Source organism: Aulonocara stuartgranti, assembly GCF_965226115.1.
Source record: "Aulonocara stuartgranti genome assembly, chromosome: 15".
Classification (NCBI taxonomy): domain Eukaryota; kingdom Metazoa; phylum Chordata; class Actinopteri; order Cichliformes; family Cichlidae; genus Aulonocara; species Aulonocara stuartgranti.
The window spans coordinates 36039384-36181986 of NC_138951.1; the positions used below are offsets into that span (position 1 = coordinate 36039384).

Consider the following 142603-nt stretch of genomic DNA (forward strand, 5'->3'; position numbering starts at 1 on the left):
ACTTCATGCAAATTAATGTATTGCACAATAATTGCAGGTTACTAAAGACCAGAAGTATGCTATGTGATTTCGTAGCTGTGATTATTAACTGAGAAATTGAAAGTCACATTAACAAATACCAAATTCCACACTGCCCATCAGTTTGACTCCATCTCTCATAAGCACACACACAAATGCAAACATTTATAACCACACATCCATGGACACATGTACACACACACACACCTGAGCACAAACGTGCATGGAGCTTCTTGTGATGTGTTCAGGCGTCACACACACTTACACACGTGCTTGCAGCTGCAGAGGACTTAAGAAGGCAGACAGTGCATTCCTCCTTCAGTGACTGGACACAGCTGAACTGCATGGAGTAACAGTGGTGAGTACTTTTAAGTAATTTGCATTTTCCTATCAAAATATTCTTAGTAATTTGCTGCAAATGGGGGGAAATACATTTATAGATTAGATGTAAATACCCCAGATCCAGATTTGCAAGTATAATAGATAATTGGCAATACTACACTTAGTTAAATGAAAAGATATGTTTCTATTTTTTTTAAGTCAACATTCAATCTTTTGGAAAAATGAGTCCTAAATAGTGATGTGTGATACCACTGATTTCCTTTCCGATCCGATACCAAGTAATATCCAGGGTGGTATCGATGATACTGATCCGATACCGATACTTTGTACAAAAACTTATTTTATTAATTGTATCTCAAATTATAGCGTCATAATGATTACAGGACATCAGATTACTTGTTCTTATCACTTAATAATGCAGGATTCGTCATATAGAAATGAAAAATACAATACAATACAAAATTGAAAAACCATATTGCAGAATTCATAGCATGGCTCAGCCAATTCCAGTTTCCAACAATGGCGGCAGCACCTTAGTTTTAATATTACTCTTATTTCTCTTTCTGGGTCGCAAAAAAACTTTTAACATATTTTCAGGTGAGACTGTAGCTGTGTAAACTTCAAATATCTGAGCCGACCGACACATCGTCTTCAAACCCCTGCGGTCTTTCACTACTCGGGTTAAACATGATATATAAGTCACTTTGATAACTTAAAAATGCTATTGTTTGGCTTTTTCAGTGTTTTATTTGTTCGTGAGTAAATCGGTTTGGCTGAGATTAAAGTTATTAGATTAGATTAGATTAGATTAGATTAAATTAAACTTTATTAATCCCTCGGGAGGGTTCCTCCGGGGTTTTCACACAGCTGAATAAACGTTAAACAGAAAACTGATTAAACAGAAGAGTTTACGTCAGCGCCCGGTTATATTTTGGATAGCAAGGAGCAGACGGCAGTTTCACTCCACTGAGGGAGCTCACGACGTACTACCCGGTTTTCTTTAGACCGCGAAGGCCGGGTCCTCAGGTGGAAGCAGCCTCTGAATTTGGACACCCCCGCTGTTTCGGGACCGGCCGATAATAACGGTGACATTTAACGTATTTTACCCAATAAATAAACCCTGTAAAATGTATTTATCACCCCCCCAACAGCCCTTTTGAATGCCTCCCTAATTCTGAGGTCTCAAGGTTGGCAAGTATGGCCACAACACCTCACTTTTTTGCCACATGTATCGCAAACCACGTCTCAGCTGTTTGTGGAGGTAAAATACATTCACACATGACTCCAGTTACGATCGGCCATTGTTGTGAGTGCGCACGCCAAGGGGCAGCAAGACATTTATACAGCCGTATTTCGCACATGACTATGAAAGGCGGAAGTAGTTCCTTTGAATATATACAATCCGAATGTTAGTTTCTTTCCACTGTGTTCCTGTTAATGATAAACTACAAATTTACCCTAAATTACTAAAATATCGATGTATTAAAGGCAAACAATATTGTTTGCCTTTAATACTAATAAAGATTGCTTGTGGTTAAAATCAAGTGTTGATGAGATTTGTTCAACAGTATTTATTTTATTTGATTGTTTGTTAAGGATTAATGCATGCCCTAACCTTTATTATAAGGAGTGCTTTGCATACCCATTGCTGTAGATTAAATTACACTAGTATAAGAACATAGTGTTGCCCTTATGTAGTTCTGCAAAATAACAAAGGTCATTTTCAAACCAAGAAAGCTTTTCATTGTGACATGGAACCAACATGGTGCAAAGGTCATTTTTCATCTACCTGCAGTTAACGATCATGCTGTTTTCTCAGTAGTTGTGTGTCTGTGTGTGCATATATATATATAAGATACGATAACATAAGAAACACAAGACTTTATTGATCTCACGGTGGGAAAAATTGCTCGTTACCGCAGCTCAGGTATAGATAGCAAAAGAATACTAGAATATAAAGTCAAGAAATACAAAACAAATAAGATAATAAAATATACACAACGGTAGCGGAGGTTCTATGTATACGCATGCCTAGAGCGTGTTATGGATAGAGGGTTGTGGAAATTTGCAAGTAATAAATTTCAACTAAGATAAGATAAAACTTTATTAATCTCTCGGGTGGGTTCCTCTGGGAAATTGGGTTTCCAATAGCACAGCACCGACAGGAGTTACAGAACGTGAGCAGAATATTATATATATATATACACATATATAAATACAGAGACATATATAAATAAAATATACGAAAGGGATAAATAGAATAAATAGAAATAAGAATACAAGGGAATTGCACATTTCAAGTATTGAAGTCTATTGCACCGCTGACTATTAACAAAAAGTATTGCACAAAAAGTATTGCACAAAAAGTATTGCACTAAAAGTATTGCACTAAAAGTATTGCACAGTGAAGTGAAGAGGCACTACAGCTCAGTTGGTTTGTGTGACTCCATGTGATGAAGTTCCTCACCAGACTTCTGTACTCCTCTTCCTGATTATCCCAGATACACCCCATGATGGCTGTGTCATCTGCAAACTTCTGAATATGACATAATTCAGAGTTGTAGCAGAAGTCAGAGGTGTACAGGGTGAAGAGAAGAGGGGACAGCACAGTTCCCTGTGGTGCTCCTGTGCTGCTGACCACAGTGTCAGACGTGATGTCCTTCAGCCTGACGTACTGTGGTCTGTCAGTGAGGTAGTCAGAGGTCCAAGCGACCAGGCAGGGGTCCACCTGCATCCTGTTCAGTTTTTCCTGGAGCAGACAGGGCTGGATGGTATTAAAGGCACTGGAAAAGTCAAGAAACAGGATCCTGACCATGCCTTTTCCCTTGTCCAGGTGTGAGTGGGCTCTATGTAGGAGGTACAGCCGCTCTAGAGTCTTCATAAGATGTGACGTCAGTGCCACTGGTCGGAAGTCATTCAGCTCATTGGGCCGGTTCCTTTTGGGGACCGGGACGATGCAGGATGTCTTCCATAGGGCGGTAACTCTCCCCAGTCGCAGACTGAGATTGAAGACTCGTTGTAGCGGCTCCCCAAGTTCAGCAGCACACGCCTTTAGCATCCTAGGACACACCTTGTCTGGGCCTGCTGCCATTCTGGGGCGAAGCTTCCTCAGTTGTCTTCTGATCTGATCCACTGTGACACTGGGAGATGATTGGAAGGAGGGGGGGGGGAGATGTCCTGCTGTTGAGAGAGGGGTTGGAGGAGGAGGGTGTCATAGTGTCAGGATGGGGGGGAAGCGAGGGAAGTAGGAGAGTGGGGAGAGGGCTCTGTAGTAAAGGTGAGGCTGGGGGGGGTTGTGGGCTGGTCAAACCTGTTGAAGAAGTTGTTGAGTTCGTTTGCCTTCTCCACAGTCCCCCCCACTGTGCTGTTCTTGGTGTTGTGGCCCGTGATGGTTTTCACACCATTCCAGACCTCGATCATATTGTTCCTCTCCAACTTCTGCTCCGCCTTCCTGCTGTAGGTGTCCTTTGCTTCCCTCAGGCAGCGTTTCACCTCCCACTGTGCTGCTTTCATCTCCTCCTTCACTTTGCTCCTGAAAGCCTTCTTCTTCATGTTGAGGACAGCTTTGACTTCCTGTGTTACCCACGGTTTGTTATTAGGATAACACCGTACTGTCTTAGCAGGGGCGACCGTGTCCACACAAAAGTTAAGGTAGTCTGTCAGACAGTGTGTCGCCCCCTCTATGTCCTCACCATGTGGGCTCAGAAGCACATCCCAGTCTGTGGTGTCATAGCAGTCTCTCAGAGCATCCTCCTTTTCTGGGGTCCATCTCCTGATGGAGCGTGTTGTGACAGGCTGCCTTTGGATGAGGGGTGTGTATTGTGGCTGTAGGTAAACCAGGTTGTGGTCTGACTTCCCTAGTGGGGGGAGGGGGGTGGCTCTGTATGCATCTCTCACATTAGCATACAGTAGGTCAATTGTCCTGTTGCTCCTTGTGGGACAATTTACAAACTGGTGAAAAGCAGCCAGAGTAGAATCCAGTGTGGCATGATTGAAGTCTCCAGATATAATAATGAAAGCCTCAGGGTGTTGTGTCTGCAGTCTTGCTGTAACTGTGTGTATTTCCTCACAGGCAGCTGCTGCGTTGGCCCTTGGAAGAATGTAAACACACACACAGATCACATGACTGAACTCTCGAGGTAGATAATATGGCCGCAAGCTAACGGCTAGCAGCTCCAGGTCTGGACAGCATACCGATAATTTAACGGAGACGTGTCCCCACCTCTGCTTTTTCTGCTGGCTATACTATTCTACTACTACACTTACTATGTAAGTAATAAATATCTATAAGTATAGACATGTACATGTACACACACATGTACAAACACACATACACCATACTCACTAAATATACATATATATATACACGTATGCGTACACATATACATGCACACGTCCATACATATATATGGTGCATTATGCATGAAGTGGTAACTGTGGATGTCCACAATGTCCAAGTGACTCATGACAGCATGTTTGAGGAGTTATAGAGTCTAACTGCTGTCGGGATGAATGATCTGCGAAAGTGCTCCTTCCTGCAGCTAGGGTGTTTCAGTCTCTGACAACCCCCAACTGAACACCACGAAAACTAAAGAACTTATCTTGGACTTCAGGAAGGGCAGAGCAGACCTGGCCCCACTTTACATTCACGGGAACTGTGTGGAGAGGGTACACTCCATGAGGTTTCTGGGCGTGCAGATCTCTGATGACCTCTCCTGGACTGCAAATACCACGGCGGTGGTTAAAAAGGCCCAGCAGCGTCTCCACTTTCTGAGAGTGCTCAGGAGGAACAACCTGGAGGAGAGGCTGCTGGTGACATTTTACAGAGCCACCATAGAGAGCATCCTAACGTACGGCATAACAACATGGTATGCAGGGTGCTCAGCTGCAGATAGGAAAGTACTGCAGAGGGTCATCAACACAGCCCAGAAGATCACTGGCTGCTCTCTGCCCAGCCTGGAGGTCACTGCAAACTCTCGGTACCTCAGCAGAGCTGGCAATATCATCAAGGACTACTCTCACCCCAGCAACCAACTGTTTGAACTATTACCGTCAGGCCGACGGTACAGGTCACATAAAACCAGGACAAACAGATTCAGGGATAGCTTCTTTCCCAGAGCTATCACCGTAGTAAATAAGCACAAAAACAATTTAACCTATTCCATACCGTCACTGTCATTATATTATGCTGCTATTCATACTGTCATTATATTAATGCTGCTATCCTGTATATATTGTACATAGTATTGTTTGAGTACTTACGATTGGTTTTTTGTACTTTTTATATTTTACATTTATATTTATTATTGAAACTTGCACCAAGGGAGTGGCACTCCAATTTCGTTGTACTCTGTACAATGACAATAAAGGCTATTCTATTCTATTCTATTCTATTCTATTCTAAAGGAGCTGCTCAGTGCACTCACAGACTCATACAGAGGGTGATGTGGGATGCTCATGATGGATGTCTGATTGACTAACATCCTCCTCTCGCCCACTACCACCACGGATTCCAGAGCACATCCCAGCACAGAGGCTAGACCTCTGCACCAGTTTGTCAATCCTGCTCCTGTCCCTGTCTGTGCATCTGCTCCCCCAGCAGGCCACTGCATAGAAAACGGCACAGTCATAGAATGTCCTGGCGCCCCCATGCTGCAGATTACCACCTCGGACACATAGCCATGGAAAGTCACATGCAGTGATCTGTTTGCCCACTCCAGCTCCCTCCAGCTTCCCTCTCAGTAGTGCAGACTGGATGGTGTCGAGAAGACAAAAACATGATCCTCAAAGTGCTCCATGCCTGCTCTAGGTGAGAGAGGGAACGGTGGTGGTGCAGGATGAGCCTTTCCATGGTCTTCATCAGGTGAGAAGTCAAAGCCACAGACTTGAAGTGGTTGGGCTCCCTGGGGTGTGCGATCTTTGGCACCAGAACCACACAAGAAGTCTTCCACAGTTCAGGAAACCTTTCCAGACTCATGTTCAGGCTAAAGATATGTACGGGGTGGCTGTAGCTCAGGTGGCAGAGCAGGTCAGCCACTAATCAGAAGGTCGGTGGTTCGATCCCAGGCTGCCTCCTGGCTGCATGCCAAATATCCTTGGGCAAGATAATAACCCCATGTTTGCCTACTGGTGGTGGTCAGAGGGCCCGTGGCGCCAGTGTCCTCTGTCAGTGCGCCCCAGGGCAGCTGTGGCTACAATGTAGCTTGCCATCGTGAATGTGTGTGTGAATGGGTGGATGACTGGATATGTAAAGCGCTTTGGGGTCCTTAGGGACTAGAAAAGCGCTATACAAATGCAGGCCATATGGAGGAGGGCTGAGGGAACCTCAGGGGTGGGGGAGGTGGTAAGTGGTCCAGAGTCAAATCTGTTGAAAAACAGATTCAAGTCGTTGCTCACCACTGCTCAATAGACACTGTGGCTCCTCTATTGTCCTAGAAGTGTCCAGAGATTTCTTTCAGCAGGTCTTCTTGTACCTTCTTGGTAGAAACTAGTGGTGCAACGGATCAAAAGTCTCACGGATCGGATCACGTTTTTTTCGTCACAGATCGGATCAATTTTCGGATCAGCAGGAAAAAAAGAAGACAAAAATTTAACTCGCTATTTACTTATTTAAACAACGCGGTGACTTACAGGTTCTCTGGATGTGGTGATGAAAATTCCCAAAGGGAGTAGAAGACATGGAATTACTCTACAGGTTGTAGTTCAAATAAAAGATGACCAAGAGAGTCGGGGGGGAAAAAGCTTAAAACACAAAGAAAAATAAAAAGAAAAGAAAAACGAGCTGGGAGCTGAGGTAACAAGCTGCCTGTGGCCCCATCTTGGAAAAAAAAAAAGCTCACCTTCAGACGCTTTCTGTGCTGCTGAAGTAAAGTCAGGTTTTGCGTGCTTAGCAGGAGTTGCCGCGGTGTTATCCATGGATGATGAACAAGGATCACTCAGAAGTGTTCGTCTATGCTCTCGTGTCAGGCGCTTCAGCTGATAGTTTTTTCTCCCCAGGACATAGCTTACATATTATTGTAATATTCTTGTCTGCTTGTTTCAGAAAAGTGAAGAGACGGGAATATGTCCATTTCAAAAAACAGCCACACACTTCAGCCGAGTCCGACATCTTCCGCTTTAGAATACGACTATGCAGCAAACTGGCGTGAAATGACGTGCACCTGCACTACAGCGATGTTAAATCAGCAGAGTTTACTTCTACGTTTAGAAGATAAATTATTGAAATTAAATAATGATATTCAGCGGGTTTAATTATTTTACAATGTAACACAAGCACTTTGTAAGTAACTGTAATTAAAATACCTAAAAATGAACAGTAATTAGTTATATATATATATATATATATATATATATATATATATATACATATATATGTGTGTGTGTGTGTGTGTGTGTGTGTGTGTGGTGGGGGATGCTGTCGCATTGTAAACAGTGTAAGACTTAAGACTGGTTAAAATGATTTCACAACATGTTAAAAACAAGTCTAAGCACAGCAAACTGCATGTGGTTTCCTGTTTTATTTCACGTTCATGCAAGAGGGTGACACATGAAACACTTATCTGACTTTGATCATCCTATACTCTGCTACGACAGGGGCCAGGTCCTGCACAGCTTGCATTTCTGTTAGGGCTAATAGAGAATTCACACCTGTGGCCAATTTAGAATTACCAATTATGCCCGGCCCACTAACTGCAAGTGTTAGACTGTAGGAGGAAACCAGACTACCTGGAGAAATCCCAAGCAGACACACAGAAACACATGACAAACACAAAAGCTCTACAGTGAAAGGCAGCAGCCAGATTATGAATTTGAACGTAGGAAACTTCTTGCTGTGAGGTAACAGCGCTGCCACCATGCCGCCCAAATCAGTTTTCAAAAATGTTGCATTTAGTTGACTTTAAGAATTCTCACAGTGTTTATATTTAAAATACATTAATATGAATTTAAAATGACTTTTTCAAACTTCAGGAGTTGTTTGGTTACTAATTGGATGTAATTCCCGCTGACAGATTCACCAAACATCCTGACTGTGGAGAAATCTAGAGGGCTGAGATTATCAAACTCAATAATGGAAGGCCAGTCTGCTAGTGAGCCATCCGGACCAGGTTTTGTTTTGGCTGACTATGCAGTCTTTGCTGCCATGTTATTGGTTTCTGTGGCGATAGGACTTTTCCAGGCCCTGAAGAAAAGGCCAAGAGAAGCAACTGCTGACGACTTCTTCACTGGGGGCCGGAGCTTGCCAGCGATTCCTGTTGGCTTGTCTCTCTGTGCCAGCTTCATGTCAGCAGTCCAGGTTCTGGGTGTTCCTTCTGAAGGTTTTCGCTATGGCTTCAAATTCCTCTACATGTGCCTCGGACAAAGCATCAACTCCTTGCTGACAGCTTACCTGTTCCTGCCGGTTTTCTTTCGACTGGGCATCACCAGCACCAATCAGGTTCTAATGACCTAATAGTCATTGCCTCATTTATTTTATGAAGGAAATGAGTATATTTCAGTCTTCTGAATTGTTTTAATTCATTCATGATGCACATAATTATATTTAGATGATTCTATGTAACATAATTCTGCGAAACCCTTTCACACTAAGATAAATTGCTATGGAAATATCCCTTGCATGTCACATGTCTATATAACAAACTTTCATTGTGAATTGCAAATTTTGTATGTTTTTTTTTTTAAATTAAATCACATATTTCTTATATTTCATATGACCTCATTGCAATGATTAACAAATAAAAATTAACAAATTCAAAAGTTTATAAATATGCATTACATTGTGCAATTATCAAAGTAACAGGAGCAATAATTTTATTTGCCACTGATGATTGAGTGGCTGCTAATTTTAGAACAATATAATAAAAATAGTTTGATTTGAGGATTTTTATTAACGAAACATGACAATGTATTTATCAACAGCGAAGTAATAGAATTTATCTGACCAAGTGTTGAAAGGTGCCTGTAGTCCTTCAAACATGGTGAATATAGGGGGTGAAGAAGGATGAGGTTATAACACCGACCATCTGCCTGTCACAGTATCTGAGGATGAGATTTGGCAGAGGGATGCAGCTGCTGGGGAGCATTCAGTTTCTCGTTGCCACGGTAAGACAGACAATGTAATGTTCTCTGTTGGATTGAAGAATTTGGAGCTCACAAAGACATTTTTTATTTTCAAATTCTTCTCATATTTATTCATCTTCAGGCAAACCTAGTGGCTTCAATCCTTTAACCCAGTGTTTATCACCTTTTTGCTGCTTTGCTTGAATTTCCTCTCTCACAGCTGCTTTACACAGGGATTGTCATCTACGCGCCAGCTTTAATTCTGAATCAAGGTAGGTGAGGTCTAAACATGGTCCTCTGTTTTCATAGGATATTTTCATTTATTTGACACTTTGTCATACTGGAGAACACGTGTGTATTTATAGCACCAGACGTTTTGCTCCTTATCAGTGTTGACTCAGCTAAACCGTTTATTTCTGAGAAGAGGATGTGTGGAATAAATTTAAGGGAAATATGTGTTACAAAAATGAATGTTTAAACAGTGATAAGAAATATCTGAACAGTGATAGGAAAGGGTGACATTAAACCTGACACTAAGACCTGCTGCACTGACTTTTTATGAAACTTTTTAATTAAGTATCTTTGCTCAAAACTCAAGAAGGCAAATTTAATTACTGTATGTATGATATTTAGTACCGTCTTTTAGTACTTTAGTTCTTTAGTACTGTCTTCTTTCTCTCTCCCCGGTCGTGGGAGATGGCCCCGCCCCTCCCTGAGCCTGGTTCTGCCGGAGGTTTCTTCCTGTTAAAAGGGAGTTTTTCCTTCCCACTGTTGCCAAAGTGCTTGCTCATATGATTGTTGGGTTTTTCTCTGTATGTATTATTGTAGGGTCTACCTTACAATATAAAGCACCTTGAGGCAACTGTTGTTGTGATTTGGCGCTGTATAAATAAAATAACTTGAATTGAATTAGTACCAGAAATAATTTTTACTTTTTTACCATAAATTTGTGGATGGTTTTCACACATTATTAATGACTGGTTCTTGTAGTTTACAAATAAAGCTGTTGTTTCATTCACTGTTTTTGTAGCTACTGGACTCAACATATGGGCATCCCTATTTTCTACTGGGCTCATCTGCACCTTGTACACCACACTGGTAAGAAGACTGCTTTAATATTCTCATCAAACAAGTAAGCATGCAGCATCAGACCACCACCTGTTTCAGAGTTCAGTGTTCATTTAAAAATGCCTTGTTGGCTCATTTGTGCAGGATGTATTTCAAAATAAGATGCCTAAACAAAAATAAAATGTAAACTAAGTTGTCTAGATAAAACTAGCAGATTATTTTGGTTTTGGGGGATGTTTTTTCTCGTGGTAGATGTCTTTTAACCTCAGACTTCTCTGAGAATAAAAATGCTGTTACTGTATATCTAACACAGAGCAGTAAACTTAAATCAGAGATTAAAACACAAACATTCAGCTGACATCGTGTTTCAGGTTTTGTATTAAGTTTTAACTCCGTACACAAAGTTATTAAGGTGCAAACATTTGTCTCATGCTCTGTTTCTGTCTCCTCTCATCTCTGTATAGGGTGGAATAAAAGCTGTGATCTGGACTGATGTATTCCAGATCATTGTCATGTTGTTGGGCTTTGTGGCCATTTACATCCATGGCACAGTCCTGGTTGGTGGTCCGGCACAAGTACTGAGGATTGCAAACAATGGATCACGCATTAATTTTAATGAGTAAAAAACATTTTTAATTATGAATGTCTTTATAAATGTACATTAGTGTGCGACTACATCTTGATACAAAAAGACTGAACAAGTCACTGCAAATGCTACTTGGATCTTCCACAGTTTTAGCTTTGACCCACGGCATCGCTACACATTCTGGAGCCTCTCTGTTGGGGGTGCATTGGTTTGGCTGTCCATGTACGGAGTGAACCAAGCACAAGTCCAGCGATACATCTCCTGTCGATCAGAGAGAGCGGCCCAGTGGTGAGTGAACACCTACATGCTGAAACAGACAGACTATGACACAAGCATAGTATCCATGAAATCTGATTATGTTTCAGTTATAATAGCTGAAACGTAACCAACCACTGAAAAGCCATGCGACAAGACAAGGAAGAGGTCAGAGTTTCAAATAATAAGGTCAGCATGTGTTTAACTAACCCCATGAGCCAAGAGCTCAGGCTTCAGACTGGCTCTGCATGATGTCAGTCAGAGGGGATGTCCCCAACATGGTTGTCTCACACACACAGATTAACAAAATGGACCTGTAGCCTAAAAGTTGCCAGTCTGAGGCCAGTTTACTGTTGGTGCTATGGGCTGACCATAGATGCTATTGTAGCCATGTATACATTGTCTCAAAATATGTTGCATCAAACATTGTTGTGGCTCTACAGTTTGCATCATTACTCTGCTGTCGTTCATCTTTTTAAATGTGCTATTCTCTGACTGCTTTTGTGCCATTTCCCTGTTTCTGATTTTTCAAAACTCTCCAACTTTGGACTGAATAGCCTCGTCTTCTAAAATCCTCATGAAAGCTCTGACATCTTTGTTTATCTAATGGTTTAAAATAGCTTTAATAAGAAGACTTTTGTCATTTAATTATGGATGCAAGGTAGATTGTTTCACAGTGACTCCCTCAGGACAGTATCATTATTTTCCAGGTGTCTGCTATTGTGGTCCTCATTCATGTTTTCTCAAAGTGAGAGGACTGTCCAGGTCTGATAGTTCAGGCACTAGTTCTTCTTAATAGGCACTTGATATTATAAAGCATTGTTGTCCTACAGACATTACATATCCATCGATTTGGGTTTTTTAATTATGATATTTGCATGTACATATACTGATTACACTTAAGAAGGAATGTGTTATTATGACAATGAACATCTCCATATATTAACCAGCAATTCTTTGTAATGTAAATTTACTTCCAAGCATAGATGGATATCTAATTCAAGTTTTAGATTAAAATTTATAATAACAGTTTTTCACTTTTCCCACACCAGTAAGTAGGAAGTGGAAACAGTCATCATGTTTGGTTTCATTTTCAGGGCACTGTTTGTGAACCAAGTGGGTCTGTGCCTCATTGTGAGCAGTGCAGCAACCTGTGGCATCGTCATGTTTGCTTTTTACAACACGTGTGATCCACTGAAGTCTGGGAGGATTTCTAAACCTGACCTGGTAATCAGATTACTTTCATTTTGTACTGAGCAACGAAATATTTAATGAGTCAGTTTTAAGATGTTTCTTGAGATGCAGACATTTGTTCTTAGCTAAACTCATTTTATTGTTAAATTAGGCTAATGGCTAAATGGAATATTTTACTTAGTTGCATATTGAGGTATACAGTAAATATCCATATTGTACAAGGAAAAAAACAAACAAACAAATACGGACATTTCTATTATCTCAGCAGGGCCTTTATGTGGCCAAGACTGAATACCACTAATAACTAGTGTGTTTTGGTATGCTCGTATGTTACATGCCAGTATGTACCTGTTTATTGTTGGGGTTTTTTTTTTGGTTTTTTTACTCTTTATGCATCTGATGAAGCTTATGCCGTACTTTGTGCTGGACATATTCCAAAATTACCCGGGCTTCCCAGGTCTTTTCCTCGCCTGTGCATACAGCGGGACTTTGAGGTATCCAAATCTACGTTTCTTTAAACCTTACCTGAAGCAGGTATGTCCCTCACATTACAAGGAGCCAGCATAAATAACTTCGCTTGAGACATTTCGTAACTTGTGTGATGGTTTAAGGCTATTTGAGGTTTAAAGACAGAAAACTCTTCAGTCTTCAAGTGAATGTGAGGAAATATCAGACTAAACTACATATCCTCTGTTAACATCTAACATTCATCATATGCATGTTACATCTTTTACATACTGTATACATATATATTACACATTTTTATGCACAAGAAAGAACCATCAAATAATGAGCTGCCGCTATGAGATTAATGTTAATCAAGCCTCTTTTTAACAGTACGGCTTCCACAAGCATCAATGCCATGGCTGCGGTGACGATTGAGGATATCCTGCACCCCTATCTGCTTCACATGACACAGAAGAAACTGATGCTGGTTTCCAGAGGATTGTGTAGGCTGACTATACCACTTACTGCTGTAATGTTTTAGTCCCAGATTCTTAGAATAAGTCATATTCGGCAATAATGCATTTTGAACCTTTTCTCTAAGCACTCCTGTATGGTGGTGGTTGTATCTTGGTGGCTGCACTCTCCTCCCTAGTGAACTGGGGAGTTCTTCAGGTAACAATATCATAATCAATCATTTTACCAAAGATTTTTGCAATTTTTAACAAAAATGATAAAACAATAGTTGTTGTTATACAACTATTGTTGTTGTCATACATGAAACCCAGATAATGTTGGAAGACTGTGTAAAAGTTGCAGTTTCAGATATGCCACACACAGCAGGAGGTATTTTGAAACTTCAGAAATGTTAGATGCACTTTTCTCACATGGGCACCGTAATTCAGGCATGCAGTGCATATGTAAGAGATATAAGACAGTTACATTTTTGACCTGAATAACTAATTACAGATAAGATTTATACTATACTCTGTAACAAAGTTTTTTGGGTTGATTTTCGAACGTACCATTTATCTTCCCTCTTTAGGGATCATTTACTGTCATGGGTGTGGTCAGCGGCCCATTACTTGGAGTGTTTATTTTGGGAATATTTTTCCCAGCAGCAAACAGACTGGTGAGTGACTGGTAAAGAAATGATCTACAAATACTTCCAAGAAGCACATGTACTTAGATTAAATTCACAGGTAAAAGCCAAACGACTTAAACAATGGCCTGAATTGTATTCTCTTTAATCTAAAAATATCAGGAGAATGTCTCAAACTAAATTGCATAATACTCGATGGAAATTTTGAAACGTATTTCTTGAAAATATAACAATTATTAACTTGAATGTTTGCCATGTATTAATGTAGACATCTATCTTATCTATTAAGGAAGACTTGGGTGTTAGTCACAGATCCATGATGAATCTGTGTTACTGTTAACACCACTCCTTTGTTCGGACACGTCACATAAAACATTTTAAAGCAGTAACTTTGTGAGCTCTAGTTTAATAGTGAAACAGTTAAAAAGCAGTTCACACTCATCGCTCTTGACACAGCACCTTGATATTGTTCTGTTAGCCAGACAACTTTCCCTGGAAATTTATCAGTGCACATATTTACTTTCTGAATTCCTTACATTTAAGGAGGTCCCACTTACGTGGAGTGTGTGTTACCTCACATGGGCCATTACTGTTTTTCACAGCGACACTGTGCTACAGGTAAACATTTTAGAAACCAGCTGGCCATGGATGCTCATTTGCTTTATCTGTGTTTCAGGGGGCATTCACGGGGATATTAGCTGGCTTCCTTGTCTCTATGTGGCTAGCTGTAGGTTCAACTCTGTATCCACCCAGTGAGGAGACCATGGGTGTCCTGCCCAGCTTAGCAGGTTCCTGTGAATCCATAAACACCACCCAGAGTAGCATAGCTATCGAAGACCAGCACTCTGTCTCCACCCGGCTTCACCCCAATAACCAGGGGTCAGTGAGTTCAGTGAGGCTTAAACGTACATGCTAGTTTATAATAATAATAATAATGATAATAATAATAATAATAGTAATAATAATAGTTGTTATCCTGTTTTTCCCAAAACTAGGGGCCTGTTAAACTTCTACTCCATGTCCTACCTCTACTTCGGTGCCATGGCAACTAGTTCAGTTGTACTTGTCGGTGTAATTGTGAGCTACGCAACAGGTAAAAAGCTGTTATTGTGTTTGTAAAACTGCTGATTCACAGTGCTTTTATTTGATTTCAAGATAATAAAAGTGCACACGCTTCAGATATGCCAAAGCAATCAAACAGTGCATTTAAAACATATTACGCCATTCTTTTTCTCTCAACACAGGCCCAACAAAGAGGGAGAACATTAAAGAAGGTTTGTTATGGTGGGACCTGAAAAAGAAGAAAGTGGAGGGTTCCCCTAAAAACAGAGTAAGTCCTGTATGACTGTCCTGCACAGTCAATGACTGTACTTTCCATAGTCCTTGTGCACAACCAGGACTATGGACTGTGCACAGCAGCCCTAAATACTGTTAGAACACGTGAAGGGGGCTCAAAGGATATTTTTTCCCACTCAGATGTCAGTTATGTTTACATGTATTACATTTGTCTTATTTCCATGGGAAAATGTACAAAAGAAAATGAATTTATTAATTAATCTGTTTTAAAAGGTAATTATTGCTTTATAACTCAACACGTGACTTCAAAGTGGAATATGGAATATGGTGTTAGTGTAAACACAGAAATTATGATCAGTCTGTTAAAGATTTCTTGTCCAAGAAGTTTTCACTTTCCCTTATTTTAAGTGTGTACTCATCAGCCATTTTGTTAGCTACACCTTGGAAGTACTAGGTCAGTTTTTTTTTTTTGTTTTGTTTTTTATCACAGTAGCCTTAATTCTTTATGACACAGATTCAATAAAGTGTTGGAAACATTCCTCAGAAATTTTGGTCCATATTGATGTGACAGCATCACACAGCTGCTGCAGATTATTCGCTGCAAATCTTCCCTTCCACCACATCCCAAAGGTGCTTTATTCTATGTTTATAACAGTAGAGGCCATTGGAGTACAGTGAACTCACTGTCACATTCAAGAAATCAGTGTGATCAGCAACGATACTCTGGCTGGCTGTGGGGATTAGACGTTGCTCTGTTGGTAATAAGTGGCCCAAAACATGACAAGAATATTCTTGTCCTTACACCATTACACGCCAAGTCTGAACTGTCAGTACAAAGCAGGATGAATCCATTCTTTCATGTTGTTTACACCAAATTCTGATCCTAAAATCTGAACGTTGCAGAATGTTGTTCTTAATCTTCTATTGCCTAAGCTTGGTGGGCAAATTTACAGGCTGTTTCCTGTTCTATGCTGACAGGAATAGAGGTATTCATTGTGGTCTTCTCCTGCTGTGTTGTGCTTTGAAAGATGCTCTTCTGCAAATCTTAGTTGTAGCAACTGATATTTGCGTTGCTGTCACTTTCCTATCAGCTGAAAGCAGCCAGCCATTCTCCTTTGACCTCTGACATCATCAAAGCATTTTCCCCCAGGGAACTGGGGGAACTCTTTCTCAGACCATTGTCTGTAAACTTTGGAGCTTGTTGTGTGGGGAAAATCCCAGCAAATCAGTAGTTTCTGAAATACACCACCTGACACTACAACATTTTTCTTTCCTATTCTTGTTTTGAATTTTAGCAGGTCGTCTTAACTGTGCTTACATTCCTAAATGCATTGAGCTGCTGCTACCTGATTGATTATACATTAGTTAAAAGCAGTTGAATAGGTGTAACAAAGTTAGTGCATAAAGAAGGTATTATTGTAGATTTGTGTCAGTCTCTTGCTTTATTTTTAAACTTTTTCTCTAACTGTGGTTCTGTTTTGTTTTCAGGAGGGAGACAAAGTGTCAGAAGAACTACAGTGTGTGTCTTTGATGACAATGGACAAGCAGGATGCAGGGGAAGGGGAAGGAGACCAAAGAGACAGCAGAAAATAAAGTCACTGCACAGTCTATAGCTGTTAGAAGACTACTGATCCCACTGGAACACATCACGGTGCTATCTTCTCTCTATCGGCACTAATAAATTTAGGTGTTGTTTTCATTTTCAAAGTGTTTCTCTCTATATATTTTGGTTCTAAGTCTGCCTCATATTTTAAGTTACACCTGTGCCAAGAAACTATAAGTGCAGACTATCAGTGATGAAAGGCTCTTTCATGGGAACTCTCATTCTGGTATGTTCCATATTCCTAACAATGCACACCTGCACTTCAACCAGCATTAACCGACATGTGGGCAGGTACACGGGATATGCTTAAACTGTAATTCAACCCTTGCTTCCTCATTCAGCAATCATTTAACATCTGCTCGAATGAGCCTAAAACTTCCTCCTAAAGAATGAGGGGATTTTTCCCTTTAATAATGTACCAGTTATGACTTTCTACTTAACTGTGGACTGCAGGTGTACCTCTAAATAAACAAAGATCAATGGCTCAGTGGCTAAGATCAATTTTACACAATTATACAAAAAGACATCTGAGAAATAAAAAGAAAACCTTCGAAGCAAAAGTAACCCCATGTGTGTAAACAAGAAAAATAAAGGGGTAAAACAAGCTATTGTTCAGTTCAGTCCCCTCAGAGGTTGGAGTTCAGCTTTATTTCATTATGCTGCACTTGTTTTCTGCTGCCATGCAACATTACAAACACACCCCATTAGCACAACACAGAACACCCTCTTTGTACTGTCAGTTTCACACTTCACCCTAAATACACAGCAGATAAAACAAAATTCTACACCACAACACCTGTGACTGCATTCACACCTAAAGTCTCCTGACAGAAAGTGAACTGTTATTGCTGGGTATTTATTGGGTCGTGGTATTGACACGAACAGTGATATTTATTGTGAGATGTGTCCCTCTGGAATCTTGCGTGCAATAAATATACAACTAAATGAATAAACTTTAGTCTCAAAAATGAGACGAATGTAAGAAACAGGCTGAAGAGGATTGTTTTGTGTATGATGACCCCTGCTGATCATTTACAGTCACTAAAAAAAATGCAGAAAAGCAAAACCACCCACACACACGCATGACTGCATCCATCATGGCTGCCAACTACACACAAATAAATGAGAACGAAAGTGCTTATAACACAGTAATTTCATTTATTGCATTTTAAATCAACCTTTCATCCATGGTGGCCTTACAAAAGTAAACATATTTCGTCACACTCCGATAAGCTGGCAGGAATGACTGTGGAGTTCAGTCTTTAAAGCGGTGAGGTTGTGCTTCCGTGCACGTTTGTCCTGAATCCCTCAAACGCCTCCATGTTGTCGCATGAGCTACTGGGTTTCTTCACCACTCATCGGCGGCCCTGTTAGAGTCCTCGTCGGCTACAGCACAGTCCAGGCGCTGCACACCGGGAAGCGCCAGGTCCCGTTCGTTAAGCTTTTCCAGAAACGACGAAAGGAGTCGTTTATTCAAATGGTCCGTCAGCGTCCTTTCCTCTTCGACCCGCTCCTTGGCCACGTTTCTATCCGGCTCCGCTTCCTCGGTTTCGGTATCCGCGCCAGGCTGCTGCGGAGGGCCGGACCGGTGGTTCAAGGACAAGACGTTCGACTGCTCGCCTTCCCCGGGCTCCTGCTCTGTCCAGCTCCCGCCGTCCGCCCCCGATTCGGTCTCCATCCGTGATATTAAAGTGGTCTGCAGGGCGGCATTCTCCAGCTCTTTCAGGCGCTTACTGTGGAGGCCGCAGGCTGGAAGTTCATTGCCAGACGAGTTGTTCTTGTTATGATGGGCCTCGCCGGTCTGCTCCATCATGCTCTGCGTCTCTTTCTTCTTCTGGGGGTTTAGCGGCCAGCTAGCGTCTTTGAATCTCACTACTGCCCTCTTCTGGAAGAGGCTTGCTCTAATCTCAGATTGGTTCCCTCCACTGCACTGTCCTGAATGCCCTTGCTGATACACGTTTTCTATCTTTTTTGGTGTTTCACTAAAGACTAAAGTGATGTTTGATTAGATTTTCAGCATGTTAAACTTTAGTCAGAAGAAGAAAAATATTACACATCCACAGATAATGATAACGCACCCTGCAGAAAAAACGAACAATCTGTCTGTCGGTATGCACATCAGTGAGGACCTCTCTTGGACCACCAACACAGCATCACTGGCCAAGAAAGCACTCCCACTCCCCTCCCTGCAAGACATTTACACCACTCGCCTCACCCGCAAAGCCATCACAATTGTCAACGATGCAACCCACCCCGCGCACTGTCTGTTCAGCCTCCTGCCCTCTGGAAAGAGATACAGAAGTCTCCGCTCCCACACTACCAGGCTCACCAACAGCTTCATCCACCAGGCTGTGAGACTGCTGAACTCTCTTCCCTCCCGGCTCCCAGCCAGCAGAATCACCAGATTGGCAGAAGTATAGGAAGACAGATTGGATTCTACCCCTCCCACCCCCACCCACGCACACTCTCCAACAAGGAAACACTCTCTGAACCATCCATCCATCCATTCGCTTCCGCTTATCCTTTTCAGGGTCGCGGGGGGCACTGGAGCCTATCCCAGCTGTCATAGGGCGAGAGGCAGGGTACACCCTGGACAGGTCGCCAGTCTGTCGCAGGGCTAACACATAGGGACAGACAACCATTCGCACTCACATTCACACCTAGTGGCAATTTGGATTATCCAATTAACCTATCCCCACAAGTTGCATGTCTTTGGACGGTGGGAGGAAGCCGGAGTACCCGGAGAGAACCCACGCAAACACGGGGAGAACATGCAAACTCCACACAGAAAGACCCCGGCCTGATGATGGAATTGAACTCAGGACCTTCTTGCTGTGCGGCAACAGTGCTAACCACCGTGCCACCGTGCTGCCACTCTCTGAACCAAGAACTGGAAAACATTCCTGACTGGAAACAACTACCTCTGCATTGCACACTTCACACAAATGCAGGAAAAATGCACTCTTCCACATTTCAATAAGACTTTTTATTCAAATGATAATTCTGAAGCATTTTATTTGACTTTTTCCATCTTGTGCTGCTTTACGTTCAACTAAAGATGCAAATACTGTGCTTTCCACTTTATATTTGAAAGTTTAGTTTAGGTTTCTACAGATATAATGTAAAAATCCAATGACTACAGTTATGTAGCCTAAACTATGGGGGGTGCTTCCCAGTCCAATCTGTCGTTTTTACTAACCACAATGTTCTTTTCTTTGCCAAATGATTAACACTTCTCTCCAGTGCCTGTTTCCATATACCTTTTATTCAAAAACTTTTAATTGGGTATTAATAGTTGCTTTTAACCAAAGTATTTCTTTGATATATTTTTAATACACCCACCTTTTTATGTTTTTGGCAAATGATTTGGTATTAACATGCAAATTATCTGCTTTGTTTTATGTTTTGGGACAGTGTGTAAAATGTAGAATTCAATGATTTTGGAAATCTCATAAGCCCACATTTTATTCACAATAGAACATAGAAAGTTTCCATTTATTTCTTTATTTTTTACAGTTGTGCCACAATGGCACACAACTACACTGTATAGAGTGGAATTGTGGATTTGACATCAACCTGAAATGCACACCTCAGATGTCCCTACAGTTCTTGGACATAATATCAAGGCTTAGGGTTGAATGACAACAGCATATAATAAATATGGCCCCTTGAAAGTAACACATCCTGTCTTGTTTTCTCCCATCTACTCGAATGTTTCTAACCCATGAACAGAAAAATCCTGAAACGTTTCAATGATGATTTTGGTTTCTTTGAATTATTGTAGAACACTCTTAAAATCCTGCTCACTGGTAACAATCCTATTGCCCACAGAGCAGAGTATAAATATAAAACTTCTTCACATTTTAAACCAATAATCTATGTGAATATTTTTTCTGATACCCTGTGATTGTTTCTTGTTTATACATTCCTCTTTTAGTTTGGTTTTTTTCATTTTCTTCCCAGTCACTGTGTTGGTTAGTTCCTGTCCAACCTTTGCAAACAGCGAGGGAAACATAAATTTTATAAGTGTAAAAAAAAAAAGATAATAAAAGTATAGAAAACATATTCATAAAAGGTGTAAATTTAAAACCTTTTTAAAAACTTATTGTAGTGTAAAACAAGTGTACACTACTCCTACTTATATATATGTACAGCACAGTCTTGGTGATGCACACCGTGAAGTCCCCACCCCCTCGCCCACGGTTTGCGTAAGCTATTTTATCGCAGATAGTATTTTTGAGTGTATTGAGCTTCCGTAGAAGATCTTGGTTTCTATAGAGACCGTCTCTCATAGCGGCCACCGATCACTTAGCTTGGAACAACTAGAACAGGTAATGATGCCCGAAACACAACGTGTTACGTTTAATAACAGCTAACTTCATCGTTGAAAATATATATATACTGTCTTTTCACTGATTAACCTAAGGTTAGCCAAAAACTACAAAAAGCGATAGCTTTCTACTCACTTAAATCCTGCTACGAGCTAGCTATGCTTTGTAGTCATAAACATGCTGCTTAAACCAAGATTAGGGTTCACATATAACATACGGTGTCCTGTGCGGGAATACAAATCAGCGGGGAAATCGTCGGTGATTCTATCACAGTTGGTTTTACAGTTTTTTAAAATAGTGACTGAAGTCTGTATTTTAGCATCTGCTGATATGCACAAAGTTTTATGTCGTGAATGATAATCACGTCAGCTCTAATTTAATAAACCCCAAACACTAAATTCTCACTGAAAACCTGCCAGTCTCGGAGAGAAACCTACGTGCACAGTCGGTAGCTCGTCTGCTGTTAACACATGCTCTTTCTTTTTTCCTGCTAGAGGACAAAGTGGTCTAAGCTTTGGCGCACAGTGCAATCGGCTGAAAATGTCTTTCCGAGATTTAAGAAGTAAGTGTTGTTTACTGTCTGCTCTTCGCTGTTTGTAGTGACCACTTTTTTGGTTTGTTTGTTTGTTTTAAGAAGATAACTGAGTGAGAAGTTAATTGGAGTTTTATGTTATGTGTCAGATTTCACAGAAATGATGAGGGCCTTGGGATATCCTCGCTTGATCTCTATGGAGAACTTCAGGACTCCAAATTTCTCTCTTGTGGCAGAAATCCTGAAATGGCTTGTGAAGAGGTATGCTTGAGCCTAAAAAAAGTCAAATTGTTTATCTAAATAATACTGCCACTGTTCTGTCCTCCACATTTTTCTGTCTGCATTTGGACACGGCCATGTTAAAGCATCATGGTTCTAGTGGAGGATACTGTGATATATTTTTGCTTTTCTTTGCCTTTTGCACCCTTTCATTCTTTTCATCCTTATAGATATGAACCTCAGAGTGATGTTCCTACTGATGTGGACACAGAAGCTGACAGGATATTCTTCATCAAGGCTGTGGCCCAGTTCATGGTGACGTATTCTTGGAAGTTTTTTATAGACTGTAGAGTTTATTCTTGGCAAATGAACGTCTGTTATTACTGCATCTTAAACAGTGTCTCCTTGTGTTCCAGGCAACAAAGGCTCACATCAAGCTGAACACTAAGCGTCTCTACCAGGCTGACGGCTATGCAGTGAAAGAGATGCTGAAGATCACCTCAGTCCTGTACAGTGCTATGAAAACCAAGCAGATGGCTCTGGGAGACAAAGTTGAGCAGGACAACAGCAAGTTCAAGTTTGACCTTGGCTCTCGGGTGAGGTGCAAACTACGCTGTGTGTAATGTTATGCCAGTTTTACTAAATCCTCAGTCACATACTTTATTTACATTATGAGACTCTCATTCCTGTGGAATTTAAAAAAGAAAATGGGCACTGGGTGACATTTAATTTGGGGAAGTGTTTGAAACCAAGATAAATTAAAGCAAACACCATATATGCAGTGTTTCAGAATGAAACAGCAATTCTTATTTCCTCACCAGAGCCACTTCTGCTAACTGCAGCTGTAAAATGTCTCAGCGATGAGCAAAGTCTACTAAATGTTCTGAGGATGCTGTGTATTCAGATCCCAACAACAAGTATAAAATTGTCAGTGTTAGCACGTTGTCTAATTAATGTGGCTAACACTAATAAATGGCTTTAATCTTATGAACAGCACAGGGCTGTAGGTTGTGTTTTTACATTACCTTTTGTGCTTCAGTGCAGGATAAATTGAGCTTTTTGCATTTACTTGCGTTTATGTTTCTGTTATTATACAATGGAACAACTGTGAATTGGTGACACAGACATGGCTGGTTAAGACTCTATTCACCAGCAGTCACTTCCAAACATTTTCCAAGCTGTTCATCTGCAAAGTATTGTGATAGAATCACCATGCACACAAATGTAAGACAATAGATACTTAGGTTTTGACGTAAACTGAATAATTAATGTTAGAAGCAACAGATTGTCTTAATTTTCCTTAAGATTGAGTCTTAGTACTAAATTGTATCCAGCTCTGACATACAGTGCTGTGCAAAAATCTTTTTTGTACAATTCTAACAAGCTTAATTTTGTGTGACCACCTTTTATTCTTCAACACAGCCTGAACTCCGTTAGCCAAGTTTTCTTCTCATTTCTGAGTAATTCTCAGGAATAGTTCTCCAGGCTTCTTGAAGGACATTCAGTGTTTTTCTTTGAATGTTCACTGTCTTTTGTTTGGTTTTCTGTCCAGACGAGCCCACACTGCTTCAATAATGTTGAGGTCTGGGCTCTGGGAGGGCCAATCCATGGCTAATAAGTGTAATTTGTAGTCCTGTAAATGTGCCTGTCTTTTTCCACATTTCTGTTTTGACAGACAGTGATTTTTGTCTACTGTAGATGTGCTCCTATGCAGTCCAAGATCGAATGACCTATGTATCTGTCGAATGCTGACTGGCTGACAAGTTGGCCAGAAAAGGGAAGGAAGCAACAGGAGGGTTCAAAGGGAATGTGAGAACCGCAAAAAAAACTCTTCAAATATTAAAAAAAAATATATAGTATGAGAAGTACAGACAGCGGCTGTAGTGGACACGTTTCATTGTTTTCAACACTCGGTTTCACTTCAGATTTTTTTATGTTACAACTTCACTCTTCTCCACTGCTGGCTGATGGACCAACAACAGAACAAACAAGAATTGCCTACAGACTAGTTGCACCACATACTTTGTAGGCTGTCTACATCAACAACAAAGCTCTCTGCAGGAGACGGGCCATCCAGGGACATAAATTCAAGAATAGTTCTCCAAGCTCCTCAAAGGACATTCAAAGCTCTGCTTTGGATGCTGGCTGTCTTTTGTTTAGGTTTTCTGGCAAGATGATTCCACACTGCTTCAATAATGTTGAGATACGGGATCTGGGAAGGTCAGTTCATGTCTGATAGTGCTCCTCTGTTTTTCTTCTACACTGGCAGTGTGTTTGAAATCATTGCCATGCTAAAAAGGAAGTCGCTGACAATCAAACGCTTTCCAGATGGTATTGCATGGCAGATCAAAAACTGATGGTTCTTTTCTGTTCCCATTTTACTATAAATATTGACAAGATCCACATCACCACTGGCTGAAATGCAGCCTCCAACCATGACAGAGCCTCTACAGTGTTTTACACATGGCTGTAGACACTGCTGTACCTCTCTCATAACCCCTGAACATATTGGCAGTGATTCGCTTCATAAGACGTGTTGTCACTAATTTTTAGTGCAGGTCTTGTGTAATTTGTTATGCTTCAGCCTTTTCTTACTGAAGCTTTGGTAAACGATAGCTGCATTACTGAAAGGTCTCAGGTCTTGTATCATGTCTTTGCTGGATTTTCTTTTGTTTTATTCCTTAAGGACATAACTTTCAGACACTGTGCACCTTTTTTGGCCTAAATTATTTTTTTAGGCCTGTTGGCCTGGTTTCCTTAGATATGGCACATTTTCAACTAATAGTTCTTTTGTTGTTGCAAAAATAATTTTTTATGCCTGTCAAACAGTGTTTTTGTCTTTGACATTTTTTGTATTAAATTTTGCGACAGACTCTTAGTTATAAAGGTCTCAAGACCACTTTTGAAAATCCTAACAAGGGCTGGCTTCTTGGTAATAAAGCATATTTTTAAATGAAGGGTGGCTTTTGCACAGCTCTGTATACGGATGTATATCCAACACTTTAACCTGTGCTTTTCGTCCCACATCCTATGCACCGTCCCGCAAAAATAACAAGAGTACAAGTATAAATAGAAACAAGGATGTTTCTGCAGTGTGTGCTCTACAAGACTATAAATCAAGCTGTACAATAACCAGGTGGTATCTTTAATCTACACAAACCATATTATTTACTTTTTAATCTTTGCTTTATATCATTTAAAACATTGTTTTTACATGGAGATAGCTTTTTCTACGTGTTTGTTATTTTTTATTTTTAAAAATCAATATTATAGTAAATCCTTGGTAGAGGAAAAAACTTTCTGATTAGCTCTCACGTTGTCTTTATTCTAGATTTCAGATCTTAAAGCAGCTCGGCAGCTGGCGTCCGAGGTCACGTCCAAAGGAGCATCCTTATATGACTTACTGGGGAAGGAGGTGGACTTAAGGGTAAGGGGAAAACATGGATATGATTTTAAGAAACGGTGACTAACTTAACTAACATTTTAATGTTCAGCTGTTCAAATCTGAGTGCTGGTGAGCTCAGTAACATTTTTTAAATTTTTTTACAGTAAATATAATTTCAGATGAACGTAGTTGTACAATTATAGGGCTGTCTCTTTGAAAGACATCATTCAGTAGCACAGGGGTTTACTTTGCTGTCTTTATTTTCACTTTGCTCACAGGAAATGAGAAGTGCAGCCATTGCCAGACCTCTGGAGATCATTGAGACTGAAAAGGCCCTGAGAGCTGCCATCAAGGAGGTTTTGGTCTGTAATTTTGGTAGCAGATTTCAAAATTCACAGGGGACATGCTTATACCTCCCAAGTACCGTAATACTGACTTTGTTGCTATGTCTTTGTGTTAAAGAAAAGTGTGGATAAGACCAAAGACATGCTGAATAACGTTGTTTCCGATGAGGCCACTCTGGATGGCAAGATAGAAAAGAAGAAGCAGGAGTTGGAGAGGAATCGGAAGAGGCTCCAGACCCTGCAGAGTGTCAGGTGGGTATGAAGTTTTCTCTCCTCAACTAAAAACAAGTCATTAAACAAAACTTAGACAAACAGGTTATTGTTCTTCCTTAACCTCTTAGACCAGCGTTCATGGATGAATACGAGAAGATCGAGGAAGATCTGCAGAAACACTATGAGACCTACGTGGAGAAGTTCAGAAACCTCTCCTTTCTGGAGTCTCAGCTTAATGAGTACCACAGACTGGAACAGGAGAGGTTTGAGGTGCGTGAATATACAATATGCAAAGCATTTTTTCTCAAATGTTCTACAAATGAATGTCCCATAAAATTGTATGACTAACATTCATACAATTTGTCCCAGTCATGCACATGCAAACTTTATGTCTGTGTTATTTTCTTTCTCCGCTGCAGGAAGCTGAAAACACTCTGAGGTTAATGCAGAGCAAACTGAGAGAAGAGGAAAGGGAGCTGATGAAGAGTTCCTGTAAGATAAACAAACACAGAGTTAAAGACAAAAACCTGTCGCACAATCCCATCCAAACCTTTCTATAACTTTTCACACTACTTTCACACGATATGTCGTCTACAGTGAAAGACGAGGACTCGGACATAGACGTTCCCGAGGATGAAGGTTCAGACAGTGACATGGAGGAATTGCGTCCCGCTAAGCCACATCTCACACGAAATGGCCTCATGACAGGTATGCAGACTGGGGATAGCCACATCCATGTTATGATCAATTCTCACCTGCATAAAGTGAAGCCATTATTTAAGTAGATGGTCTGGTTGTTTACTGTGTCTAAGTGCTTTCTATCAAACATCACACACATTCATGCTGCAGTGTTTAATGTAGACACTGATTGGTTCTCAAAAAACCAAAGAACATCAAGCCATGCAATAACAACACCTTTCACGTTCCTTGAACATTGCCTCCTTGTGTCCCTCCTTTAGGCAGAGGAGCACGTTTCATCGGGAACATGCAGGGTGGTGACAGTGATGAGGTTAGTAATCTTTTAACTTCCTTGGTTTCTTTTTCTCCTCTTTTGCTGAGCTATACTTGAGTTCTTTTGTGTTGATTTTGGCTTGCAGGTGTCCCAGATGGTGCTCACTGCTCATGACTTGCACTTTAACCTTTATCTGTCATTTCTAGCTGATTCTCCTGTTCAATCTCTGATCAGTTTCTTCCCCGTTTTCGGTTTCCAACTTGTTATCTAAGGCCCTTTTAGCTGTTTCCAGAACATCATTCCCCCATAAGAAAAAACACCGGAAAGGAAAGGTTTGTGCCGGACCAAGATCTAGTTCACTCCCCTTTTCCTCTTCGTGCATCTAAAAGAAAAATCCATTCTCAAATCCTCATACAGTAGGGAATATCCCACATGACATAGCCTGATGATTATGTTCAAGCTACTCCAGACAGAAAAGCAGAAGTGGGTCCAAAGCCTTTGTAAAGCCCTTTTTTAAACATTTATTTCTGTTATTTCCATTACCAGTCTTGTGATTTCATTGTACACTGATGTAGCTACAGGCATAGAACTGTTTCTCATCCAGAGAAGATTTTAACCATTTCATTTTTTAACTATGATGGTGTTTCTGAGTTGGATTACAGGGTGGATTTTTCATGTACTGCAGGAGCTCCCTTTAAACGAGTCATGGACGTGGTTATGCCCCCCCACACCCAAATCCCTTTTCTGATGAACATAGCGATTTCTGTTGTGGTTTCACGTTTTGTGTTGGAAATATTTTCAGTCGTGCATTGGACTGGACTCTAATTGTTGTGGTCATTATTCACTGCTGTTCCCAGACTGAAGATAGTGAGATTGATGTGGACGAGGATGATGAGGAAGATGACGAAGGTGAGGAGGAGGAGAGCAAGGATTTGGAGGACGAGAGCTTGGAGGACCCCATATCCAGGGGTCCTCGACCCTCAAGAGGGGGTATGAGGCCCCCCCTGCTTGAGGAAAGTGACAATGACTTCTGAATAAAGAACACTCACACATGATGAGCTCCAGCTAGTTTTTATTCCAGCTCTAGTTAGACCGTCCAAGAAATATGCATTATTGTTTCACAGCGTGCTGTTTTTGAAACTTAATTGTCAATATAGTTCATGTTCTTTGATATTTGAGTAAAATATTTGTCATAATAAAATATTAAATATTTTATTTTAACATGTCCTCTGTGTGTTGTGACATTTTATTATTCTCTGAGAGAGTCAACCATATTTTGAAATTTTATACTTTATATGGCACAACATTTGAGTAGTTTTCACACCTCTGTAGCCATTAAATAAATGACTTACTAGTGGTGAAGAATCTTTTAGGTTTTTTTTAGTTTATGTGCTCAAAATATGACAAAAAATAGACATATAGGGATAAATGAAAGGTGGAGAAAAAAAGAAACTGTTGCAATTCTGAAGATTTGCAGCAGTCAGTGCTTGATATAAGTATGTAAGGTCCATTGATTACCTACAGTGATGCAAAGTGTGGTGAGGTGGATTAAAAAACAAACCTCATTTACCCTGGACATTAAAGACAAAGCTAAGATGGCCACAGTCAAATGATAAAACTGGGTTTACCTGTATTAGCCAACTGGCTGATCTGCACCATGGCTGCAGTGATCATGGAGATGCTTGGCTACAAGATGAACAGCCACAAAGAGTAGTATCCTCCATAGAGAAGGAGACTAGAGGCCAAGATCAAGGTAGCACAGAGGGAAGTTAACCAACTATCAGAGCTGAAGAAAGGGGTGTCTAAGACGTGGCTGCACAAATAAACCAGCTGCTAGTAGATGACACACACCCGGAATGGCTAACTGAAGGCCAGACAGTTCTGATCCCCGAGCATCCCTAGAAGAGGCCGGTTTCATCCAACTACTGGAAAAAACCTGCCTCAGTATGACATGGAAGCTCCTGTCAGGCATCATAACAGCTGAGAAGAACAGGCTTGTGGATCAATACATGAGCAGGGCACAGAAAGGAACTGGCAGTAATACCAGAGGGGCAAAACAGACAGATACAGAACAGCCGCTTGAGACTGCAAGACCAGACTGACCCACCTGTGCACTGTCTGGATTAACTACAAGAAGGCCTATCACTCAGTGCCCCACACATGGATCATGGAATTCCTAGAAGCGTACAATATCAACAGGACTCTAAGAGCATTCCTCAGGAACTCATTGGGAATGCGGCAAAAGACACTAGAGGCCAACTTCAAGCCTCTAGCAAAAGCAGCCATCAAGTCATAACTATGGATACCAACTATGGAATGGAGCAATTGGAGATGGATTGCTATGCTGAGTGACAGCAACATCAGGAAGGAGCACAACACAAGAAGCTTGAAAACTACCAAGGGCTGAGCTTGAGAAGATGTGGAAAGTGAAGGCATCAGTGATCCTAGTGGTAATCGGAGCACTTGGTGCAGCGACCAACAAGCTATGTGACTGGCCCCAGCAGATCCCAGGTACAACATCAGAGATCTCTTTCCAGAGGAGTGCAGTCCTAGGAACAGCTAAGATACTGTGTAGGATCCTCAAGCTCCCAGAGGACCCAAGCTTGAAGGATTGAGACCACCAGCAGGGGCCAGAGGGGGATTGTTTTGTTTTGGTTTTTTGCTGGTTTTTTTGGATACATATAAATTCAGTATTTCCAGGTGTTATCGTAAATTTCGTGTTAGCTTCTCAAAATGTAAACATACTAGATTTTTAAAAAAAATAATAACAAGAATTTTTAAGTTACAAACTGTAGTTATTTATTTATTGTGGTGGAAACGAGCTTCCATATATTCCCGCCACCGGAAAAAACAAATGAATGTATAAAATAAAAGAATTTTTAACAATCTAGTAATTGGGTTATTTCTCAAAATTAGTATCTTGAAATTTCAATTTATATAATTAAAAAAAACTTGCTTCCATACTCATGACCATACTGAAATGTGTGTTTAATCATTTTGAAGTTTAACAAAGAATTAACAAAAACACATGTTTACTATTTTCTACAGTCCTAGCTGTTTACAGTATAATTGTGCTGCGTAACGTCATCAGTGAGCGCGCTGGTTTTCGGAGAGGAGGTGGCGGATGCCGCTTCGAAATAACAGTAAACTGTCGTCTACCTACGACCTGGTTCTTCTTTCATTACTGGTATGAAACCACGTTTATAATTAACTTAACGTATGTCATTGGGAATGTCTTATCAGCTAAAATTTGGCTAAGTAACAGAGGAAACGGGAATGTAGTTGATAGCCAAACAAGTCTGGCGCATCCTCAAGCCAACTGCAGCTAGCTGATGCTAACTAGCTGTACTGACAGGCAAACTGCAACCATTTCAATGATTGTGGAGATTAAAGTATGCATTGCCGTTTTCAGGCCAAAGTATAGCTAATTAAGTTAACTATTTACACGAACTGTGTGTTATGTAACCTACGATCCAGCTGAAGATAAATGTTAAGGTCCTGAAAGAGCTCCTGCGCATTGCCTGTCATGTAAACGTTCTATAAATGAACAATATATCCGTTGATAAATGCCTCGAGAATGTGTTTTTTTATTGTGTTGCATTCAAAATAAAAAGTCTGGCTCAATATTGTGCGTCAGTATTGAAACGTTTCTTAGTCTTATCTTGGCCCTCTTGTCTTGGCTTGTCCCTCAGTTGAAAAACAGCTGTTGGGATGCCAAAGAAATTCCAGGGTGAGAACTCCAAGGCGGCCACGGCCAGAGCCCGAAAAGCTGAGGCTAAGGCGGTGGCAGACGCCCGCAAGAAGCAGCAAGAAGAAGATGCTCTCTGGCAGGAAACTGACAAGCATGTACTCAAAAAAGAGCAAAGGAAGGTAAGCTCTTTCTTTAGCCAGGTGTGAAGTACAATTTCATCTTCAATGTACTTGAAGATATATATACTTGAATATATATATGTATATATATATGTGTATATATGTATGTATGTGTGTGTGTGTGTGTGTATATATATATATATATATATATATATATATATATATATATATACATATATATATATATATATATATATATATATATATATATATATGAGAGAGAGAGAGAGAGAGAGAGAGATAAGATAGAACTTTATTAATCCCTCGGGTGGGTTCCTCTGGGAAATTCGATTTCCAAAAAAGCACAGCACCGACAGAAGTTACAGTTACAGAATGTTATATATATATATATACACACATACACACACACATATATAAATACAGAGACAAATATAAATAAAATATACAAAGGGGATAAATAGAATAAATGGGAATAAAAAATAAAAATACAAGTGAATTGCACATTTCAAGTATTGAGTCTATTGCACTGTTGACTATTTACAAAAAGTATTCCACAAGGTAGTGAACAGTGAGGTGAAGAGGCACTACAGCTTAGTTGTTCCCCCCTCCTTTGTCCTCCTGTTTCCCCTCCCTCTCCCCTCCAGAGAGGAGTTAAACAGTCTGATGGCGTGTGGGACAAAGGAGTTTTTAAGTCTGTTAGTTCTTGTCTTGGGGAGAAGCAACCTGTCACTGAACAGACTCTTCTGGTTGTTTATGGCCGTGTGCAGAGGATGCCCAGCATTGTTCATAATGTCCATCAGTTTCTTTAATGTCCTTTTCTCTGCCACTGTCACCAGAGTGTCCAGCTTCATGCCGACCACAGAGCTAGCCTTCCTGATCAGTTTCTCCAGCCTGGATGAGTCCTTCTTTGCTGTGCTGCTCCCCCAGCACACCACAGCATAGAAAAGTACTCCAGCAACCACCGACTGGTAAAACATCCGCAGGAGCTTCCTGCAGATTTTAAAAGACCTCAGCCTCCTGAGGAAGTACAGTCGGCTTTGGGCTTTTTTTATACAGGTGCTCTGTGTTGCATGACCAGTCCAGTTTATTGTCCACCCACAGCCCGAGGTACTTGTACTTGTTGACCACCTCCACCTCCTCCCCCTCTATCTGAACCGGCAGTGGACCTGCTCTAGACCTCCCGAAGTCCACAACCAGTTCCTTAGTCTTTGAGGTGTTGAGTTGCAGGTGGTTTGTGTGACTCCATGCGACAAAGTTCCTCACCAGACTTCTGTACTCCTCTTCCTGATCATCCCAGATACACCCCATGATGGCCGTGTCATCTGCAAACTTCTGAATATGGCATAATTCAGAGTTGTAGCAGAAGTCAGAGGTGTACAGGGTGAAGAGAAGAGGGGACAGCACAGTTCCCTGTGGTGCTCCTGTGCTGCTGACCACAGTGTCAGACGTGATGTCCTTCAGCCTGACGTACTGTGGTCTGTCGGTGAGGTAGTCGGAGATCCAAGCCACCAGGCAGGGGTCCACCTCCATCCTGTTCAGTTTTTCCTGAAGCATACAGGGCCGGATGGTATTAAAGGCACTGGAAAAGTCAAGAAACAGGATCCTGACCGTGCCTTTTCCCCCATCCAGGTGTGAGTGGGCTCTGTGTAGGAGGTACAGGATGGCATCCTCCACTCCGACACCCGCCTTGTATGCAAACTGTAGTGGGTCCTGGGCATGTTGTACCTGTGGTCGGAGGAGGTTGAGGAAGAGCCGCTCTAGAGTCTTCATAAGATGTGACGTCAGTGCCACCGGTCGGAAGTCATTCAGCTCATTGGGCCGGTTCCTTTTGGGGACCGGGACGATGCAGGATGTCTTCCATAGGGCGGGCACTCTCCCCAGTCGCAGACTGAGGTTGAAGACTCGTTGTAGCGGCTCCCCAAGTTCAGCAGCACACGCCTTTAGCATCCTAGGACACACCTTGTCTGGGCTTGCTGCCTTTCTGGAGCGAAGCTTCCTCAGTTGTCTCCTGACCTGATCCACTGTGACACTGGGAGATATTTGGGAGGAGGGGAGGGGGGGAGATGTCTTGCTGCTGAAAGAGGGATTGGAGGAGGGGGGTGTCATGGTGTCAGGAAGGGGGGAAGCGAGGGAGGTAGGAGAGTGGGGAGAGGACTCTGTAGTGAAGGTGAGGGTGGGGGGGGTTGTGGGCTGGTCAAACCTGTTGAAGAAGTTGTTGAGTTCGTTTGCCTTCTCCACAGTCCCCCCCACTGTGCTGTTCTTGGTGTTGTGGCCTGTGATGGTTTTCACACCATTCCAGACCTCCCTCATATTGTTCCTCTCCAACTTCTGCTCCGCCTTCCTGCTGTAGGTGTCCTTTGCTTCCCTCAGGCAGCGTTTCACCTCCCGCTGTGCTGCTTTCATCTCCTCCTTCACTTTGCTCCTGAAAGCCTTCTTCTTCATGTTGAGGACAGGTTTGACTTCCTGTGTTACCCACGGTTTGTTATTAGGATAACACCGTACCGTCTTAGCAGGGGCGACTGTGTCCACACAAAAGTTGAGGTAGTCTGTAAGGCAGTGTGTCGCCCCCTCTATGTCCTCACCATGTGGGCTCAGGAGCACATCCCAGTCTGTGGTGTCATAGCAGTCTCTCAGAGCATATATATATATATATATATATATATATGTGTGTGTGTGTGTATGTATGTGTGTGTGTATGTATATGTATATATGAATATGAGAGCAGCTGAAAGAAGTTAGCACTGACAAACTAACCAATCCCAACCAGTACGTATTTCTTTAACTATCCCATAGCACCTTGACTAGATGCTTTTGGCAGCCATCCATTATCTTCTGTCTGGATATTTGATTACTCTTCTTGGAAAAGTGGTAGAATAAGACTCTACCAAGACTTCATTTAAATCGGATGGGTTCCTGGCAACCACCCTACCTACTTCTAAGCATACTTTGCAAATTTTCAGTAAATTTGTAGTTCACATATTTACTGAAAATGTGTTTAATGATAGCCTGCGTTACCAATTCCAAAACCAGCATTGATGCGTGTTTAGAATCATTGTGCTTTTGGAAGACTCAACTGTGTCCAAGTTTGAACCATCTAGTTGATGATTTGACATTAAGTTAAAGAATTTGAAGGTAGTCCTCCTTTTTAGTCATTGTGCAGTGTACCAGTACCACTAGCAACAAAATAGCCCATGAGGATTATGCTACCACCACCATTATTGATAGTTGTTACAATGTTCTTAGGTTTGAAAGCCTCACCTTTACTCGTCCAAACACACTTCTTGTCACTGTGACCAAATAATTCCATCTTTGTCTCAGCTGACTTTTCTCCAGAGGGCTTTGGCTTGTTCTTGTGGGCAGCTTCAGTCAAATTTGAGGGTGATGATTTTGTAACCTGGGCTTCTTTCTTTGTTGATACCTTCTCAGTCCATGGTGATATAAAACTTGCTTCGCTGTGGACAGTGACACTGTGGCGCTTCAGCAGTTTACAGGCTTAGTTTCTGAGTTGTTCCTGAACATCCTAAACCAATTTGCTGTCATCCCAGGATGACACTTTGGGTGTTCTTCCAGACTTTGATAAAGAAGTGACAAATCTGAATAACTTGTACACAACTTGTACAGCTGTTTAAACCGGTGATCCTGGAATCTGTAGTTGTTTGGAAATGTCTCCAAGTGAACTTTCCAACTTGTGTTAATATACAGCTCTCCTTCTTAGATCTTCACGGAGTTCTTTGGCTTTTCCATTTGTTCTGAGTATTGGTCAATCCAGTTAGTACTGTCAAACAAATCCTTTTTATGCTGGTAAAAAGAAATTAGCAGTTGTAGTCAAAGATTATCTAGTTAATAGGCCTTGATTGGGTATATATAAAACAGTTAGTGCATCTGCATGTGTTCAGGCAGTGGTACTTGACTTACTATGTGAAAAAAAGCTGTGTGTTATGTTTGCTTTAGTAGAGATTATCAGGCATTACTCTGCACTGCTTCACATCATGTCATACATAGACATGTACTGACTAGACTGGAGAGACATGTGTCCGGGGATTTATTTAGTCATTTCTTTTTCAAACTCATTGTGCTCTGTACAGACAGTACATGTATGGTTGTGATCTAATCTCATGCGCCTTAATACATGTAGTGACCAAAATAACCAAATCTTTAAGCACAGAAGAGCAGTGAGTCTTTTCTCTCAGATACTTTTTCTGATGTTGCAGGATGACAAGGAGAAAAAGAGGCTGGAACTCCTTGAGAGGAAAAAGGAAAATCAGCGACTTCTCGATGAGGAGAATGCTAGACTGAAAGGCAGGTCCCAGCAGGGCGCTGGATCTGGTGGGAAAGTGACTCGTGCACAGATCGAGGAGACGCTTCGCAATGAGCAGCAGCAGCAAGAGCAGGACCAGCTCAATCCGAAAGGTTGAGCACATTTTGAAGACAAGCATGTGCTTGTAGAGTAATAAAATCGTCATAAGATTCATAGATGATCTAGATTTGTAATTGTGCCATGTTTAAATTTCTTCCCACAGAGAAAAGCCACCTGGAAACTCCATTGGAGGAGAATGTGAACAGAGTTATCCCTGAAGAAGGAACCGTGGAAGCCAGAACAATAGAAGATGCCATCGCTGTTCTCAGGTATTAATTATGTCCAGAAGTGGGAAAAGTACAGATATTCTGTAATTAAGTAGAAGTACAGATACTAGTATTAAAAAATACTCCAGTAAAAGTTGAAGTACCGGTTAAACTTCTTTACTCAAGTAAAACTAAAAAAGTACAGGCTTCGAAATGTACTCAAAGTAAAAAAGGTAAAAGTAGCTCCTTAAAGAACACTTCTACCATCTACTTTTATACAAAGCTAACTGAACCTTGTTCTGCATTAATGTGACAATAAAATAATATTAGTATGTAGGAAAACAAACTTAATTTTAGTCTAAATTTTAGTTCTAATAAAGGTATTCCGCTCAAATCAGTTAAGTAGAACATCAGGAGAGAAAAAGAGGAAAAATTTTAGAGGGTGACTTTGCTTCAAACAGGAAGAGCAGGTAGAGGTTAAAGTAGATCCAGCAGGTTGGGGAACCCTGGAATTGTTTATAGAAAAATAATTTCTACACACCTTACACACCTGATGTTTCATGAGTTGTCCTGACTGATTCTCATCCTCTACACTGACAGTATTCTGTTTACGCTGTCGCTATATTAGACGCAACTTACGGACACCTGCAGTCACTCTGCTGTTGTGGCAAAAAAGAAATAAAAACACAACCCACTTTAACCCCGGACTACTGAACACAGTTTTGCCTCTTTCGTCTCTTTTTATGTGACATCCTTTGGTGATTAATAAACGAACTAGTGCTGTCAGCGTTAATCTGGCTAAAATGACGTTAACGCCATAACCGCATTAACGCAGCAAATCTCCGTTAGCGCGGATCGCCCCGTGCGTGAGGCTGCACGGCCCTAATGCGTTAACGAGCTCGTTAACGTATTAGGGCCGTGCAGCCTCACGCACGGGGCGATCTGCGCTAACTCGATAACAGAGATTTGCTGCATTAATGCGGTTATGGCGTTAACGTCATTTTAGCCAGATTAACGCTGACAGCACTAAAACGAACATGACTGCCTTTCATGTGTTTAGGTTCAAATCGGTTTGATATTTCGAGGCCTTCAGTGATGTGTAATAATAACTCTCCTCAAATGCTTTAAAGCAAAAGTAATGAGCCTGTTTTAAAAATGTAAGGAGTAGAAAAAACAGGTACCTGAAAATTCAACTTAAGCACAGTAACAACGTATATGTACTAACCCTACCTAACCCTAACCTCTGATTATGCGTGAGGCTTCCTGTTGTACTTGTGCAAATGTTAACAATACACAATCACTCAGTGTGTCTTCCTGTGTTTCAGCGTGGGGCCCGAGGACCTGGACCGTCACCCGGAGCGCAGGATGAAAGCGGCATTTGCCGCTTACGAGCAAGAAAACATGCCTCGTCTAAAACAGGAGAATCCCAACATGAGATTGTCACAACTGAAACAGCAATTGAAGAAAGAATGGGCAAAAGCACCAGAAAACCCCCTCAACCAGCGCTTTTCCACCTACAACACAAAGTGAAATCGTGTTCACTAATGAAAACTGTCTGCCTATACACACTGGGGACTTCCATTGAAAAATTAAATAATTTCTTTGGGGGAAAAAATGAGTTCTGCTGACGAGAGCTTCACCGTTATCAGTCTCTCCAGTGCCACAGGACCTGACTTATTTTTTCATTCACTAACGAGGAGAGACTCATCATGACCCATCAAATAAAAACTGATCCTCATGTTTGTGCACACAGCCTCTAATGAGGCATCTCAGCATCTAATAAATGTAACTGCTTTTCTCTCTCTCTCTCTCTCTCTTTTTCCCCCTAGCACTCCTGGCAAGGTGGGAAGCCAGATGTTTTGAGAATAACTTATTAAAGTTCACTGCTCAATCATCAATATCTGTCATTCTTTGTAAATGCAGTTCATACTGTTAGGAGGCACATACGTTGTTCCATATGCTGAAGTTGAATGCTTTTTGGCAAGTGCTGTTGTGCAATACATATAAACGTCAGAGAGCTGATATTTGACCTCACTGAGATGTCGAGTTCTAGTTTTGTACTCGCCAATGACGAGTACATTCTTTGGGAATTAGATTTTTTTTTCTTTCTTTGCGTTGGAAAGTGACTCACCAGATTCTTCAGAATCTAGTGTATCAAAGTTTCCACGTATGTGGGTATGACGAGGTCTCACTGCTGTAAATTTTATAATCGGTTGGAATGTCCGTGTTCCCTCCAGCATTTTGTGACCACATGAGCTTGTTTGGCCATGAATCCTTCAGGTGGACTTTAAGCAGGGCTTGGAGGGTGGAGTATCAAAAAATGTCTTATCTGTACTGTCCGCAGCTGTCACCAAGTGGGTATAATCTCAGCCTTAGTATTGAGGTGTCTACAGATTAAGAGACCCCTGAATACAAGATAAGATAATGCAGTGAAAAGTACTTTATCCCAAAGATGGGAAATTCCGGTGTTAGAGCAGCTGAACTATCAAAGGTGCATAGACAGGAAGTGAGATTTCTACCACAATATCCCCACTGTGGTTCAGATGTGTAAGAACACGGCCTGACTTTGCATTTGCTAAAAACCTACAGGATGGTGAAGTGGTTACAGAGATCAACTGTAATAACGCCCGCTTACTCCACATGCTATCTTTTTTTGGCTCTGTGATACACGACCAGAATGAGGAGTGGCTATTGCACCATCACATACAGCACCAATCTAATGGCAAAATGTTGAAACATTGTTATGTTGACACAAGGATGGTGTCTTCACTGGCTATTCAGCTTTACCGCATGTAATGTTTAACTGGTTGTTGCTTTTATTTTCAGGCGTCTATCGCATTGCTTCGATTGTAACTGCTGAGAGTCAGACTGCTGTTGGTTAAGTTTTTTTTTTTTTAAATCTAGGTTGGAGCAGTGTCAGACTGCTCCAACCTAGCAGTCTGACAGTCTGATAAGGGAGAGACATTAGAGGAGTGACATGCATTAAAGTTTCAACCAGCTGGGAATCAAATGGGAGTAAGTGTTCAATGTGTACCCATTTGGTATGTAGCCTAAACACTCACTTGGAGTAGCTCCTTATGCCCCTCCAGGTGAGCTAATAGAAGGAAAAGAACATTAGCCAGTTGTCTACCAGGCTGAAAGTTGCTCAAAAAAAATTATTGGTACTTTTAATATTATCTAATAAGACTGAGATATAGAATTTAGTCATTTTTTTAAACCTCCTCAGACTTTGGTCAACAGCGGGTGCATCCCTTATCTATTCTGCCAGACCTGTTGGCTGGAAGCCAGCAATGACTTATTCTTTCTTTTACAGAAGAGAGAGTCTGTTGTGACCCCTGAAAGCAGAAGCCTCAAGTTATCATCAAACATGTAGAGCTGTGTTGGTGCGAATATTGTGGCCTCATGCTCATGTGTGTATGTAACTGATGCAGTTTTGCTTTTAGTCATCATTTACAAACCTTCTTTTCAAATAAGTCGTTTAAAATGCAGAACAGCAATGGCGTGTGCAGAGGGGCCTCTGGTAGTGCCAATACAGCTTCAATTTATTATTAATTAATTCCCAGAGGAGTTTCTACTGTCCAAGTTTTCTCCACTTTATCTCCTTCATAATCTCTTAGTTTTTTGCATATTTGTCACATTTGTCACATTTCTTCTTAACCGGAGAAAATACAAAATGTTTTTAATCCTGGCCTGATTTCTGTCAGACCTGTTAAATTAAGAACTAACTTAAATAGAACCTGTCTGACAAAGTGAAGCAGGCTAAAAAAGGTCAAAAATCAACACATCATGCCATGAGGCATGCAGGGGTGGGGAAACTCTCAAGGGCCGGTGTCCTGCAGGTTTCAGATGTGTCCTTGATCCAACACAGCAGATTTAAATGGCTAAGTTACCTCCTCAACATGTCTTGAAGTTCTCCAGAGGCCTGGTAATGAACTAATCATTTGATTCAGGTGTGGTGACCCAGGGTGATATCTAAAACCTGCAGGACACCAGCCCTTGAGGCCTGGAGTTCACCACCTCTGATCTAAGGAAACCCCTGAGAAACAAAGTCACTGTCATCTATCAGTCTGGAAAGAATTGCAAAGACTTAGTTAAGGTCGGAGTTCATGATTCAACAATAAGAAACAGACTGGGCAAACATGACATCCACGGGAGAGTTCAAGGAGAAAACCACTGCTGACCGAAAAGAACACAAAGTTTCATCTCACATTTGCCAGAAAACATCTGGATCATCCCCGAGACTTTTGGGAAAATGTTGTGTGGTCTGACGAGACAAAAGTTGAACTTTTTGGAAGGTTAGAGTCCCGCTACATCTGACATAAAGCTAACACAGCATTTTCTAAAAAGAACATAAAACCACCATGGTGGTGGTGACTTAAATCAGACGGAAGCGCTTTGGCAAGACCTTAAAAGACTATGGAGGATTTTCATGGTTGGAAATCGTCCAATGTGCCTGAATTTAAACAATTCTGCAAAGACGAGTGGGCCAAAATTCCTCCACAGTGATGTGAATGGTTCATTGCCAATCACTTGATTGGAGTTCTTGCTGCTGAAGATGGCACAACCAGTTATTAAGTTTAGGGGAAATTACCTTAGGTAGGTTTGGATAACCTTTTTACCCTTAAATGAAATCGTCATTTAAAGACTGCACTTTGAATGTATTCAGGTTATCTTTGTCTAATATTAAAATCTTAAGTTTGACAAATATGGAAAAAATAAGAACTCGGGAAGGGAGAAAATACTTTTCATGCAACTGTGTCCATGTATCAGTTGTTGCTTTCAGATGACTGTGGCGGCCATTTATTTGGCCTGTGACAGCAAGCAGCGCTCCTGCGGTCACAAAGGTTTTCTCCAGCACAGCAACATTCACGCTGAGCTGCTGAGGCAGCAGGCCAGAGTTCGTCTGATGCCAGGTGGATGGACAGTAAGCGCAGATAAAACAGAGCTGAAGCTACCTAAATATAAGTATTATATAAACTATAATGCGTATTTATATTGGGGGAATGGGATTTTCGCACATAGCTCTCCCACAGACTGTAATAAATAAATTTTTTGGGCAATGTTGTGTGTGCTTATAAATGACAAATTCTTCACATTGAGAATTATCAAAACTTTGCAGGTTTTTATTTCTAAATACAAACATAATAGGCTACATACAAATACAACATCAATGTCTATAAGCAACACCGGAGAGGAACAAGGTCAGAAAGCAACACCACTCCTGCCAAGTAAATTTGGACGTTACACTTCTCCACATGTATATAAATATACTTTTATTATAAAATTGCTCGCGCAGTTTCATTTCTTAGATCTTTTCGTGCCCCATTGATGAGACGTCGCCCTCGCTAGCTCGATTGATTCAGAACCAGATTTAAAAATGGGCACTTTTGTTCTGCAGGCTCTTCTGGTGGACGAGATAAGAGAACGTGCGAAGGCCTTTGAACCAAAGAGCTTCAATGACAACTTCAACTGACCTTTTATATTCCGCTCTGCATTGAAAGCTACAATTTCCTTTTTGTTTTCCCCTGTCAACCCAGCAGCCCACTCCCATTTAATGTCTTTGAGCTATATGTGTGATGTTCCGCCTTAACACGCCAGTCTGATGTTCCAGATTTTTTTCTCTAACCTGTTGCTGCACCCTCCCACTCTGTGTCTTTGCTTGGCAACCCTTTACCAGGCCAGCTGCTGCTGCCCTTTCCTTTCTTCGTGTTGAATTCTAATCATTACTTTCAAAGGAAAGCGTCTCTAAAGCTCCTTTATCGAGTGTTTGTACCGGGAGGAGGGAAGCCGTGTCCAACACCCACTCTGACTGCTCCTTTTCTTCTTAACACTTGTGTTCTGCAAATCAGGAGCACTTTCCGTCTGTAACCTGCTTCTTCAAGTCTGGAAAAAAAGTAACGTATGGAAGAAGATGGTAAGGAGCACTTGTGCACTAAGTGCTCTCCTGGAAATGACTGGCTGAAGTCATAAAGGAGGTAAAGGTAAGCTGCTGCAGATGCCTTTTGTTTATAAGTGACTATTTATTATATATTCAGAGGTTTATTTAAGGGTCTACCATTTGATTGAGTCTGTTGATGGATAGTTGGCTGGATGGATATGCACATTTTTGTATTGTGAATTTAGATTTTATTCAATTAATCAACAAAATCATATCCTTAAAAATTTGAAATGGTCTAACTTCTTCTACAACTAAAATTCAACCCTGTAAAAGGAGGAAAAAAAGAGAAAACCAAACCCTTAAAGATACTAATGTAACTCCGAATCTATATCTGTAGTTATATAGCTATAGTGTAATGTAGTGTGTGAGTCTGCTCAGTATTATTATCTGAGGCTTTCTGATTTTGATGCGCAGTAAATAAACATGAGCGGGGGTTCACATCTGCTTGTGACAGATCCTTAGAAAAAACACAAACCTGTGACTGAACATGTTTTTTTTTAATCTAGTGTCAGATTGCCTTGAATAACTATTTTAAAAAGCAATAAGTTTAAAAAAAAAATCTATTAGACTGAATTTGAAGATTTATTTTTGATGAACTTTTTTTCCTTTCATGCTGAACAAATGGCCTCATTAAAGCTAAAGATTCCTAAATGACAGAAGAGTTGTGAAACATCTTATTTCTGGAGTCAGTCGGTATCGATTTCTTTGTGGAAAGTTCATCTACTTAAGTAGCCTATGGTACTTCAGGATTGATTATTTACACCTTATTACTATGCTGTAATTTTTCACAACCACTCAGTTGTATACAATGTGAAACTTGCCACATTAATTTGACAGCTTTAGTTATTTCTCCGTGGTTGTAGTGCAGAACCACCTTCAGCTGAAATAATTTGAAGTAATCATTTATGAGTCTCTCACATCGCTGTGGAGGAATTGTAAACCCATAATTCTTTACATTGTTGAGTCACTTCATTGAGGTTTGCCTTCATTTGTTTTCACTGTGTTCTCTTAAGATCCCTTGACAGCATTTCAGTTGGGTTGAGGTCTGGATATTGACCGGTGCATTGCAAAATCTTGATTCTTTTATTTTTTGTAGATTTGCTGCTGTGCTTGTGATCACCGTCCTCTGAACGATGCTGTTTCTGTGAGACAGAATTTGTCCCGTTTGTCACCCCTCCACCAGCATGTTTGACAGTTGGTGTGAGGTGTTTGTGTTGGTATGCTGTATTTGTTTGTCTCCAATTGTGGTGCCGTACATTATGGCTAAACATGTCTACTTTGGTCTCGTCTGTCCAAAAGACTGAAACTTTCAAAAAAGCTACGCTTGTTCAGTTTTTTCTAATTGTGCACTCTAACGCAGGGAAACTGTCAAACTCATTTTACACTGAGGCCCACATACAGCCCACTTTGATCTTAAGTGGGCCGGATGAGAGAAACTTTCACTTTCTGTTGGTGTAAAGACGTTTAACTACACATCTTATCCCTGACATGTTTAATATAAGATAAAGACGTGCATTTTCAACAGTACATCTCAGTTTTCCTACATGATTAAATTGTAAAATTACAAAAATATTTTTAGTACATCCCTACCCAGACTGTCCTATATTTATAAAACGTACATTTTTGATTTTCCAAAGCTATCCAGTGGACCAGATTGAAGTCATTGCAAGGCTGATTCTAGCCCCCAAGCACGATGTTTGACACCTCTGCTGTAACATTTAACATGCTAAATGAGGCCTGCGCATTGCGCAGTCTGACCTTTGGCACAAGACTGTAGATTATAATGTTCTGTCAACACACACCTGAATACTCCAGACCAACAACCTGCCAAAACATCTGCTTTTATAGAGGTGCTCACACTTACTGATGAGTTAATTAACTGGATTTGATTAAAAGCATCTTTCTGTGACTTACTTTCCAATTGCTATGCAAGCAGTAAGGGGGTAATTAGTTAACATGACTGTATAAGTAAGTCTGACCACTTGCAACATTCAAATCATGTTCACATTGAAATATCCCTCTTCATCTGTCCATCCACCCATACATCCATCATATCTGTCTTCCTGCATAATCAATAATGTTTGAATGTATGAACTCCTTCTGCAGTTGAGTCTTTTCACCACTTCTTGAACTTTGTGGGGGAAAATAAATAAATAAACCAAAGTGATCAGTGTAAATGTTTTCAGTTATATTTCAGGATCTTTGTTTCATTTCTTGGTGACATTTCAAAAATGATCAGTGTATGGTGTCATTTCAGCCCTGCATTGATGCCATGAGGCTGATTCTGGTTAAACCCACCAATGCAACGCGGCGCCTTGACTCAACAGGTGAAGTCTTCCACGAAGGTGGCCATGAGCATTGTACCTCAGGATGCCCATCCCCTCCCATAAAGACCCCTGAGGGGAAGCATGATCCATACAGAGGAACCTCGGTTGAGACACCTTTGACCCCACAGGAGAAAAGCCAGTGCTGTGTCTCATCTTCACCCCATGAAACATGCAATGGACTCGGCCCTCCAAGAGGTTCAGCCCAGATGTCGCCACTCAAAACTCGAAACCTAACCTTATCGCAGCTAAGCGATGAGGACTGGCTGCTCCTTTGTGGCCATGTTGGCAACGCAGGAGATGAGTCGCCCTCAGCAGAAAGAGCAGGCACCAGTGTGGGACATCCAAACCACAATGACAGATGTAGATGTCCCGGTCCTGATGCCTCTAGTTTTCAGCCACAGTCAAAACAGGACAGGGTCCAAGACTGCCTTCCCAGGGTAACAGCTAAGAGAAGCCTTTTATGTTCACCACATGTTCAGCCTTTCTCTCCCAGCAGCCACATTTCAACTACTTGCCAGGTTTTACTACAGCAAACAAACCAAAGTGAGCTTTTGAATCCTGCAACAAACCGTCTCAAAGATCATTTCATGCCTCAGTGCACTAACCAAGAAGGTGGAAAAGAACAGCCCTGCAATCATTATAAACTGAAAGACAGCAGCCAAGCAACAAATTTGTTCAACATTCCTCTAGACTCAGTCGAGTGTAAACAAAAACTCCAAAAGCAGCCTCATCCTGCTGCTGGTGCAGATGTCAACTGGAGAGACCTTTTCGGTAAAGAGCCGCTGTTAGTTCAGCAACAGCGAAAGCAAGAGTTCCACTGCCTGATCGCAGGCGATCAAACATCTGGAGATCCGTCCACCATCTTCAAGTGCCACCACCTCCCTCACGACTCCCTGACAAGCCAAATAAAAAGATCGTCTACACCAGTCGGCAACAAAAGTGTCACATCTTTCTCCATCAGTCAGTATAGTTCCCTAGAGATTCAAGATTTAATGGATGAGAAAACAAGACAGCGACAAAGTCAGGTGCATGTTTTGATTCGGCTGCTTTAAACGTTTAGTTTTCATACTTAAATTGGAACCATCAAAAGTAGGTTTAGCTAACCTGTGTGTTTCCATACCATGCCAATTCTAACTGAACCATACACTGTAACATGCTTTCAGATATATTACATGCTTGTTGTTGACAGTCTTATTTTATTTTGCAGACAGTCTCTCAGGGGTCTAAAGTCTCCCTTCCTAAACACACTCCTCCGCCTCCCGAAGCCTTACAAAGCAGTGGCATACTTAACGGGGATGCAGTCCGACCCCTGAGCAGCCATGGCACTTTGAGATCTAGTTTTTCAGATCTTCCTTCAGGCCAGCAGCCAATCCAGCTTCTTCACAGTGCCATCCTGGAGGACGCCTTTTCCAAAGTCATCCGAGAAGACTCCAGTAAGACCAACGGTGAGGAAGGTAGCACACCACCGAAGAAGACCAAGGATATCAGCTACAGGCTGGGTCAGAGGAGAGCTCTGTTTGGGAAGCGCAAACAACTGAGCGACTACGCCTTGGTCTGTGGGATGTTTGGCATTATTGTCATGGTCATCGAGACGGAGCTGTCAAGGGGATTTTACACCAAGGTACACTCAGAGCAGAAACACCAGTGTCTCCAAATAAATGTGTTTCAACAAACAAATGAAAGCGGCATCAACATAGTGCCATTAAAAGTTTTAACTTTGAGGGCCCCCTAAACAGTTTTACTCACAGATGGTCTTCTTTTTATTAGTTTAATAGTTTTGTGTCATTGTCTCTACCATTTACAGGAATCCATGTATTCATATGTTCTAAAAGGCCTGATCAGCATTTCTACTGCTATTCTGCTGGGACTCATTGTGATGTACCATGCAAGGGAAATCCAGGTATGAAGAAACAAACCATGACTTTGCCAACATGAGCTGCGTTATCATTTGGATCAGATAATTCACGTGAAGTAAGGAAACTAGTCTTAAAACCCCCTGAATTGGAGCATTGGTTTAGCTCAAGGGGTTGAGCAGACAACCCACATACCTGAAATCTCCCCAGAGGCCATTTACTACGTGTCTTTATCCAAGCTCTTCTCTCCACTATCCTATAACGATAAAAGTTAAAATACCCCCAAAAATATATTTAAAATTGTCTCTTTGAAAAACACCAGAAGATAAAACATTCATTTTCATCTCGTCAGAATTATCCAAATTAAGAAAACAAAACAAAAAACTGTAATCCCAACAAAACGAGTTCATCACTCATTATTCTTTCATATTCACGGTCTAGAAATGTTGCTACTTTTCTTCAACAGCTCTTCATGGTGGACAACGGGGCTGACGATTGGAGGATAGCAATGACTTTTGAGCGACTTGTCTTCATCGTGTTGGAGCTCCTCATCTGTGCCATTCATCCAATCCCAGGGAAATACGTGTTCACCTGGACGACTCGACTGGCCTTCAGCTATGCAGCATCGGTGGCATACGCCGACGTAGACATCATCCTCTCTGTGCCGATGTTCCTTCGCCTCTACCTGATTGGCCGGGTCATGCTGCTGCACAGCAAGCTGTTCACAGACGCTTCCTCTCGCAGCATCGGTGCACTCAATAAGATCAACTTTGACACTCGTTTTGTCATGAAGACCCTAATGACCATCTGTCCTGGCACAGTGCTGCTAGTCTTCAGTGTGTCCTGTTGGATCATTGCTGCGTGGACAGTGCGTGTTTGTGAAAGGTATCTTAAAGGTTTTTGTTTTTTTTAAAAAATGTGTTACTTAAAAATCATCAAGAAGATTTTCAGCGTTAAACAAATGCTGGATAAAAATGAAAGAAACTTAAATCAAGGGTAGTCTCTCCAGCTTTAACATAAACTGCTTTTACAGACAGGTGTCATGTTTAAATAGGTATCACGATGCACAGGAAGTAACCAGCACTTTCCTTGGAGCAATGTGGCTCATCTCCATTACCTTCCTGTCCATCGGCTATGGGGACATGGTCCCTCACACCTACTGTGGAAAAGGGGTTTGCCTGTTAACTGGAATTATGGTGAGTTTTATACCAACACAGTGCACATGTAGAGAAGAGGCAGATATGCAAATCACTCACAGTGATTTTTTTCTGAATAACCCCAATTAAATATCTGTTTAAAAATCCTTTAAAATCCTGGCCTACGTGAATGATTGGTGTGGTTTTTATACTAGCTAACTACTAACTAATAACACAGTCATGCTAACACTTCTCTTCTTCTCATCAGGGAGCAGGTTGTACAGCCTTAGTCGTGGCCGTTGTCGCAAGAAAATCAGAACTCACCAGAGCTGAGAAACATGTCCACAACTTTATGATGGATACCCAAATCTACAAAAAGGTGTGTTCTTACACATGCAGTGATTGGACTTTATTTTTAATATTAAGACTACATGATCAGTCTTAAAAGTAACAGCACTTTCTCTTTTTTAACCATATACACTACTGCGCAAAAGTCTTGAGCCACCCTCAATTTCCTCCAATTAGATTTTTTTTAAAGTTGCTCCAACGAGGTGATTCCCAACAATCCCAACAAGGCGATTACTGAAAATTTGTCATGTCTTAGCATGGTATGAAGTGTGAACTTAAGTTTTTGGGATAACAAAAGAACAAGTGGTAGGCCTAAAAAACAAAACTAACAGATGAAATGTATCTCAAAGCAATGTCTTTAAGAAATAGGGCAAAAATCTAGGAAAGAGCTCAGGTGATATTCATCTAGCCTATCATCTAATCATCTACTTTTAAGTGAAGCCTCAGAAATGATCTCAGTAGAAAGGGGGTTAATTGCAGCTACCCGTAGAAGTCTTTCTTGAGGAAGAGAAATGAGGAGAAAAGACTGAAGTGTAACAAATTTAACAAGAACTGGACTAAAAATCAGTGGAAACAGATTTTATGGAGTGATTAACCCAAATTTGAAATTTTTGATTTAAAGTGTCATCGATATATTCAGCAGAGGTCAGTAGAGAGATACAACAGTGAGTGTCCACAGCCATCTGTTAAGCATGGTTGAGGCTCTGTCATGGCTTGTGGCTGCAATTCAGCCAGCAGTCTTGTTAAAACTGATTGAATTATGAAAGGCAGAAAAGTACCATCCGATTTTGATACTATCTGGAAAGCATGTGATTCATTTTTCAGCATGACAATGATCCCAAACACAATACAAATGCACTAAAAAAAAGTGAACAATAGAAGTGGAACAATATCATACTTTGGCCTCCTCAGAGCCTGGACCTCAACATTATTGAAACAGTGTGGGATCATCATGATAACAAAAAGCAGCCAACATCTAAAGGAGAGGTTTAAAAGTCTGTCAAGAGGCCTGGAGAAATATTTCTAAAAGATTCTCAAAGAAGATGGGAGAAAGTTTGCCTAAAGCCAGTTTAATCTCTGTTGTAGAATTAGCATTGTCATACTAAATGTTGACTTTTCAGGTCATTAGAAATGTACAAACTCTGTTTATTCTTTAAACACTGCATTTCCGTGCAGGTTTTCACAGAAAAACATAAAGAAATGAGGGATTGCTCAAGACTTTCCTATAGTACTCAGGCTCATTTTAGTTTCTGTTTGACTTAAGCTTCATTTATGTCTCTACATTTCTGTTTTGCCTTTCCATTGACATACTTCCACAGATCAAGAACACAGCAGCAAATGTGTTGAGAGAGACATGGCTCATTTACAAAAACACAAAGCTGGTCAAGAAGATTGACCATGCCAGAGTACGCCACCATCAGCGTAAATTCTTGCAAGCCATCCACCAGTAGGTATCATTATGCCACCATCAGGGGTTTCAGTAAATGCTGTTACAGTTTAATTTGTGGCTCTGGATTATGTGAATTAGGATTTACTGCATGTTGCATTTATATTATTGTAGCACAAATGTGACTATAGTTTTGGTTTACAACTTTAGACTGCGACGAGTGAAAATGGAGCAAAGGAAATTAACTGACCAGGCCAATACAGTTGCTGATCTTGCAAAGGTTTGTGCAAACGTTTTTATTTGCCTCAGTTTTACTAATATATAATAGGAAATTTTACCCTCTGACTGATGCTGAGAGTAATTTGACACAAGGAATTGTAATTTTTATCCAGTATGAACCACATTTTGCCTCTTTTTCATTATCTTTTCTGCATTTTATGACTTTTATAATAATCTAAACAGTGAGAAACCCTGACTTGCTTATCTCCTGATACTTGAAAGTGACCTCAGCATGTTGGTGATGATTTCAGACTCAGAACATGATGTACGATCTGGTATCAGAGCTGCAGCATCGAAGTGGTGAGCTGGACAGTAGGATTGTGGCTCTGGAAAAGAAACTGGACTCCATCCTTCAATGTGTGCAGTCGCTGCCCGTTGTGCTTTCTCAAGCAATAGCAAAGTTACAAAAGGATTTCCTGGATGACTTGGCTTGCCGTGTACACTTCCTATCATCCTCCCTGAGCTCTGAGTGCTGCTCAGTGCCGGCCAAGCAGCTTTGTCCAGGATCCACTGCACCGGAGACACCATACAACTGAATGGCCGTTCCTCAGTGCTTTTCCTTTTAGTGTGCAACCGTTTACAATACTGGGATGGACTTTTTCAACAAGAACTCTGCTACGTGTTTATGGAGTCATACACATTCACTCCTGGGAGTTGCAGCTGCACCACCAGTGTAAGGGGAAGACCCTTTGTAAGGGGACTTTAGAGGAAAAGGAAAAACATTATTCCTTCATTTCCTCTCCCAAGAGTGGGGACTGTGCAGAAGACAGAGAGATGTTCATGAACGATTAAGAAGTGAAAAAAAGGTTTTTTTTAAAAAAATGCTCATTTTGTTTATTAAAATTAAATTCTAAGACACTCAAATAATCTAAAAGAAAAAAAGCCCTGCATTTCATGGGACACTGTGGTAGTCTCTCTGTGCTTCTCATACGTGATATAGTAAACAGCTTCTGAAGATTTTTAAGTGATTATTTTCAAAAAGTGGCTCAGCATGGGTTTATTTAATGAACTAAACATTTGTAAAATGGAAATCATTACAATGAAAACTGATCAAATACCATGAATAATATTTACTCTAAAACTAATCTAATGACCTGGTTCACAAAGTTTTCTAGAAGCATGTTTGTCACACTTAAATATTTCAGATCATCAAATTTAAACACAAATAGAGACAAAATGAAGTTCCTAAATCAAGGTTTTTATTATTCAGGGGAATAAGTGTGGTGTATCATAACTTTGAAAAGCTGAGTTCAATTTCTCCTGCCAAACCCAGGCCTGATTATTGCCACACCTGTTCTCAATCAGAAAATCACTTAAATAGGATCGCCATTAGTGGGAGTGGGTGGCCAACCAAATTTACCCCAAGAGCGCATCTGTTGGATTGAGTGACGACTCGTCCAAGAGTTGACAAAAGACCACAGAACAACATCCAGAGAACATCAGGCCTCGCTTACCTAAGTTATGGTCAGAGTTCATGACTCCACCATAAGAAAGAGACTGGGCAAACATGGCCTGCATGGCAAAGTTCCAAGAAGATACCTCTGCAGAGCAAAAGGAACTTTTGCCAGAAAATATCTCGATGATCCCCAAGACTTTTGGGAAAATACTCTGTGGACTGATGAGGCAAAAGTTAAAGATTTTGGAAGGTCTGTGTCCCATTACATCTGTCTAAAAGCAACACCGCATTTATGAAAAGGAATATCATAGCAACAGTAAAATATGGTTTTAGGCCTTTTTGCTGCCTCAGGGTCTGGAAGATTTGCTGTGATAAATGAAACCAAGAATTCTGCCATCTACTAAATCATCCTGAAGCAGAATGTCCAGCCATCTTTTTGTGACCTCAAGCCTAAGCGCACTTGGGTTCTGAAGCAGGACAATTATCCAAAATGCACCAGCAAGTCCACCTCTATATGGCTTTGGAGTGGCCTAGGCAAAGTCCTGACTTGAATCTGATTGAGATGCTGTGGCACGACCTTAAAAAGGCAGTTCCTGCTCCAGTATGGTTGAATTACAACAATTTCGCAAAGATTAGTGGGCCAAAATCCTTCTATAGCACTGTAAAAGTCTCATTGCCAATTACTGCAAACACTTGATGCAGTTGTTGCTACTAAGGGTGGCCCAACCAGTTACTAGGTTTAGGGGACAATAACTTTTTCACACAGGCCCATGTAGATTTGGTTTCGCTCCCTAATAATAAACACCTTCTTTTAGAAACTGCATTTTGTGTTTACTCATGTTATCTTTGTCTAATATTTAAATGTTTCAAGATCTGAAACATGACAAAAAATATTAAATCAGGAAGGGGGGAAACACTTTTGACACCACTGTAGGTATATAGACTAAATTTGATTTAAAAAGGGTAGAAAAGTTTGTTGACATTATTTTAAAATATTATTTTTAAAAAAAAGATTTTTCCTCCCTGTAATCATACTGATCCATTCCATAGATTCTCAAACTGTGTCAATAGTGGTTGCTATAGCAGTGCAACATCCCACTGAAACCAGCAACTGGTGGCAGCGCAATGTTGCTGAAGAGGGAATGGGTGCAAATGCAGAACAGAAATGAGCTATAAGAGAAAGTTTAAAACACCTGTGACTACAGTACAATTCAAGAACTAGGGTAGTAAGTAGGGTAACATTCTGACCTCTTAAATGCAAGATTTTATCTGCTTCTTTTAGAGCAGTTGGCTTTTAACTGACTGTCGTTATCACAAAGTGCAAGTAAAACTTTCACCAAAAATTCAGCTTTGTATGCTGGTGTATATCTAACACTTTTCACATTTCTGGGTCTTGTGGCAACGCATCTTAGATTTTTAAAACATCTGTCAAAATAAAGAATCTTCAAAGTAGTCAATTTTCTTGTTTTTATCACATTCAAAGGAGGAACTGGTTCCAGTTGTGTTAACTTCTGCTTTCTGTTTTTTTTTCCATGTATAGTTTCAGTTGCTTTGCTCGTGTTGTTTACTTGTTCTGCTGGTTGTATTGTGTTTTCCTTATGGCTTGCTTCACTTACCACCCTTTGTTTTTTAAAAAAATCCCCCCTCCCCCCCTTTCCCCTAGCATAGTGGGCCCTTCTCTGTATGAAGTTTGACTGCGGCTGCGTAGGTTCTCACCAAGTACTCTGGTTTCCTCCCACAGTCCAAAAACGCGTGGGTTGGGCTTTATGATTCTAAATTGTCTGTATATATAAATGTAAGACTCTGTGTCAGACTGGCAGCCTGTCCAGGATGTACCCAGCCTCTGCCTTGTGATAGCCTCATCCCCCTACAACCCTGAACTCGTTAAGTAGAAGAAACTTGATGGACAGAAATAATTATGCCCGCTACTGACTGGGATTTATTTATATTTCACATGTATTGTAGTTTATTTTGCAACCTGCACATAGTGCTTTTTTTTTTTTAATAGAAATATCTAATATGTGGTAATAAAGATATTTGTCAGCACTGCATTTTTTTCATCTCATTTATTTAAAGTGATTAAAAGAGATTTGGGTTAGACAATAAATCGTGCCTTAACGGGAACTAGGAAAAATAAATAATCTTGAAACATTAAAATAAATACTTTTAATTGACTATTAAAGATTGACGTCATGGCCATATACACAGATCAGTTGGTCAGAAGGTGACCTCAAACGCATTACTCCATACTGAACAAACATAAACCGCGCTTTAGGACGGAGTTTATTGCACAGTGGAGGCTATTTACTGTCAAGTTCAAAGGCAAACAAACAGCATGCCTCAAGTGTGCGCAAAAGCACATATTCCTCCCACATACACTTGTCATTTTCCATGCTTTCAGGCGCTTTAACTGAGTTGGTCTCATTAACTTTCGGCTCCCGCCAAAATGAGGGGGAGGTATCTTAATTGCACATCATTAATTAAGCTGAATCATAGGAGTCTAACGGGTGGTCTGCTTATTAAAGTCCACCAAAAGGTTCAATGCATTTAGTTGATTAGTTTGAAGACTGGAAACTATTTCTAAACACAAATACGAAGCCGTGATAGTTCAGACACAATCAAAAAGCTCTATCAGTGAAGTTGTTTACCAGAAGCACCATCTGTCTCTCCGGGATACCGGTTTTACATGGCGCCGAATAATCTCGCGATAAATACTCGGAGGGCAGTTGTACTCACGAGATTGTCGTTTCGCGCGCTGATGATAAGATCCAGTCACATTCCAGATTGACAGCTCTGTTACCCAATGGACACGATGTGGTTAGAGGAAAGTAGCCAATGGTGAACCTGAAGTGCGAGAGCAGGCGGGATATCAAAGTCTTGAAGAATAAGTCATTGATCAATCTCCACCAAGGCATAGAATTGGTCGTGCCATCCCTTCTAAGGAGTTAATTGGGGAAAACGTGCACGTTTTCCCTCAAAAGTAAATTTCTTGTTTTTGCTTGGACGGACAAACAGGTAAAGTGAATTTCAGCGTTTTTTAATTACTTTTTAAAAATTGTTCTCATTGATTTAGTCACCCAGTTGCTAGCAAACTGAGGTTAGCTAACTTGGCAAAGTCCTACCTCCTTTCTTTTTGGCTTATTGCACCAAGTTACTCAACCAATCAAGTGTAAACGTCAAAATTAGTCAAATCTGATAATCTTCGGGACAGTATTAGAGCTATTGACTGTACTCTGGCTTCCTTTTGCTAATATAGTATTTAAAAGCTCTGCAAAATAAATTGTAACGTGGTTTGCTTTAAGCACTGATATGGGTGGGCGATGAACTTGTGAACTTTTAACTTGTTATCCTTCGGAACGTCCACATAATCTGCAAAAAATGTGTAAACCGAGTTAGCTTTGCAACTTCACTGCTTCTCTTTAAGAAAAACAAATAAGCTAACGTCGGGCTGTTTATTTTCCTGTGTGGCTGGATTGGTGTGGCGTGACGTGAATCTCATTTTCGTCAGCATCGTTTAAACGTATTAATTTGCGCAGGCAAAATGGTACCCCTTGGATGGGAACAAGTAGTTTGTTTTCGAGGTTTTGACTTATGTTTTGTTGACTGCGGCTGGTTTATTTCGAGCCAGCAGAGCGAACAGGATCTCAGCTGAGAGCGCTGAAGTAAACGCGCAACCCCCGCTTAGCTGGCCCCTTGCTGTTTTGTAACAACAAAGGACGACATATGCGGATAAAAAGCCACTGTAGTATTATAATAATCGGTTTAAAAGTACATGCGAGTTGGTATTTAGGTATGTTTCATTGTCAGGGAGCGAAGGCACATTGTTGGCTAGCGCTCCCTCGCGTCCGGATGTGCTTTTAAAAGAACTGGGAGTGGCCTACAGCTTAGTTTCCCGCACTGTATTTAAATCAGCCCGTTCCCTCCCTTTTCTCATATTCTGTTGAAGTGACAGTGCTGACAGCAGTACAATGCACTGAGTAGGGAGGGGAGACGGTCATATTTCTGCTGCTGGAGACCGTTTCGTCTTAACTTGTTGTGATCACTAAACAAAAACAGCCAATCCTAGGGATGGATTTTGCAGATGTAGTGTTTTGACAATCTTCCACGCAGAGCTTTTTACGATGCAAATTCTGAATCACTGCAACTTTCTCAGTTAGATGAGAATTTGATTATCATATAAACTCGTGGAAAAAAATATTCAGCAATGCGAAAACAAACAAAAACGTAACATACAGTAAGAAAATCAATTAATATTTAGAAATGATTATGAAACAAATTTTTATATGACTTGCGTAATCTAAAGCACAAGTGATACTGCATATATATATATGTGTGCGCGTATTTATTTATTTTAGGGGGCAATGGTCCTGATAAGGAAATACTGAATGGTAATTTCCATATATGCACAGAACATGATAAGATAAGATAAAACTTTATTAATCCCTCGGGTGGGTTCCCCTGGGAAATTCGGTTTCCAAAAGCACAGCACCGACAGAGGTTACAGAATTTTATATATATATATATATATATATATATATATATATATATATACACACACATATATAAATACAGAGATAGTTATATTTAAAAGGGGAAATGGTGGGGTTATTGTTTAACTTTACAGCAATGTATTTAGCAAATGAATAAGGTCCTTACTATGTAGAAAATGCCAAATTTAACAGCACCATCTGCTCCACTGTTTGTATTCTGCTACATGTGCTGCAGACAGTTGTGATCAATGTAAATAGTCTCTGGGCGCTCTCTGCTGGATAAACGAAGTAGTTGCGTTGATTCCAAAAATGAGCCCAATCATATTTTTGGTTCCTTATCTTATAACATATTTCTTGATATAATATATCTGTTATATGCTGATATCAGTCTGGCTGTTGTCTGAATAAAGCTCAAGTTGATGATAATTGTCTGTCTTCTGATATGTTATACAAATGCACATATCAACAATTTGGTTTAGAGCAAACACATTCTTTATTAATGAATGCAGCTGGCAGAGAAAATGACTGTCATAATTTTTTTTTCTCCAGTGAATGGTGAAACCGAAAGTTTGGTTCACACCTTCAGATCTTTCTAGATAAAGCTCAAATATGTACCATGTAGTACTATTCACTATGAAATGCATTTAAATACAAATGATTAGCAGATATGTTTTGGTTTTTCATTTAAACTTCACTGCAGAAAAAACGAGCATGGCACTCCTCTCACATTTCTATTTGTACTATGACAGAGTGTGTACTACTGCTGGATTAAAAGATGAAATGAAATCTTTCAGGAAAGACTTGTTATTAGTGTGCTATTGAAAATAACTAGCTATAATGGGAGTGGTGTTTGATTGTTGACACAGGGCAGCTGCAATGTGGATTCAAGTCCGCACAATGGATGGGAAGGAAACCCATCGGGTGGATTCCCTGTCCAAACTCACCAAGGTGGACGAGCTGCGTCTCAAAATCATGGAGATCTTCAAGGTGGAGCCAGAGAGACAGAGACTCTTCTACCGGGGCAAGCAGGTGAGCCAGCATGGTTGGTGTTAATAAATGACTTTATTACATTTTAGTGCAGTAGCTGAAATGATCTCAGTGATGGTTGTAGCTCAATTGTCAGCCCTGCTTTAGCATTTAGTCACAGACAAAATGTAAAATGCTATAAATGATATCTACAAATTTTTTTTTTCCTGTTTATATCAGATGGAAGATGGCCATACTATATTTGATTACAATGTAGGCCTAAATGATATAGTGCAGCTGCTTGTTAGGCAGCAGTTGCCCCCTGTTGATGTCGTCAAGAGCAAGGACAAAGAGGCAGAGCTCTCAGACTCTGATTCTGGCTGCGGCTCAACCCAGAGCGAGTGTGACAAGAGTTCGACTCATGGCGAGACAGAAGGTCAGACGGCGGGAACCTCTGCACAGACAAACGCCCCAGAACTCATCGACCCTGGATTTGGACTTTACAAGGTATGCGCTAAAGACTGTGGTCACATTGAATGTGATGTGTATTACTTCCTGTTTAAGCCAGCTGTGGTAGGGTGGCGATACAATGTAGAACTGCTACCACTGCGATGTTGATGTTTCTGGCTACAATCTTAAAAAAAAAAGTGATAGGGATTAAGAAAAAACAAACTCAAAACACAATGCAAAGAGAAATTGGATAAGATAAATTGGGAATATGTAGCCCGAAAAAGTCGTGTAAGCAATGACTACTCCAGATGTTTGTTTAAAATATATATATATATATATATATATATATTTTTTTTTTTTTTTTTAATATGCATTCTGTGCATTTATGACTGACTGAAGTATGTTAGCCCTTGCCTTTCAGGGGTGCTCTTGTTACTTTAGCTTTAAACCTTTACATATTAACTTTTGTATTCCTCATAGTTGTCACGTAGTAAGCTACTTAACAGAATAATGTTGTCAAATAAAGCAGAATGCAAAGCATTTATTAGTAATGGAGTTCACAAAGTTTTGTTGCACCTAGTTGTGATATTTTATGGATTCATTCACTAATGGTACCTCCTGTAGCACCATTGCAGGTTGAATTTCTTCAGCTGCTACAGGAGGTACATCCTCTGCTGCTTTCCTGATAAGGGAGCTGATTAGGTTGTGTGTTTAGGTCCTGAGAGATAATTGTTCCCAGAATAGGAAAGTGTCCACTGGCAGCGATGCATGATGATGGGCTGGATTCTTCCTGAAGTCCTGTTATTGCCACAGTTACTTTGAGCTCCTGGTTGTTTTCTCTGCACCAGGTCACTAGATTGTCAGACTCCTCTTTATCAGAGCCTGATTAGGGTGGTGTCGTCTTTGAACATTAGAAATTTGGCAGACTGGCTGGAGGTGTAGCTGTTTGCTGTATGGAGCGAGGTATTATAATGGGGTTTGCTGAGAATGTTGAAAGGCTCTATATGGATGTTTTTAATGAGTGATGTTGTGAAAACTTATTGTATTGCAGTGATAGCATTGATTGCTTTGGTGCTTAGAGTATCTTTTTGATCTACTAACACCTCTGATAAATGCATCACAAATTGTTATTTAACAAAACCTGCTATTGTTTAACAAGAACTTGTTCTACTTTTTTTCCTTCAGGAATGCCTTCAGCGGTCCTTCAAACTGCAGTCACTTTTTCAGAATAATTCATAAAATGTCTTTTGACTATTCCCCACCCAAAAATAGTTTAAGTTCACTACAAAGTGGCTCATTTGATGTCTTGTAAAAATGAAACCTTTGCACGCTGCCCTTTTTGAAGCTTGGACAACAGAACTCATTCCATCCACTCCATGCACATGTCATCCAAACTGCCTACTTTTGTAGACAATTTGGAAGACCATCACAATCACATCAGAGGGAAAGTGAAGACAGCAAATCCTAAACTGCATCCAGAAGTCTCTTACTGATAAGATAAAGTAAAATATAATATTGCATAAATGCACAGAATGCATATTAAAAAAAAAATATATATATATATATATATATATATATTTATATATATATTTATATATATATATTTTTTTTTTAATATGCATTCTGTGCATTTATGCAATATTATATTTTACTTTATCTTATCAGTAAGAGACTTCTGGATGCAGTTTAGGATTTGCTGTCTTCACTTTCCCTCTGATGTGATTGTGATGGTCTTCCAAATTGTCTACAAAAGTAGGCAGTTTGGATGACATGTGCATGGAGTGGATGGAATGAGTTCTGTTGTCCAAGCTTCAAAAAGGGCAGCGTGCAAAGGTTTCATTTTTACAAGACATCAAATGAGCCACTTTGTAGTGAACTTAAACTATTTTTGGGTGGGGAATAGTCAAAAGACATTTTATGAATTATTCTGAAAAAGTGACTGCAGTTTTAAAGTGTCAAAAGTTTGCTAACTCTTGGTGTGTGTGTGTGTGTAGATCAATGAGCTGGTGGATGCAAGAGACTTGAACATGGGAGCATGGTTTGAGGCCCAGATTGTAAACGTTACCAAGACTACAAAGACGCCCAAAGAAGAGGCTGCAGAGGCAGAGCCAGCTGAGGATATACTGTACCATGTCAAATATGAAGAGTAAGAATCATTTTTCGTACTAATGACTAATTTTTTTTTTCTTTCCCCCCATCACATCACTGTATCAACGCAGTATTTGTCATGTAGCAGCACAGAGCAGAGTTTCTGTACTAATGGTCATCATTCAGCAGTTTGAGCTCTGATTTTGGTTTTAGTGGGTCAGGTGTTGTAATTCTACAAACCAACTTGTTGCAGCAGTGAAAATGTTAATTGAAAGATCTAAGAAGATGCAGCTAAATATCCTAACAAATACATTGACACGATGTAAGCTACTTTAAAAGCTCTTCTCAAACACACTGGAGATGAAAACTGATGGTCCTGTTTAAATTTGATACTGCGAGCAATGCAGTTGTTACATTGAAGAATGTTTTTTAAAAAAAATTTTTACGGACTCTGAACTGTAAGTTCTCATTTTGCTCAGTGAGACTGTACAATGAAACAGGTTTTCCCATTTGTTAAATAAGTACAATATATATAAAGGGAAGGCATTGCTCTGTTGATATGTGCCCTCATTGAAAGGTGCTCTTGTTTATTAGATGGCAAGCACATTAGTGTTGGAGGGAACATTCATGTGAATGGTGTATTGGTTCAAACCTGCTGCAATGACTACTGGTCCTTACTATTCAGACGTGTTTTTTATGTTTTGGCCATGCTGCAGCACTGCTTGTCTTTGAATTGCAAAATCATTCATCGTTTTTACTTTCACAGCTATGCAGAGAATGGTGTGATTCAGCTGCTGGCAAAGGACGTTCGGCCACGTGCTCGTACTGTGTACCAGTGGCACCAGCTGGAGCCAGGAATGGTTGTCATGCTTAACTACAACCCAGATGAGCCCAAGGAACGTGGCTACTGGTATGATGCTGAGATCCAGAGGAAGCGGGAGACGCGCACCCAGCGAGAGATCTATGCTAAGATTATCCTTGGGTAAGGCCATCGTTGCATACAAGTTGGAGTTGTTGTGCTTTGTAGCATCTGTTACGACTTGTCACATATAAGAACATTTCACTGGCTGTGGTAGATGATAAACATTTTCTTTAAGGTCTGTTGTAACAGTATCTCATAGTTTGGTTTTTGAATGCTGCAGCAGCAGGTGTGTAGAAGCTAATTTCCTGCTGTGGTATCAGTGGATGCCACTGAAACAATTTTTGACAGTTTAACCAACTGTGTGTATGGTCGTTTGGAGGATAAATGGCTTTCATTAACATTACGTCTGATTATTGTATCTGATATCAAACGGGTTTAGTTTTGTGTTGATGACGACCTAAAATATAACTAACCTTTTTGTACATGCATCGGAAGCTTCCTGTTATCCTCATGTTTGTCATTTCTTTTACCTTCTGTTTAAGCTTGGACAACATGGAAAGCAGGAGGAAGTTAGATTATATTGTTTGACTATTCTAACAGGCTCCTTTATGTTTTTTGTTTAAAATGTAGTGATGCTGGTGACTCTCTTAATGACTGCCGCATCATGTTCGTCACTGAAATCTACAAAATTGAGGAGCCTGGCTCGTTGGGTGACGCCCCTGCTGGATCTGAGAGTCCACTAAAAAGTGGGTTTAAAAACTGCATTTAAAATTGCAAAGATGTGTAGCAGTAGTCATAATCTAGAAATCTGAACTTAACCTTTCACTAAGGAATGTTGCAGAATGAAATGCATAATCAAAATGAATGCAATCTTCAGGATCAAATGGACCTGAGTGCAAGCACTGTAAAGATGATCCCAAAAAGAACTGTCGCTGGTGTAACTGCCACATCTGCGGCATCAAGCAGGATCCTGACAAACAGCTGCTGTGCGATGAATGCGACATGGCCTATCACACCTACTGTTTGAATCCTCCACTCACCACCATCCCTGAGGATGAGGACTGGTAGGTAGATTCAGAAATCCAGCATTCATTTAAAATTGAACAGAGCCACAAAATCATCAAATGTTAGAATGGAAGACTTAAAAAATTATCATCAGTGTGTCAGGCTCGGGTTTACCTTTTACTTTACATTTCGCAGGTATTGCCCAGGTTGTCGTAATGATGTCAGTGAGGTTGTGCTGGCTGGAGAGAAGCTGAAGGAGAGCAAGAAGAAAGCTAAGATGGCTTCTGCTAGCTCCTCGAGCCAAAGGGACTGGGGCAAGGTGAGTGCTAACACAATATGAATCTTAAACTTATCAGCTTTTTTTTTTCCTCATTATGGGAATGACAATTACACATCATAAATGATTTGCCTTATCTCCTATTTTAGGGTATGGCCTGTGTCGGTCGAACCAAACAGTGCACCATTGTTCCATCCAATCACTACGGCCCAATCCCTGGCATTCCTGTCGGTTCCCTATGGAAGTTCAGAGTCCAGGTCTGTTTTGTTTTTTTTGTTTGTTTTCTTTTCCTTCCTCACTTCATGGCTTATCATTGTTTGTGATGACTTATTCCTGTACCTTGGAATAATAATGGTATAATAATAATAACTGTTTAATTTCCCACCCTTAGGTCAGTGAATCTGGTGTTCATAGGCCTCATGTAGCTGGAATTCATGGCAGGAGCAATGATGGTGCCTATTCTCTGGTCCTGGCAGGAGGCTATGAGGATGATGTGGTATGTTTTTGTATGTTCTATAAAGAAAAGCAAAGTAGTGAGAACATGTTACTGGGGGGGGGGAGCTTGCTGTTTGTTGTTTTGATCAAAATGGTGTCAAATAATACTGCTTTTCAAGTGTTAGCAGTTATATTTGAAAACACTGTATTTATTTTATGCAATAGCCTGATGAGAAACTTTGTGAAGTTTAGTGTTTTTAATATCTTTGGTGCTTCTTAAACTATAGGATGATGGTAATGAGTTCACCTACACTGGCTCTGGTGGGCGAGATCTGTCTGGAAACAAGAGGACTGCGGAGCAATCATGCGATCAGACACTTACACACATGAACCGGTATGACAAGGCTATAAAAACTTACTGGTGTTAATTTTCAATTTGTCTGCTTAGATCTTCCTTTGCATATGTAAATCATCTGTTTTTGGGCCTCATCAGGGCGCTGGCTCTCAACTGCAACATCCCTGTGAATGACAAAAATGGAGCAGAAGCCAAAAACTGGAAGGCAGGCAAACCAGTTAGAGTAGTACGCAGCTGCAAGGGACGCAAGCACAGTAAATACTGCCCCGAGGAAGGGAACAGATACGATGGAATATATAAGGTATGAAGGAAAACTAGAATTTCTTTTTTGCCTTTGGTAAAAAAATCTGCAGTGATTTCACAATATTGCAACTATTTTAGTTTTACTTGAGATCTTTGTCTTACTTTAGGTGGTGAAGTACTGGCCAGACAAAGGAAAATCAGGCTTCTTGGTCTGGCGGTACCTGCTAAAGCGTGATGATGACGAACCAGCACCATGGACCAGAGAAGGCAAGGAACGTATCAAGAAACTGGGTCTCACCATGCAGGTAGAGATCATTAGATTATATTGTCCATACAATTTTTTTTTTTTTTTTTTTTTTTTTTTAAATTTCTTTACTTTTTGTTTGTTTCTTTTCAGCAATGGTGGATATTTTTTAGTCCTGGTGCTGGATAAAATAAACATTGTGTTCTTCTGTATTTTGTTGAGAAAATGAGCTTCTGCATTACTAAAAATATTAAGTTTAATGTAATACACTTAATGTAGCCTTGTAAATAAATGCATTACATCTTAGATGTTTTCAATTCATTAATTACCTGCTGACTGTTACATATTGTTGTAGTGTAAACTAATAAACTACTTTTATTGTTCCAGTATCCTGCAGGCTATCAGAAAGAGAAAGAGAACAAAAATGAAGTGGAAGAGGAGGCGACACCCAGCAAGGCTAAAAGGAAGAGAAAATCTCAGGGCAGCGGTATGTTGTTTGTCTATGTGGAAGTTGCTAATATCATAACTGTGCTTTGTTTTTGGAAAATGTAAAAAACATGATATTGCTCATGTATTTGACATTGTTTTTATGTAGCAGCTTAACTAAAATTGCATCCTAGAAGCTGCTTATTAATGGAAAATGTCTTTGTTTCTCTTAGAATCCTCAAAGACCCCACCAGCCAAAACTCCTAAGAAAGTCAAGGTAGAGATGTACAAGCTGTCCCAGGAGCAAAAGGCACTCATCAAAAATGACAAGCTAAACAAGAAGCTGTGGGATGAAGCCATGGAGTCACTGTCACTTGGACCGGTAAGAATATCTGTACATTTGTTCAAATTACCACAATGTTTTAATAGTGTTTTGTTGTCGTTGTTGTTTTTTTGTAAACATTTACTGAATTTACTATTTGGGAAAGTGCTTGTATGAATGGGTGAATGTGCTTTGATGCTCAAAGTAGAAAAGTGCTTTATAAAAACCATTCACTTTACCAATATTATTGGTTTGTGTGACAGTTGGCTGCTGGGTGGAACCTCTTAGTGCAACATTTTAAAACCACACTGTGCTTTTGCAAGTGTAATCACTTGCAAATTTCAAACTTATGTGCATAGTAAATGCAACTTGAAATAAGAAGCCTGTGTTCCTCCGTAAAACAAAAACCACTGAAACTGTCTATAAAACTGATCTAATTTTTATTTTTATTTTTTCTGCAGAAATTCTTGAACAAAGTTGAAGAAGTTTTCCTCTGCATTTGCTGCCAAGAAGTGGTCTATCAGCCCGTCACCACAGAGTGCCAACACAATGTCTGCAGGGTAAGAAACTACTAATGTCCCGAATCTAGAGTTGTTGCTCTAATAAATTTACCACTTGGTAATATTTATTCTGTAGTATGTTGTAGAGATCATGTTTAAATTTTGTGTGATAGTAGATACCAGTAACAGCTAAAACTGGTTTATTTTTGCTAGAAATTGGGTCAAGGTCATTTTTAAATGTGAAAATCAGTAAACACTTTATTCATCTCAATTTTCTATCACAGTAATACAAAATCTTCAAGCTTCACAACAATATACTAGGCCATTAGGAGACATGAGTAACTAGGTTGGTTAATCATTTGACCTTAACCTTTATTGTTAGTGTCCAAGGTCAAAGTTGACCTTGGAAAAAATTCCAAGAAATCATGTAGAGTAATATATCAACTGCTTTACTACACACTTTATTTTTGCAATTTGATGCCCAACGATATCCGTGACTCCATAACAGGCCGACATCATCACCTTGTAATGGGGGGAAAAAAAACAGACTGACTGAAGTATGTTAGCCCTTGCCTTTCAGGGGTGCTCTTGTTACTTTAGCTTTAAACCTTTACATATTAACTTTTGTATTCCTCATAGTTGTCACGTAGTAAGCTACTTAACAGAATAATGTTGTCAAATAAAGCAGAATGCAAAGCATTTATTAGTAATGGAGTTCACAAAGTTTTGTTGCACCTAGTTGTGATATTTTATGGATTCATTCACTAATGGTACCTCCTGTAGCACCATTGCAGGTTGAATTTCTTCAGCTGCTACAGGAGGTACATCCTCTGCTGCTTTCCTGATAAGGGAGCTGATTAGGTTGTGTGTTTAGGTCCTGAGAGATAATTGTTCCCAGAATAGGAAAGTGTCCACTGGCAGCGATGCATGATGATGGGCTGGATTCTTCCTGAAGTCCTGTTATTGCCACAGTTACTTTGAGCTCCTGGTTGTTTTCTCTGCACCAGGTCACTAGATTGTCAGACTCCTCTTTATCAGAGCCTGATTAGGGTGGTGTCGTCTTTGAACATTAGAAATTTGGCAGACTGGCTGGAGGTGTAGCTGTTTGCTGTATGGAGCGAGGTATTATAATGGGGTTTGCTGAGAATGTTGAAAGGCTCTATATGGATGTTTTTAATGAGTGATGTTGTGAAAACTTATTGTATTGCAGTGATAGCATTGATTGCTTTGGTGCTTAGAGTATCTTTTTGATCTACTAACACCTCTGATAAATGCATCACAAATTGTTATTTAACAAAACCTGCTATTGTTTAACAAGAACTTGTTCTACTTTTTTTCCTTCAGGAATGCCTTCAGCGGTCCTTCAAAGCAGAGGTGTACACCTGCCCGGCCTGCAGGCACGACCTGGGCAAGAACTACTCCATGTCGGTCAACAAATCCCTGCAAGACATTCTAAATCAGTTTTTCCCAGGGTACAGCAACGGGCGGTGATCATTGGTGCTACTTACTCAGCCCTCGAGGAAATGAGACGTAAACTGTAAGGGCCGTTTTCAGTAGAGGCAATAAAGAATCAGTTTCTTTTAATATATTCTATGATTATAAAACTGCAATATTTGTGGACTTCAATAATATCATCACCTTGGATCTGCAATGATGTGGTGTTAAAAGATAAATTTAAAAATCCCTTTAACTGGCTGTACCGTTACTCCATTAATACCTTCAACCTCGACTTTTTTTTTCTTTTCTTTTTTTAAATTCCAAGTGCTTCAGTCTATTTCATTAACTAATGCTAATGTTATCCATGATGTAAATTGTATCATTTTAAACTAAATATCTGTGTTTAGCTCTTTTAAAAGAGGATGTTAAGTGGTTAAGCCATTCTGTCCAACTTGTTTGAAGATTTTTTTTTTTTTTTTTTTTTTGTAATTATTCAAGGATTTTATTATCATCCAGTCTGTTCTGCTTTGCTGTGAGGTTGGCCCTCATTTTGGTGCAATTTGTCTTAATTCTGATCACGCAGTTGAGATTTTAAAAAGTTTGTGTTTGTTTTTCCTGGCTTGATTACATGATTAAAATCTCACTGTTTCTCTTGGATATAGATGATATCCAACATTCAAGAGCAAACTGACCCAGATCAGTTTTGTGTTCCTGCACTTGAGTCTGAGGCCAAGTAGCCTAGTCATCAGATGTTGGATTTTCTAGCTATACTAGTTCCCTGAATGTTTTGATACAGGAATGTTTCTAGCTGTATATTAAGTTTGTAAAAGTTGTTATGAATTTGATAAAACATTCAGATGCCAAACGTGATAGATTACTAAAGAAATTTTATCCTCTGGCATAGATTTGGATATCCCTTGTTTTGAAAAGATTCACTTTATTAAAGTCCAAAGAAAAAGCAGTGCTTAACCAAGAGTTTAATGTAGAACTCCCATCTATCAAGCTCTCTAGATGTCCCTGACACGTAAATGTATTTGTCTAGAAAATTGTATTTTTCTTAAAGTTTAAAAGTGTACTTTTCATCTTTTTATAATCTTATTTCTGCCATCTATGTAGGGGGTGTTCAGTCAGCCTTTTGTGTCTCCAGTGGTCACCTGTGTTATCTGACCTCATTTAAGGAAAAAACCAAACAAAAACCAAACAGAAAATGCTTGATTTACATGTTAAGGAAATTCCACATGCTGATCCTGAAATTCAACTAAACTGAATTTTACTGCCTTTTGTCTTTTTTATAAATGCAGTTCAGTGAGTTTCAGCAGCAGTGTGTTATTTATCCACGTGCCAGCACTTCGGGTTTTGATGGAGATACAAATATTTGCATAGACTGGGAAATGTATATTTTCTGAAATTGTATAATTTTTTTTGTTTTGTTTTTTAGTCTGTAGTTTTGATATGTAGTTTTAGAATTGCACATATTTTGTGCAGCATTTTTGTCAATGCATTTTCAGTGTTATTCAATAAAGTAAAAAATTTGACACGTGTTTTTGGGGGGAAATGTTTGGGGGGGGACATATTACCCTTTTCACAGTTTTTAGTTAAAGTAGGAATTTAAATGAAAAACAATGTTCGAAATTGATATGTGACTTTACATTTAATTATAATGTCATGGTGGGAAGCTGTCCTAACACTAACACTTACAATTTAGATATGAAACTTGAAAAGTGATACAAGTGTAGTCAGGACGGCTGAACGTGTTTACCCCTGCTCTCAGGGTATTCTATTTTTCTCTTGGCCAACGGAGCATAGCAACCTTGAGCAAACCCGGCAGTGTGTACGTGCGTGACGTACACATTGGTTGCGTGAGAGCCACGGAAACCATGGAATAGCAAACGTCTGATTTAATTGGTTACTCTGCGTGTCGGTAACCGAGTAAACCAATCATACGTTTCCTAGTAACCGTCCATCACGTGTTTAAACCACTCAGAAGGCAATTGGTGAAAGTAGGCGCGTCCTCAACGACAAGGCCAGCAAGCTAATGCTAGAAGAAAATCGATCCAGGGAATCTGTTCTAAACGAAACTAAAACGACTGAACGAAACAGGGACAGGGCTATAGTTTGCCGCAGGAGGTAATATTTCCTTACTTATATTTATTTTAGTAAATTGCAGAGACCATACTCTCGTCTATTCACGGAGTGTGTTCCGTCGTTGTTGTTTTGTTTTTTTCCTTTCTAAATGCAGATATGGAAGTAGCTAAGCAGAAGCTAGCCAGCGTTGGCTAGGAATACATTTGCGTCAGGACACGATGATATGTAGCTCCTTAAAATGAAATGGTTGATATGTGCCTATGTGCTGCTGTTGCATTAAGCGATTATACAGGCAGTGCAATTTACGGACCTTAAAGAGCTTCGGCTGGCTTTCTTTTGTTCACTATGTGGGTTAAAATGCTAATAGTTATTGGCAGTTGTGCAGGGCTATGGTCGCCTTTAGCAGTAGCTGCCAATAATAAGTTGATACTATGGAACCGAGCAGCGCCGTTTTACACTTACAAAGCCGAGAAAGATCCACCTGGGTAACTGATATATTTTATGAGTTTTACCCTCTCGAGGGGGCTGCTTGCTGCACAGTTGAATTAAGTTTTAGGCCTAAATGGAGTTAAAGGCCCCTGTTTGTTGTGATGAGCCAGCTGGGGGTCATGTGGCCTCCATTCACTTTAGTAGGTCAGTCTCAGTTAGAAAGAGGGTCCCGGCGTCTAAAGCAGTTAGTCATTGGAAAGATGTAATAAATCCCTTTCCAATCAGTCAGAATTAATTTTAAAGGTAAAACTAGTTTGAAATTGTTGCTCTGGGCTTTGAAGAAATGAATGCTTTGAAATGTGTTATGAAATGTCTCGGTCACTGAGTAGTTGTATTTACGAGGATTATATGTCAGTTTCAGCAAAGCAAACTTAGTTAGCTCTTATCCTTTTTTTTTTCGTTAATTTCAAACTTGGCTGCGCTTAAGGCTACAGCACATTTCTTCATATGCACTGTGGGCTTTTGTGCTTCATGCAAACGAAGCGCAATTTGCATTATCTCGTGTCAGAAAGTCGGAGTGGGAAGTACACTACTGCTGTTTTAACCTCGTGGGCGTAAGATCTGTTTGAAGTTGTGAATGAGGATAATGCAAGGCACATTTAGCAATGCAGCAGTGTGTATCTTTTAGTGCATGTGCAGCGCTGAAAATGGTTACTGTTCCTTGACCCACCAAACATAAAGCTAAAACGCTTCTATAACTGTGATTGAACAGTGAACATGCTGTCTGTAGCGCAGATGGGGACAGTCACTGCAAAGTTGTGAAGTGAACTGCACACGTGTTGTTCACAGTGCCACAGTTGATCTTCCAGCAGATATTAACTTCCTATCAACAGGGTGTTTGTTGATAGCCTTATTAGGTAGTTGTTTGGAGAAAAAGAAAAATGTTTGATTTATGCACCTTTTAAGGAACATGGATGCATTGATCACTGATATTGTCTTATGTTAATATGTATAACATGATTAGATTAATGAATACGGAGTCACATAAGTGATGGATCAATTAGGATCAGGTTATTGTTATTCTAAATGCAAAAACTCAAATCCTTATTTGTATTTCTTTATTTTGATCCTAAAACGTCACACTTGCACAATTACTGGCTGGATACAATTTTCTGCCATGAGGCAGTGATGGTATTGCATAATGAAGGCTCAACCAACCAATGAAAATATTACTTAAAGGTTTAGTTAGTCCAACAAAAGTCACAATGTCCCGTCAGTTTATCCAAAGTCTCACCCGTTAATGTTGTCTAGCCCTGCGGCAGCGACTTGCAAATTGGAGAGGTGGTTGGGGGAGGTACTGTCCACCAATACAAACTGCTTAGGTACTTTAGGCTCTGTCTATTTATCCACTGCTGCTGATGAGAGGGCAGTGAATGATTTTTATCTTATTAAAACAAGTGAATCTAAGTGGACTGCTGGCAGCTTAATAGGTAAAGCTTTTAAATGATGTTTTAAAATGGTTATAACATTAAGTTAATTAGCTAAACTGAAGGCTGTAGGTTTTGTCTTACACAGAACAAAAAAAACAACAACCCTAAATCATGGTATTAAAACTTAGCTTGAAAATGTAAACAGTGGTAATTAAAAATGCTTCTGAATATTCAAAAACACTGATATAAAGTGAAAGTGCTGATGAGAGAAGATGGTTTAGAGTGAGTTTTTTGAATGAAGTTTTAGTGCTTGCTACTTTCTGGTGTTTATGTTCACATTTGGATTTTAAAAAGTCTGTGGTAAGCCTTAAGAGAATGAGAGCCATTGAATTTGTTTGACACAAAATTTGACAAGATGCAGAAGTGACACTTCTAAAATGTAGGTTAGGAAGTGCCTTCAGTAATGTTATGATCAAGGACACCCCTATTTGGTGAAGGAAGTGGACCGGTCTGCTTTTTTTGTGTTAACAGCTGTGTAGATTGCACTAAGATTGAGTTGTTTGGTCTTGTTTATTTTTAAAATCAATCTTTTAATTTTCCATATTTTTTTCAGTATTTAATTTTTTGTTTTTATTTAAATGTACAAAAATAATCACACATTGTAGTCAGAAAGTTGGATTTTTCCTTTTTAGAAAAATATTTTTAAAACATAGATTCCTTTTCTTTCACTTGCAGTTTTGTGTAATTTGCCTTTGCAAAGTTCTCAGTAATTTGAATGTATTTGAGGCAGACTGTGTGTGCCCTGAACACCACTGATTTCCTCCTCAGGTTTACCTGCAATCTTTCCAAGAGCCAATGGCTACCGACATGCCCATGGAAGATGTGTTGGGTCCTCACCCCGCCCCAGCCTCTTCCACTCCTCCTGACCCAGTGTCTCCCCCTACTCTCAGCTCAAATGAAGCCCAAAACCAGATTCCCACTCTGGAGCCAGCAATAGCTGAAAACCTGAATAAAGTGGTAATCTCTGAACACAATGCTGCTCCACACCTCAATCCAGTTCAGCCTGCAGACCCAAATGTGGCCCCAGAACTTGTTCCAGGTGCGGAGGTGTCTCCCGTACCTTTGCCGGCCCCCCTGCCGCCAGCTGCTGCCAAGAACCCCAGCTGCAAGATCATGACTTTCAGGCCCACAATGGAGGAGTTCAAAGACTTTGCCAAATACATCGCCTACATGGAGAGTCAAGGAGCTCATCGCGCTGGCCTGGCAAAGGTGATTTCAGGACACAGGCACACACACATATATGTACCCACATATCCACTTCAGTCTTCTTACTAGATGTTTTTTGTTTTGTTTTAGTGAAGTATTGCTGTAACATTTTGAATCCTGTGCATCTCTTTTAGTTTCCTACCTGTTTTTGCATAGCCAAGGTTCAATCTAACATCATTACTAATGTTTAAAATGATCAAAGCATGTTAGAAAATGCTTGTAAGAACCATTTATAGTTTTAAGCTGATATCAGCAGAATCCACCATCTAAATTTCCAAAGGTTTAATCTGCATACTTTGAATTTGAATAGATTTTGAATCTGCTGACCTTGTAAAGGTTAAGCGTCTTTTTTTTTTCTCCAGGTGATTCCCCCTGCGGGATGGAAGCCACGCAAGTCCTATGACACAATCGAGGACATGGTGATTCCAGCTCCCATCAGCCAAGTGGTGACGGGTCAGTCGGGTCTGTTCACCCAGTACAACATTCAGAAGAAATCTATGACTGTGGGTGAATACCGCAAGCTGGCCAATAGCAAGAAGTAAGTCGGTCCCAACCTCAGGGGCTTCATTCGTAAATGATTGCATACAAATGCAGTATCTGACGTGATGTTTTGCACGATAGTGTCCTTGTAAGCTTTGATGGTGCAATTATTGCTCTTACTCAGCATGGTTTAAAACATGAATGTTACTAAATATAGTGCAACTACGATGATGGAGAACATAAATAAACAATAAAAGTGCATTCTAATATTTCACACTAAATCAGGAATTGTGTTATTTGTACCTACAATTGGCATCAGGGTGCCAGAAAGAACAGACAGGTTTTCTGTTTTAAACTAATACTGTTTAACACCAGTGCACAGTATTTTAAAAAGCTGAAGGTTTTGTTTGTCCTGATAACCATGAGTTTGAAAATAATACTGTCTTAAAATAAGTGAAATGGGTCATGGTGGGTAGTGGTAGCTGTGGTGCTAGTGACGGTAAAAAGCCAGTTCAAACTATATTATGTTGCTGTGTTGTTGTTTTTTTAAATTTTATAAACATTTTCTTTATAAATTGTCGTGTAGATGCTATAACTATTAAGGCAGAAGAATAATGTAACAAATGAAAACCTTGGCACTGTAGCAGAACTACTACAAAAGCTCAAACTCTTATATACATTGGACTTAAATTATTTTATTACAGTCTATTTGCTGATTGTAAATGTTTGCACAGTGCTCGTTTGAGGGTTTAGTTGAAGGGCACAAAACTGCTTACAATACAACCTGTCCTGTTCTGTTTGCAGGTACTGCACGCCACGACACAAAGACTTTGATGACCTCGAGAGGAAGTATTGGAAGAACCTGACGTTTGTGTCACCTCTTTATGGTGCTGATGTGAGCGGCTCCATCTATGATGAGGTGGGTGAAGTTTGTCTGGATAATGACAATTTTTATTAAGTTTTTAAAATATTCTTGAATTTGTTTGTTTGTTTGTTTGTTTTTAAATAAAAATAAACCACTTCTGGCCTAATAGGTTTATAGTAGTTTATTTTCCATCAATGGGCAATTTTCAGGGTTGTTTTTTCACCATTAGTAGTATTATTATTATTATTATTATTATTATTATAACTTAATTAAAATGCACCATGTAATTGTGATAGAAAGCTGCTTTAGGAGTTTACAACTTTTATATTTCAAGATTTTTGCTGCTGTTGTAACTTTCAAAATCGTGCTCAGTGAGTAATATGACTACAGCACCATCTGGTGGTCATTGATGGAGATTGATGGACTGATGAAAGTGTAGCGTGCAGGTTCCCTTGTACTTGATATTCATAATTGCATGCTCTCCAGAACATTGAAGAATGGAACATCGGCCATCTAAACACACTGCTGGATATGGTGGAGCAGGAATGTGGGATCGTCATTGAGGGTGTCAACACTCCATACTTGTATTTTGGCATGTGGAAGACAACCTTTGCTTGGCACACTGAAGACATGGACCTCTACAGCATCAATTACTTGCACTTCGGGCAGTCTAAGTCCTGGTGAGTCACTTTGTTTTCCTGACCTTCTATGAATGTGACACAAATTGCCACTTGAAGTTCCAAGTTTATATTCTAATTAAAATGGGTGTACATACATACATACATACATACATACATACATACATATCAATGGATAAGGTCCCAGATCAAAAAGATGAAGCCATTTGTTGAAGTGTCTTAAAGCTGTATTCTTTCTCATGGCTAGCACAGGACGGTGACTTTGGTTTTGAAAAAAGAAGTCATATTATAGTATTTTTAGGATCAATTCTCATTTAATCTTAAGCAGAAAAGAACATAAAAAGCACAATTAGAATAATTTTTTATTATTTTTTTAAAGAAAAGTGGAAATTAAAACAAGCTGCCGTAATAAGTGACCCCATCAGCGGTTAACTGTTTGTACCATCTGTCATTCTTTTGTTTTTTTAATCTTTAATATTGCAGCAGTTTTATTGGCCATCGAAAACAATGGCTTGTGTGTCTGTTTCACTTAATGCTGGATGAGAGGGACACATTTGTCATGCAGAAGTTTGCATTTGAAGCTACTGCTGTTTCAGATGGCTTCACTGCCAGCCAGTTAGCCTTGGCTGTATGTCACTGAGTGCACTGTTTCAGTGTAACTGGGGAAACTTGCCTCCAAACCACAGCTCCTCTACCTCAGTTAAGCTGCTGCAGGCTGTGAATGTGCTAATAGTTCTGTAGCCAGGATCACACTGTGATGGAAGCAGGGACTGAGAACATTTGTGTATTTTTATCAGGAAATGGTTAAACATAAATTAATAATAATAAAAATACAGATAACTGGAAATGCTGGATAAAAATAGAACATTTAATCCACAAAACAAAATTTATGACAGTGATCAGAATCAGAAATACTTTATTTATCCCCAAGGGGCAATTAAGATTACTATTCAGCATCACCATAAAGTGATGCTTACTAAACAGTATTTAGAGTTCAAAGTGTGTGTATAATTTCTTACAGTTTGTGTGGGGACTACAGAATCACTTTACTTCTTCGTGAGTGTACCGCCACATTACAGAGTGATGCTTCTCTCACCCCATGAATGATCTTTAAGTGCAGAATGTGCTCAGCCAAAGTCTTGTCAAAGCCCATTTCTCCACCGGCTTTCTAAAAGGCGGTGAAACAGCGAGTTTCGTTTAAGGCTTGTCACGAAATGAACATTGTATAGCGACAGCTTGTTCTTATTTAAAGTGACAACAGTGACAGCATAGGCTGAAAGTTGGATTCTGCTACCTGAATGCCTGAATTGTTTGCAGTGAGCTTTGCGAAGGACAGAGTGAGAGGGTGCTTTGCAGATTTGCAGTCATTTGCACGCTAATTTTCACCTGATTATGTAAATGCAATGCTTGTCCTGGATAGCTCAAATGTGTCTATATTTACACATGGATGCCTTATAACTTGAAATTTGTGTCAAAGTCTTCACTACATCCTGTTTATTATAAGTGTGGACAGTAATGATTGGCAAAATTTTCAACTCGTTTCACTCCTTAATCATTCTTTAGAGACACAACTTGTCTGCCTTTATCTGACCTGATTTTGGGTCCAAACTGATGTCTATGTACTAAGTCTCCAAAGCAGAACATAGCAGTAAAAACTGATGCTGGGGAGTGATTAGAATATATAGTGTAGTTTAGTTTTTTAGCTGTCCTTCCTCCCTCTTCCTCTTTGGTTCTGGTATCAGGTTAGCTGTGTGTAAAGTTAATCACAACTGCTACTGCGCTCGTTGCAAACCATTAGCCACGACCCCTAACTGGTCCCGGCAGATGGCTGCCCCTCTCTGAGCCCGGTTCTGCTGGATGTTTCTTCCTGTAAAAATGAAGTTTTTCCTTTCCACTGTCGCCAATTACAGTGTTGGGTCTTTATGTTCCTTAAGGTGACTGCTGTTTTGATTTGTTGCTATATAAGTAAAACTGAAATTAATTAAACTATGTTTTCATTTAAACATTTTTTTTGCCAAATCATTCATCTCGATGAAATTGACTAATTATGTGGTTTGGACTCAAGCAAATACAAATTGAAACTGAAGCTTGACTGATTGGTAATGCCAAACAATAACAAAGTAGTGTTTCTTTCTGTTCAATGCCGGGTAAAAAATGTTATTTGTTACATTTTGTGTCAACAGCAGGCACAAAAGTTATTTCTCTTTATAATTGCTAGTTGTCACTTTATCCTTATTCACATGATTTATTTTTCAATTTCTAGTCTGATGCGGTACTTTGAAGAATGGTAAATTAAAAACAAAGATATAAATTTTTGTCTCATTGTACCTTGACATTTGGGAGTTGCTTAAACTCTTTATAGAGCCTGTTGTACAGGAGAGGTAGTGCTGTGATTCAGATTTATACTTTTCTTGCCTGCTGTCTGTATTTCCTTCTGTCACATGGTTCCTGAGGGGAAAATGTTTTTCTTCTTACCTTTTCTGCTCCTTGATTGTCTTTTGTGTGTGTGTGTGTGTGTGTGTGTGTGTGTGTGTGTGTGTGTCTTTCCCTCCACCTTGTTTTCCATCCATATCACTGCAGGAGGGGAGCAGTGTCATCTCAGCTTTCAGAAATACAGTATTGCTTCTGTGTATGTGTGTGTTTGTGGGTTTTTATTGTTGTTTTAAAGACTTCCTTCTCTGTTTTCTTTCTCACCTGTCTTCCTTCTTTTCACAGTATGCTTCCCCGCCACCTTTTCCCCTCTCTTGCTTGCCTCCTGAAGTGGTATACCATGTGTCTATGTGTTATAGCTCCCCCTCTCTGTGACGTCACCTCATTAAAATCATCTGTCTTGTTTTCACACCTCCGAGTGAGCATGAGTATATTTCACTACGACTCAGTGTCAAAGTGCGTGTGGTCTGACAGATGAAATTACATTCATCGAGCTGCAGTGTTCAGTCTGGTGTTACATGTTCTGGACCTCTGGCACTGCTGCATTGCTTATGGAGGTCTGTGTATGCAGTATTCCTTTGTTTGAATACACCTCCACGGTGTTTATTAAATTGCTAAGAAGGTGTGGTGTTTCTGTCTTTCTCTTGTATCCGTGTTTAAAGATTATTATGGAAACAATTGTTGGTTACATATTTAGGGCTGTTTCATAGATTTTTTTTTTTTTTTTTTTTTTAACACACCAAAGTCGTATAAATCCTTTTACAGCCACTTGAGGGCAGTGTTATTACTGTTGTCGTCTCCCTATCTGAATTTATTAAATTTCAGTAATGTTCTTTGTGTAGCCAGAGAGGTATGCAAATCATAGCCAATGTGAGACCAGTTTTGCTCACTATAACAGAAATGAACTGGTTTTAATGTACAAGACATATTTTAGCAGAAAGAAGTTTTTTGTTTTGTTTTTAAAAAGACTGCTTCTTCCTTTTGTGGTCTTTTTAAAAACGCTTTCTGTAACTGTTCATTATGAATCCAGCATCTGGTTGGGGTCTATTCCACCTGTCATAGGCCAAAAAGGTTACAGTCTATTACAGAGCTAATACAGAGAGACAGGCAACCTTTCACACTCACATTCACACCTATAGCCAATTTAGAACTACCAGTTGACCTAACCTAAATGTCTTTGGACTGTGGAGGAAGCTGGAGTACCCAGAGAGAACATACATAGGCACGGGGAGAATATGCAAACTCCACAGAGTCGGATGGTGGATTCAAACCCAGGACCTTCGTGCTGTGACGGATTCTGTTTTATTTTTTATTTTTTTTAACCATTATCAAATTGGGTAATCGAGAATCTTGTAATTAAAAAAAACAAAAAACAACAACATTATTTTAACATCAGTCTGACTAATTGATGCCCAACTAAACAGATGTACGAGTTTTATTTCCTCTCTCTTTTTCTTCTCCCAGACTTTTTATGCTTTTGTTGAATTCTCTTGTCTAATTCTCACCAAGCCCACCCACCCGCACTCTCCCCCCACTGAAACTGAATCATTTTCACTTTTATACTTGTGTGTGGTGGGGTAATTACAGGCTGTTAAACAGAGCACGGTCCTTTAAAACACACACTCTCTTTGTCTTTCACTTCCTCTCCTCTCATAGTGCAGCCGATTGTGAAATTAACTCCGTTTCCCCATGCAACTCTGCTCCCATCAAAGTCAGACCCTACCAAAACTACTAGTGCCAATCGCACACATTCTAGTGGATGTGTGGAAGATCTCACCCTTAGCTGCCAGTCACTTTCTTCCCATCTTTATCCCTCCATCATTCTCTTTTCTCTTTTCAGTGCTGAAACCCTGTCAATCATCCATCTACCCCAACACACAACAATAGATATGCTGTCAGTTAAAAGATTAGCCTCTGAGCATGCAACTAGAAGATAGGGAAAGGCTGACGAAAGAGAATTGAAAGGGATATTTTGAAGTGTAGCCCAGCTGCAACTTCCCAGGAAGGGTGGAGTTCATTATGAATCCATCAGTTTTCAACCTCCTCTGTAGTCCGATGGTTTTGAAGCATTGTCGTTTGACAGTTCCCAGAGGAGAGGAACGGGGAGCTGAAAATCTGCATAGAAGTTGAAATGCAGCTGCAGTTCGGATGTTGAGTGGGGTGTTCTCAGCGTTGACTTGATTTTTTTAGTAGCTGAAAGTTCCTTTTTAACGGTGCCATAGTTGTTTACAGATTTTTAAAGAAGTGTGTGTGCAACATGTCTGCAGTAGCGCACTAACACATGCATTGGCACTTCTCGGGCTGTCAAGGCTCCCCCCTCTATCTCTACCTGCCTGGAAAGGTGTCCCACCTTGGGTAAATAACACTCTTCCCCAGAGAGGTGTAAAAGTTCAAGCCTTCATTTGCCGTGCGTTGTTTTGTGCGTTTCTCACCGTGCCAGCAGAGTGACATACGTGTTGTTGCCATGGAAACCTCAGCCTTCGGACGGAGGGGAACAGGAGGACTCACGCTGATCGTTTGATTTGTTTAGTTTGTCTCTGGGATGGAGTTCTCTGAAAAATGTACATATTTGCACAGAAAGCTCTGATGTGATTTTACCTCACGCAGAAAAAAAAAAAAAAAACCCCAAACAGCTTTTAGAGGTGGACTCCAAAACTTCGGTTTAGATGTAGTTGTTTTCTGTGTTCCTGAGTTGGAGGAAAAGATCGATATCAATTTAATCTTCAGCTGAGAGGTGTGGGGATGTATTTAGCCTAGCTGAACACAGATGCTGGAATTACTCGAAGCTCATTTTGTTTTCGTTTTGCTGTTCGTTTTACAGTTTGTTTGTTTCTTTTATTTCTCCTTTTTTTTTTTTTTTTTTTTTGGAGCTGCAGCTAAACTGCGTTACAATGCTGCACTCAGTTGTATCCGTGTGTATACCGTGTGTATACCGTGCTCGCTATATGACCCAAAACCCGAGTGATATATCTGGTCATAACTCATAAGAATGCCTGCAGAGCTTTGTGACAACATTAGCCCATAACCCAATGTCAGGTTGGAGCTAAAATCTATGCATAGCTTTTAGTGTTTACAATAAAACACTGAAGGAGGCTGCAGCTCCAGCTACGGTCTAATCTTTTGTCTACAGGTGGCAGTGTGGCGCCATGTTTCATGGCGTCTCTGACTGGAATGGACTTTCTCTTTATGCTTCCTTTTATTAATTATTTTCATTCCTTCCTCTCTGTGAGTCTTATTCTCTTGTCCATTCTTGTCTCTCATTAGGTGCGATGGCCTCTCACCGTCTCTCTCTTTGTTACTTCTTTCTCAGTTTGTTTCAAACATCTCTCTTGTTGTTAAGGCTTCTGTAAGAAAGCAGAGATGTAGGCTTTTTTTTTTCTCCTCCCCCCACCCATCTTCATTTCTCAAGGTCTATGGAGGGTTAAACAATACCGAGGATTTAATTGCTGTAATAAAGAGTATGTAATAACTTCACAAATGAGCAGATTATAGTTTAGCTCTGCTCCCTTCCTCCCACTCTGTTTTAGAAAGAAATTTGCTTTCTAAGTTTAGCATATGACAATTGGTGTAATGCCACGTACTTTGCAGTGCCTACCTCATGTATTATCAGCACGAACACTGCCAATAGTAATACCTCGCTCTAGCACAAAAGGATGTAAAATATTGAGGTGATTTAAGAAAAACAAAGAAACAAAAAGAAGGGCTTTTGCCAAATGCACAGATATGTCAGTTACAAAAACAAGAATTTGTTTTAGGGAGGAATAGTGACGGTTATGTCATGGGCAGTTTCATCAAACCAGTAATTGCTGAGAGGTCAGAAATAACCTAGCACTCCCAAAACACTAATATCTCCTGGTCCTGCCCTTCACCGCTCATTTGATCTTTTCCACTAACCTCTCCTTCCCTCCCAGTCTCACTATAAATATTTTTAATGATAATTGTTTTCTTTCGCTGCTACAGTGTTTAGATATTGACATTTTTTGTTCAAAGTTTTCTTCTTAATTGCACCAAGTCAATCACTAGAGTAATGCACATATAACCATGAGCCTCCGTGGTGTGTTTCTGACAGCTCTGACTCTAAATCGTATTAAAACCGTAACAGGTTGTGTGTTTTGTTGTTTCCCTCTAGCATCTTACCCTGTGTGCTCATCTGTTTGCTTTTAATACTACGGTGAATCTCAAGTCAAATTGTCACATGGCCACATGCTTGCTGTTTGACATTTTAACACGTGCATTGACTTTGTATACTATAGTATAAATACCTGTTAAATATGCTTTGTGTTCATCTTAAGCAATTGATGAATGAATTAAATCATCAATGAAAATAATGTTTCTGTGATATATTTAATGCTAAGAATGCAACCCAGCTTTATCCACACATCTGCTTTATGAGAAGACCTGAAGTTGCAGATTCACCTCAGCAAAACTGCAGATTCCTTTTAAGCTGTTAGTACAAGCAAAGTGTTCACACTAGAGATGTAAAAATATTCTGTACATCTTGATTTCTTTTAAGATGATTGGAAGAAAGAGAAGGTGAAAATTAGGTTAAAAAAAGTTCAACACAAGTCAGAGGTGTCTGACTTTTTGTCATCTTTTCCTCTTGTCTCCACAGGTACAGTGTCCCTCCTGAGCATGGCAAAAGACTAGAGAGGCTGGCACAAGGTGAGGAGCTAATTTCAATTAAAATCCATTTAAGTTTGTTTATTCACCACTTCAGCACGCTTTCCTGCCTATCTCTTTCACTCACATGCGTTAAGTGACAGAGCAAGTGCTTCCGCCTGTAGAGCACACGCCATTAAAATCATACACGCGCTGCACACTTAACACATCCCCTGAATACACACAAGCACACATTCAAAGCACGCTTATTGCCCCCTCTTGCATCGTTTAATAGAAAACAAAGCGGGACTTTTGAGCTACATCTCACCTTCTCCTCTCCCAACCGCAGCATGGACGTCATTGTTTAGCACTCACAATAAACAACCTTCCCGCAGCTTTTCCTCTGACAAACACAGTGGTCCTTACCATCAACAGTGTGGCGCATATGCACTGAGTTAGTGAAAAACTTTGATAATGCCACTTTGCCACAATATATAAAATTATATATTTTTGTTTTTTGGTCACTTGGTTGTGCTAAAATGGAGCAGCAGATGAAAGAGCAGCTTGAAGCACTTAACGTGTGCAGTCACTCATGCTAAAAAGATGAGGATGGATGCTGAATTTTATAGTAGAAGCTGTCTGAAGTGACACCAGCAGCACCTGTTTGTTCTGCAGAAGTAATGACGGAAAACTTGAAAAACTCACACAATCAAGGCCAGTTGTTCTGGACTATGTTTTGATGAATGTTTATTATCCCGAGGAGGAAGTGTTGGCTGTAGATGATTCATGAACGGTATTAACGCCTGTCAGAAATCTGTGGAAAAGTGAAAACGTCAAACATATTTCAACTAGGGTGAAAAAACAAAAAGTAGAACAATTTCTCAGCATTATATTCTTTGTTGACTTTTATAGTCAGCGCTTTGACATGAGGATTTCATCTGAAATCTAGAAATCTTGTCTAAGGTGGATAAGAGGCAGTGAAGTGATACCATTCTGCCATCTTTCTTTGACACAAGATGTTTCCTTTTGTTCCCCATTCTTTTCCAGTACCCATGTTCTCCTTTTACTCTTATTCTCTGTTTTGATCAGTGAGGATTAACCTTAGTATCGAATGTTTCTTAGAGTGAGGGAAAAGATATCGAGGTGAGAAGAGAGACTTGCTTTAAATAGACACACTCTCCCAGTTATATGCTAGTTATCACTCTTGGGTGGAATTTAACTATGTACCATTGATCTATGTGCAATACATGGAGTTTGTCTCTATGCACAAAGGAAACAAAAGCATTCAGACAGTATTTCACTTCCTGTGCTTATAAGGAAAAACTGTTATTGATGAACTAAACTCAAAAAGGTTCGGTCACATAATAGTGAGGGGCTGAAAGACAGCTCGAGGAAGATGGTTTTGCATTTCCAGGTCTAAAACCTTTTCCTGTGGGCTACACACACACGAAGTTAAATAGGTTTCCTTATAAATATGCAGAATCTGTAGGGCAAGGAGTGAGATGCTTTGGGCTTTAGAGTCGTATTGACCAGTCACATTTGAGCAGCCTGTGGAAGGAAGTCCATGTGGAGGGATAAGAGGAGCACATTTGGCAGCTGTAATTTTGAAAGCATCAGCTGTCACGCTGCAGTAATTTAGCTTTTTTTTTTTTTTTTTTTTTTAATAAGTGTATCTATATTCATATTGTAATCAGTGACTGACACACAGGGAAATGGACAGTCTTGGCCCAGATGTCCTTTATCCATACATCTGCTGGTTACACTGGTAAAATGTTAAAAATGACATTAAATGCTACTTTTAAAACCACCCGCAGAGTAGCCTGGCTTTGGACATTAAAACTGAGATCCCATTAGCGCCAGCTTTTATAGCAGGGTGTTCAGTCATACATTGCAGCTTAGCTGGCTTATCCAGCACCTGCCTCATTTGTAAAATACAGCTGCCGAGGGTGAGAGGAGAGCTCACTCCTGGAAGTCAAAAACATATCAGTGTTTATGTTCTACTTGTTCAGCAGTTTGCTAAATTGCTCTGAGGCACTTTTTGGAGAGGATTTTAATTCTTATGTTTTTATTCTCATTTCTTATCATTTCACCAGTGGATTTTCTTGTGGTGTTGGCCTTTAATTAAGCCTTGCCAAAAATTCCTCTGTGGAGGAACTCCCTGGCTATCTGCACAGTGCTGTGCCAGCGTTGGATAGGGGTTTGGTTGTAGCCGTTACTGCGCTGGTATAAAGGGAAAACACTTAACCAATCTACTTAATATGTTTATGGAGCGTTTGCATTAAAATTTCTCCACAAAAGAAAGCTGGAGAAATAACCAAACATGTTTGACTTTGTGTTAAAGTTCTTCTTATGTACTGCTGCTTAGGGCAATGCAAACTGGAGTGTCAGGCTTATGTCTATAATGATAGCTCATTATCACGAAAGTATCACACAGGCCACCTGCACTTATTTTGTGGTTTTGGCTGTAAAATTGTAAATTGAATCCCATCTTTTAGAAACTATGTGAATTTTCTCTCTAGCCCAAAATGGTTGAGGAGTTACATTAATGTAAAATCTAGCCAGAGCTGATTTTTCTGTCTGCGTTCAGACCGTAGTACCTGAATCTTCTTTTGCTACCATGATACAGATCCCTGTAAAGCTTTTGTTCTCCTCTCCCCAAAACCACTTGAATTTTTTTTCTCTAGCACAGTTTGTAACAGAGTTACGGTCATTTAAAGAGTGTTTGTCAAATGGGCCCACCACTGGGCTTCATTCATGCAAAAACTTGCTCTTGTGGTTTGAAAACGACATGAAAAAATCCACAGAAGAATCTAAGATTAAAAAACACCTTGTAATTATTCCAAATCCTAAGTACAAATCAAAGAGAGCCTCATTCTTAAACACCCTAGTTCTGTAATCTCTCAAGTAATACTTTTACAATTAAGTATTAAAAACTAAATAAAGGGGGAAACCCTGCAAACCCTACCAGTACTAAACACAACTGCAGCTTTGGCATCATTTTATTCAGTTGTTTCAGTTTCACAGCCCTGGTGTTCACATTGACTTACTGGCCCACCTAAATAGAATGGAGTCCTAATTACTGTTATTACTTCCGTCTGTGCCTTTTCTAAAACACCAGTCAAAAAGTCTGCTGTGAGATGGGCCCATTGTATTGACGGCTTTACTCACAGACCATGTTGAAGTCTTTGCTGATAATAAAAACGCTATAAATAAATATAGCATTATACTGCAAAATGGGCATTTTGTCTTACTTTTATCTGCCTGGTTTGGCAGTTTTAGGACAATACTTGGGAATTATGCATTTCAATGTATGCAGAATTGTTTAATGTTTTATTTAAATAACCTCAACATCTCTGATCTCAAGCAACATGCTTTCTAATTACATTGTATATGTTGATGCTCTTTCCTGTCTTCCTCTCTTCTTATCTAACCAGCTGGCAGTAGGAGGACACCACTGCCACCGTTATTTAACAGGCTCTCACTGACCTATCAAAGCCATCCTCCAGGCAGCCAACTGTTTATGGGGTCCTAAAAAGACAGTTATGAGTGTTGCAGGGATGCTAAATGGGACTGGGACAATGGTTACTTAAAACCTCCTCTCCAGACATTTGACAGGGTAACAGACGTCACTCCTATCACTCCTCATTTCTGCCACGGCGGGAGACTTTTCGGTTAAGGTGAAGAGGAGGGGAGGGTGTAGGGTTCGAAGCAGGAACTTAATTTTCAAACTCTAAAGGACAGAATGAAGCCTTTAAGTTAATATTACCCCATGGAGAGCTCAGAAAGCCAGCTGCATTTTAATGGGGATTAATACGCAGGCTCTGTCGGCACATTATTCACCTTTATCAGCTCCAACGGGCAGGCAGGCACTGGGAGAGTAGAGAGTCCCCCTCTCCCTCTTTTGCTTTGTAGGGTGGAACAGAGGCTGAAACAATGCAGTGAAAATGAAGGATGAAATGGGTGCTGATTATACTGTCAGTCACATTAAAGTTTAACTGGGTGGAGGCATGGATGGACCCCCCTTTGAGGCACTGGTAGGTACATGCAGTAAAGGGGGTGGAGAGTGAGCGATGGAGGAGAAATTCATTCTTTTGATTATGCAGAGTCTGTCTTTCTGTCTCCAAGAGCAGAAGTGAGCCTTTGTTTTAGAGAGTGAGTCGGGGCTTTGAGATCATAATATACCTCTGACATTTTGGGCTCTCAAAGCGGGCGGCGTTTTTAAGGAATTGAGTTTGTTTTATAATACAAGATGGGTATGATTGGTAAATTACTCCAGCTGGAAAAGTCCACATTGATACAATAGCAAATGCAGTTTCACATTTCCTTTAGTGCAGTTTGAATCCTCTCATAAAGTACACTGACTTGCAGTAACTTTTATTAGTGACGGAAACATCGGTAATTAATGCACAGCTCATTGTATTGTTTTCGGATTAATTACACTGTAGTAAACAGATGAGACCATGGTTTAAATAATCAGTAGCCTCTGACTGTCACTGTTGTTAGTGCTGCTGCTTCTGCAAATTAATAACATGTTTTAAATAACCCCACAGGTTTTCCTTGTTTCTGTTTGCATTGGTTGCACTGAACTGGATCACAATTTTACAGAGAGACAGCACCCAGCTTCACTTTTATGCTGTTGCATCCCTTTACACACAGTGACATCCATCAGATCTCCCCAGAAATCCAACCTGGAGGCCCACAATCAGTGAATTTTCATGCACTGTGGTAATGTGATTATTCCACACTTTGGGCAGTGAATTAATTTCTGCCCATGTCAAGGGGAAACCGGATTTCCTTTTCCAGGTTGTGGGATTAACAATAACAAGATAAATGGTTGCATTTCAACTGGAGATGGCTGTTTATTTGTCAGTGTCGAAATACACTTATGGGATTATATTACACATATGAAGGGATCATAGAAATCTATTCTCCAATCACTGTTGTATAGTAATCAGGCTAATGCAGTACATTCAAATGTGTTGATTTTCTCCTTTAATTACTCTGTAATCTGTTTTTTGTACTTTACACAAAGCAGTTTGTGCAAATTAATATATTCAATCTAAATTCCAGTAAAGGCTGACAAGCTTCTTGGTAATGGTTTATGCTAGATTGTGGTCGTAATACTACTGCAACATACTGTTAGTTTCTAATTCAGACAGAGTGTGATGAAAATATTGCATCACGATCGGAGAGTGATTCCATTCATGTCTCGGACACCCGCATGCTTCACAGCATAACCTAATTTTAGGCATGCTATTAGGGTGCTGTAGTGATTGAGAACAGAATAAGAGAAATAATTAGGTTTTTTTCCTCCTAAAAATCAGAGTAAGCAATGATGCTATCAGTGTACAGTAGCTTCATCTGTAAATTTTGTCACCCATTTCCATGCAGTAGTTGATGTATTCAGTTGCCGTGTCATTTTAAGTTTTCTTCTTCTCAAAGAAGTTCACTTGTGCCAGCTGACAGGCAGGGGACCACAGGGGCATCATGATGACATCTGGGGATTGTTGGCCCAGGAAATGATTATGATAATTAATGGCTTTCAGGAACAAGTGCTGCATTGGTGTCAGCTCTTAACCGATGTCCTTGAAATTACTGTTCATGCTCAACACTTCATTGCTAGACAGTTTCTCTCATAGTCACCGCATAATTGCTTCCGTTCGTAAAATCGGTGACTCGATGATTCAGGCTTATTAAGTGGATTTAAAAGAAGTTTCTGGTGAGAACAAAATCCATTTTTAACATGTACCTGATGGCTTATGAGTGCGGTTGACATATTGTCTTTAGTGTTGGTGTACTTCAGTAGGCTGATGTTTTGGCTCATCCACCACACCAGATACCTGACGATAAACAAAACAACCAGCTGATCTAAGCAGAGTTGAGTCTAAATGAATGAAACTACACATAATCAGTTTTTTTTTTTTTCTGAGCATTTATTGTTTCCTATGTATGAAAGAAAAAAGTTGCCAATCACCAAATATTGGTATATGGGTTTCGGCTTTGCTTATTAATCTTCTTCTCTCACTAACTCTGAGTTTAAATCCAGTTATTCTCCTGTTGCTACAATATACAGATTAATCGTTTACATAAACATAAACTAGCAAGAGTAAAAAAACAAAACGTGGGCTGTTTTTGAGAGGCCTGCAGCACTTTCTCAAAGTCTTTAATCTGTCTTTTGTGGTGATTGAACAAAACTCTGTCATGGATACAGATTTTGCTGAATGTGGCTCATGAAAGAAACACAAAAAGATAACATAACATTGCTTTCAGAGGTTGATGATAACATGAACATATATATACATGTATGTATGTATGTATGTATGTATGTTTACATATATGTGTGTGTGTGTGTGTGTGTGTATACCCTACGATTGTTGTAGTAAGATGATGTTGTGGTTGTCAGTAAAATGCCCTATGCTCACTCTCACCCTCTGCAGGCTTCTTTCCCGGCAGCTCCCAAGGCTGCGATGCCTTCCTTCGCCACAAAATGACACTGATATCACCATCCATCCTGAAGAAGTATGGCATTCCCTTTAACAGGGTGAGTAGCCGCTGTTTCCCTACACACACAGTATAAGGTATCCATGAGGTAATAAAGTAATGTTAACAATTTCTGTGTTAACTGTCATACAAGCTTCTTTACCAGTGCTGGCTGAAGTAGCAATAGAGTCCCTCCCACCCACTTGCCTTAAACTGGCTGACACTGTTTCACCCTTTAACACCATATAGAAGAAAGCTGTTTGCCCTGACTCTAACGTCTATCTAAAGTAGGCAACCATTATAAAATGGAATAAAGCTGTACCCCAATGCTTAAGCACACACGCATCTTCAGCCTCATAATGATCAGAGTGGAAATTGTGATGCAGATATTGACATTAAAACAATGAGGAGATTTGAAATATTTAGTATCAGAAGATGGGAAGTGGTGCATTTATTCCCCCAGTTCTCCAAGTGTGTCTTGCGTCAGCTGGAGAAGAAGTGGGCTTTTATTATTAACTTATACTGGCTCTGAAAAATTAGTTTGAGTCAAGATATTGTGTCTGTCGTAGCAAATTGTTGGGGATCATTTCACCTATCGGTTATTGTTCTGTTCAGCAGTTCAGTCTTCAAATTATGGCAGATTGAGGAAGGGGGAAAAAACGCTGACATGGAGCAGGCATCTGATGTTCTCCAGAGTCAGCATAAGGGTTCCCCTCTACCCCCATTTATCTCATTTCTCACCCCTTAGGACATCATTATCACAGTGAACGTTTGACTTGTTACACGCCTACAGTGTCTTTCCTGATTTGAGTGTAAAAATAAAACTTGTGTTCTTGCAGTAGAAAAAAGGGACTTTTGATATCTGAACCACTGCCTTTAGTTGAAGAAGTTTATCTCCCACTTTCAGCCCCCCACTTCCGTTTCTCCTGTCACCTTATCTGGCTTGATGTGTCTCTTGATTGCCAAGATCCATGCTTTGTAAAGAAGTTGAGATCCGCAGTCAGATATATAGGGCTTGGGTTTTAGGGCAACACACACACACACACACACACACACACACACACACACACACACACACACACACACACACACACACAAAATGTGAGGACAAGTAGAGCACATTTGCAGAATAACACTGAGCTCATGGGAAGGAATTCAGTACTCGGAGCAGCAGCCATGTTTAGTCGAATTAAGTTAGAAAAACAGGGACAAGATGTTTCTAAGGATTCAAACTCAATGTTTATCCCTCAAACCTTAAGTCAGCGGTAGCCTTTGTGCAACTGGTGGTAACAATAAAATATAGCTGTAAGAAATAACTGGTAAATAGATTAATGCCTTCCTTGTGCACAGAGACAACTGATAAATTCAGCCTTCAGACATTTAAAAAAATGTGTTTTCTTGTCTGTGTGAACAGATAACTCAGAATGAAGGGGAGTTCATGATCACCTTTCCTTATGGCTACCACGCCGGCTTCAACCATGGCTTCAACTGTGCAGAGTCCACAAACTTTGCCACGCTGCGCTGGGTGGACTACGGCAAGATGGCTACACTGGTAAGATGAGACTGATTGCAGAGAGGTTAAGTCACCGTAACAGAGAAATTTCAGTCTGCTGTGTTAACGTGTCAGCAGTGATGGGAAAAAGTGATTTGGGGGATTTTGAAAACGTTTGAAATGATCTCACAAAAACATCCAAAACAAAACACTGATCTGGCTAAAAGAAAAGCAGTGATGCTCATTAATGATCATGTTAACTTTGCAAACTGGGCACTCCATCTATATAACACGTCTATCCATTTAGAAAATAGGTTTTTATCTAAATTTTGTCAGCACTTGTTTGAGACGAGGTCTGAAGGCCAGTGTAGACACTCCACTTGAATAGTTTTGATCGGATGTGTGATTCAGAGGCAGCTTTGCAGCCTTCCTGCTCTGGGTGTTTGCTTCTTTGAAGGGATGAAGTAATAGATCATATCGAAATATAAAAGCAGCGTCTGGTTCTCTGCTGCACACCATCTGTTACCGACACTAACTGTACCCTTGCATCCTTGCACTGACGCAAACTGCCTCTTTGCCCGTGGGCTGTTGAGCATGAAATTGACAGGGCATGGGTTGGTTGTGGAAGGGAGTCCAACGACAATGTCCTCTGGAAGAAACTCCCCTCTTTTCTTTTCTCTATACATTCCATTTCATGTTCAGTCCTCTGTCTCTGTCTTTGTGTGTGTGCATGCCCCTTTTCCCTGGTTTCTCTCTACTTGGCTGCATGTCAGATTTATGAGGTGCCAGTTTGCAAAAGCACATCACCCTCCCTTCTCGCTCTTTCTCATTTTCGGCCTTCCTACTGTACCCATGTGGCCACTTGTAATTTAAGAACCAGTAGTCGAGGCTCCAGCAGTCTTCCCTTCACCAGTGCTCAAGGGAGCATCTCCACTGCGCTTGTCTCAGTTTGTTAAAGAAGAGTTTTCCATTCAGCACGACTAATCCGAGTCGACAAATCGACAGCACAGCTCGGCACGTGGAGCTGGAGGAATGTGGAAAATTACAACAGCTCGACCAACGAGCAGGGCTCTTTCGTTCTAGCCAGATTTCTCTCTCACTCAGGCGTCTGTACTCTTTGGGTGTAATGGTTATAAAGATTGTCCCAGAACTTGTGCTGTGTAATTTACAGCTCAGTAGCAGACGCCTCATAGTGAATCATTTGGACCAAGCAGATGAGTCTTTGGCTAAAATGAACCAGAGACCAGGACCTGCTGAAGGCGTTTCTTTGCCTTTTTGCTCACTGCACAGATCTTGCGCTGAGCCTTGTTAATAAGTGGATCCTAAATGCCTGAAAAAGTTGAAAGGTTTTTCTATATTTGGGTTGTCCCTCTGTATATAGAGGCGTACATCCACAGGGCCATAATTATTCGAATTTCTTTTCCTTTTATTCCCCAAATATCCTAAAAAAATTCAGTTCTTATATTCTCTATATTCTGTATCTTGATATAGATAGTAGTTTTAGATGGCTTAACTATCCCACCTTCTTCCTGAGCAATAATAAAGTCTCATTTTCTCTTAATCTTTCTCTTAACTCCGCCATCTTTCTCTGTCTTTGGCTTAAGCAGTCATCCATTAACTCATCTCCCCTCCCCTCCCCGCCTTCCCCCTGCTGAGCCCTAGTCTGTCAGCATCAAACAGGACAGTGAACGATGGGGCTCGGTATCGAATCTGTCACTGTTTTCGGGCTGGTGGCACACGACAGAGACTGAGAGAGAATTTGGGCGTGCTTCATGTCTCAGTCCTTTTTAAAGACAAGCTCCTTAACTGCTGACCCATCTGTTTGGCTTCCTAAGTGAACACATCTGCGGTCAGAGCAGGTCTATTGTCAGCATTCCTTGCATGTTCTGTGTGGGGTTGTACTTCTATTGTTTAAGACGTGACAGTTCTAATTAACCTTCTTCTCCACCTCTGGCTGTGCGTTAGGTGTTGGCCATTTAATTTTCTTTCATTTTTTTTTGCATTTAATGGATTTAGTACCTCATTCAGAGCATATCAGAAAAGCATTGAAACTCAAACAATTTCATTTGAACCATAGATCTGAGTGTGGAAATGGCTAGCTTTCTTTGAAATGACAAGAATAATAACAGCAGAAATCAAAAAGAAAGGTGTTGCATGACTAGCTACAGTAGGATTTTTCTTTTTTTCCCTTCTTTTGCACATTTAAGGGAAGACGGCAAAATGTAGACTCCACTGACGAATTGAAGTCGGTGAAAAAGATTCTTCATATTGTTATACTTACATTTGCTGCAGCATTATTTTTCTGAATGTTAAAAGTTTGTCTTCTGGGGTTGTTGTATTCTTGGTGAAAGCCTCTCTCTGCTCATTTGGTGCTCAGTCACACTTTGCTAATGTTCCTCCAGGCTTCCAGGGTGATATTTTTTTTTTTTTTTTTTTTTTTTTTTTTTATATCCCCCCTGTCTAGGAAATGAACAAAAATCATCCTCCCAGGTCCCGGGCTAAATCACATCACTTTTTCATCTAAAGATTCAACTACAGATGACTCGCTTCATCTTTTCTGTATTTGTTTGCAGGCTTGTCTGTTTTTTTGTTTTGTTTTTTCTATGAGACCAGAGAATATGTTTTTATTAGTCGTATTCATCAACTTTGTCCATGATATAGTTCAACATTTAGCATTTTTTGTGCTACATTTATTAAAGAAAGGACTGTGTCAGTGTTAATGTAGCAAACACTGCCTGAAACAAAAGAAGAAAAGAAGTGTTCATTAAGATGCAGACTAGATTCTTGACACTGAGCAACAAAATCAGGCCAGTCATTAACAAAAACAATCAGAATTTGTCCACAGAGTTTCCAAAATCAGCAGTAAATTTAGCTCATATGTAAAACACAGACATGTTACTGAGATTTTCATTATAACATTAGGAAGCTGTGTCAGTGTGGGCAAGGTGAATTAAGATGCTATAACTACAATTACCCTAATGCTGCTCATGAGAAACAACAACAAAAATCTCTTTGCCATTTTGCATTGCTGTGCTAAAGTAATTTAAAATTAGTTTAATTTTTTTCACTCTGAACAGCTTAATGAACCTTCCTGCTGCTGAGATTTCTTTCTGCCCAGATGTTGAGGAAATTTGATTAATTTAACCATAGAAAGATCATCCATTTCTAAAACTCTATAGTCATATTTGACTTTATATTTTTGCTACTTTATATATAGCTAAAAAATGCACAGCAGCCCGAGCTTCGACACTCATGCTGAATGTATATTTGCTGCAATGGCAGTTAGTACAATGTAGAAGCAACTACATGCAGGAGGACATACAAATGATTTTTTTTTTTTTTTTTGTTTATTTTTTCTGACTTTAAGGACAGTTTTTACTCTGGAGGATAATAAACCCCTGACTTACGGCCACACAGATTAGTGAAGACCATTAAATATCGCTGAGAAATACAACAACTTGCAATGTAATCATAAACCTGGCTCGTGCCACTTTACAGTTGTTTTACCACAGTTCCTAATGAACGTTTGTACTGTTTTGTTTTAAATCTTCTCGTTTTGTTCAGCATGTTAAGCAGCTGATCTCATCTGGGGATGTATGTGAGGAGATAAAGAAGGAAAGGAGGGGAAAACTGTGGGAGTGGGAGAAAAATTGGAGCAGTTTAGTCTTTAAATGTGTTCAGCATTTTTATTTCTTGCTAACTGAAGCAAACAAACAAAAGAAAACACAAAAAAACACCAAAGTAGTGGTTTAGCTTTGTGTTGCTGTACTCTGTTTTCTCAGCAGGTGGGTGATCTGCAGCCCTGTTGTACAGCACATTCAGAATTTTGCATTGAAAATGTTTTTAAATACCTTTGAAATTATTCTCCATTCCTATTAGCATCTTGAAGGTTAGTTTTGTTTCATCAGAAGAATGAACAAAATAACTGGATGCTTACATTTTCATGCAATCTCATTTTGTTTTATACTATTGGATATACTGAGAAGTATCCCTACACTGAAGAACTTTGAAAAATAAAGGAAGACTGAAGCAAGTGCTGTGCATCCACAGTGAGTCCCCGGGCTTCAGGTTTTCTGTGGCTCCTATAATTAAGCTTCATTAGGAGCCCAAGTATACTTCAGGGCTCATTGACTCCCTGCCTCAGAGTGGGTTTTTGTTTTCTGAGATCTTGTGCATCTCCAATTGAGTTTCATCTAATTAAGTTTTTAGATGATAATAAAGTGTAACTCATCCTGGCCCTTGAGGATGGCAACGATGTCCATAACCTCTTAACACCTTCCTAAAAATAAAACAAGGCGCTGACTCTTTAGCAGTGAAGAATGCACATTTTGCTAGGTACAATCAGGGTAAGAGCAATATTTATCTCGGTGGCTGTTTTTTGATGGGGTTTTTTGTTAGTCACGTCCTGTTCCCAGTAAAAGTTTCATTGTGGTAAAAATCAGGTGTTCCCATGCTTGCACTTGCACCCCCTCTTTTTTGCCCTCCCATTCCCCATTCCATCACCAACACAGTATTTTAATGTCTCTGTCTGTCAAGTGGTGTCTAGATGAGATGTAGGCTGGAAATTGTTTTGCTGTGGAGGTGTGGGCTGTTGTGTTTCTAGTAATTGAGCACAAGGCTGTCAATACAGATCAGGAAATAAAAGGATTTGAAAGAAACACAGCAAGCGAGGCACAAAAAATATCTTCATATGTCTCCTTCCTCTTCTTTTTTTTCCCTTTCATTACACCACCCTCCATTTGTTTCCTGTATTTCAAAACTTCATTTTGATGTCCATGCCATTTTTCACTCCTGCACCACTGCAGTTTTTTTAATGCAACAGTTCCCCTCTCTAGTAAGCTCAATGATTCAATAGTTCTGATGACTCAATGGTTCTGTCTCGTGCCGTATTTTAGTCATTATCACGTTTTAAGGTATCTCAGGTCAGTGGTTTATGTACAACACCACAGTGGAACAGCTGGTTGTTTACTGTATATTTAAAGCCTGTTTGTCAGGTGTGGCCTTTGTCGCACAGGCCTAGAGACCTGCCGGCAACTGTCTGGCAACCACTGGTCGACAGGGAAAAGTGTGGATCCTGTAACTGGTGAGTGGCTGCTGGAGGTTGCTCGTAGTCCCTAAGGCATTGTCCTGTACTGAAAACCTCCTGACAACTACTTTGATTGCTATCATTGCGCTTACTAGATTGCATGGGAGATATGTCTGAAAACAAAGTTGTGAAAAGTGAGGAAATGCCATTGTTTGCAGACAAATTGGCATCTTTCATGGAAATTATGAGTGCTATTAACCAAAGTTTTTTGGTACAGCACCATCTTTGTGACCGATCCTCTACACAACCACTTGCTAACAGGTTGGGGTCTATACATTTTTCCATAGAAAATAAAGGTTGCTGGGAGATGGCCACCTGCAGATCTCTAGGCCTGTGTACCTGTGACCATTAAAAGCAAGTTAGGTCATTTTGTAGCTGTATTGGTAATCCTGATGGCCCTTTTTGATGCTCGTGTGTGTAAATTAACTTTGTTTGTGGTCACTGTGACATAAAATCTGCATGCCTTTTGAGTCAACAGTCAAATTGGATATAATGTACTTAAAAGGTTTGCCGACTTCTCCCCAAAAAAAGGTTTTAACAAACTTTTTTTTCCTCCAGAAGCTAAAACTTTACAACCATCTTTGCTCTTACAGATTAGATTCAATTCAGCATTGTTTGGGTGACTTCTCTCTCTCTTAGACTGTCTCTGGTTTTAGTAATTTACAGAGATGGAAGTAAGAGATTTTTATTATCTAGATAGACTAATCCCCTTTGTAAAGTTTGATTTGTTTACTCTGAATGGTTACCTCTGCTTTTGATCACTCCTCACTTACTCTTTTGAGTTTTCAGAAATCGGATGTGTAATATAATCTGTAGTCCTACGGCTGTGGGGTAGTGGGTTCTGAAAGACCTTAATAGAGATGCTTATCTAGAATTTCACCCCCCCCCCCCTTTATCACACAGAAGTCCCATCTTTACAAAAGGTATTCTCTACTCTAATGTAGAGCCTTGTCTTTTCTCTCCAGTGTTCCTGCCGGAAGGACATGGTGAAGATCTCCATGGATGTGTTTGTGCGCCGCCTGCAACCCGTGCGCTATGACCTGTGGAAGCAGGGTAAAGACACAACAGTGCTGGACCACCTGAAGCCCACAGAGCTCACCAGCCCTGAGCTGGAGAGCTGGAGGGAGCATCGCGTCGCCCAACGGGCAAACCTCCTGCGAAGGTTTGTATTATGAAATTCTTCATGTGATCAAAAGTAAATATGAGGGTTTTACTTAGCTGTCTAACTATGACAGGGCCATGCAGAAGATGAAGCAATTCCGTCGTCTGAAGCTCGAGGAGGTGAAAGTCCTGGCAGAGGAAGGCATTGAGCTGAATGCTGTCGAGTATCAGCGTCAGGTTGAGGAGCGTGAGGCTCAGCGTAGGAAGGAGAAGGAAGCACGTCTTGCCCGAGAGGCCATGATAACTTTGGAAGCCCTGGAGCGCGAGGAGCAGCAGGCTGCTGAGGCCGCCGCTAAAGTAGTAGAGACTCCAGCTGCAGAGGGTGAGGCAGATATGAAAGCATTTCTTTCAGTTCTATCCTCAGTGATAGAATCTTCCACTTTAAAAAGTCATTACTCAGTCCACACGGTAGTTTTAACCTCATTGCCTCATACAGACATTTTTAATGAGCCAGTAGCACTTCTGACTTTATCTCCTCATCTGTTATTTTCCAGGACAAGAACAAGAAACCAAACCACAGAACTTGACAGACGACATTGAGAAAAAGAAGCAGAGAAAGCCGAAGAAGATCTCCAGTGGCCAAAATGCCATCACTGGATTCGAGGAAGCGTTTAAGCAGTTTGCTACATCTGACGACAAGAATTCAAAGAGGGACACGGCTCGTCATCTAGACACTTTGTCCCCGAGACACAGCGACATCTTAGCAGACAACAAGATGGATGTGAGTGCCACCCAGGTGAGTCCGATCTTGACTGAAAGTCAATAGATTTGTCCTTTACTCTGTCAGACAGGTTAGCTCTTTAAGCGTTTGTAATCCCCACTTGGTGGCAGTTTAATACTTTATTTGCTGTGAGCTTACATCACAATAGAGTAGACTCTGAATTGGCTAATAAAACACAAGCTAATTAAATCTAAAAAAAATCCACAAATATTTGCTGTAATAATCCACAAATGTAGGAAAAAATGTTTTTGCAGCTGTAGTCATTACTTGTTTTTCCATTTCCTTTTTATCCATTCTGAAAAACAGCAGTTTATTAAATTAATATCAAGTTTGAACATGTTCAAATTACTTTTTATTTGGAGATAAATATTTTAAGGTTAAACACATTGAACAAAAATAAGACACACACTTTTTAAAATTAATTTATTTTAGGCAACCTATCCCAAGAGGAAAATACCTACAGAAATAAAAAAGAGTCGCCGCCACCCCCTCAGCAAGCCACCCACGCGCTCCCCTCTGTCCATTGTCAAACAAGATCCAGCTAGCGACAAAGGTATGTGGATATCCGTCCTTCACTTCAGTTATTTATTGTAAATATTCTGCTATTAAAGTCTCAAACACTTGTTCAGAAACTTCTCTCGCAAGCTGCTAGTAGATCTACAATTTTATCTTCCTGGATGTCAGTTGAAACCTGTGCTGTGCTGTACTTGCTGTTTTCATGTAGACATGAATAAATTGTGGAGGGAAAAACAGCAAATAATACAATAATATGTTTGATGTAAAGACCAGAGGGAGCCACAGAAGAAAAGAACAAAAACTGGATTTTCAGGAAACAGATTTGTTGTAGTTACTTCAGATTTGGCACAGGTGTCGTCTCTACGGCGTCGTGGTTTACACATTCTAGTGAAAGCTCCACAGTTTGATCCCGGGAGGAGGCACATATCCCCTGCGTCAGGAAAGGCATCCGGCATAAAAATCTGCCAAATCGAACACGCAGAGCTACCTGCTGTGGTGACCCACCGTGAATAAGGGAGCAGCCCAAAGTAGTTAGCACTTCAGCTTTGCGACAGATTTGTTTACTTGGACTCAGAGATGAACTAATTAGAATTTGAAGGGTGCCGCAAACCCACAAATTTAGACGGCATCATGAAATTTCACAAATATGTCAAGCATCACAAAGAGACATGGCATGATGTTTATATATATTTTTACCTAAATGGTAATTGGCCATCGTCACTATAATGGTGTAGTGTTCTACAAAAACACCTTTTTGGCCATAACACGGGAAGCAGGGAAGGAGAAATCGGAAATATTGTGATCATTTTCAGTGTTTGAATTGAAGTTGCTAGTCTTTGGAACCCATCTAATAAATTCCTAGTAGTCACTACATAAAAAGCATTATGAGTCTGGATAGACTGCACAGCCAAAGGTTCATCCAGCTCTTGTACATAAAAACGAATAAGATACTATTGTTGTTGTTTTGTTGTTTGTTTTTCTTATTGATTCGGGGGAAGAAAAACAAGCAGGTCTGAAGCTCCCCATGGAGATAATGAAATCAAGACTACTCTCTCTTCAGTGTTTTTCCTTTCATTTTCTGACTGACACTTATTGATCAGGGGATCATGACTTCCAATTACCTGCTTTCAAAGTCACTTTGAGTTGGCAGCAGGGGACCCGACTTAGGGTTTGTTCTTTAAAAGGGTGGGTGGGGTGACAAGGAGAAAAAGAAGACTTGTGGTGAAGGGTGGAAGGGGAGGGGAAAAAAACACTTAAATGGGAAGCTTGTGAAAATATCTTCCTGCCTTCGGTCCAGGTCTGACAAAGTGTTTGGATCAGTAGCTTCAAGGCATCACTTTAAAATTGATTCCTGACTCTGGACAGCATATTATTGATGTCAGTGCTGTTTGTGTTCATCAGCCAATTATATCAGGAGTGGTGTTGTTATTGTGCAGGACCAGAATGTGCTGTTCCCGTCTCTTGGCGAGAGCTCCCTTATGAAAAACATTCTGGAGCTTCTCTCAAAATGCTTGACGTGCATTTTAGAGAAAAATAAAAATCATTAGCGGTAACAAATCTCTCAACACGACTGCAGTATGTGTTATCCTCCCCAGCTCCGTCTAACAAGCACACTCATGCATTTGAATTCTTTACCCACAGATATGGCCTCCCCCATGCCAATGGATAGCGACATGAAGAAGCAGGAGCACCTGTGGCAGAATCACTCACCTAACTTCCTGGCAGAGAAAGCCTTCAATGCTGCAGTAGCTGCGCTCAAACCACACTGTGCTGTCTGCTCACTCTTCTGTCCGTACACAAAGGTAGGTACACTCCAGGCACATAGGAGTGGTTCATATAACAATGGCAGGTCAGACCCATTAGAACAGACATAAATAGTGGGCAACAAACTAACATTTAACTTGTCTTTTTTCCTGATCTTTCCAACCACAGAAAGATGTCTCCACTGATAACGAAACCCTGGGCGCTTCATTTCCCCGTCATGGCAGCTTGACTCGTCCACTGGTCCCAGAGATGTGCTTCAGCGTCGGAGCAGGAAACACGGAGCCACCACCCACCAACTATCACATTGGGGAGGATGGAACCAGCCTCCTGATCTGCTGTTCATCTTGCCAAATGCAGGTTCATGCTAGTAAGTATAAAACTGAAAAGATTTTGGCTGTGTTGGTTTAACATTGGGACACGAGCTCATTTGTTGTACCCTCTGTGTGATAGAGAGCTTACTAGTACACCTGCGGACATCTGTACTAGTTGATGTTTTATTAGATGAGCAATAAAAATAAATCTGATGGCAACACACTGCCTCTGTGCTAGTAATGAAATTTAACACTGTTGTTGCAACAGAAAGCTTTCCAGCAAAGACAATTTTAATATGGCTTTTGATTAGAGCCAGTTAGCATTTGTATGCCTGCTGAGACATCGGGTATCTAATGGACACAAGAATTTGATCTTTTGACTTGATTTTCCACGTGCACATTCAATCAGTGGGTAAAACACAAATCTGAAACTGTATAATAGATGTTAATCGTTGTAAAGTAAGGATCTGTAAGTGTGGAGACTTCTTTTCCCCCCTCAATACTTTGTAGATTTCAAATTCTTTTTCCTCTCTGTGTTGTCAAAGAGCTGAATTTGATCCAGTTCATCAGCATTTAATTCATAATGCGGAGAATGTCTGTTTTATAAATTAATGCCAACACGGACCAGCAAGTTTTACACATAAACTTCAGTCTATCTAGTGCTCACAACATTTTCTCACACCTGAGACCCCTGAGAATAGTTTCAGGAAAATGGGCAGAGGCACAGAGGATGAGACTTCAATACAGCAGTGCAATAGACTGCTCAATTCCCTGTTGCCAGACTCAGTGAAGCTTTCTAGTGTAACTCTTCTCAGCTCTGGTTAAACTGGCTAAGAGGCTGACAAAGGTCATGCAAAGGTGTCTCTAAAAACCAACACACCATACACTTCCCCAGCTCATATTTACCCTGCCTTTCCACTATATAGTTGACTTTTAACGGCATGTTGCTTCTGTCGAAGCGAAGCATGAAAAGATGTTAAGATTCTGTAAGACTGAGTCATCCCAGGAATCTCTCTGTGCGTGGCTCTTCTTTTTATTGCCAAATGTAAGGACGTCTATCTAGACTGAACATTTTTAGTAAAGTTTTATGCTGTAAACGATGCAGATGAACGCATTGACTCATCAAGTGTGTCGCTAATCAGCCCTTCCTGGAAATGTATGCATAAATGGATGTTTTGTGCCACATCACAACATCGACCCTCCTCTCCTCGGTTCTTATTATCCAGTTCATTAGTTATCCAGGGACGAGTTTGACTCAGTCTGGGGAAACTGCGCAGATGTTCGTAAGAGAGCACGAAGCAGAACGAAATCCTGTCAAAACACCTTTGCTCCTCATTGTGCTGGAGTAGACATCTGCCTAAGAATCATTCACACATGTACAGGTGTTACATAAACCTGCATGCCCTTTTCTTCAGAAGCTTAAGCTGGAGATGGTGATGGGCTGAAAGTGTGAACAGAATGCTTAAAAACATGTTTGGTGAGAAGTAATTTGCAGAAATGTGTACAAAATCTGTTTAAAGAAATAGAAAAAAGGCGGTAATGTTGCCATGCGCTGTCATCACTGAATATCGATGCATTGAAATGACATGAAATGATGAAATGGATGAGCACAGTCAGTAGCATCTCTTCTCTAACAGGTTGTTATGGCGTGAAGCCTGACTCTGTTGGTGATTCCTGGATGTGCTCTAGGTGTGCAGCGGGAGCCTGGACAGTGGTGAGTGGTGGCTGCAAATGAGCCAATCCCATCCCACCCCCACATAAAATAAAACCACTTCAGGAATAGCAGTTATTCTCCAGAACTGCAGGTTTAGTTGAAAATGTTTATTAGATCTGACTTGAATTAGAGCCTCTGAGGACACGTTGACCCTACATCTCTTCTTCTAATGATTGCTGCTAGGCAACATGACATCAATCACAAGTCCAAACCAAGCTTTGTTTAGAAAAGACTGATTTGGCTAAGGTGTGGGAGGAACGGTGTCAATGTGTTCTCCGTTTCTATACTTAATCCTCTTTTTCTCTGTTCTCGTATTATCTTTTCTTAAGGAGTGCTGTCTTTGTAACTTGAGAGGGGGAGCTTTGAAGACTACCACAGACAACCGGTTAGTGCCACGTGTTTGAGCTGATGGAAATTCACAAATTACAAAAATAACAAATAATGGTTCATCAAGCTTATACTCAGAGCAAAATAAAGATTTTCATATAAAAAAAATCTTACAGTGAATCTATATTTCCCTGTTTTGAATTTGTTCTCGCCAAACTATTCATTGCTTCACCAGGTGGGTTCATGTCATCTGTGCTATCGCCGTGGCTGAAGCTCGTTTCATTGATGCCATTGAGAGGGGGCCAGTGGACGTCAGCGCCGTCCCAGAAACCCGCAAGAATCTAGTAAGATCAGACGGTGACAAATAAGAGAGTTACATGTCTCTTTGTGTTGTTATGTAAAGTGAAACGGGCAGAGAGCTACTTTGAAATACATCCAAGATTTTTACCTAGTTTCTTTTTGGCGAAAGTTTATGCTTCTTAGTGTACATTGTGCACTGTAGCTGTTTTGCTTATACTGTTTAGGTGAATTTCAGGCTTTTTTTTTTGTTTGAATGGATAGATATTTTTTTTCCTCCTCCTCCTCCTTTTTTGGAAGCCAGGGATGATATAGGGTAAAAACAGATGTGCTGAGGGGCATGGCTGAATAATCAGCTGTCATTTCTCGCTGTGCCAAACGAACTGCATCGATCTCGTGGGTAGCTCCCCTTCTCCATTCACCCAATCCTACTTCACAGTAAGTAGCAGTGCTTGCTGGTGCATTATCACAAATCTGCAAATGATGTCACCTCTTTCCCTCCCCGTCTCTCTGAATAATCTATCAAAGGACAAGCTGGGTGACATTTGCATCTGAGTGCTGTCTAAGCACGTTTCCTCAGTCTCTTCTTAAAAGACTGTGAGCAGAGAAGCTCTGCGGTCTAATGATTTGGATGACTGCGCTGATCAAATGTGAATACGCATGCTAGGAACCAGTTTATATTGCACTGTGATCAGCAATCAGTGTTTTCCCTCCCATCTTTGAACACTGAGTTTCCAGTGATGGAGAGATTTAAAACTCATTACTTTTGTCTTCGTTATTTTGGAATTTCTCAGGTAACACTGTTCAATTCCTCAGCTGATGCATCTTTTGCATATTGTGTGTAGAGGAACTGCGATTTTTGCTCTTGTGAGAAAACCGTTTCAAGCTTAGAGCTGCAAGTCACTTAAATAAAATGTATAAGTGTCTTTAATGACCTGCAAAACTTTAAAACAGGCATCGGCAACCAGGCTGGGATTTTTTTCACACACAACTATCACAAAGGTTTGCAAAAATATGGCCTGAAAAAATTATTTGCAATTCTTTGTGACAATGCCTTATTGATGCAAGGGGTTGGGGGAAGAATGGCAGCAGTTGCATTGGTCGCCACTCCTGTTGGCTAAGAATGGGAAACAGAGACTACACTTTGCAGTAGGTCACTGGACAGAAGATCTGAAAAATGTTGCGTTCAGAAGCGGAGACAGGGACTGCTACAGAGAGGCCAAGTACAGGTTCACTAAAGAAGTGGACATTGCTAAACATCAGCACTCTGAGAAGATGCAGCAGCAGATCTCAGAGAATGACTCGGCCTCTGTGTGGAAAGGTTTTAGGAATATCACAAACTACAAGCCTAAAACCCCCCACTCCACTGATGACTTGCTCTTGGCCAACACCCTTAACGACTTCGACTGCCGTTTTGACGAGCCATCAGGCAGCCTTCACACCTCCAACGGCCCCAACAATAGAGACACTTTGGACACTAATTCCCCCACCTCTCCCCCCTACATAGAGCCATCACCACCTTCAAACCGTTCACCTACAACACCCCCCTCCTCACCCCACACAAAAGAGGATTTCACACCACCTCCTCCCACCACAACTCTTCATATTCATGAAGCAGATGTGAGGAAGCAGTTTAAGAACCTGAATGCTCGGAAAGCTCCCGGCCCAGACGGTGTGTCTCCTGCCACCCTCAGACACTGTGCAAACGAGCTGGCCCCAGTGTTTTCTGGCATCTTCAACTCCTCACTGCAGGCATGTCATGTGCCTGCCTGCTTCAAGTCCTCTACCATAATCCCTGTCCCCAAGAAACCTAGGATCACTGGACTAAATGACTACAGACCCGTGGCTCTGACATCTGTGGTCATGAAGTCTTTTGAGCGCCTAGTTCTCTCCCATCTCAGGACCCTCACGGCCCCCCTCCTGGACCCCCTGCAGTTTGCATATAGAGCCAACAGGTCTGTAGACGACGCCATCAACATGGCCCTACACTTCATCCTGCAGCATCTGGACTCCCCAGGAACCTACGCCAGGATCCTGTTTGTGGACTTCAGCTCTGCCTTCAACACCATCCTTCCAGACCATCTCCGAGACAAGCTTTCCCAGATGAATGTGCCTGATCCCATCTGCCGGTGGATCACTGACTTCCTGACGGACAGGAAGCAACATGTGAGGCTGGGAAAGAATGTCTCGGACTCCCGGACCATCAGCACCGGCTCCCCTCAGGGCTGTGTTCTTTCTCCTCTGCTCTTCTCCCTGTACACCAACTGCTGCACCTCCACCCACCAGTCTGTCAAGCTAATCAAGTTTGCAGATGACACCACCGTTATTGGACTCATCTCGGACGGGGACGAGTCTGCCTACAGGAGGGAGGTAGAACGTCTGGTGTCCTGGTGCAGCCACAACAACCTGGTGCTGAATGCCCAGAAGACAGTGGAGATTATTGTGGACTTCAGGAAGCACACAGCCCCACTCCCCCCCATCATCCTGACTGACACCCCCATCACCTCTGTGGACTCATTCCGCTTCCTGGGTACCACCATCACCCAGGACCTGAAGTGGGAGCCCACCATCACCTCCGTCATCAAGAAAGCCCAGCAGAGGATGTACTTCCTGAGGCAGCTGAAGAAATTCAACCTGCCAACACGGACGATGATGCAGTTCTACACTGCAATCATCGAGTCCATCCTCACCTCCTCCATCACCGTGTGGTACGCTGGAGCCACTATCAGGGACAAACAGAGACTGCAGCGTGTTGTGCGCTCTGCTGAGAAGGTGATTGGCTGCAGACTCCCATCTTTGCAGGACCTGTACACCTCCAGGACATTGCGGCGTGCAGCTCGGATCTCAGCTGACCCTTCTCACCCTGGACACAGTCTGTTTGACCTGCTCCCCTCAGGCAGGAGGCTCCGGTCCATCCGCACCAGAACCTCTCGCCATAAGAACAGTTTCTTCCCCTCTGCTGTTGGACACATGAACAATAACCATATGACTGTACCCGCCACTAACACATGACCCTACGCTGTGTCACTGCATCATTCCATGTTTGGCACTGATCACCACCTGCACTCATGTATATATCTTTCAACGTAGCACTCTTAATTCTTATTCTCATGTATATATCTCATGTATATCTCATGCACATATCTTTCCACGTAGCACTTTTAATTCCTATCCCTACTTTTATTTTTTTCCATGTCTATTTAAGTGCTATTTATGACACTATGTTTGCACTGAAGCACCGCAGCAATTTCCTAATGTTGTAAACCTGCTCAACATTTGGCAATAAACCCCTTTCTGATTCTGATTCTGATCTGGTGAGTCTTGATTTGTGCTGCCAACATTCAGATGGCAGGGTCAGAATTTGGTGCAAAGATGAAAGCATGGGTCCGTCCTCCCTTGTATCAATGGATCAGGCTGGTGGTAGTGTTGTAATGTTCGTGTGGGCCCCTTAGTCCCAGCTGAGCAGTTTAAACCCCACAGTCTGCCTGAGTATTGCCCCTTTATCACCACAGTGTACCCATCTTCTGATGGCTGCTTCCAGCAGAATAAAATACTATGTGGCAAAGCTGAGATCATCTCAAACTGGTTTCTTGAACATGACGGTGACCACTGTACTCAAATGTCCTCCACAGTCACAGATCTCACTCTAGGTGAGCATTTTTTGAATGTGACAGCAGATTCACATCATGGATGTGCAGCTGACAGATCTGCAGCAACTGTGTGATGCTGTCATTTCAGCAGGGACCAAAATCTGCAAGGATTGTTTCCAGCACCTTGTTGTATAATTATAATTTGCAAGCACCAATTTGTTCTAAAACACTGTGTGCAAAGATAATTTTGCTATGACCACATCAGAAATAAATAAATACAGTTAACAATGAGTTCATATAATTTGATCCCAAAGTCAGCTCAAAGATGGTTTTTCTTTAAAATTAATCTTCTCAATATTAATCTGCAATGCACTTTACATATAAATAAATCAAGCAGCTAATGTTTCTTGAGCTGCTGAGTTTCATCCTGTCCTCTGCTCTGGTGCCTACCTGCCTGGGGAAAACCTCACCAGCTGGCAAAGTAGCTGCCTTGCACCAGTAAAAACTGAAGTTTGACTTTTTAAATTTACTTTTTTATTGATTGGCACCACATTACAGCTGCACATAAAGGAGGAGAAACAGGAAAAAAAAGATTTTTTTCCCCCTTTAAACTAGGGATTTCTTCTCTGCTGTTTGAACGATGCATGCATAAGAGCAGTCAGCACTGAGAGTTGTAAGACTTTAATTAAAATAATGGTTGTGGGTTTGCAGGGATCATGTGTTATATTAAATTGTCACAGAAAAGGCAAAGAGTTTGCAGACTGCTGGGAATTTCAGACCAGAATTAAGAGATCTGGAAGGAGAGAAGAGCAATGAGGCTAAACAAGTTATGGAAGATGCCAAAAGGGATGGAGGGAGGAAAAAATGAATTGGCATAAATGAACTGAGTGTCAGAGTGACAGTTCAGTTTTAAGACACAATTGTCACCACTGTACAGACACTCAGCCCAAAAGCGTGATAACGGGAAGACTGAAAACAGCCATTCTCTTAATGAGTGAAAACCTGTAAGAACACCAAACAGAATCAAAGATCAGACAGAAGAGAGTTCATGGTTTCATTGCTGGTTTCTCCACCATCTTTATTTCATGAGAGGTCCTACAATTACTGCAATTTCATGGCGTGCCAGGTTGTTCTGGAGGACTGGAGTAGTTGTTGCAGATGAATTGTTTTAATTGTTTTAACCTTGTTGGAATTGTGAGGGTGAAATGTTAAGAGTTCACATTTAGTTTACTTTACTTCAGTTCAAACTTTTGGACAACTCTTTCCTTTGTCAGCATCAAAGGAGGCTTATATATAAATAAGCGGAGGAAGTTATAGGGGAATGGAGACGTAACAGAAGCTTTTTATTTGCTTTTGTTGCAGAAGTGTGTGTTCTGCCATGGAAAGGTTGCTAGTCAGAACCGCGGCGCCTGCATCCAGTGCACGTATGAGAACTGTGCAACGTCCTTCCACGTCACCTGTGCCCAAATCGCCGGAGTAGTCATGACACCTGCTGATTGGCCCTACGTGGTGTCTGTCACCTGCCATAAGCATAAAAAGGTCACTCCAAAGGTAAGTGCAAAACCAGGAAAATTGGTCAGTTATTAAAGCTGCAGATTTTAAAAAAGGTTTTGTAAAATTACGGTCAAAAGTCATATATTGAAATATTTTTCTGTTAATCATTCTTCAGGAATAGCTGTTTGATTTAAAAAGGAAAAAAAACCCAGTATATCTTTTTGTGTTTTTCTATAAACTGAATATAACGAGTGTTGGGCTTTGTTTTTTGCTTAAAAAATGTGTCGTGGAATTTTTTTTGTTTTGGGGGGTAAAAAGAAATCACACTGATGACGTGTAGAAGTCTCAAAAACGTTCAAAGCACACGTATCAAATATGATATTATTGGCTTTTGAGGGTTAATGAGTGTGTAAGGGCCACACTGACTAGCATGTTGCACCATGTGGCACAGTGGGTTTTAAATGCACTGTCTGTATTTCTAAAGCACTGTTGGCATTTTTATTTCTGAAAATTCTTTGTTCAAAGGGCAAAATATATATGGAGACGTTTGCTGCCCTTTATTGCATCGATATTTAATGCTAAAAAAAAATAGCATGTCTTATTTTTTGTGCTTGGTATTGAAATTGAAAAATGTTTAGAAAACAGTGTAATGATTGTGAAACTAACCCCAGGTGTGAGCGCTGTTTGGGTGTTGCACATCATTATACCCCGTTTCCGTTTCATAAATCTGACCCTAAGTGGTTTAAAGTGACACACGAGGAGAAAAAGTCATAAAGACCTTTTCTCCTCGTGTGTCACGAGGCAAGGAGTGAACTTCCACAGTTACGCTGATGACACGCAGCTGTACATCTCCGTGTCTCCTGATGACACCAGACCAATGGATGCCCTTTTTAACTGTATCTTGGATATAAGATCTTGGATGGCAGAAAACTTTTTACAGCTTAACCAGGACAAAACTGAAGTTTTAATTGTCACTTTTTGGAATAATGACAGAACACGCAGTGTGTTCCTGCTGAATGAAGCCACATATTTCCAATTAAACCCCCCCTTTTTCTTTCTTTTCTTAAGCCTCGACCAACACCCAAAGGCCCACAAGAGCCAACCCTTGGGCAAAGGGTGATAGGTCGCAACGCCAACTCCTGGTATTACCACTGCACCGTCATTGGCATGGCCAGACAGACGTTCTACGAGGTCAACTTCGACGACGGCTCATACTGTGACAACTTGTACCCGGAAAACATAATGGTGAGTTCTCTCGGAGTCAAGGCAGACACCTACATGCGTGCAATCGACACGGGTTAAAAATAATCTCCTTTTTAAATAGCTGAAAGAAATATCCTAGCAACTGTTACATGCTTTTGTAACTTGAGAATCTGAACAAATGAAAACGTAATGACTGAATGTAAACTCGCATAACCTTTAATGAGTCAGTGCTGTAAGTTATGAACAAACATGACTTTTAATAATGTGAAATCTGCTGAGAAACTTGATCAAATTTAACTTTAAAATCAATTGTGTGTAACCTACCAGAACAAGCTGTTTGAATTGCAGAGAAATGAAAAAGTCAACCCACATTTAATAACAGCAACCAGATGAAAATGTTAGCCTCAGACTTTATTAACTAAATTCTTGTTTGTAAAATGTAACACGAAGATGTTTTGAGCACTTTTTTTTTTTCTTTCGCTCATCCTTCCCGCTTCTTCAGAGTCATGACTGTCTGCGCAGTGGCCCTCCTAAAGTGGGAGAGCTTGTTGTGGTCGGCACACACGAAGGCAAAATCCTCAACGCTTCCTTTGTCAAACCACATATCCACAAACTCTACCAGGTAAGAGAAGCACAACATGAGCCCTCACATCTGCTAGAGTTTGGAGCGTGTGTGGCTGTAGTTTGCATCATTCATAGATAAACTTGTGATGTTGTTTCTTAATAACTGAGTGCACAAGAAAATAAGTCGGATTTCTGAGATGCTGCTGTTCAAACACCTGCAAATTTTTTTATGGTTAGGGTACATGGCTTGGGGAAAGCACTATGTCAATGAGATGCCCTCACTAAGATATGAAAACGTGTGTGTGTGTGTGTGTGTGTGTGTGTGTGTGTGTGTGTGTGTGTGTGTGTGTGTGTGTAAGTGTAAATAAATGTATGTGTAAATGTATAAACCTTTCCAAGTCAAACCAGACCGTGAAAATCATCTCTAAATAAAGCTTTAAAGCTTGGCTGCAGCGCAAAAAAAATAGAAATCGACTGTTAGGTGAGGACTGTGAGCATGGGCATCATTTTCCATATTTTATCTGATGCTCTTCTGCAGCATGACTCAAAAGTGAGTGAACATGTGAACTTTGGGATGTTCTGTGTAATTGCTTTGCCCCACCCTCTGCTTTGGCTCTCGATTCTTGGAGATTCAGTGTGCAAGAAGCCAGGCGGCCCTTCTAGATTATGGTGGAGCGTTTTGACTCGGGCATTAAAAAATAAAAGTGGAGAGATCTCAAATTACTGCTACTTTAAGGGAAATTTATAGGGCAAAACTGCAGAGCGCTTACAAAGTGGAAAATGTGGGATCGAAGAGGATTGTTGGGACAAGAGCGAGCGCATCCTGAAATGTACTTGGACACAAACACATGGGAAAGTGAGGTTGTTTGATTCGAGCCATGATGCTGATTTTGGGAGTGCATCCATGAGAGCTCATCTGAGTGACTTGCAAATAAACAGTGTTTATGGGGAATGCATCCAGTCACTTCACTTTCGGAGTTTAAGGAACTCTTAAATGGCTGATCTAGGGTGGTTTATATTTACTGCAGATGTTTGCATCAGACACATGTTTACAGGGTTATAACATCTGTTAATACACCACCACAGACATCACATCATTTATCGCCACTTTTCCAAATCCCTCTTGACAGAATCATTCAGTTTTGTATCTTTCCACGCTCTTTTCACGTCTCCATGTTAACCCGCTGGCTGCAGCACCGAGAGCCCTCTCAGAGATGAGAGTACAGCTGTGATTAGCTAAAATCACGCCTCCACTTGATCACAGAGTCGGTGCCACAACCCTGACCTTGCTGTGCCTCCCCTTCGCGCCATATAAATATATATAATTTTTTAAAAATCTACATTTACATTTAAAGTGGTTAACTGAAGCTCTTATCCAGTCAGTGAGCAGCTTTAGGGGTCAGAGTCATGGTCAAGGACATTTTGACTGAAGCACATGGTTGTTGATGGAACCATTTGTTATGCCTGAGATCCAACCGGTGACTGTCTGGGTGCAAGTTTTGAATTTTCAGTGTGCTTTATCAGTGATTTGTCCTTTTTTTACCTCCTGGTTTAGCCTCTAATCATTTGTTATATTTTATTCATTTTTTTTAAAAATCTGCCTGTGTGTCCTCTGCACTTATAGGTACAAATATTGAAAGGGTGGGTTGGTTAATCCATTGTGGGTGTTATCTGTCCAGGTTGAGTTTCAGGACCAGAGTCAGTTGATGGTCAAGCACTCGGAGATCTTTCAGCTGAACCAGGAATTACCCAAAAGGGTCAGAGCTCGACTGGTGAGTGTTTTACTCAAACTTTAAAATAAAACTAAATTAGCTGTAGATGAAACAACTAGTACTTGAAAAGTGATTTCTGTGTTCCCCGTCTAAGTCTGTACCGGTCTGTTCTCAGGCGTTACCTGGAACACAGGAAGAGGTTCCCTCAGTGGACGAAGCCCGAGCAGCCAAACGGCGCCGCCTGACCGCGACTTTGCCCCCTCCAGGCCCCGCCCCTGCCAATATCCCCATGGAAACAACCAACGCAACCCCTTGCCCTCAAACTAAAGCTCCAGTAACAAAGCCAGCACCAGAAAATCACAGTATTGGTACACAGCTAACCTCACAACCTCTGTCCCAGCCCCCAATGATCCAGCAGGATGCTCCTGCCCCAGCTAGCGGTATTCAAATGGACGCTGAGACCCCAATGGACATCGGCGTTGCCCTCACCGATCCTTTAATAGGGTCACCTCTCATATCGGATCCCCTCTTGAGTTCAGAGTCTGTCCCTTTTCAGTCCACCTTAAACTCTAATCCCCTGCTGTCTGCCCCGTCCCTGCCTTCCCTTCCGGCTCAGCACATGTCCGACAGCTACACGCCCAGCAGCGGCTACGTCTCCTATATGAAGACACTCCTCCATTCTCATTTTCCTCAGGAAGATGGCCCCGAACCCTTGTATTAAAACTCCACTATATTATTACTCAGCCGGTGGAGGCTGAGCCAATAGGAAGTAAGCTAATGGTGTTGGATTTTACTGAGTGCTGTAATAATGGACAACTTATATCCTCCACTGGCTCTGAGAGCTCAGAGTAGGAGCAGGAAAAGACACGGACATACGAGCACTCTTTTAATGCATGTTACTTTTCTATTTTTGAGTTAATGTGTCTGCAGTGGTGCTTTAGCCTGCTCTGAAGCAGCAGCTAAAGAGGACAAGGCTTTTTTTAACATTAATATGTTGTCTTTTCTTTTTTTGTTTTCTTATTAAATACAGATTTCCTTTTTGTTCTCAGTCAGCTGCTGTGCTTTATTTTCCTCCATAATGGGATAAGTCTCTGGGTGGCATCAACCTCCATACCTCGTTGCATTAAATCAATAACAGCACACTCCCATTTTCTTTCTACGGGAAGCTAATTATTACGAGGGCCTCTCAGCTTTGGGGCCCCCGATGGACTTTAAACTCTCACTTCTTTTTAAAAAAAAAATAATGAAAAAAAATCAAATAACCAGCAACAAGATATCTATTTTTCAATCCAGCCACTCATGGCTTTGAAACTGTGTGGCGGAACAAAAGTATCACACTATCCATCTGCAGGATCTTTTCACGAGGGTGTTTTCTTGTTGGATCACAAGAGGTAAATGGAGAAATGGGGTTTAAAACACAAAACACACAAAAAAAGAAGTGTATTGTAGCGGGAACTCAGTATTTAAATGTCTTAGTCAAATATTGAAAGAATTATTTGTAATAGAACAAACATGTTGAATGCAAACACTAGTAGACTTGTCTGCAGGATGCATTAAAATTTTGTGAAGATGTGTCACAGTAGTTAACAGATGTGAACTTTATGTATTGACGTCATTTGGCGGCTCCTCTTTTTACACCAAAACGTTCTCAGGGTTCCTACATGTGGGAAATAAATGATGTTTCAACATCCAAGTCTTCACGTTAAGAGCATACCCGATACACCTGCTTATTGTTATCTTTGCATTTGCTCCCGTTAAAGGTTCGTCTACTATACAGAGTGAGATCTGTTTACTGTCACACTATCGCCTTTCGGCACACCAACTAGGCAGAAGAGTTCAGTCAGTTTTAAAGAAGGAAGGTTTGAAAAATAAGCACGTTATGTAGGAACCCTAAAATCAGGAAATATTCTACCCTTCTTGGTTTAAACTGTGTATGTATATATACAAATTAATATGGTAAAATGTTATCTGTTTTTCTATTACTGTACTGTATCTTTTCTGTGTTCATTTGCCGAACTGCATTCACGAACTTGGCCGATCTCAAATATTAATACTTTTAATTTTGGCAGGTTTATGCCAGCATATTACATGCGTTTCTACTGATAACTACGTGTTTTCTTTTGTTTGTTTTTGTTACTGTTTGTGCAACAGAGGTGCTACATATATAAAACTACTGATGAACTGACCCCCCTCCCTCCCCACTGTCACCTTGTATATATCACAGGCCTTGTATTGTGAATCATATTTGTAAATGGCACGCTTTCCTTTTTCCCTTTTTCCTGTCACACGAAACAGATGTTTCTGTATCCAAATTAACTCCATGAAGAAAATTTGAATTCCTTGGGATTAAAGTTGGTTGTGAGTCACCAGCTCTTCGTGATTTGTGCATTTGTAGAGAATTTAAAAAGTATATTGTGGGTTAGACCAACTATTAAGATTAAACTGACGAGCTGCTAACACCTTCCAGTTATCAATTGTACTGTTTAAATACTGGGGGGTCAATGTATATGCAAATATATTCACTGGTCACTTTATTAGTTACACTTGTAAATGCAAATATATAATGAGCCAGTAAGTTCAAACTGAGCATCAGAATGTGGCAGAAATGTGATTTAAGTGATTTTGAACATGGCATCTTTGGAGTATTTCAGAAACTGCTGGGCTTTTACAGATGAGGGTCAGAAAAAGAGAAAATGTCCAGTGAACGGCTGATGTCTGGGTGAAAATGACTCGGACGACAGACTATTGGAAAAAACAGTTTGATGTAAACAACATGAAAGCATGGATCCATTCTATATGAGTATTGTTGCTGACCATGTCCGTCCCTTTATGACCACACTATACCCATCTTCTGATTTTGGCTTCTAGCAGGATAACAAAGCTCACAAAGTCATCTCAGGTTTCTTGACATGACAATGAGTTCAGTGTACTCAAATGGCCTCCACAGTCACCGGGACATTCGGGACGTGGTGAAACGGGAAGATTGACATCATAGATGTGCAGCTGGCAAGGAGCAACTGTATGATGCTGTCATGTATTTAAGTGCTAAATCTCTGAGGAATGTCTGCCTGTTAAGTCTGGCACAAAGAATGAAAGCGTTCTGAAGATGAGTCCAACCCAGGACTAGGAGGGTGTACCTAATAAAACGTCCAGTGAGTGCAGTTATTAGTCGTTTTATATAATATTGGCCCTCCATATACATGCAAATATATATTTCATTGAGTATATTTATATTAGGGCAAAGTCCAAATTGACAGTAGTGCAGAGTAATAAGAATACCTCTATTATAACTCTTGTATGAGAAACGAAAAGCCTGATGGCTGTGGGTGAGAATGATTTTTGGTATCTCTGTTTTACAAGTTTAACGTACAACAAAATGGCACTCAGATAGGGAACCAAGCATAACAAGCAAATACAATTAATTAAACATACAAGATCCAGAGACTTGAAGTAAACCAATAAAGACAAAAACAAGCGAGCTCAGTGCTTGGTAATGTCGTGTATTGTGAGAGATATATTTAATTTTCTGGAAACTCAAGTCTTGGACAGATTAGGATGTGAGCAATTTAAATAATTTATGTTGCTTCACTTCACTTTCACCCCCAGTTATACAACAAGCTCCAATATTTGCAATGCTGACTACAATGGCCTAATACAAGCTAAGATATGAAGGTACTGGCTTCTTCGGATTAATCTGCATCACTGTACAGGTCCAGTAATATTTTTTTGCCATATTACACCAACTGTCAGCGTCTCCAACGTTTACCAATTCACTAGCTGGGACCACATCCTCATTTTAGGTTTGACAGCATTTCTAGTAGGTAGTGGCATATGGCTTGAACATGAATTGAGGCTCCGGTTTGAGGAAGGCCTCAGAGATGACTGACGGCGGCACCCGGGCCGTGAAGATCCCCAAAGGCTTCCCCTCCAGTAATAAGTGTACGTGTTGCAAAAATATAACTTGTTTGCTTGCAATGATAAGTGACCTGTGACCTCGATTGAGTATTCAGGGATTTCACTGAGTGGAGTGGATGCGTTGGCAAGGAATGGCTGAAGAGGAGATCAGAAGAAATTCCAGATGGCAAAAGACCTTGATAGAGGAATGAGGGGAACCTCAGTCAGGTAGTGACGTAGCTTGACTGTGAACAAAAGCTCTGGTGGTGAAGCATGCTGGGATTTTTGAGGCTCTAGACAATGGCACGATGGCTCAGAAAGGCTTAAGTGTGAGTTTGTCTCAAAGTAGAAGATGGAGAGGCGGCTGCCTGGCTCGGTAAGGTAACGATAACTACTGTGTAGATTTCAGAAACAAACAAAGGTTTCTTTGGAAGCAAACATGGCTGAACCTCATAGAAGATGATGCCATTTGGGATGGCGAGGAGATGTTGCCAGAACCTCATTTCAGCTTGGAAGAGCTGTACTGAAGGAGAGAGTTTAGTTGATGGTAGCGAGAGCATGTGAGAAGTGAAGGTATGCCTTGGGGAATTATGCACACGGCGGAGTTCAGATGTCCTAAAAGGAGGCACAGCTGTTATTTGTGTGAGAGAGCAAAAAACAGAGAAACCTGTAACTGGAAAATGTTGATGGTTTGTGGAGGCATGCTGGACATATTCCTAAAGAAAGAATATTTTCGGAGACTCTGCTTGAGCAGTTTGATTTGCTTCTGGTCCAGTTGTTGCTGGCACCGATGGTCTTGTTGCTCCCAGTGACAAAGATATGTGTGAATATCCTGGTTGGACATTGCTAAGTGCATTTGTTCTGGGTGAGCTGGGTCATATGTGTTCTGAACCAGCTGATTGTGTTAAACTGGCCGCATTAATGATTGACTCTGTTCCTGAACCAGTCCCTCCAAAGACTCTGTTTAGCTGCCCAGAGCCTGCTTTGTCTTAAATTAAGTCTTGTACCAATGTGCGGGCAACTTTGAGGGACTGTTACTCTGTCTTGGACTGCTAAAGACTATTGTGCCCCCATGCCTGCACCTGTAAAGACTGTTTCTTCTCCTGTAATAATCCCTGGCCTACTCCGTCTGTTCCAGCTCTCAGGATGACGTGGACCCACGTGGTCTTTCCCTGCACCTGTTCCAGTTAAGCAGGTGAGGGTGGCTAGGGTCCAGCTGCTCCCTGCCTCTGACCTAGCAATCTCTTTCTGTGTGGTTTAACATAGCATGTCAGACTATTTCTTGGCTAGGAAACCAGTTCAGAGATCTCGTCTTCACTAGTTCTGCTAAGAGCTGCAGTGTCATATTTGTTGGAGACATCTGGTGCAGTGGTATAATTTGTCCTATACAGCTTTCAGCAAAAAGTGAGTTTTGCAAAACTGTAAGAGCGTTGAGATCAAGGCGTATTTGTAAGCTCAACACTGTCCCCTCTTATGAGTTCGCTCTGGTGTTTCAGCAGTGGATTACTTTGTGCAAACTTTGACTGTAAAGAGAAGAAAAGCTGATGCAAGATGTGACAGAGCATCAGTAAATGTAAGAAACAGGATGAGAGGGAGAAATAAAAACAGTCTGGTAAAGAGTTCATTAATTGAAAAGGGTAATTTCTCAACGTCCAGTATCTCATGTAAGTAGAGAAATGAAACCCTTAAATGAACAAAGCTTTTTGCACAGATTTGCACAAATGTTATCTCGGAAGTTTGTAATTATTTAATGTAAATTAGAATTTTACAATTATTTATTCCAGCCTTCAGAGAGTCCTCATTTAACATGACTGGAAGCCAACTAAAGAAATACACAGTGTAGACTGTAAGACTACAGGCTGAGATAGTGCCAGATTTGGCATGGCATTGGCCTTACAGCTGTGATGCGTTCCCCCCTTACAACCTCAAGAAACCCGTTTTTCCTGTTGATTCAATCAGTAATGGTGAAAATTTATTAAAGCCATTGGGGTTGCCCCGGCTCTGTGGTCTGTGGTCTCCTTAATCCACGACCTTCTGCCACCTCCTCAGATGAGGAGATTTTAAAAGATCCAATAATTGGCAGTGCAAACACCAGCGCTGTTTATTCCTCACTGCAGCGGCTTGCTGGCAGGAATCCTAGCTCCTCACATTAAGCACACAGCAGGGAAACATGTTTTTGCCGCTTCCTCGCTGGGTTATTTTTAGATGATATTTGTAATTAGCAGGAATAACCATCCAGACCAGCTGAATCTACCTCTGAATAAGAATTTTGCTATTTCCCCTTCCTTTCCTTTCTTTTCTTTTTTATAAAGAAGAATATATTACTCTGTCAGGGAGCCTGAGTCATGGATAAGGCGCACTAGCTTTGTGCTTTCTTGTATTTTGGTGTGGCTGTTCATGTCTCCTTGCAGGCAGTTTTCCACCAGAAGGATGCATGCGATGGTTTGCATGTAGCAGTGTTCAATATTGAGACTTTTTTCTGCTTTTTTGCAACATCAACACGTGAAGGTCAAAAGGTAAATCAGGTAATCCTGTTTAACACGACAAAAAATGGTGAGCAAGATGGAAAAAACAAAAACAAGCTAAGACTCGGAGTAGAGAGGCCTCTGCACAAAGTGTCCTTTAATGTCATGAGCGCAAGCAGCCACTTATCAGGGAGGCTGAATGAGGCGTACACATGCTCTCAAATCCACCTTGAGGTATTCAAAATTTGTGCTTTCTTTGTGAACAGACTAGCCTTAGAAGCACACTCAGCTTGTTATGGGTTAGGTGCTAAATCTTTCCATTCCTTTTACCTGCAGATCTTTAAATCTGTTTCCAAGAGACAGAACATTTTTTTTTCAATCGATTAATGAATGAGCAAAACGAAGTGGCAGGTGGTATCCTGAAAATTTAGTAAACTGCTTCTTGTCAGTGTGTAATTTCCAAATCCATCACAGCAGAAGTGAAGAGCGGGGCTCTTACTTGTTGATTGTGCAGACCTGAAAGTTTTTTTCTTCTCACATTGACGTCAGCATAGCTTTTGTTAAAGAAAATGACATCACGCCACAAGGATAAAAATACCCCTATGACACAACGGGATCAGCACAACCTGTTTTTAAAACACTGTTGGTGCACTAACAAGATTCCCTTTGACTCTTCAGTGTTAAAAGCTTCTGAATTTCAAAGAAGCCCAAATGGTGAGAGGATAGAAGTGGGGAGAGGGAGAAGGTCACCGAAAAACAAGAAATCTGTGTCTCATGGACAAATCGTTAATGTGGGCACAAGCTCTCTCCCTTTCTTGCACACACACACAGACAGACATGCAAACTTGCTTTACCCCTGCTCGCTGTGCGAATGCCAAGTCTGCATTGCCCTCGCTGGATCAGGGTGGCCATTAACATTCTGAAGTGCCTGCCGTGTCTTTGCAGAGGAACTGGGGATGTGCCAGCTTGGCAATTACTTTAACAACTCTAGAGTTTGATTTCTTTATTCAGTTGAACCCAGCCAGGGGTAAAACTGAGGAGAACAAAAAAAAGAGGAAGAGGACTCTAAAGGACAAAAGTTTATGCCGACCCATCTGTAGTTTAGCACAAAACTTTTGGTCTTTTAACGTCGTCTAATGCTGTAACTACAAGGGTCTCGGGGACAATATGTATTGTTGAGGTGGAGAAGCCACACGTCCCTGAAAAGCTGTTTTAGTGTCCTTGAGGATGACATCGAAACCTCTAACCTGCTCAGTGACTATCAGACAGCTGAATGGCTTACATGGAAATTAAAATCCGTGAATGCACTGGGATCTAATTGCAGGTGGAAGAGGAAATTATGTTGACAAGCTGTTGATATGACAGGCTCCATTATAGCCTTAAGCTTTTATTACATCTCTGCCTAGTAAATCACATCACTGAAGCAGTATTACCATAATGACTTAGTGGAGCTCAATCTGTCAGCTCTGCCCCTTGTTTAAGGGGATATGACTGAATTATTGCAGGTGAGGTATATTTATGCACTCCTCCAGTCGCCAGAGACTTTACAGTAACATAACTGTTACTAACCCTAACCCTGTCTTGTAAACATCAAAAACTACACATCCTTCCAAATAATCTGCCTGGCAAGAAAGCGCTGTTTTAAAACAATCGGCTGAATTTAAAGGGTTAATTTGCCTGCTGTTCATGTTTAAGCATCTCTAATGCTCCACTGTTATTGACACAGTAGGTTTGCCTGCTGTGCTTCATTTATCAACAAGGAATAGCAGAAAAGCATTAACGTGTTTCAGCCTTGTAGAGAGTGATCATCAAGGCGGCTGTGCTCATGAAAGGATGGAGCAAGATTTACTATTGCTTCAGATTACAGCTCACAACTTACAGCGTAATTACTCCAGAGATATGGTGTAATATTTTGCGCTAATGGCTTAGAAGTACAACACATACTGTTAGATATAGAGATGGGCCAGTGGCTATTTAGCAGAGAGCCCAACTGGTGAAACTGCATCCCCCGTGCTCCTCCCCATCCCACTGAAACCAGTGGAAAAGACCTCATAATGGTTTGTGAACACAGTGACAAGTAAAATAGGTCTTTGGTAGGGAGTTGGGGTGTTTAAAAGAGACAAAACCCAGCCAGATATTGAATCAGTGTTGTTACACCATGCTATCTTTCACACATTGTTCTGTAACTTTTTATGGTGACATTTAACAGGACTGAATGAGTTGGTGCAGGAATCTCTGATCACAGTGACATGCTTTTGTTCGGTTATTGTGCAAGGTATAACAGCTGCAGTTGTGTTTGAATAAAAAGGGTTTTTGTTGTTTTTTTTTTAATAGTTGAAGCCGATTCTCTAATTGTGACCACAGGAGTTAAAAAGTGATCATTTTTGGAGGGTGCACGCCTTTGACTCTGGGATTGGAAACTACACTTAGGAGTTCACCAGAAGTCTGAGCTTCTAAGTGTAGTTCTTCAGGTCAAGTATGATTGGCCAAAGTTGAGGGGACTGTCTCCATATTTGGGTCAATTACTTAACCTGAAGCAAATTAACAATAACAGAGAGATGATTGCCTCCTTTTAATTTAACATGGCATGCACTAGGGCTGGGCGATATGGCCTAAAATTCATATCGCGATATAATTTGAAGCATGTGCGGTAACGATATATATCGCGATATATTCTTTTCTTCTGTATAACGTATTTTCCACACTATAAGGCACACTTAAAATCCTTTCATTTTCTCAAAAATCGAGAGTGTGCCTTATGTACGAATTCTGGTTGTGCTTACTGACCTCAAATCGATTTGGGCGTGCAGAAATCTGTTTAAAAAATGTTTTAGTACAACTTTGGTAAGCCGCACTGCTTGATGGATTGTCAGAGCATTGCGGCTGCTGTAGTGAGAAGCTTCGCGGAGTACTCTGGGTCCAAAACTGAATCCACTTCAGGTCCCAAAGTCAAACGAACACTAAGAGTTACAAACAGTCTAAATTTTTTCATCTTTAATTAAATCATCAGCATCTCTGCTAGATCTGTCAAACAGATGTATTGTTTTATAAAGATTTAACAGTATGAAAGATTACCAGTGTGTTAGAGCAGGTCCTCTGGTGTTCGTCCTGTAAGTGGTGCACAGGGTAGTCAGGATTATCCATGATGGATAACAGTGTGTTCAGTGACCTCTCCATTACAGCTTCAAGTTTGCAGGTGTTTACAGAGCCAGCCTTCCTTTATTCAGTCTGTCAGAGCATCACCAGCTCTGATGCTGCTTCCTCCAGCAGACCAGCAATGCAAACTAGACTCGCCGTAGCTGAGCAAGAGAAAATTTTTGTGCACATGTTAAAAGATCTTAGCTTTCTTCACTTTGTGCATACATGCCCTTGTTCTTCTGAAGTCAATCACCACGTCACTGGTCTTATTCACATACAAACCTTTTCACAAAAACATCCACTACATTCATTGCACTTCTCCTCCTGAACATCACCCACACTTTCAGCTACTGTACAAGTACTGTACAGAGTATTTCTGTTACTTTCTATTATTTATATTGTCATATTTCTGTTAAATCAGCACCTAAGGAAAAAAACACTCTTTACCACCTTTTTTTTTTTTTTTTTTTTTTCTAGGGGAACTAGGGATCCATCACTTCACATTAAAATCATTGCCACTGCTCAGTGAAACTTTTCAGGCACCATGTAAATGACTCAACACCTAAAGTGCTTTACTTTGGTTTTTCCGTTAATTTATTTCTCATCTGTGCATATCTGTGTAGGTGCCATAATGTATAAAGTATACATTTCATTAAAATCCAAAGTGCCACAAATTTTTTTTTATTTGATAAATGATCGTGGGGGTCTCGTTTGTCTCTGCCCTCTACAACATAAACCAATATCAGTTTACTGTATAATGGCACTTCAAACGCACTTTCAAAAGTGTTGAAGATTTATGTATCACAGTGCAGGACTCAGGGTTTAATAGGTTTGACTTGAGAGTAAGAGAAATGGAGACCACCAATAGAAACATGCCAGGGTTCAAATAGTGTTCACACAGGGAAGGGTTGCCCAACAATATCACTACTTCACTGCCTTTAACGGGTACATTAAAGTCAATGTTTTTAAAGTTGTGTAGTTTACTAAAATAAACAAAAAAAGAAGTGATGTCTGCAAAATATTTGTCTTTTTGTAACTGGTACACAGAGAAGGGACCATTGTCACGTTCTGGTGTGTGGTGAATGGAAAGAGAGGACTCAAATGCCAGACTGCTGAGAAAGTGCATGGGGTTTATTGACTGAACTGATCATAAATGACTGAATGACGGGAAAAACACACAAGAAGTTGTCGACGACTGACAGAAACTGACGGCTTAAGTAGACTAGATAATAAGGATTGGAAACAGGTGAGAACACAGCTGGAATGAATCCAACTAGTGGAACAGTGGAAGTAAAACTATACATAATGCATACGGACTAAAGGTTCAAAATAAAACAGGAACCATACAAGGGAAAATAAACAGTGACTGTATCTACTCTGGTCAAAAAAATCCACGCTTCGTACTGATGCCCACAATTCCCTTTTATTCCTCGCACAAACATGGAGGTCTAGAAGAAAGTAAAATAATATCAATAGTAGATATGACATCCTTCTCAGACACTTATTTCTTTTAACAAAGTGCACAAATATCTAGTGATGTGTTGGTCGTGAACGAAACGGCTCTTAGAGCCGACTCATTGAAGTGAACGACGCCAGCCGGCTCCTCATTGGGAGCCCGCACTTTTTTTTTCGCTTCACTCTGCACGTGAGCCTTGTACTTGCGCTGAGCAGAGGGGGGAGGGGCGGTAGTTACACTCGCAGTAGCACAGGAACAGAGCGGGAGTAAAAGAGAGAGAAATGCGAGCCAGGGACAACAACAAGAAACAACATCACATTAGAAAGGTATAGTAATCATCCACAACTATTTTCAGTTGCAGACGATAAAGGATTCAGAAAGTTTATTCATGTAGAGAATCCTATTTATGCAATTCCAAGCAGGAAAACACTCTCTCAAAAAAACATCCCAGGCGTATATGACAGAGATTGTGCATCTTCTTTTTGTTTTGCATATTTTAATTTATATTTTATTGTGTTGTGGTTTGCAGTGTTTTGTGTTGTTTCACTTTAAATTGGTTTAAAAGGAGAAAGCTGAAAATTGAAATAATTTTTGTATTTTAAAATGTATTTATTACATTTTATGTGGAGTGAATAAACAAAAGTATATTTATGGTGGCCCCTAGAGACAAAGCATGTACAAACTCCAAAACACATTCTTTGTGTTTATTCTGCATTTACTTCATTATAATGCATAAATTTCAGTTACAAGCATAAATATAAGGTGGAAAAAAAAGTAAGTGCAACCAGGCTATTGATCAAGTAATTGCGATTAATTACCAAAGAATTGTGAGATTAATTCGTTAATTTTTTAATTTATTGACAGCACTAATATATATATTAGGGGTGCAACGATACACAAAATTCACGGTTCGATTTGATACTTTGGTGTCACGGTTCGATATTTTTTCGATACAAAAAAATGTTCATGCCTTTTTAATTTGTCATTTATTAAAATTATAAATACATATTTTAACTCAAAAGTACAGTTTTTAAATGTAATGTTGCTGAAACAACAAAATTTAAAAAAAAAAACTGTTTTACTTTTGTCCATGACGTGCTTACCATCAGGGTCATACTTCACATGAAAACCAAGATAGTTCCAAACGCCAGATCTGAATGAGGGTGGGGGAGATTCAATTTCGGCTATCGTTGAGGCAGTTGCCATGTTGCAACAAGCTTAATTTCTTCTTGCGCTGCGCTCAGTGGATCTGCGCTCGACAGTGCAGCCTAGGCAGAATAGTCGAACGCAGATCCACTGAGCTCTCAACACAGACATCGTCAGAAGAAAAGTTGATAAAATAAATTACAAATTTTGTATTGTTCGATACATATGCGTACCGAACAGAAAGCACTGTATCGAAGTGTATCGGAGTATTGTTGCACCCCTAATATATATATATATACATTCATATATATATATATATTAGAGATGTGCAAAGCAGCTGGTATTTGTATCTGTATTTGTATTTGTTGAGGGGGGAAAGTATTTGTATTTGTATTTGTATTAAAGTAAAATTCAAAATAGGCATAAAAATCAATTTTTTTGCATTACACTTCTAATTAACATTATAGTGTAAGTATTATTTAGTTATATCCATTATAATAATTATGGATATGCAATATTAGTTGTTTTCGCATAAATCCAGCAATGAACATGTAACAAGGAACATCACTGAACAGAAAATAACAACAGCCATTGCCTCAAAGCACGCACAAACTCCAAAACTCGTAAAAACTCCAAAACACGTAAAAACTCCAAAACACGTAAAAACTCAGAAGCACGTACAAGCCCCAAAGCACATACAAACTTCAAAACACGTAAAAACTACAAAACACATAAAAACTACAAAACACGTACAAAACACAACAGAAGTGCTCCAGAATGCTAGGCGCAGTGTTGAGCTTTTGTTACCTAGTGGCTACACAAGCAAGGAAGTACCAACGATTGGATTTGGTGTGTGGTAGTAACAGGTAAATGAACATTTTTTTAAAATTATTTGAATATATATGAGTGCTTGTGTATAAATACACAAACAATACACATATGCTTTCAATTGTGTAATTTAAGTGATCTAGGTAGCACTGTTTTGGAAGTTCAGTTAACACTAGAAATGTGTTTTGGAATTTGTACGTGTCATGGTCCTGGGTCGGTGACCCAGTGTTTTTGGTTGTGTACTTTTACTTTTGATAGTTTTTGTATTATGACTATTGTTTTGGGTTTCCTAGGGTTTAGTTGTGTTCCCTCTGTTTGGTGTCTTCCCTGCTTGTGTATCCCCTTAGTGTAGTAGGTCTCTATGTTTAGTCCGGGTCTCTGAGTCTGTGTCATTACGTGTATGTGTTTCCTGTTTTACTTTGAAGGTCTCTTTCTTATGTCAGTCTGTTCTAGTTACGTTTCCCCTGCCTCGTCAGCTGTGATGTTTTCCAGGTGTGTTCCCCTCCTGTTTCCCATCCCTTGATTCCTGGTGTGTGTATTTATAGTGTGTGTTACCTCGTCCTCGTTGCTGGTTCGTCTGCGTTTCTCCCCCCCGTCATCCTTTGTGGTTTTTCCCTATGTTCTCTTCGTCTCCCTGCATCTCGGTATCTTATCTCAGATTTCAGGTTTGTTTTCCTTAGTTGTTTAAGTTTTCTTAGTTTTAAGCTCACCCTCGCCATCTCTGTTTGTATTTACTTTGTTAAATAAACTCACTTGCACCAGAGCTGCCGCATTTTGGGTCCTAATATATTCTCACACGGCTTGCCCCTGCAACCCGTGACAGTATGTGCTTTGGAATTTGTACGCGCTTTTTGGAGTATATACGTGCTTTGTCTCTATGGGCCACTGCATGTACTTATATATAAACATATATAAATAAAACCACGTTTTTTTACATTAGTAATTCCTTTTGTGCATAGTGAAGGATATAAAAAAAAACAACAACAACAATAGAATAATATTAAACACAAAGTGAACCCGTCTTCCTTCATTAAATAGGTTCTTTTAGATGTTAAGGAGGAATTGACTTAACCAGGCTGGCGGAGAATGAAGACAACCGGACACCTGCTGCAGATGGGGAATCAGTGAACTTTTATTGAGACAGAGACAACCTCTCAACACAGCTCACATCAAGAGATTCCTAATATTTGCTGTGAGGATGGGTATATATTCTCTAAAACTTACAGGAGGGGGTTGTGAGGAAAGTGCTGCATTAGCAGAAAAAACAACTCCATAAAAGGAAATCGGCCTTGGGTGTTCTAGTCTCTTCGCTTGCAGATATCTTGCACCTGCAGGATGAGGCGATCGCTTCTTATCGCTCTCAAGGCCAAAGTCGTGAGCACATTTTTATTACACAGTTGCACAGTAACTTTAAAGCTGAACAATATTTAAAGCTGAATAATGTTTGATCAGATTATATTTTCTTCAAATCCCCCTTTTGACCCATCTTAAATGGGTCAACACACAAAAATAAGTAACATTCAAAGGAACACAGAGACGTGTCGAAGCCTGGCTCGAAAAACTCCTCGGGTCTTATCATTTGTCTTTATCTGTCATTGCAGATGAGGAGAAAAGAGTCCAGGCACCACCCTGCCCAGGGGTCGGCTGCAAGCAGTCTCGGTTCCCGACGAAAGCAGTAACAGCTGTCCTGCAACCAAGGATACAACGAGTCAGTGCAACCAGGGTAGTGACACAAAATTAACAGTTCCTGTAACCTAGCAACCAAAAAGCATAAGTAATGATAAAAATGTGGAGAGTGCAGAGTATACTATAATAATGAGAGATATAAACGTGAAAATGTGAAAGAATAAATCAATCGTAAAATAAACACAGAACGGTAACTGCTAAGGACATTCAAAAGTGAATATGTTAAAAAGTGAGGAAGGGGTGTGGAATAAAACAATTTATATCCAGTGGTGGGAGTACACATTCGCTCAGGCTTAAGTCCGGAGACCCTGAGAACATCGCTTAACCCTCACAACCCGACCAGACACAGTTCAACCAGATATATCCTTCAAGAGGAAGTGGGTGAGGGAAACAATTAATAACAAGCCTAATACAACACACCACAGAGAAACAACCATTCTAGAAGCATTTAAACAAGAGAAAGACGATAATGTTCGTCACCCTCACGATCAGAGTTTTCATCATCCGTTGGCGAGGAGGTGGGAAGTTGACCAGCTAATAAAGGCATCTGCCGGGCGAGATCCTTATCCTCAGGAGTGAGAGCTGTAACAATCAGTCTCTGGAAGAGGGATCGAATGCATGGAATACAACAGCAACCGCAGGTGACTAGGACAGCAACAAAAACTGAGATGGAAACTAGGACGGAAGCTACAAGGGCCTTATATTTGCCAAACATGTTAAGCCAAGAGTCCCACATGGCAGTATCAACGCCCGAGTGTTCCTTCATTTTAACAGTAAGAGCTGTGAGACCAGTAATAGCTTTAGTGAGGGAACCATCAGGAGCTGTGTTATTGGGGATATAGGTACAGCACTCCTGACCAAAAAGGCTGCAGACTGAAGGATATAAAAAAAACAACAACAGCAATAGAATAATATTAAACACAAAGTGAACCCGTCTTCCTTCATTAAATAGGTTCTTTTAGATGTTAAGGAGGAATTGACTTAACCAGGCTGGCGGAGAATGAAGACAACCGGACACCTGCTGCAGATGGGGAATCAGTGAACTTTTATTGAGACAGAGACAACCTCTCAACACAGCTCACATCAGGAGATTCCTAATATTTGCTGTGAGGATGGGTATATATTCTCTAAAACTTACAGGAGGGGGTTGTGAGGAAAGTGCTGCATTAGCAGAAAAACAACTCCATAAAAGGAAATCGGCCTTGGGTGTTCTAGTCTCTTCGCTTGCAGATATCTTACACCTGCAGGATGAGGCGATCGCTTCTTATCGCTCTCAAGGCCAAAGTCGTGAGCACATTTTTATTACACAGTTGCACAGTAACTTTAAAGCTGAACAATATTTAAAGCTGAATAATGTTTGATCAGATTATATTTTCTTCAAATCCCCCTTTTGACCCATCTTAAATGGGTCAACACACAAAAATAAGTAACATTCAAAGGAACACAGAGACGTGTCGAAGCCTGGCTCGAAAAACTCCTCGGGTCTTATCATTTGTCTTTATCTGTCATTGCAGATGAGGAGAAAAGAGTCCAGGCACCACCCTGCCCAGGGGTCGGCTGCAAGCAGTCTCGGTTCCCGACGAAAGCAGTAACAGCTGTCCTGCAACCAAGGATACAACGAGTTAGTGCAACCAGGGTAGTGACACAAAATTAACAGTTCCTGTAACTCAGCAACCAAAAAGCATAAGTAATGATAAAAATGTGGAGAGTACAGAGCATACTATAATAATGAGAGATATAAACGTGAAAATGTGAAAGAATAAATCAACCGTAAAATAAACTCAGAACGGTAACTGCTAAGGACATTCAAAAGTGAATATGGTAAAACGTGAGGAAGGGGTGTGGAATAAAACAATTTATATCCAGTGGTGGGAGTACACATTCGCTCAGGCTTAAGTCCGGAGACCCTGAGAACATCGCTTAACCCTCACAACCCGACCAGACACAGTTCAACCAGATATATCCTTCAAGAGGAAGTGGGTGAGGGAAACAATTAATAACAAGCCTAATACAAAACACCACAGAGAAACAACCATTCTAGAAGAATTTAAACAAGAGAAAGACGATAATGTTCGTCACCCTCACGATCAGAGTTTTCATCATCCGTTGGCGAGGAGGTGGGAAGTTGACCAGCTAACAAAGGCATCTGCCGGGCGAGATCCTTATCCTCAGGAGTGAGAGCTGTAACAATCAGTCTCTGGAAGAGGGATCGAATGCATGGAATACAACAGCAACCGCAGGTGACTAGGACAGCAACAAAAACTGAGATGGAAACTAGGACGGAAGCTACAAGGGCCTTATATTTGCCAAACATGTTAAGCCAAGAGTCCCACATGGCAGTATCAACGCCCGAGTGTTCCTTCATTTTAACAGTAAGAGCTGTGAGACCAGTAATAGCTTTAGTGAGGGAACCATCAGGAGCTGTGTTATTGGGGATATAGGTACAGCACTCCTGACCAAAAAGGCTGCAGACTCCGCCTCTTTCTGCGAGGAGAAAATCCGTTGCGACCCTGTTTTGGAAAGCCATTAGGGAAGTGGCAGATAACTGTGCATGCACAGCTTCAAAACCATCTCGAGTGTAATTAGCCAACAGTTGCACATTAAAGTGAATGTAGTTAATTCTGTCTACATTCGCATTTATTTCAACCATCCAAAGTATCGAGGCCCATCCTGCTTTAACCTGGTCTCGCAGTTTATATTCATCGGGGACCCCACGGGGTATACCTACAGCATCAATATAGGTTGGATTATGAGCTGAACCTGGGATTAGAGAACGTTTAGAGCGGCGTTCAGAGGAGGATGGGAGGCCAACTTCGTGTACTTTTATAGAGAGATCTACTGGAGTGACTAAAACAGGTAAAATAAGAGTTATGAGAGCGCAAAGACCTGACGCATCCCGAGGGAAACCATCATATAACTTGTTATTGCCACACCACCACCACAAATCAGCCCTAGCCGTAGGTCGGAAGTTTGGTTTCATAACCGTCATCTCAGTGCACCAAGAAGAGTTCAAGCTACCTAGTTTTACTGCATTGCCAGTCAGGTTAATACAAGTGAAATTGTTCACAGCTACATCTGAAGAAAAGAAAGGTGGTTTATTAGAGACCGAGCGTTGAGTTTTAGGAAAGTGGTTTTCCAGATATGAGCAATGACCTCGTTTTGTATTGTTCATAAGATGCAGGAGGCATGCACTATTGACTGGCGCCGGTACAACTCTTAAAGTGGGGCGTGCTCCCATACAAACTATGCAGTCGGAAGCCGTCTTGTCAGCAGCTTGTTCAGCTAGTAGTAACCAGTTGTTTGTTGCTCCAGAAATACCGGTTAGAATTTGGAAGAGGTCATCTTTAGACATTTTATTTGTGTCTACAATGCGTATTCGGCCGTTTCTCCCCCCGTTTGTATATGTCACCGGAGGGCCATTAAAGGTGGGGTTATCATCTTTAACTACAGAGCTTGGAGCTGCACCAACGCTAGGGCATATTTCCATTTGCCAATACAGGGCGGTGCGATCAGTCCAAGGGGCAAGTATAAATTGTTGACAGGAGGTCAAGGCCAGATCCTTTAGGGTAAAAATCAAGCCTGAAAGATCCGGTTTTTTTGCTATTCTGAGCATATTTTGGTTTCTCCAGTGCAAAGCCTGACCCCTAGAGTGCTTGGACCAATCGAGGTCCGTTTCTGACACTAAACTGGACCACTTCCACTGATGCCAACCTCCCAGGGTTATATACCACACTGAGGAGGAGAGATGTACTGCAAGGTTAAAAAGATCCCCCCCTTGGTCTTTGGTGACGGGAGTGACTGGGAAGCTAGCGAAATCTATTTCGACTACCCAACTTTTATTGTTGGGGACACAGAGAGTAATCATTCTAGTCGTACTTGGGGTGCAGGAGGTAACCGTGTGTCGTTTCTTTCTAAATGGAGCGGGCGTGGGCAAAACTGGAGAGGAAGTGGTGGGCAAGACCCTAGGGGCTACATTTGTCAGATTGGGACTGTCAGAAGGGGGCGAAGCTTTTGAACTTGAAGGTGTCAGAAGTGTCGGGGGCCCTTCACAGATCAGGATTATGCCAATGGGAATGAGACCCAGGGCCAGGAAGCAAACAAAGACGCAACATCTTTGCCTGCCTGTCATTTCAGGGGGAAAGGGCCAAGACATGTTTACTTAGCTTGGATGTCGTCTAATAGAGGATGATGGGGCACAGAAAGGTGGTCCAGTTCCCCCCACCTCGCCAAGGGCGTGTTCTAGGAGTTAAAGAGCAACAAAAAGTATCAGTGACACAACTTTAAATGAGCTTTCAGCGGTTAAAACTATTGCAATGTAAAATGTAAATCTTAAAAACTCAAGCCAATATAAAAGCAAAGTCATAAAAGATGTTAAAAATAAAAAATGTTTAGTTCAGTATGAAGAACACCCCCTTTTGTAACCAGCCGGCTTGTAGGTTGAGTTTTGGCTCCCTCAAGTGGTTGGTGATGCTGTTGCAGCTCCTTCTGACAGGTCCTTCTGCACCTCTCTCAAGGTTCTTCCTGGTTCGGTGGCAGCAGCGCACTGTGTGTAATGAAACCAGGTGTCACCTTTCCCTTCGAGCCTGACAGCGTGGGAGGTCCGCTCTGTTATGCGGTAAGGGCCTGTCCAGCGAGGCTCAGCCCACTTTCTCTTTGTGACTTTCAGGAGGACGTAGTCCATTCCAGGTGTAGCCGCCTCTTTCAGCTCTTGCTGGTTTCTTTCAGCGACCTGTGAGGAATACTGGGCAACAAAACTGCGGAGCATGTTATAATATGTCCTCGGATCGAGGTCTGAATCAGCTTCATCCGACATTAACAGGCGAGAGGAGGGGCCAGGAAAAGGCCTGCCATGCTCCAACTCAAATGGAGTGTAACCAGAGGTTTGATTTACTGAGCATCTTATGGACATTAATGCAAGAGGCAATGCCTTAACCCAATCTAATTTGGTCTGTGCACAGATTTTAGCCAATTTAGTTTTTAGAGTTTGATTCATCCTTTCCACTTTCCCCTGGGACTGGGGGTGGTAAACTGAGCCAAACTTATGTTTCAAACCTAATGCGGCTTCAACCCTCTGCAGATCGTGGTTCCTGAAATGTGAACCATTGTCCGACCTTATGACCTCGGGAAACCCATGCTGTGGTATATAATGATTAATCAGACACTTCACCACAGTTCTACTGTTTTCACTTGCTGTCGGCCAGGCTTCTGGCCAACCTGAAAATGCATCCACAGCCACCAGCAGGTACCTGTAACCACCCACTCTGTCCACCATGTCTGTGTAATCAATGATTATTTCTTTCCCTGGGCAAAGTGGGATGGGGAAGTACCCTGCTATTGGCTTGAAGGCGGGCTTGATTCCAAATTGGTTGCACTCCTTACAGGTTTTAACCATGTATTTTGTCATGTCTTTTAGATAAGGGTGCCACCAGGCGGCTAAGTTCCTCATCATTTGTGCAGGTCCCACATGCCCCACTCCATGTGCCTCTTCCATTGCTGTCTGTCTGACCCCTGGCGGTAGAATGGGCCTTCCGTCTGGGCCACGCCAGACATCTGTGTTTGTGGCCCCTCTTGTTACCCATAATGATTTTTCCTGGGGGCTGGCTTTGTCCTGTAACTCTCTGATTGTGGCTAGGCCTAGTTGTATGGGTGGTCTTTCTGGAGGGGGTGTGGCTTCTGGGTCCATTACCATAATCAGGGAGGGTAAGTAACCAGCTGTCTGCTTCGCTACTAAGTCGGCCTGTTTGTTACCTAATGCCACTAAATCCAATCCGGCACTGTGACCTTTGCATTTTACCACTGCCACCTTAACAGGTAACAACAGTGCTTCCGCTAATTCCCTCATTTCTATCTCATGTTTAATAGGCTTTCCGCTGGCTGTCAAAAAACCAGCTCTTAGCCACTGCTTGAGCTCCACATGCACTGCTCCCACAGCATAAGCTGAATCACTGTATATATTCACTTTCTGTCCCTTTCCCATCCTTAAGGCTTCAATCACCGCTCTCAGTTCAGCTCTCTGTGCAGACTGTTGTCCTGTCAACTGCTCTGCCTTCACTGTTTTCCATCTCATGTCTGTCTGTTCCACTATTGCCCATGCAGCCTTCAACATTCCACTTTCAGTTCTGAAACAACATCCATCTGTGAACCAATCTTTTTCTGCATCCATTAGAGGTTCTGCCTGCAAATCTGGCCTGATTTTCTCCTGTACCTGCACAACCTCTTCACACATATGTGGTTCTCCTGATCCCATGTGATCAGCCATGTTTATGCCTTCATGTGAGTAGGTGATGTGTGGTGCTTCCAAAATGGTACTGAGGCGTCTCTGCCTGAGTGAAGTGAGTGTGAAGGCCTGTGAGGAGACGTAGGCCACCACACTGTGTGATGTCAAAATTTTTAGTGGGTGGTTCATCACTATGTGTGCTGTTTTCTGAATGATTTTTGCAAGTCCAGAAACGTGTTGTGTGCACGGTGGGTGGCGTTTTTCAGTGTTGTCAAGCATTACGCTTACATATGTCAACACTTTTCTCTCTCCCCCTTTTTTCTGGAACAGGATACCATTGATATGGGTTCCAGTTCCAGAAACATCAAGATGAAAAGGCAAAGCATAATCTGGCACAGCAAGGTCAGAGGCGACAGAAAGCTGTTGTTTTAACTTTATAAACGCCTGTTCTGTTTCTGTAGTCCATGAGAGGGGAGCAGAGAGGTTTCTCATGCCTTGTTCATTTACCAAAGCGCGCAAAGGGGAAGTAAGGCCAACATAGTCTGGGACATAGGTCCTGCTGTAACCAGTCAGGCCCAAAAATGACAACATGTCTTTTACAGTTAGAGGTTTTGGATGGTGCAAAATGGAGTTCCTGTGTTCTGGGGACAAGGAAATACCGGACTGTGAGACCATGCGGCCTAGAAAAGAAACCTGTTTTCTTGCAATCTGTAGTTTGGTTTTGCTCACTTTAAAACCTGTGTTGGCCAGGTGGTGAAGTACCACTCTGGTGGCCTCCAAACAGATGTCAGCCGTGGGGGCAGACAGCAAAAGGTCATCCACATATTGTATTAACATACAGTCAGATGGTAGTGGGCTGGTTTGTAAAAGTTCTTTCAAACACTGATTAAACAGTCCCGGGGAGAGGGCAAATCCCTGTGGTAAGCGAGTGTAACGCCATTGTCGGCCTCTAAATGTAAATGAGAAAATGTCACGCAGTGACTCACGAAGTGGGAGGCAGAAAAAGGCATTAGCCAAGTCAATGCAGGTGAACCAGGCATGAGATGGTGGGAGGTTGGTCAAGGCAACATAAGGATTAGGCACAGGCAAAGTAGGAGTGCCAAGTAAGGCATTAATCCTTCTCAAATCATGTGCCATTCTGAACTTCCCCGTGCCTTTTTTCTCAACGGGTAGGATGGGCGTGTTCCACTTAGAGCAGGAGGGCTCCAAGACACCGGCAGTGACCAAACCAGAAATTGTTTCTGCAATCCCAGCCTCAGCCTCCGGTCTGTGTGGGTACTGAGGCTGCCACAAAGGGGTAGCAGATGACAGTTGAAAAGAGACTGGCTCCACATCAACTAAACCTACATCTGTGGGTCCAAGGGACCACAAACAATCTGGAAGAGAGTCGAGTAAAGGCGCAGCATCACAGTGGTCTGTGTGTTCTCTTCCATGTGACCCGCTGACCACTCGATGTTGCAGTGTTGAGGAATTAAAGCAATCATTCAAAATTTGGTATGTCTTGGTAGATGGAGAAAACAAAACCTGTGGGAGTTTTGTAGGTGTCCAGTCAGTGGCCGCAAGGGAACGTTTAACCATTCCACCCAGCTCCTTAGCCTGGTGTCCAGGATGTAAGGCCAGTGACACATGGGGAGCTGCCTTATCAGACATCATGTACCACTGTAATTGATCTGTTGTAAAAGTAACCGCTGCTGCCACTCCCTCCGGTGCCGCAAAAATGCACGACATGTTCAGAGACCAAGCCCGCCCCTCACACTGCTCTTGGAACATGTGCTGGTACCAGGTGGTGTCATGCCTGTCATAAAACAGTGTAACATGAGGTGGGTCAGGGGGAGGGACATAAGGATGTAGGAGTGAGAGCCACGGCCGCCATTGCTGAAAAGCAGTACAAACTCCTGGTTCAGCAGGTGTTTCAACTTCCAATAATGCCCAGTAGATGTCAGCAGAGTCCGCTAAACAGGAGGAGGGTTGCAGCAGAAACTGACCACCTCCCTCTGGCCCATCAGAACAGGGAAGCACAACCCCAGTAGGGAGAGTCACAGTTAGGCCTTGTGAAGAGCAGAGTATTGTGGCTCCTAATTTAATCAACAAGTCTCTTCCCAGTAAATTCACAGGCGCCTGTTTTGAACAAACATAGGTGTGTAACAAGGTCTGATCTCCAACCGTTGTGGGGAGGGGCACGGTGTAAGGCAGAGTTTTAGGTTCCCCAGATATGCCCACCACTGTAATCACTCTGTCAGTAAGTCTTTCACGAGCAACATCCTTAATGGTGGAGTACGTAGCTCCAGTGTCCACTAAAAAGCTGCTTCTTCTTCTATCTACAGTTATGGACAGCATAGGGTCCGCCGTTGTCCCTTCACCGTCCTGGGCAGTCTGTGGGGTGTCCTATAGCTGGGGACCACCCTCGTAGTACTCCCACCCCATCACAGGCATCTGTGGGGCCGGGGGCACTTCAACTAAAGCACCACGAGGTCCACCTCTGTGGCCAGGATGCTGATAGGGCCCACCACGGGCTCCCCTGCCTCTTCCAGCAGCCGGGTTCAAAGGGCACGCTTTAGCCCAGTGTCCAGGTTGTCCACACCGGAAACAAACATACATCTGGCCTCCCCTACCACCTCCCATCTGACCCCTTCCCCTGAAACCACCTCTGTTTCCTCCAAATGGGGAACCTCTCTGCCCATAAGGGGCCGGGGAGTGATAAGCACCATACTGGGGGGGCTGTGGATCAGTTGGCCAATGGTTCGGATACAAATCAGGGGCAACTGGACCAGGAGCGGGAGCCGCAGCGGCCACAAGCTGCTTTTTAGGCTTGTCACCTTTTCCACCCAGGTCGTTTTTAGCTTTCTGCAGCTGAACCTTCAACAGTTGCAACTGTAAATCTTCGACGCTCTCCGCTTTATCATCAGACTTAATCTGCACTTTGTTAAGATTAAAAATCAAATGTTTCTTCCAGATTGCAAAGTCACAGTCCTGCAAATCAGGATTATCCTCCATTTTCTGGCTTACTGACTCCGGAATGCCCCTCAGCACCGCCCTTCTAAACCACATGCTCTGTGAACAAGTCCTACTGGGGTGATGACCTGTATGGTTCACCCAGTCTTCAACAGCCTGATTTAGATAATGGGTGGGATTTTGCTTTCCCTCCCATTTAAATTTCTGTAAGGTGCCTTGATTTTTGGGTGGGAATTGTTTGCGCAGGGCCGGTCCAATAAACCTCAAGGCCTGCATTAGTGGCACCTCGTTCTCATGCGTGGTAGTACCCGCATTTTGTTCCAGGTCCGCTGCCTGAGATCGGGATGTGCACCTAGTTATAATAGCTCTAAAATCTCCCAGTGCGAGGTCCTGTCCAGCTGTGTATTTATCCAAACCAGCCAACCAGGCATTCCCTCCCTCCATTATGTCAGGGAGTTTGTCCACTAGGGCCTGGACATCTCCGAATGAATAAGGTTGATACACTGGTCTACGTTGCGCTTTAGTCTGGACCAGGGGAAACATGCCTGGAGGCTGAGGCACAGGGCCCTTAGATCTAGTCTGATATCTTAAACTGGGAGGGGTAGAGGGGGGTGTATTGTTAAGGTCACTGAGTTCATCATCAGTATCCTCAGTTTTTCCCCCGCCTGGTGGGGTAGCAGTGTCAGCAAAAACGTGGGCTAAACTCATCTGTGTTTCCGGATCCTGACGGCCCACCAAAGACATGGTAACTGTGACACTTGGTGAAGTGCCAGGCTCAGTTTTTGCAGTAGCGGTCAGATCTCCTTTAACAGCGACAGGAGTGCTGGCAAAGGGGTTGGACCGGGAAAGAGGGGCTGACGCAACACGATTATTCACCTGGACCACTGACCTATGTTCATTTAAGCAGCTGCGTAATGCTGCTTCTAGATCAGTTAATTGTTGTTCAGTGGGTTCCTGTCTGTTCATTCGAACCGCAAATGGTGCGCTCGCAAATGGGTCAGTTAGGCCCTCAGATCCGGTTCCAAAACAATGGGACATGGAAGAGGGGGCTCTACTACTAGCTGAGGGTGTCGCCGACAGAGAGGAGCTTCCTGGGCAAAAATGCTTGGTATCTATGGGAGTTGGAGCTACGGGCGGTTCTTCTCCAATAGTCATTATTCCACCAGAGATATTAAGTACCGGATATATGCCTGCTGAGGGAGGAGTTGAGGCAGAATAGGGAGGTGGCTGAGACCTATTTTTCTTCATGTGTGGTTTTGCAGTTTCCCATAAACACACCCAGTGATTAAATTTAGCTTTGCGGCCTGCGTGCTTATCTGCTTCCTTTCTGTGTCTCACCCCGCTCATCACACCTGCACCTGCTGCTGCTGAGTTGGCTTCTTCCTCTTTCTCTTTTGCCTGCATAGCCTTATTCTGCCAAATTATTCCCCAGTTACCACTACTCCCCTCGTCCTTTCCCTTTTCTTTCATTAACCTTTCAGCTGTTTTCCTCAATGACTCTTTCTGCTTTTTTGCTTCTTTAGGCTGGTGTGTGGAGTTGATGACTGTCTCAACACATGTTAATTGTTCTCCCAATGTGCTAAGAATAACACCGGGACCCCAACCATCATCATTAGTTTCTCGATCTAATTCTCCATCCATTTTACTGTCAATGGAGGAGTGTTCTTTTATTGATTTTAAAGGAGAATTTGGGCCAGCTGGGTTTCTGCCTCTGTTAGGCACTAACAGCTGGGGCGCTGCTTTAAAGGTGAGTCAGCACTGAAATATCCCTTCAGGTGTTACCAAGCTTCTACCAAACCGGAGTCTGGCGGGTAACCTTGCCTAGAGCTTCCTGATAGGGGTGCTAGTTGGTTGTCACCTTGTTCACACGTCTCATTCACACTTCATACATTACCTGCAGTCACTCATTACCCTCCTTATGTATGTAATAAATGTGTAAAAAAAAAAAATTCTATGTGTGGTGTATTATTTTAACCAAAAGAGGAACCTAGTTCCTTTAATTGTGTAATCTGTGAACAACGGAGAACCAAACTGTCCTGCCCAGTGTTCCACAGCAAGCATTCAGCGTGTATTTATGTGTGTCCAATATCAAACAGAACATCAAAACATTTAAAACACTAAAATCATCGGGGTTTTAAGAAGAGATCCGTTTTCTCCTATTGATCAAAGGGACCCCTCCTTTGGACTCCAACCAGTACTTCTCCTTTTTAAGTTTTAGAGGATCTTTTCTAATAAAGTCCTCTGGGCCTTCCTAACCCTTCTGTAGTTTAGAGAATATTACTAAAAAATATTCTCAAGGCCTTTAACCTTTTAATTTGTTTAGAAAGGCGTTACTAATAAACCCTTTCAAGGTCCCAGACCTGCACTGAGGTATATATCCGACACCGGAGAGCAACCCGTCGGCTGCAACCGTGGTCAGACCTCAGTTCACTCTTATCTTTATTCACTTATTCACTTATTTCTTATTCACTTATCTCTTATTCACTTGTCTGATTCTCAACAAGCCTTAAGTAAGCCAGACAATTTTGGTTATGAATTACTAGGAGTTTGGACACTAAGTATTTTTATAATGTTCAATATAGCAGAAATAAAAGGTCTGCTTACCTTGTTTTTGTGTGCACACAGCTTTTGTCCAAACTCCGTTCACTCAGACCACGGCCGAACTCCTCCCATCCGTTCCAGTTGACCTGGAGCGGATCCTGTTCCGTGACGCCAATTGAAGGATATAAAAAAAACAACAACAGCAATAGAATAATATTAAACACAAAGTGAACCCGTCTTCCTTCATTAAATAGGTTCTTTTAGATGTTAAGGAGGAATTGACTTAACCAGGCTGGCGGAGAATGAAGACAACCGGACACCTGCTGCAGATGGGGAATCAGTGAACTTTTATTGAGACAGAGACAACCTCTCAACACAGCTCACATCAGGAGATTCCTAATATTTGCTGTGAGGATGGGTATATATTCTCTAAAACTTACAGGAGGGGGTTGTGAGGAAAGTGCTGCATTAGCAGAAAAACAACTCCATAAAAGGAAATCGGCCTTGGGTGTTCTAGTCTCTTCGCTTGCAGATATCTTACACCTGCAGGATGAGGCGATCGCTTCTTATCGCTCTCAAGGCCAAAGTCGTGAGCACATTTTTATTACACAGTTGCACAGTAACTTTAAAGCTGAACAATATTTAAAGCTGAATAATGTTTGATCAGATTATATTTTCTTCAAGACTCCGCCTCTTTCTGCGAGGAGAAAATCCGTTGCGACCCTGTTTTGGAAAGCCATTAGGGAAGTGGCAGATAACTGTGCATGCACAGCTTCAAAACCATCTCGAGTGTAATTAGCCAACAGTTGCACATTAAAGTGAATGTAGTTAATTCTGTCTACATTCGCATTTATTTCAACCATCCAAAGTATCGAGGCCCATCCTGCTTTAACCTGGTCTCGCAGTTTATATTCATCGGGGACCCCACGGGGTATACCTACAGCATCAATATAGGTTGGATTATGAGCTGAACCTGGGATTAGAGAACGTTTAGAGCGGCGTTCAGAGGAGGATGGGAGGCCAACTTCGTGTACTTCTATAGAGAGATCTACTGGAGTGACTGAAACAGGTAAAATAAGAGTTATGAGAGCGCAAAGACCTGACGCATCCCGAGGGAAACCATCATATAACTTGTTATTGCCACACCACCACCACAAGTCAGCCCTAGCCGTAGGTCGGAAGTTTGGTTTCATAACCGTCATCTCAGTGCACCAAGAAGAGTTCAAGCTACCTAGTTTTACTGCATTGCCAGTCAGGTTAATACAAGTGAAATTGTTCACAGCTACATCTGAAGAAAAGAAAGGGGGTTTATTAGAGACCGAGCGTTGAGTTTTAGGAAAGTGGTTTTCCAGATATGAGCAATGACCTCGTTTTGTATTGTTCATAAGATGCAGGAGGCATGCACTATTGACTGGCGCCGGTACGACTCTTAAAGTGGGGCGGGCTCCCATACAGACTATGCAGTCGGAAGCCGTCTTGTCAGCAGCTTGCTCAGCTAGTAGTAACCAGTTGTTTGTTGCTCCAGAAATACCGGTTAGAATTTGGAAGAGGTCATCTTTAGACATTTTATTTGTGTCTACAATGCGTATTCGGCCGTTTCTCCCCCCGTTTGTATATGTCACCGGAGGGCCATTAAAGGTGGGGTTATCATCTTTAACTACAGAGCTTGGAGCTGCACCAACGCTAGGGCATATTTCCATTTGCCAATACAGGGCGGTGCGATCAGTCCAAGGGGCAAGTATAAATTGTTGACAGGAGGTCAAGGCCAGATCTTTTAGGGTAAAAATTAAGCCTGAAAGATCCGGTTTTTTTGCTATTCTGAGCATATTTTGGTTTCTCCAGTGCAAAGCCTGACCCCTAGAGTGCTTGGACCAATCGAGGTCCGTTTCTGACACTAAACTGGACCACTTCCACTGATGCCAACCTCCCAGGGTTATATACCACACTGAGGAGGAGAGATGTACTGCAAGGTTAAAAAGATCCCCCCCTTGGTCTTTGGTGACGGGAGTGACTGGGAAGCTAGCGAAATCTATTTCGACTACCCAACTTTTATTGTTGGGGACACAGAGAGTAATCATTCTAGTCGTACTTGGGGTGCAGGAGGTAACCGTGTGTCGTTTCTTTCTAAATGGATCGGGCGTGGGCAAAACTGGAGAGGAAGTGGTGGGCAAGACCCTAGGGGCTACATTTGTCAGATTGGGACTGTCAGAAGGGGGCGAAGCTTTTGAACTTGAAGGTGTCAGAAGTGTCGGGGGCCCTTCACAGATCAGGATTATGCCAATGGGAATGAGACCCAGGGCCAGGAAGCAAACAAAGACGCAACATCTTTGCCTGCCTGTCATTTCAGGGGGAAAGGGCCAAGACATGTTTACTTAGCTTGGATGTCTTCTAATAGAGGATGATGGGGCAGAGAAAGGTGGTCCAGTTCCCCCCACCTCGCCAAGGGCGTGTTCTAGGAGTTAAAGAGCAACAAAAAGTATCAGTGACACAACTTTAAATGAGCTTTCAGCAGTTAAAACTATTGCAATGTAAAATGTAAATCTTAAAAACTCAAGCCAATATAAAAGCAAAGTCATAAAAGATGTTAAAAATAGAAAAATAAAAATGTTTAGTTCAGTATGAAGAACACCCCCTTTTGTAACCAGCCGGCTTGTAGGTTGAGCTTTGGCTCCCTCAAGTGGTTGGTGATGCTGTTGCAGCTCCTTCTGACAGGTCCTTCTGCACCTCTCTCAAGGTTCTTCCTGGTTCGGTGGCAGCAGCGCACTGTGTGTAATGAAACCAGGTGTCACCTTTCCCTTCGAGCCTGACAGCGTGGGAGGTCCGCTCTGTTATGCGGTAAGGGCCTGTCCAGCGAGGCTCAGCCCACTTTCTCTTTGTGACTTTCAGGAGGACGTAGTCCATTCCAGGTGTAGCCGCCTCTTTCAGCTCTTGCTGGTTTCTTTCAGCGACCTGTGAGGAATACTGGGCAACAAAACTGCGGAGCATGTTATAATATGTCCTCGGATCGAGGTCTGAATCAGCTTCATCCGACATTAACAGGCGAGAGGAGGGGCCAGGAAAAGGCCTGCCATGCTCCAACTCAAATGGAGTGTAACCAGAGGTTTGATTTACTGAGCATCTTATGGACATTAATGCAAGAGGCAATGCCTTAACCCAATCTAATTTGGTCTGTGCACAGATTTTAGCCAATTTAGTTTTTAGAGTTTGATTCATCCTTTCCACTTTCCCCTGGGATTGGGGGTGGTAAACTGAGCCAAACTTATGTTTCAAACCTAATGCGGCTTCAACCCTCTGCAGATCGTGGTTCCTGAAATGTGAACCATTGTCCGACCTTATGACCTCGGGAAACCCATGCTGTGGTATATAATGATTAATCAGACACTTCACCACAGTTCTACTGTTTTCACTTGCTGTCGGCCAGGCTTCTGGCCAACCTGAAAATGCATCCACAGCCACCAGCAGGTACCTGTAACTACCTACTCTGTCCACCATGTCTGTGTAATCAATGATTATTTCTTTCCCTGGGCAAAGTGGGATGGGGAAGTACCCTGCTATTGGCTTGAAGGCGGGCTTGATTCCAAATTGGTTGCACTCCTTACAGGTTTTAACCATGTATTTTGTCATGTCTTTTAGATAAGGGTGCCACCAGGTGGCTAAGTTCCTCATCATTTGTGCAGGTCCCACATGCCCCACTCCATGTGCCTCTTCCATTGCTGTCTGTCTGACCCCTGGCGGTAGAATGGGCCTTCCATCTGGGCCACGCCAAACATCTGTGTTTGTGGCCCCTCTTGTTACCCATAATGATTTTTCCTGGGGGCTGGCTTTGTCCTGTAACTCTCTGATTGTGGCTAGGCCTAGTTGTATGGGTGGTCTTTCTGGAGGGGGTGTGGCTTCTGGGTCCATTACCATAATCAGGGAGGGTAAGTAACCAGCTGTCTGCTTAGCTACTAAGTCGGCCTGTTTGTTACCTAATGCCACTAAGTTCAATCCGGCACTGTGTCCTTTGCATTTTACCACTGCCACCTTAACAGGTAACAACAGTGCTTCCGCTAATTCCCTCATTTCTATCTCATGTTTAATAGGCTTTCCGCTGGCTGTCAAAAAACCAGCTCTTAGCCACTGCTTGAGCTCCACATGCACTGCTCCCACAGCATAAGCTGAATCACTGTATATATTCACTTTCTGTCCCTTTCCCATCTTTAAGGCTTCAATCACCGCTCTCAGTTCAGCTCTCTGTGCAGACTGTTGTCCTGTCAACTGCTCTGCTTTCACTGTTTTCCATCTCATGTCTGTCTGTTCCACTATTGCCCATGCAGCCTTCAACATTCCACTTTCAGTTCTAAAACAACATCCATCTGTGAACCAATCTTTTTCTGCATCCATTAGAGGTTCTGCCTGCAAATCTGGCCTGATTTTCTCCTGTACCTGCACAACCTCTTCACACATATGTGGTTCCCCTGATCCCATGTGATCAGCCATGTTTATGCCTTCATGTGAGTAGGTGATGTGTGGTGCTTCCAAAATGGTACTGAGGCGTCTCTGCCTGAGTGAAGTGAGTGTGAAGGCCTGTGAGGAGACGTAGGCCACCACACTGTGTGATGTCAAAATTTTTAGTGGGTGGTTCATCACTATGTGTGCTGTTTTCTGAATGATTTTTGCAAGTCCAGAAACGTGTTGTGTGCACGGTGGGTGGCGTTTTTCAGTGTTGTCAAGCATTACGCTTACATATGTCAACACTTTTCTCTCTCCCCCTTTTTTCTGGAACAGGATACCATTGATATGGGTTCCAGTTCCAGAAACATCAAGATGAAAAGGCAAAGCATAATCTGGCACAGCAAGGTCAGAGGCGACAGAAAGCTGTTGTTTTAACTTTATAAACGCCTGTTCTGTTTCTGTAGTCCATGAGAGGCGAGCAGAGAGGTTTCTCATGCCTTGTTCATTTACCAAAACGCGCAAAGGGGAAGTAAGGCCAACATAGTCTGGGACATAGGTCCTGCTGTAACCAGTCAGGCCCAAAAATGACAACATGTCTTTTACAGTTAGAGGTTTTGGATGGTGCAAAATGGAGTTCCTGTGTTCTGGGGACAAGGAAATACCGGACTGTGAGACCATGCGGCCTAGAAAAGAAACCTGTTTTCTTGCAATCTGTAGTTTGTTTTTGCTCACTTTAAAACCTGTGTTGGCCAGGTGGTGAAGTACCACTCTGGTGGCCTCCAAACAGATGTCAGCCGTGGGGGCAGACAGCAAAAGGTCATCCACATATTGTATTAACATACAGTCAGATGGTAGTGGGCTGGTTTGTAAAAGTTCTTTCAAACACTGATTAAACAGTCCTGGGGAGAGGGCAAATCCCTGTGGTAAGCGAGTGTAACGCCATTGTCGGCCTCTAAATGTAAATGAGAAAATGTCACGCAGTGACTCACGAAGTGGGAGGCAGAAAAAGGCATTAGCCAAGTCAATGCAGGTGAACCAGGCATGAGATGGTGGGAGGTTGGTCAAGGCAACATAAGGATTAGGCACAGGCAAAGTAGGAGTGCCAAGTAAGGCATTAATCCTTCTCAAATCATGTGCCATTCTGAACTTCCCCGTGCCTTTTTTCTCAACGGGTAGGATGGGCGTGTTCCACTTAGAGCAGGAGGGCTCCAAGACACCGGCAGTGACCAAACCAGAAATTGTTTCTGCAATCCCAGCCTCAGCCTCCGGTCTGTGTGGGTACTGAGGCTGCCACAAAGGGGTAGCAGATGACAGTTGAAAAGAGACTGGCTCCACATCAACTAAACCTACATCTGTGGGTCCAAGGGACCACAAACAATCTGGAAGAGAGTCGAGTAAAGGCGCAGCATCACAGTGGTCTGTGTGTTCTCTTCCATGTGACCCGCTGACCACTCCATGTTGCAGTGTTGAGGAATTAAAGCAATCATTTAAAATTTGGTATGTCTTGGTAGATGGAGAAAACAAAACCTGTGGGAGTTTTGTAGGTGTCCAGTCAGTGGCCGCAAGGGAACGTTTAACCATTCCACCCAGCTCCTTAGCCTGGTGTCCAGGATGTAAGGCCAGTGACACATGGGGAGCTGCCTCATCAGACATCATGTACCACTGTAATTGATCTGTTGTAAAAGTAACCGCTGCTGCCACTCCCTCCGGTGCCGCAAAAATGCACGACATGTTCAGAGACCAAGCCCGCCCCTCACACTGCTCTTGGAACATGTGCTGGTACCAGGTGGTGTCATGCCTGTCATAAAACAGTGTAACATGAGGTGGGTCAGGGGGAGGGACATAAGGATGTAGGAGTGAGAGCCACGGCCGCCATTGCTGAAAAGCAGTCCAAACTCCTGGTTCAGCAGGTGTTTCAACTTCCAATAATGCCCAGTAGATGTCAGCAGAGTCCGCCAAACAGGAGGAGGGTTGCAGCAGAAACTGACCACCTCCCTCTGGGCCCTCAGAGCAGGGAAGTACAACCCCAGTAGGGAGAGTCACAGTTAGGCCTTGTGAAGAGCAGAGTATTGTGGCTCCTAATTTAATCAACAAGTCTCTTCCCAGTAAATTCACAGGCGCCTGTTTTGAACAAACATAGGTGTGTAACAAGGTCTGATCTCCAACCGTTGTGGGGAGGGGCACGGTGTAAGGCAGAGTTTTAGGTTCCCCAGATATGCCCACCACTGTAATCACTCTGTCAGTAAGTCTTTCACGAGCAACATCCTTAATGGTGGAGTACGTAGCTCCAGTGTCCACTAAAAAGCTGCTTCTTCTTCTATCTACAGTTATGGACAGCATAGGGTCCGCCGTTGTCCCTTCACTGTCCTGGGCAGTCTGTGGGGTGTCCTATAGCTGGGGACCACCCTCGTAGTACTCCCACCCCATCACAGGCATCTGTGGGGCCGGGGGCACTTCAACTAAAGCACCACGAGGTCCACCTCTGTGGCCAGGATGCTGATAGGGCCCACCACGGGCTCCCCTGCCTCTTCCAGCAGCCGGGTTCAAAGGGCACGCTTTAGCCCAGTGTCCAGGTTGTCCACACCGGAAACAAACATACATCTGGCCTCCCCTACCACCTCCCATCTGACCCCTTCCCCTGAAACCACCTCTGTTTCCTCCAAATGGGGAACCTCTCTGCCCATAAGGGGCCGGGGAGTGATAAGCACCATACTGGGGGGGCTGTGGATCAGTTGGCCATGGGTTCGGATACAAATCAGGGGCAACTGGACCAGGAGCGGGAGCCGCAGCGGCCACAAGCTGCTTTTTAGGCTTGTCACCTTTTCCACCCAGGTCGTTTTTAGCTTTCTGCAGCTGAACCTTCAACAGTTGCAACTGTAAATCTTCGACGCTCTCCGCTTTATCATCAGACTTAATCTGCACTTTGTTAAGATTAAAAATCAAATGTTTCTTCCAGATTGCAAAGTCACAGTCCTGCAAATCAGGATTATCCTCCATTTTCTGGCTTACTGACTCCGGAATGCCCCTCAGCACCGCCCTTCTAAACCACATGCTCTGTGAACAAGTCCTACTGGGGTGATGACCTGTATGGTTCACCCAGTCTTCAACAGCCTGATTTAGATACTGGGTGGGATTTTGCTTTCCCTCCCATTTAAATTTCTGTAAGGTGCCTTGATTTTTGGGTGGGAATTGTTTACGCAGGGCCGGTCCAATAAACCTCAAGGCCTGCATTAGTGGCACCTCGTTCTCATGCATGGTAGTACCCGCATTTTGTTCCAGGTCCGCTGCCTGAGATCGGGATGTGCACCTAGTTATAATAGCTCTAAAATCTCCCAGTGCGAGGTCCTGTCCAGCTGTGTATTTATCCAAACCAGCCAACCAGGCATTCCCTCCCTCCGTTATGTCAGGGAGTTTGTCCACTAGGGCCTGGACATCTCCGAATGAATAAGGTTGATACACTGGTCTACGTTGCGCTTTAGTCTGGACCAGGGGAAATATGCCTGGAGGCTGAGGCACAGGGCCCTTAGATCTAGTCTGATATCCTAAACTGGGAGGGGTAGAGGGGCGTGTATTGTTAAGGTCACTGAGTTCATCATCAGTATCCTCAGTTTCTTCCCCGCCTGGTGGGGTAGCAGTGTCAGCAAAAGCGTGGGCTAAACTCATCTGTGTTTCCGGATCCTGACGGCCCACCAAAGACATGGTAACTGTGACATTTGGTGAAGTGCCAGGCTCAGTTTTTGCAGTAGCGGTCAGATCTCCTTTAACAGCGACAGGAGTGCTGGCAAAGGGGTTGGACCGGGAAAGAGGGGCTGACGCAACACGATTATTCACCTGGACCACTGACCTATGTTCATTTAAGCAGCTGCGTAATGCTGCTTCTAGATCAGTTAATTGTTGTTCAGTGGGTTCCTGTCTGTTCATTCGAACCGCAAATGGTGCGCTCGCAAATGGGTCAGTTAGGCCCTCAGATCCGGTTCCAAAACAATGGGACATAGAAGAGGGGGCTCTACTACTAGCTGAGGATGTCGCCGACAGAGAGGAGCTTCCTGGGCAAAAATGCTTGGTATCTATGGGAGTTGGAGCTACGGGCGGTTCTTCTCCAATAGTCATTATTCCACCAGAGATATTAAGTACCGGATATATGCCTGCTGAGGGAGGAGTTGAGGCAGAATAGGGAGGTGGCTGAGACCTATTTTTCTTCATGTGTGGTTTTGCAGTTTCCCATAAACACACCCAGTGATTAAATTTAGCTTTGCGGCCTGCGTGCTTATCTGCTTCCTTTCTGTGTCTCACCCCGCTCATCACACCTGCACCTGCTGCTGCTGAGTTGGCTTCTTCCTCTTTCTCTTTTGCCTGCATAGCCTTATTCTGCCAAATTATTCCCCAGTTACCACTACTCCCCTCGTCCTTTCCCTTTTCTTTCATTAACCTTTCAGCTGTTTTCCTCAATGACTCTTTCTGCTTTTTTGCTTCTTTAGGCTGGTGTGTGGAGTTGATGACTGTCTCAACACATGTTAATTGTTCTCCCAATGTGCTAAGAATAACACCGGGACCCCAACCATCATCATTAGTTTCTCGATCTAATTCTCCATCCATTTTACTGTCACTGGAGGAGTGTTCTTTTATTGATTTTAAAGGAGAATTTGGGCCAGCTGGGTTTCTGCCTCTGTTAGGCACTAACAGCTGGGGCGCTGCTTTAAAGGTGAGTCAGCACTGAAATATCCCTTCAGGTGTTACCAAGCTTCTACCAAACCGGGGTCTGGCGGGTAGCCTTGCCTAGAGCTTCCTGATAGGGGTGCTAGTTGGTTGTCACCTTGTTCACACGTCTCATTCACACTTCATACATTACCTGCAGTCACTCATTACCCTCCTTATGTATGTAATAAATGTGTAAAAAAAAAAAAAAAAATTCTATGTGTGGTGTATTATTTTAACCAAAAGAGGAACCTAGTTCCTTTAATTGTGTAATCTGTGAACAACGGAGAACCAAACTGTCCTGCCCAGTGTTCCACAGCAAGCATTCAGCGTGTATTTATGTGTGTCCAATATCAAACAGAACATCAAAACATTTAAAACACTAAAATCATCGGGGT

The 142603-nt window shown here is 41.4% G+C and overlaps 7 protein-coding genes and 1 long non-coding RNA gene across 12 annotated transcripts in view; 7 read left to right on the plus strand and 1 right to left on the minus strand.

Moving 5' to 3' along the window:
- The first annotated feature begins 315 nt into the window (after positions 1-315).
- Positions 316-17061, plus strand: slc5a5 (solute carrier family 5 member 5). Of its 4 annotated transcripts, none has more exons than XM_082506193.1 (16): positions 316-376; positions 8370-8794; positions 9394-9459; positions 9638-9689; positions 10448-10515; positions 10950-11104; positions 11219-11359; positions 12424-12553; positions 12926-13014; positions 13358-13470; positions 13569-13639; positions 14010-14096; positions 14743-14945; positions 15062-15159; positions 15311-15396; positions 16851-17061. In XM_082506193.1, the coding sequence occupies exons 2-16, from the start codon at positions 8429-8431 to the stop codon at positions 16953-16955; spliced, it is 1830 nt and encodes a 609-aa protein (XP_082362319.1). In that variant the 5' UTR covers positions 316-376; positions 8370-8428; the 3' UTR covers positions 16956-17061. The 4 variants fall into 4 exon arrangements, with proteins under 4 accessions (XP_082362319.1, XP_082362320.1, XP_082362318.1 ...); XM_082506194.1 differs by lacking the exon at positions 316-376 and adding an exon at positions 4535-4629; XM_082506192.1 differs by lacking the exon at positions 316-376 and adding an exon at positions 7985-8196.
- A 4135-nt stretch (positions 17062-21196) lies between these two features.
- On the plus strand, positions 21197-28167 carry cluap1 (clusterin associated protein 1). Its single transcript, XM_082505571.1, has 13 exons — positions 21197-21296; positions 21791-21858; positions 21978-22089; positions 22278-22362; positions 22464-22643; positions 25379-25474; positions 25711-25794; positions 25895-26028; positions 26118-26259; positions 26409-26481; positions 26587-26697; positions 26949-26998; positions 27799-28167. Exons 2-13 carry the CDS (start codon positions 21837-21839, stop codon positions 27973-27975), a joined length of 1266 nt encoding a protein of 421 aa, XP_082361697.1. The 5' UTR covers positions 21197-21296; positions 21791-21836; the 3' UTR covers positions 27976-28167.
- Positions 28168-30005: 1838 nt separating this feature from the next.
- On the plus strand, positions 30006-37233 carry ccdc124 (coiled-coil domain containing 124). Its single transcript, XM_082506196.1, has 5 exons — positions 30006-30128; positions 30634-30811; positions 34984-35182; positions 35293-35398; positions 36661-37233. Exons 2-5 carry the CDS (start codon positions 30653-30655, stop codon positions 36863-36865), a joined length of 669 nt encoding a protein of 222 aa, XP_082362322.1. The 5' UTR covers positions 30006-30128; positions 30634-30652; the 3' UTR covers positions 36866-37233.
- Positions 37234-43545: 6312 nt separating this feature from the next.
- Positions 43546-49139, plus strand: kcnn1b (potassium intermediate/small conductance calcium-activated channel, subfamily N, member 1b; the record flags this gene model as incomplete). The annotated part of the gene is made up of 9 exons (XM_082505622.1): positions 43546-44625; positions 44808-45221; positions 45405-45500; positions 45920-46338; positions 46508-46649; positions 46858-46968; positions 48257-48384; positions 48535-48604; positions 48855-49139. The coding sequence occupies 9 exons, from the start codon at positions 43546-43548 to the stop codon at positions 49137-49139; spliced, it is 2745 nt and encodes a 914-aa protein (XP_082361748.1).
- Positions 49140-52803: 3664 nt separating this feature from the next.
- Positions 52804-65634, plus strand: uhrf1 (ubiquitin-like with PHD and ring finger domains 1). The gene is made up of 17 exons (XM_082505979.1): positions 52804-53014; positions 55356-55518; positions 55696-55962; positions 57900-58051; positions 58760-58975; positions 59486-59601; positions 59733-59919; positions 60056-60179; positions 60287-60394; positions 60529-60633; positions 60860-60966; positions 61066-61228; positions 61338-61475; positions 61802-61901; positions 62074-62222; positions 62624-62722; positions 64007-65634. The coding sequence occupies exons 2-17, from the start codon at positions 55366-55368 to the stop codon at positions 64151-64153; spliced, it is 2331 nt and encodes a 776-aa protein (XP_082362105.1). The 5' UTR covers positions 52804-53014; positions 55356-55365; the 3' UTR covers positions 64154-65634.
- Positions 65635-65918: 284 nt separating this feature from the next.
- kdm4b (lysine (K)-specific demethylase 4B) lies at positions 65919-109122 on the plus strand. 2 transcript variants are annotated; one of them, XM_082504803.1, is made up of 22 exons: positions 65919-66226; positions 68872-69312; positions 69672-69847; positions 70594-70708; positions 71141-71334; positions 78335-78384; positions 84759-84862; positions 86216-86353; positions 92345-92541; positions 92615-92862; positions 93035-93276; positions 93694-93814; positions 95419-95579; positions 95710-95908; positions 97490-97566; positions 97896-97951; positions 98129-98237; positions 103143-103331; positions 104343-104519; positions 104980-105099; positions 106721-106813; positions 106929-109122. In XM_082504803.1, the coding sequence occupies exons 2-22, from the start codon at positions 68899-68901 to the stop codon at positions 107472-107474; spliced, it is 3726 nt and encodes a 1241-aa protein (XP_082360929.1). In that variant the 5' UTR covers positions 65919-66226; positions 68872-68898; the 3' UTR covers positions 107475-109122. The 2 variants fall into 2 exon arrangements, with proteins under 2 accessions (XP_082360929.1, XP_082360930.1); XM_082504804.1 differs by lacking the exon at positions 65919-66226 and adding an exon at positions 66831-66916.
- Positions 109123-122228: 13106 nt separating this feature from the next.
- On the plus strand, positions 122229-125415 carry LOC309690178. Its single transcript, XR_014271639.1, has 2 exons — positions 122229-123483; positions 124792-125415. It is a non-coding gene; the product is annotated as an uncharacterized lncRNA (long non-coding RNA).
- A 9811-nt stretch (positions 125416-135226) lies between these two features.
- The window catches only part of LOC309690177 (uncharacterized protein), an 8454-nt gene continuing 1077 nt past the window's right edge, over positions 135227-142603 (minus strand). The window contains exons 2-3 of the mRNA XM_082507106.1: positions 140159-142603; positions 135227-139501 (exon numbers count right to left, since the gene is read on the minus strand). The exon at positions 140159-142603 is cut by the window's right edge and continues 551 nt beyond it. Of these exons, the coding sequence (XP_082363232.1) occupies positions 135750-139501; positions 140159-142106 (5700 nt within the window). The 5' untranslated portion in view covers positions 142107-142603 and the 3' untranslated portion in view covers positions 135227-135749. The remainder of the gene's footprint in view (positions 139502-140158) is intronic.

What these genes read in the sequence shown, in the direction of transcription:
- cluap1 (XM_082505571.1), top strand. Translation starts at nt 21,837, where the DNA reads ATGTCTTTCCGAGATTTAAGAA. An exon ending in GTCTTTCCGAGATTTAAGAA is followed by an intron (nt 21,859 to 21,977) that starts GTAAGTGTTGTT and finishes GTTATGTGTCAG; the next exon opens with ATTTCACAGAAATGATGAGG. An exon ending in ACGAAATGGCCTCATGACAG is followed by an intron (nt 26,698 to 26,948) that starts GTATGCAGACTG and finishes TCCCTCCTTTAG; the next exon opens with GCAGAGGAGCACGTTTCATC.
- kdm4b (XM_082504803.1), top strand. Translation starts at nt 68,899, where the DNA reads ATGGCTACCGACATGCCCATGGAAGATGTGTTGGGTCCTCACCCCGCC. An exon ending in ATAAAAAGGTCACTCCAAAG is followed by an intron (nt 103,332 to 104,342) that starts GTAAGTGCAAAA and finishes TCTTTTCTTAAG; the next exon opens with CCTCGACCAACACCCAAAGG. An exon ending in ATATCCACAAACTCTACCAG is followed by an intron (nt 105,100 to 106,720) that starts GTAAGAGAAGCA and finishes TTATCTGTCCAG; the next exon opens with GTTGAGTTTCAGGACCAGAG.
- ccdc124 (XM_082506196.1), top strand. Translation starts at nt 30,653, where the DNA reads ATGCCAAAGAAATTCCAGGGTGAGAACTCCAAGGCGGCCACGGCCAGA. An exon ending in TCAAAAAAGAGCAAAGGAAG is followed by an intron (nt 30,812 to 34,983) that starts GTAAGCTCTTTC and finishes CTGATGTTGCAG; the next exon opens with GATGACAAGGAGAAAAAGAG. An exon ending in GATGCCATCGCTGTTCTCAG is followed by an intron (nt 35,399 to 36,660) that starts GTATTAATTATG and finishes CCTGTGTTTCAG; the next exon opens with CGTGGGGCCCGAGGACCTGG.
- uhrf1 (XM_082505979.1), top strand. Translation starts at nt 55,366, where the DNA reads ATGTGGATTCAAGTCCGCACAATGGATGGGAAGGAAACCCATCGGGTG. An exon ending in CTGGATTTGGACTTTACAAG is followed by an intron (nt 55,963 to 57,899) that starts GTATGCGCTAAA and finishes GTGTGTGTGTAG; the next exon opens with ATCAATGAGCTGGTGGATGC. An exon ending in GAGGCTATGAGGATGATGTG is followed by an intron (nt 60,634 to 60,859) that starts GTATGTTTTTGT and finishes CTTAAACTATAG; the next exon opens with GATGATGGTAATGAGTTCAC.
- slc5a5 (XM_082506193.1), top strand. Translation starts at nt 8,429, where the DNA reads ATGGAAGGCCAGTCTGCTAGTGAGCCATCCGGACCAGGTTTTGTTTTG. An exon ending in GCATCACCAGCACCAATCAG is followed by an intron (nt 8,795 to 9,393) that starts GTTCTAATGACC and finishes TGCCTGTCACAG; the next exon opens with TATCTGAGGATGAGATTTGG. An exon ending in AGCTTTAATTCTGAATCAAG is followed by an intron (nt 9,690 to 10,447) that starts GTAGGTGAGGTC and finishes CTGTTTTTGTAG; the next exon opens with CTACTGGACTCAACATATGG.